Source organism: Aulonocara sp. 'chitande type north' Nkhata Bay, linkage group LG9 (genome assembly GCF_057382095.1).
Source record: "Aulonocara sp. 'chitande type north' Nkhata Bay isolate Kocher_YH1m ecotype deep benthic linkage group LG9, A_spYH_male_GT1.1, whole genome shotgun sequence".
Taxonomy (NCBI): domain Eukaryota; kingdom Metazoa; phylum Chordata; class Actinopteri; order Cichliformes; family Cichlidae; genus Aulonocara; species Aulonocara sp. 'chitande type north' Nkhata Bay.
The window spans coordinates 2,426,561-2,570,739 of record NC_141352.1 but is presented as its reverse complement, the minus strand read 5'-3'; the positions used below and the strand labels follow the sequence as shown (position 1 = coordinate 2,570,739).

At 42.8% G+C, this 144,179-nt stretch overlaps 3 protein-coding genes across 4 annotated transcripts; 2 read left to right on the top strand and 1 right to left on the bottom strand.

The window, feature by feature from the left end:
- The first annotated feature begins 11,595 nt into the window (after window positions 1–11,595).
- Window positions 11,596–19,667, top strand: LOC147321408 (uncharacterized). Its single transcript, XM_086305338.1, has 3 exons — window positions 11,596–11,804; window positions 17,253–18,522; window positions 18,880–19,667. Exon 2 carries the CDS (start codon window positions 17,379–17,381, stop codon window positions 18,519–18,521), a length of 1,143 nt encoding a protein of 380 aa, XP_086161464.1. The 5' UTR covers window positions 11,596–11,804; window positions 17,253–17,378; the 3' UTR covers window position 18,522; window positions 18,880–19,667.
- A 50,071-nt stretch (window positions 19,668–69,738) lies between these two features.
- Window positions 69,739–124,935, bottom strand: plppr4b (phospholipid phosphatase related 4b). Of its 2 annotated transcripts, none has more exons than XM_086305332.1 (7): window positions 124,555–124,935; window positions 96,000–96,185; window positions 88,592–88,721; window positions 86,752–86,947; window positions 77,648–77,705; window positions 76,297–76,470; window positions 69,739–74,704 (listed from the first exon to the last, which is right to left on the bottom strand). In XM_086305332.1, exons 1-7 carry the CDS (start codon window positions 124,624–124,626, stop codon window positions 73,013–73,015), a joined length of 2,508 nt encoding a protein of 835 aa, XP_086161458.1. In that variant the 5' UTR covers window positions 124,627–124,935; the 3' UTR covers window positions 69,739–73,012. The 2 variants fall into 2 exon arrangements, with proteins under 2 accessions (XP_086161458.1, XP_086161459.1); XM_086305333.1 differs by lacking the exon at window positions 124,555–124,935 and adding an exon at window positions 108,462–108,726.
- On the top strand, window positions 124,675–140,536 carry LOC147321406 (plancitoxin-1-like). Its single transcript, XM_086305314.1, has 6 exons — window positions 124,675–124,820; window positions 138,076–138,277; window positions 138,800–138,878; window positions 139,076–139,240; window positions 139,336–139,518; window positions 140,109–140,536. The coding sequence occupies exons 1-6, from the start codon at window positions 124,675–124,677 to the stop codon at window positions 140,534–140,536; spliced, it is 1,203 nt and encodes a 400-aa protein (XP_086161440.1).
- The last annotated feature ends 3,643 nt before the right edge of the window (window positions 140,537–144,179 follow it).

Here is a 144,179-nt window from a genome sequence, read left to right as displayed (position 1 = left end):
TGAGACTGAAGAAGTCACCTGGATGAGTGACGACGTTCTCCCACAAAACGCTACGTCCAGATGAACACAATCAACTTTTGGAGATTTACTTACCTGGATGATTGAGAATGCATCAAGACGATATATTGTGGTGGTTAATGTGCACCTCTTGGTGATTTGGGAGAATCATGTTTTTAATCATGTTGTGGATTGAATGTTGGGTTTTATTTTATTTTGTCTACAGACGTTTTTCTCACCTGTGATCGTTCAGATTGATTTGTTGAGTTGACTTGAATCACGTGAAGGTTTAAAGCTGCTCCTCCCCCAAAAATAATAAAGTATAATCATGAAGAATGTAATAATGTCTTCCTGTGTCAAACACAGCTGCAGTCAAAGCAGGAAGGAAAGCTGGTTCAAACTGTTGAGAGGCCCCATCATTAAAGCACAGGTAGATCTGGCTGAAATGAATGTTTAGCATCGAGGGAATTCAGATGTTCTGTTCAGTTTTCTTTCTATAGGTAAAGTTCACAGCAACAGTCGTCTTAAACTGATGTTGTGATCCACTGTATGGTTTATGATGGAGACACTGAGTCTGGTTCAGCTGCTTTGTTGGATTCTGTATGTTAAAGAGTCTGTTTACATGGTGGAGGGGGTGGGGGCTGAAGGTGTTGAAGTGGGTGCGGTAGGGCAGATTATTTATCTCCTTGTGGCAGAAGCCAGTTTGTCTCGTTCGCTACAAAGAATCGGCTTTTGGAGCAAACTTGTTCATGAACTTCACATCACCAGCCTGGGGTTTACAACTAGTGTTAATGGAGGACGTTTGAAGGTTCAGTTTGTTCCACGACTGCATTTCACTCACTGCCTGTTTGTATCTCTGTCACTGCAGGACCAACGTGGACTGAGAAGTCAGCGCTCAAAGCTTGGGAAAGTCAGTCTTTTACGCAGACTTCAAACTTAAAAACACACCAGCTCATCCACAGTTAAAGCGTACACTTGTGATCAGTGTGGCAGAGCTTTTACTCACAGTAAGAGCTTACAGAGTCATCTAGTTACCCACTCTGGAATAAAAGCATACAGCTGTGTGGAAAAACTTTCAGCCGGATAGAAAGCCGGTAGTAATATAGCTGTACTTTTTTTTTTTTTATTGTTCTCATTTTTCAGAGGGAGACATGCAACATGGGACCTCTCAGACTCGCCAGACTCCCCACCACCATGGTTGCTAATCCAGACCCCCCCCACAGTTGTGCAGGATCCTACAGGATAAGGTCTGTGTGAGGAAACCATTATCGACATCAAGCTTGCAACCAACCACCTGGTGATGTTGGCGCTAAACGCCTTTCTACAGGAAACATGCTACAGATGTCAAACAGCTCATCCCAGTCAACTGCAACACAGCTGCTTGCTCGAATTGCCCGAGTATTACTTTGACACACACTATGATGATGTGATGCTAAGGCTCAAGACATTCCGATTCATCCCCGCCAGACGCCTGTTTGTACGCTCATACACAGTCAATGGGACTGGAACAATTCAGCAGGACTGCAGAACACACCATGACTGAACTGAGATCATCACAACATATAGTATGCACAATTAACGACAACATTGCGCTGCTGTTAGAAGCAAGTAGTTATGCCCGTCAGGTTAAACCAGGCATGCTTCGCATGATTGGTAACTACTGGGCTGGGAGACCCCTGGTTTAATGTATGTTGTTCAGTATTCATTGTCTGTGTGAATGAAATAAAAAGACATGTTAACACCAACATCTTAGTCATTTGTGGCCAACTTTGCTTCCCACACAGAGCGTTTCTGACACTCGGGCGCTGCTTATACAATAGAGAAAAGCAACAATACAGAGTGTTTCTCTGCTCCAAGACATCAGCGGGCCTTTCACACGGTAAGCGTGTCTGTTATACCCAGCGCATAAATGTCTGTATGTCAGTGCTGATTATTCAAACCCCGTTTAAAATGTGACACACATGTTGTCCGAAAACAATTCCTCTAAATTTGCAAAGTTACTGATTTAAAAACATATTTTTGAATTTTTAGTTGCATGTCAAACATATGATAGACTCTTGAGCATGTTTCTATAGCTACATTCACAATGGTATAACCGTGCTAAATAAAAGATGCCCAAGCACCAATGCACTCTAATGCCAGCCTCTGAACTGTATGTTGATAAGTACATGAAGCGTACCTCTACAGCTGAAAACAGTTTGTATCTGCACTCTGAGGGTCTGCTGAATTGTTTTTACAGTTTTTCTCGATTGCTAAAACACATTTCTTGAAACTACGCCTCATATCCTCACAACAGTAAACACAAATCCATAACATCTCACTCAATTTCCCAAACATCCTATTTCCAGGTCAAAATGAAGCTCTACACCCAAAACTATTCACTCCTGCTGAAAAACCAAACTTTGCCCTCAGACATCAAACACAAGCCCTCAAAAACACACACACTACAACAGAGTTTTGCACACTGGTACAATTAATTCAAAACAATAGTTCCAAAACAATTAGGTTGCCTATGGTTCTCCCCTTCAAAACCCTTGTCACACGATAAACACAAAAGCCTTAACCTGCCTCCACCAGGTGGTCGTCTCTGTGTCCTACAAAAATAGAAGCACTCATTACTGTAACTGTCACACATTCATTTTACAGGAAAATAATGGAAACATACAGCCGCTAGGACACATGTCTCAATACTTAGGTCACTTTTGCAAAACTCTTCACACAATTCTCCTAACTGACCCTCAGCTTGGCAAAGCAGTTCATTTCACATTCAAAATGCACTACAACTACCAAAACACTTTATTCAGGTCTCAAATAAACTCATTCTTCCAGAACACTAGCAAAGATTGACAGCCGACAAACACACTTTGTCACCCACAAAACAATGACCTAAAAAACACTAACAACATGTAGCATTACAGTGTTTTCTTGTGTAAAACAAGGACACATCTGTTTATAATTTCAATATATGTTACTGGAATGAATCAGACATCATGCAGAATTCGTTAATATTTGTTTATGTATTTTTATGTTTTTGCACTAAGTAATCCCAAAATACAAGAATTTGTATACACACACCATCCACTGATACACATACAATAGTAATGCTAATCTACTTGGTCTTCTCCATTTGGCCACAGGTTCTCATCCACATCACATCTTATGTCATCCAGGGCGATACACCTAGGAAAGGATCTTCTGGCATGCCTGATCCATCCCTGGCAATCTTCTGCTGATATCTCCAGGCATCCAGCATTCGTTGCATCCAGGAGGGACATTTGATCATGTGGATCAGGGGTGCCCAATCCTGGTCCTCGAGAGCTACCGTCCTGCAGCTTTTAGATGCATCTCTACTGCAACACAGCTGAATCAAATGGTTTGATTACCTCTTCAGCGTGCCATCAAGTTTGGCAAAGGCCTGATAACAAGCCATCATTTGATTCAGGTGTGTCGAAACAAGGACGCATCTTAAAGCTACAGGACAGTAGCTCTCAAGGACCGGGATTGGGCACACCTGATGTGGATGATTGTCGTAAACCTTCCACCGAGGAAAAGAATTCCTCTATGGGGTTGAGGAATGGAGAGTAAGGTGGGAGGAAAAGAGACTCCATTCTGGGATGGGCTGCAAACCACTCGGTGACTGCACGGGAGTGATGAAATGCCACATTGTCCCATACAGTTCTAAATGTTGGCTCATTCCTTTTCTCCGCATCCCTTTCCTCACCTAGCACAACCCGACCATAGAGATCATGCAGGAGCGCAAGGAGCCGTTCAGTGTTGTATGGCCCAATCAGTGGTCTGTGTAGCAGCAGTCCATCAGTGGATATTGCTGCGCACATTGTGATGTTGGCACCCCTCTGGCCCGGGACATTCACTGTGGCGCTCTTCCCAATCACATTCCTCCCTCGTCGCCGTGCTTTGGCCAAGTTGAAACCTGCCTCATCCACCAAGATGAAAATGTGGTGCGTTTGCCTGCCTTCAATCTCCATGACTCTCTAACATAAATCCACAAGGCAACATAAGCTATTACAGTAGTAAATTTGTAAAATTGTCTTTGTGTGTGTTTGGTTTTGTTCAAAAACAGATCTGTATTTCATTCTGATCTTACCTGGACATACTGGTTCCTGAGTTGCTTGACATGTTCAGAGTTCCTCTCAAAAGGCACAGTGTGCAACTGCTTCATCCTGACCTGATGTTTTTCAGGACTCTAGAAATTGTTGTTACGCTTACACTGTGAATGTTTGCAAAAGTAACGTTGTCTGCCAAGACTCTGTGTCTAATTTCAGTGAGTTTTATCCCATGTTTCTGATGACCAGATCAACAATGGCAGTTTCCTGCACATCAGTGAACATCTGTCCTCTCCATCCTGTGTGAGGTAACCGTTGAGTCCTAAGCAGAAATGGAACAACAATTACACAAAAGCTTATTTACTTCTGAAATGTGCAAATGCCCTGCAGAATACAAGTTACCTGTTGGTTTGCTGGAAAACTCTAACACTAGATGCCACTGTAGAGCGTTGCAGATTTGGCTGCACTCTCTGACCAGCCTCTCATTGAGTGACCATGATTTACTACATGATCAGTTACAGTAGCTCTGATCTCATCTGAGACTACAGCTCTTGATCTTCCTCTTATTCTTCTTCCACCATGCATATGTATTCCTCACCCCTTCCCAGCCACTCTTCTTCCTCTTTCAGCCACTTCTCCATTTCTGGCTGGGTCCATGTTTACGTCACACAACAAACCTATTCAGCAGTCGTCTCTTTTTGTAATGAAATTGAAGGAGTAACACCTGTGTAGATGTTCATCTACAATGAGAATCAGCTGTGGCTGGTTAAACTGCATTTTTAGATTTAAAATATGTTTCAATAAAATATTGCTGTTGGATTTTGCTGTCTTTTTAAGTTTTGCATTGTTTTGACCATAAGTTTAACAGTTTTGAAAACAGTATGTAAGCACATGCAAAATGTCCTGTACGTACAAAGGTTTTTGGCAGTTGTTGCATCTGAGTGAGAAAATAATTCATGAAATTTGAGAGATGTAGTCATTGAATGCATTTTGTGCCAAAACAATGATAACTGGTCCTCAGTTTAGCCCACATAGACTTCTGTTGTGCTCACTGTGTGAGGAGTTTTGTGACCTAAGTATTGAGACATGTGTCCTAGCGTCTGTAAAAAACCTGTAATGATCTCTCTCTCCCTCTCTCTCTCTGTGTGTGTGTGTGTGTGTGTGTGTGTGTGTGTGTGTGTGTGTGTGTGTGCCCTCACAGCAGGAGCTTTTCTCAAACGCATTTCCAATCAGTTTTTTACAAGAAGTGCAGCTCATACAATGGTATAAATGTATTCTTTGGGTTTCTTTATGAATATGAGACTCTAAAGATTTTGAGTTCGTGCATGTTGTGAAACAAGAATCTAAATATTTGTGTCACAATGATTTCTATAAAAGCGTGTTGTTTATGGGGATAATGCAACAAATCTTTTGTGCGTCCTATTAATGATCAATGGTGATTGAAGAGGAACCCATGCTCAGGACATTTTCATGACAAGTGTCAGCGCAGACAACTACTAACGAGAGAACATGTTTTATCATCATAAAGACTGTGATATGAAGCATCGTTAAAGTGTCACTTCAGTAATGTTGACTCATGTTTTTAATAATGACTTTAAAACACTAAACTCTAATTTCTGTGGTTTATTTTAAGTTTACAGAATATAACATGTGGTAAGACGACGAGTTTTACTTCTCACTGTCCGTGTTATGTGTATCTATTTATCATGTATGCTACTTTGCTCTGTGGACTGTAAAATGTTTCATTGTGTTCATGAAATAAACCAGACTTTCACTGTCTGCATCTTTTACTGTTTTTCTGCTTTTGTTCACTCCAAGTTTGACAAACCTGCAGATATCCAGAGTTAACTCACTAACAATGTGGAGCAGTCTCAGTGTATTTAGCTGCTCTTTTCCCTGAACACAACCAACTGAGAGAAACGCCTGCAGGCCTCACTTTGGTCATTTGAGCGCTGAAGGAGATTTGTTCCATAGACACCTTATACTAGTGTTTCCTGCATTTAATCCATCACTACTATGTCCTATTTCAATCCAGATTCCTTTTATAGTTTGCAGTGAAATTTGTTAAACCACTGTTTAATGGGACAGAAGTACAAGTCACTCTTTACTAACACATTTGTAGATGAGTTTATTGCTGAACAACACAGCTAGAAGCCTCACACACCGGTTTTTGAAGTTTTGTGTGTAATGGTTGAGTCTATCAAACCCTACCCTTTTCTCCCCAGTATCACAACAGTATGACTCCCAAAGTACACCTTCAGCCCCCACCCCCTCCACCATGTAAACAGACTCTTTAACATACAGAATCCAACAAAGCAGCTGAACCAGACTCAGTGTCTCCATCATAAACCATACAGTGGATCACAACATCAGTTTAAGACGACTGTTGCTGTGAACTTTACCTATAGAAAGAAAACTGAACAGAACATCTGAATTCCCTCGATGCTAAACATTCATTTCAGCCAGATCTACCTGTGCTTTAATGATGGGGCCTCTCAACAGTTTGAACCAGCTTTCCTTCCTGCTTTGACTGCAGCTGTGTTTGACACAGGAAGACATTATTACATTCTTCATGATTATACTTTATTATTTTTGGGGGAGGAGCAGCTTTAAACCTTCACGTGATTCAAGTCAACTCAACAAATCAATCTGAACGATCACAGGTGAGAAAAACGTCTGTAGACAAAATAAAATAAAACCCAACATTCAATCCACAACATGATTAAAAACATGATTCTCCCAAATCACCAAGAGGTGCACATTAACCACCACAATATATCGTCTTGATGCATTCTCAATCATCCAGGTAAGTAAATCTCCAAAAGTTGATTGTGTTCATCTGGACGTAGCGTTTTGTGGGAGAACGTCGTCACTCATCCAGGTGACTTCTTCAGTCTCAGCTGACTGCAGGTTTCAATCTTATAAACAGGACATTTGCATAATGACTGAAACCAGCCCACTGATGGAACAATGGGCTGGGAGGTCAGTTCCTTAATCTTAATTATGGTCAAAGGAGCTTGCAAAGAAAAGCGTCTGGACTTCTTTAACTTGTGAAGTCCAGACACTTTTCTTTGCAAGCTCCTTTGACTACGATGACCTGGATGACTGAGAACCTTCACAGACAATCATAATTATGCAAATTCTCATGACCATTGATCAACAATCACTGACCAAAACCCACTTTGGGTTTTGGTTTTGGTCTTGGCTCCCCGAGAAGCCTCCAGTTAATCCAAAATGCTGCAGTACTGACAGGGCTTAGTTGTTGTTCCTAGAGTATTTAAAAGTAGAATGGGAGGCAGAGCCTTGAGTTTTCAGTGTCACGGCAGAAGACACTTGAGGCTGGCTGGGTTCTCCTAAACCCCCAGCAGACGAAACATGAGGCTGGCTGGGTTCTCCCGAACCCCCAGCAGACGAAACATGAGGCTGGACGGGCTCCTCGGGCCCCCCAGCTGAGATTGACGGCTGAATGGGTCCCTCTGGTCCTCCAGCAGAGGACAGGGGTAGAGGGGCGGACTCACTGGAGCTCTCAGCAGGGGATGACGGCTGAGACTGCTCAGTAAAGTCCTCTAATGAAGCCACTGGTGCTAGCATCTCGACCTCTAGGGGTCCAGAGGTGGCTGGTGACTGGCACCCAGCCTCTGGGGAGGCCCTAGAGGGAGCAACTGTCTCTGAGATGGCCAGTTTAACTGAACCAGTTAAAGTCTGTGTGAAGTGTGTTCCCTGCTTGTAATGAGGCTGTGAGGATAAAGGCTGGGTAAGTGAGTGGACAGGCTGCTGAACTGGTGGCAACTGAGATACAGGTAGCAAAGTAGTAACAGGTGGTGGAGTGGCTGGCTGAACTGATAAGGCTGATGAATCTCTTGCCAACTGAGCTATTGACTGGGCTATGGACTGTAACATGGTGTCTACTGGGTCTGACTGTGACTGTAATGGAGGTGATGAGTGAGTGGCTGACTGAGTTAGCGACTGCTGGGCAGCTAACCGAGCTACCGGCTGAGCAGCTGACTCAACGAACACAGCCCCGGTATAAACAGTCATATGAACTGGTGAAACAGACAGAGCGTCTTTTCCACTCACCACAGCCGGCAGTTCTGAAGTCCTATTCTCCAGCTGTGGGGCGACGCGCCGACGGCGCGATCGTCGCTTCCTCCCGGGCAAAACCTCCGGCGGGCCGGGCAAAACCTCCGGCGGGCCGGGCAAAACCTCCGGCGGGCCGGGCAAAACCTCCGGCGTCCGGCTGAGTTGGGAAGCGGTAGCGGCTGGTGGGTGTAGGTGAAGTTCGTGAAGGATGAAGTCTTGCACGAGTGGGTGTAGTGAGTCCAATAGCCAGGGATAATCCGTGAGCAGCTGTTGCAGTCTGGCTTCCAGAACATGGAGGAATGCTTCTCCCTCATGCTCTAGCCACAGGTTGATTATTTTTGAAGCGGAGTTCGTGATGAGGTCCCGAAGCTCCGTGGGTGGGGTGAATGCCGCTGGATCCATATCTGGCTGGTCCGTACTGTCACGGCGAGTGAGGTGAGCCGTGTGGAAAATAAAGGAGGATCCAAATGCAGGCAGTCGTGAAGGTGTGAAGGTGGTTTATTGAACATGAAAGTAAATACAAACGGCAAAAGGAGCTAGAACTAAACTATACTGGGATAAACTAAACTACAGAGCACAAACCTTAACGAGAACGACCAGAGGAGAATGATGATGGACAGCAGGGAAACACACAGATGAAGCAGGGTGGAAACCCAGACGGACCAGCAACAACAATGACGGAAGACATGACTTAAATACACAGAGAACCACAGGGGAATTACACACAGGTGGTGGACACAGCTGGGAATAATCAACAAGACGAGACAAAGGTAAAACTGAACACACTCACATGAGACCCAGACCTTCACAATAAAACAGGAAATGAGAACACCACACCAAGACGCAGACCTGACACTGAGAGACAGACAGGAAATGACATATGAAACTAAACCCACATCGTAAACCCAGATAAACAGAAACATGGAACTCTAATAATAGAAATCATAATCATCACCATAACATGACAAGAGAACAAGAACACAATCCCTGATGCAAACTTAAATCAAAACACAATAAACTCAAAATACTGGGTCCAACGGACCCAGAACCGTGACATTCAGGTCCCTCTTCTGTGGAACCAGCTTCCAGTTGGGATTGGTGAGGCAGACACTCTCTACTCTACACTTCTCTACTTTGAAGATTAGGCTTCAAACTTTCCCTTTTACTAAAGCATATAGTTAGGGCTGGACCAGGTGACCCTGAATCCTCCCTTATTTATGCTGCAATAGGTGTAGGCTGCCGGGGGATTCCCATGATGTGTTGAGTTTTTCCTTTCCAGTCACCTTTCTCACTCACTATGTATTAACAGACCTCTCTGCATTCAATCATACTTAATCTCTGTCTGTCTTCCACAGCATGTCTTTATCCTGTCTTCCTTCTTTCACCCCAACCGTCTGTGGGGTGAAAGAAGAACCTGAACCTGGTTCTGTCGGAGATTTCTGATTTCTTCCTGTTAAAAGCGAGATTTTCCTTCCCATTGTCACCAAAGGGATTGTTGGGTTTTGTATGTATTATTGCAGGGCAGGGGGTCCAATCTGGAGCCCCTAACCCTAAGGGTACATCTTTCACCATCTTACAATGCTGGGATTGCAGCCATTCCCCAACTCTCTGTGAAGGGTACTCGTGGAATTTGATCAATGGTCATGATTTGCATATTAATGATGAAGAAACTGACCTTACAGCCCATTGTTCATTCCGTGGGCTGTTTTCCGTCAGTGTGCAAATGTACTGTTTACTGAGAAGTCACTTGGAACACTGAAAACGCCACGTCCAGATGAACAGAATCAATTATGTTGGTACAAACAATTCACCACAAAAAAGACTCAATATTCAGGAAAATTCAGAAGTGCTTTAAACTGTGCAGTAAATATTTATGACAAACTCAAAACAATGTAACTTAAAACATACTGCAAAACAGTGCTGGCTCTCATCTCAGTGGGAGAAATTTTCATGGACATGTGCAGCTAGAATTTTACTTTGGAGGAAATGGGCTCAATGCAATTCTTAAGCATGTGTGCAAATGTCCGATGGATGGATGGACCTTTATTAATCCCTCGGCTCGGTTCCTCCGGGAAATTCAGTTTCCAGTAGCACAGCACCGACAGAAGTTGCATGTTGCAGATACGCTAAGGGAAATGAGAGTAAGGATATAAGCACACAGCCCCACTCCACTGACGACCTGCTGCTGGCCAACACCCTCAACGACCTTTACTGCTGGTTTGATGAGACGTCAAGCAGCCTTGACACCTCCACCTTCCCCAACAATAGAGACACTTTGGTCCATCATCCCCCCCACCTCCCCACTCCCACCAGCACAGAGCCATCACCACCATCAAAGACTTCACCCACAGGAGCTCCCCCCTCACTCCACAGCTATGAGGATTTCACACCACCTTCTCCAACTACAACCCTTCATAATCTTGAAGCAGATGTGAGGAAGCAGTTTAACCCTTTAGACCTACCACAGAACCAAGTCTGCCTGAGCTTATCGTTATATTTTTACATGTTGTAGTGCCATTTCTGGGAGTATTTCAAGTTGCTATACAGCAATACAACCATTATATCCCAAATGTTTACAGAAGTATTTTTACACAAATTTCTAGTTAAAGAAATTTCAGAGGTTCATCCCTCAAAATTGTAAATGTAAAAAAGTTGCATAAAACAGTTTCCAAATTAATTTTGAGTGTCTTCATAGTTTTATTTTTGAGATACACCAATTTGTATATACTGCAGCCACCAACTTTGAAATTCTCATTTACATGACTTATTTAAACATTCTCGTCTTGAATGCAAAATTCTTAAAAAGATCTTTTATCCTTTTAAGAGTAAATAAATCTGAAAGCTTTTCCATCCTAAAAGAGGACAACAATGTGTAGTTTATGATGTTCTAAAGGTTTCAGCAGCTTTTTGAATTTGTCACACGTGTGGAAAGGTATGAGTGAGTCTTTGTATCTTACTGTTAGTGATGCTCGTCAGCACACAAACCCAGAGTTTCTCTACAGGAACACAGAGAGAGTTATTCCCTGTACTGTAAGGACACATTCAGCATTGTGCAGTAACTCCAGATCAGCCCAGTTAAATGATTACATGGATGTGAGTGTGATCGTCAGAGCAGCACTGATCAGTGTCAGGTTATAATGACCAAGGTGTACACAAACACTAAGTTTGAGTGTGTGCAGTGAGACTTCAGTCAAAGCATTTAACTGAGGTAAAATAAGCTGAACTCTACAGCTTGTTGTGGTCCCCTGTGGCTTGACACGCCTTCCATCTGTTCTCCAGCATTTTCAATTACAGTCATAAAATATCTCCACATGTTGCTCCTCTTTCTCACTCTCTGCAGTCCAAATGCGTCTTCTGAGCGCATCTGAGTCACGTGACGGCACAGTAACAAATCCCAGCAGGGCAGGAAGAAGGGGGCGGAGCAAAGTGCGTCTGCCGCATAAGAAGAGGTGTTCACACAGACAGAGCTGCTTTTTCATCCACAGCGAGTAAAGAAGTGAATCTACAGGAGAGAAACAAACTAACGTACCGATCAAAAACCACTACCAACGTCTGGATAAATATCTGCATCGATCCGCCCACCCTTGTCTCCTGGATCGTAGCTGAGAGAAAGAGTTGCAGCTTCATCACGGACTTTCTCTCGGTTTGTGGGCTCATCTAAAGGTAAGCACCGAGCTAACTTCAACACTTGATTTACTAACCCTGCGCAAATTTGCAGAAATCCCCTGAACCCAACACCTACTAGAATTTCTGACTTTTTTATTTTCTGGTGAAAGTCCCGAGGTGTTAATCACCCCTGCTGAGATTTGTACAGGTCATATGCTCGATTCACATCCTGCTTTTGTTGTGCAAAGCACCCATTGTCTTTGAGGCCTGGCACATTTGCTTTTGCACACACATACAAACGCTGCAAATCTGTGTTTATTTGACAGTGTAAGACAAAAGCAGCAAAAATAAAAACTGTTCCAAGAGTACAGTCTTAAAGGCTCACTATACAAACAATCTGGAGACATAAATATGGACACGTGTATTGAAAAATATTGATATATATATATTAGGGCTGCCACGATTAGTCAACTAGTCTCGATTACGTCAACGACTAATTTAATAGTCCACACGTCGTTTGAAGCTGTGTGTGTGTATATGTATGTATGTATATCGATCTATATATCTATATATATATATATATATATATATATATATATATATATATATATATATATATATATATATATATATATATATATATATATATATATATATATATATATTATATATTGGCTGCCATGCTAATGGACAGAAACTGCCGCCTATGGTGATTTTTAAGCGAAAGACTTTGCCTAAAGAGAAGTTTCCAGCAGGAATCATCATTAAGGCAAATGAAAAGGGCTGGATGGATGAGGAAATGATGAAAGAGTGGCTGAGGGAGGTGTATGTAAGGAGACCAGGTGGTTTTTTCCACGCATCGCTCTTAATCTGTGACTCTATGCGTGCCCATCTCACAGCCGATGTGAAAGAACTAGTGAAACGAATGAACTGTGAGCTTGCTGTCATTCCGGGAGGCCTGACAAAGGAACTCCAACCGCTGGACATCGGTGTGAATCGCCCGTTCAAAGTAAGGCTGCGAGCGGCCTGGGAGCGATGGATGACCGATGGAGACCACAGTTTCACCAAGAGTGGAAGGCAGCGCCGGGCGAGTTATGCCACAATTTGCCAATGGATTGTAGATGCTTGGGCTAACATGTCTGCTGGCACTGTTGTTCGAGCTTTCGCAAAAGCCGACATCATTTCCGAGGAGCCGCACGGCACGGAAAGTGACTCTGACAGTAAAGAAAGTGAACCTGGCATGTTTGATGGAGATTTATGTCCGGTTGGTTAGCCACCACCATTTTGTCAGTCTGTATCTGGAAGTCCCACAGGATCTTAGCTCGGTCATTCTCCACCACCCTTGGGGGCATCTCCCATTTTGACCTCGGGACTTCCAGGTTATACTCGGCACAGATGTTCCTGTACACTATGCCGGCCACCTGGTTATGGCGTTCCATGTATGCCTTGCCTGCTAGCATCTTGCACCCTGCTGTTATGTGCTGGATTGTCTCTGGGGCATCTTTACAGTGGTGCCTGGTCTTGCCTGGTGTGATAGACCCCAGCCTCTATGGATCTTGTACTCAGAGCTTGTTCTTGTGCTGCCATGATTAGTGCCTCTGTGCTGTCTTTCAGTCCAGCTTTGTCCAGCCACTGGTAAGATTTCTGGATATCAGCCACCTCCTCTATCTGCTGGTGGTACATACCGTGCAGGGGCCTGTCCTTCCATGATGGTTCCTCTTCTCCCTCCTCTTTCTTGGGTTTCTGCTGCCTGAGGTATTCACTGAGCACTCGGTCAGTTGGGGCCATCTTTCCAATGTATTCTTGGATGTTCGTTGTCTCATCCTGGACTGTGGTGCTGACACTCACCAGTCCTCGGCCCCCTTCCTTCTGCTTAGCGTACAGCCTCAGGGTGCTGGACTTGGGGTGAAACCCTCCATGCATGGTAAGGAGCTTTCTTGTCTTTATGCCAGTGGCTTCTATCTCCTCCTTTGGCCAGCCTATTACCCCAGCAGGGTACCTGATCACGTGTTGATGGCCCGGATCTTGTTCTTACCATTCAGCTGACTCCTCAGGACTTGCCTGACCCTCTGCAGGTACTTGGTGGTTGCAGCTTTTCTAGCGGCCTCTTCATGGTTCCCATTCGCCTGCGGGATCCCCAGGTACTTGTAACTGTCCTCTGTGTCTGCAATGTTGCCTTCTGGTAGTTCAATCCCCTCAGTTCTGACTACCTTCCCTCTCTTTGTTACCATCCGACTACACTTCTCCAGTCCGAACGACATTCCAATGTCATTGCTGTATAGCCTGGTAGTGTGGATCAGTGAATCGATGTCTCGTTCACTCTTGGCATACAGCTTGATGTCATCCATGTACAGGAGGTGGCTGACAACTGCTCCGTTCCGTAGTCGGTATCCGTAGCCAGTCTTGTTAATGATCTCACTGAGGGGGTTCAGGCCTATGCAGAACAGCAGTGGGGACAGAGCATTTCCTTGATAGATCCCGCACTTGATGGTGACTTGTGCTATGGGCTTGGAGTTGGTGTTGTACGCCACATCCCCATTGAGTTCCTGATGAAGGCTCTTAGGGTCCCATTGATCTTGTACAATTCTAGGCATTCCAGTATGCAGCTGTGGGGCATTGAGTCATAGGCCTTCTTGTAATCAATCCAGGCAGTGCACAGGTTGGTCAGTCTGGTCTTGCAGTCTCGGCTGACTGTTCTGTCTACCAGTAGCTGGTGTTTTGCGCCTCTGGTATTTTTGCCAATTCCTTTCTGTGTCCCACTCATGTATTGACCCATGTGCCTGTTCATCTTAGCCGATATGATGCCTGACAGGAGCTTCCATGTAGTACTGAGGCAGGTTATTAGTCGGTAGTTGGAGGGGACCGGTCCCTTCTTGGGGTCCTTGGGGATCAGGACCATCCGACCTTCGGTTAGCCATTCCGGGTGTCTCTCGTTAACTAGCAGCTGGTTCATTTGTGCTGCCAGACGCTTGTGGAGTGCAGTCAGCTTCTTTAGCCAGTAGGCGTGAACCATGTCGGGCCCTGGTGCTGTCCAACTCTTCATACTGGAGACCCTTTCTTGGATATCTGCCACTGTGATGGTTACTGGACCCTGTTCAGGGAGGTCGCTGTGGTCTGCCCTCAGATCCACTAGCCACTGAGCATTGCCGTTATGGGTTGCGTCCTTCTCCCATATGCTCTTCCAGTATTGCTCCGTCTCCAGCCTTGGTGGTGCTGTTCTCTTATTATTGTTCCCTTGCCACTGAGAGTTCTGTGGAGAACAGCTGGTTTATTCTCCTGCCTTCTATCTCTCTGGTGTACCTCCTCAAGCGGCTGGCCAAGGCTGTGAGTCTTTGCTCGGCAGTTTCCAAGGCCTCAGGTATGGACAGCTGGCTGTATTTCTTATGCACCTTCTTTGTCGCAACTTTCTGCAACTCTGTTAGTTGGCTAACCTCCCTCCGTGCTACTTTGATCTTGCCCTCTAGCCTCCTTCTCCATGGAGGGTACTGCCCCTTGTGGCTGTTCAACTTGTAGCCAAGCATCTCACTGATCACTGCTGCCGTATTGTAGATCAGCTTGTTAGTGTCGGTAATCGTGGTTGTAGGTATTGTCCGTAGTGCTGCATTAACATCATCTAGCAGACCTTCTGAGGTTACTTCATGTAATCTTGGTAACCGGCTACGGGGGATCCAGGTTTCAAGCTCCTATTTTTCAGGTCAGTTCCTCTCGCACTCAACGATCCTTCTCCTATCGCACTTGGGGCTAATCTCGGGTGGGGGTGATGATATCTCCCCCCTGACCTGGCGTCCTGACTCCTCCTTGCCATAGCATGTGTGTTCTGTTGTACCTCATCAATCTCTAGCTGTGATATCAGTCCCTTCTTTCGAATGTTGGAACACTGAGCTACTAGTTGTTTCGCCTTCATTGTGGATGTTGGGTATCGAAGAATCCATAGGTCCGTCATCCTATTCATGTAGCCCCTTCCGCCGGGGTTACTTGCGTAGTAGCATTCCATCAACGCCCTGTTTTCGTCTCTTGCCCACCGATGCCTTCTTGTTCCAGTAGCCCACTTTTCGTCAGGGTGCCCTGGTTCCTCAACACCTGACGCGGACCTTGTTGATCCGGGCGACGTCCGAGCCGGCATGCCTTCATATTTATCTGTCTCACTCATGTCTGCGGTAGGCTCGCTTAGCATAGGGGATCTAGCCTTAGGACCCTTACTGGATACAGACGCCCCAGGCAGGAATGGAACGTGCGATCCTGGGTTCCAAAGGCGTGTAGTCCACTACGCTATACACACACACACACACACTCACTCACTCACTCACTCACTCACTCACTCACTCACTCACTCACACTTGGAATTAAGCACATTTATTTAAAATGAAAAGCATGTTGTATGCAACACATCACAGAATAAATAATTATGAGAAAAAAATGTAAACAGTGACAGTGCAACTCAAGTATTGTTTTCAGTTTATTGTAAACTCTGCCGCTTTGGACAACACAAGGGGCATTAATAAACATCTTTGCTATTTAGTGCACAATATTTGAATAAACTAACAACATCCACCGACATAGAACTGTGGCAGTCAGTGCAACTGAGGTAGGTATTAACATCAAGTCTAAGATGACTCACTTAATGGAGAGAAAAAGTGAGTGGCAGGTTTTTTTTTTTTTATAAGAAAAGTAGCTTTTCTGCATTATCAGCAGTCAGACTGTTTCTGTTTTCATCTATAATGTGTGACACTGAGCTAAAAAGACTTTCACTTTCCACACTGCTACATGGGGATGAGAGGTATTTACTTGTCTGTTTCTCTGTTTAGAAGTCTCACAAGCACAGTCACAGCTGGGATGACATCAGAGGCTAGTGCGTCGTAGCTGCTCACTTTTTTAGTTAGTTCCTCAAAGGGGGCGAGGATGGCAACAGTCGTCTCCGTAAGAGCCCATTGGTGAGCGGTGAGATAGTCAGGGAGTTCGTGCTCAGAAACGCCCAGAACTCGCTCTTGCTCAATGAGGGACTGGAGCATGTAATACGTGCTGTTCCAGCGCGTCTGTACGTCCTGCTGCAGTCTCTTTTTTTGGCTGGTTGACCTGTCCCTGAATGTCCTCGAGGCGGGAGTAGGCTAAGGCGGAATGTTTAAAATGCCCAACTATTTTCCGTTCCACTGCTATAGCATCAGCTATGCTCCTCTGTGCTAATAAGCGTGGGTAAATAAGCGTGGGTAAACTCTTTTACATCATGTGCTAATCTCACTGGGCAGGCGTACAGACACTTTGCAGGCCAAATGTCTCTCACCTTTGCCCTAGAAACAAGTCTAATATTTATCTGTGTCTGTACGTGTGTTTGCATTGACCCTCAAAAGACTGAATGCCAACTCTCATGAGCACATTTGCAATGTGTGTATGAAAAGAAGTATAACTACTTATTCAATAAAAGGTCACAAAATACCACTAATAAAAGGCCGGTTAGAATAATGAATTTCCCACAACTCACTGCCTCTGTTTGTATCTCTGTCACTGCAGGACCAACGTGGATCGAGAAGTCAACGCTCTCAGGAGCCCGACAAATTCGTTGAAGAAAGAAGTGGAAGAAAAAAATACAACTGTGACGAGTTTGGGAAAGATTTTACTGTGAAAGCTTCCCTAAAAATGCATCAGGTCATCCACACTGGAGAGAGACCGTTCAGCTGTGACGAGTGTGGAAAGTCTTTTACCCACTCTGGAAGCTTAAAAACACACCAACTCATCCACACTGGAGAGAGACTGTTCAGCTGTGACGAGTGTGGAAAGTCTTTTACCCACTCTCGAAACTTAAAAACACACCAACTGATCCACACTGGAGAGAGACCGTTCAGCTGTGACGAGTGTGGAAAGTCTTTTACCCACTCTCGAAACTTGAAAGCACACCAACTGATCCACACTGGAGAGAGACCGTTCAGCTGTGACGAGTGTGGAAAGTCTTTTACCCAATCTGGAAACTTGAAAGCACACCAACTGATCCACACTGGAGAGAGACCGTTCAGCTGTGACGAGTGTGGAAAGTCTTTTACCCGCTCTGGAAGCTTAAAAACACACCAACTCATCCACACTGGAGAGAGACTGTTCAGCTGTGAGCAGTGTGGAAAGTCTTTTACCCACGCTGGAAGCTTAAAAACACACCAACTGATCCACACTGGAGAGAGACCGTTCAGCTGTGACGAGTGTGGAAAGTCTTTTACCCACTCTGGAAGCTTAAAAATACACCAACTCATCCACACTGGAGAGAGACCGTTCAGCTGTGATGAGTGTGGAAAGTCTTTTACCCACTCTGGAAACTTAAAAACACACCAACTCATCCACACTGGAGAGAGACCGTTCAGCTGTGACGAGTGTGGAAAGTCTTTTACCCACTCTGGAAGCTTAAAAACACACCAACTCATCCACAGTGGAGTTAAAGCGTACAGCTGTGATCAGTGTGGCAGAGCTTTTACTCGCAGTAGCAGCTTACAGAGCCATCTAGTTACCCACTCTGGAATTAAGGCATACAGCTGTGACATTTGTGGAAAAACCTTCAGCCAGATAGGGAGGCGAAATACACACCTACGCATTCACACCAGACATGATGTGTACTGCTGTGAGCAGTGTGGCAAACAGTTTGCTACAAACACAGAGTTACGATGTCACATGTTTACCCACTCTGAGGAGAGACCTTATAAATGTGACCTGTGTGAGAAGACTTTTAAATCTCCACGTTACCTGAAAGCACACCAACAGATCCACACTAGAAAGACTCTACAAGTGCAGCTACTGTGAGGTATGTATTTTTGTTTTTATGTTGTCAGCCCGACTGTTTGAAACAACTCTGCTCATCAAATTGTGTTAGCATGTTAGCATGTTAGCATGGAAAGGCAGCTCTGAATGATTATTCAGACTCTGATCACAGGTTTTTAGGGATAGTGTTTGAGAATTGTATTACTGTTATTGTAGCATTAAACTATTAATTTAATGTTTTTACTCTTATGGTTTTTATAGCACATTAAATTGAGCTGAGTGTGACAATGTAAACAGTAAAATGTAATTGGACTTTGGCAGAGATGCTCTTTATCTCAGGCGACGTTCAGGATAAAAATGTTGACGGACTGACTTACACTGTCTTTGTGTCTTTGTTTAGAAGCAGAGCAACACAGATGGATCAAGTTCTCAACCCTGTCATCGCTGCGGGAAAGACTTTTGTTGTGACCTTTGTGGAAAAACTTGAAGTCATTGAAGGACTCTGAAAATATATCAACGTAGACACACTGGAGACGAAATGAACTACTGTAAAGAAAGCACTTCAAAGCACTTCAAACAATATGAAGTCATTCACAGTGGCGTTAAAAAGCATGTCTGCGATCAGTGTGGGTCATCCTTCATCAGTGCACGTCAGCTTGAAAAGCATAAACGAGTCCACACATGAGAGAAACCATACAAGTGCAGACACTGTGACAAAACCTTTTCCCAATCATGTGATCATACTAAGCATGAACGCAGACACATGAAAGAGAACTTCATCTGTGAAAGAGTTTGAGTAATCTCAGTTCATACTCCACTCACAAACGATTCCATGTTACAAATAAACTGTTACGTCTTGATTCCTGCTTTTACGTTAATCTTGTAAACAGTACATTTGCATAACGACTGAAACCGGCCCAATGAGTGAACAATGGGCTGTGAGGTCAGTTTCTTCATCATTAATATGCAAATTCTTATGGCCATTGATCAACAACCACTGATCAATGGCCATGAGTACCATTCACAGAGTAAAAATTTGCATAATGATTATGAAGGAACTGTTTTACTGTTACCAATGTTCAAAAACGTTTACTAAATTAACTCCTCTGTGCAAACATCAGCGTGATGCAGGACTGAAATCACTCCCATCTCTGGATCAAAGTGAATCTGCAGAGACAGAAAGATCCTCTTCTGGTTTCAGGGTCAGACTTAAACCCTTGAGATCAGGCTCCACAGAGTTCAGGTGGAGTCTTCTGTAAAGATCTGATGAGGCACCTATGAATGAAAATGTGCCTCTCGTTACATTTTAAGCTTTCTAAACTGTTCTACTGTAGTGTTTGTGTTGAGTGGTTAGCTTTGTTCCAGCAGTTTGATTAAGAAATCTGTTTCCTGTTAAATTTTTATTGAATGCATTGATCCAGGTGTTCTGCAGTTTTTTTTTCAGCTTGTTTGTGTAATGAAATCCTGCAACAGTTAAACCAAAATTTTACATGTTAAATAAAGAAATGGTTTACTGACAAAGAGTTTGAGCCGTGATGTCATTTCCTGTATATCAGAGCAACACCTGAAGTGACAAGTGTTTAAAGTCAGTCAAATTTTGTGTCAGCATGACCTTGTGAAAACTGCTTGGCGATGCTTCACTATGTTATCTGCTCACTGTTGGGGCGTAGAAGGACGAAACTCCCAGGGTGACCAGTGCCAGGAGCTTCCTGATGCAGAGAGTTGAGTGTGGGGGATATAAAGGAGAAGCTGAGGCATCCCAAGGTTAAAGCTGGGATAACTGAACTTTAATGTTTGATGTGTGTTTTGGTTCTCCTGCGTACAGTAATTAATAGCTTGAACACAGCAGAGCTTGATATAAAGACCTTACAACTGAATTGAATTAAATTGGTTATTTAGTAGGTCTAAAGGGATAAACTGCGTCCTCACATCTGCTTCATGAATATGAAGGGTTGTAGTGGGAGAAGGTGGTGTGAAGTCCTCATAGGTGTGAAGTGAGAAGGGGGCTCCTGTGGGTGAAGTCTTTGATAGCGTCGATGGCTCTGTTGTGGGGGGAGTGGGGAAGGTGGGAGGATGAGTGACCAAAGTGTCTCTATTGAGGTGTGAAAGCTGCTCGATGTCTCATCAAACCGGCAGTAAAGGTCATTGAGGGTGTTGGCCAACAGCAAGTCGTCAGTGGAGTGGGGCTGTGTGCTTCCTGAAGTGAAAATCTGGCATTTAAAGATGAATGGGGAAAACTCGCTCACAGCTGACTAATGAACATTTGCATGCATGCTTAAGAACTGCATTGACCACATTTCACCCAAGGTTTAAAATTCTGCCTGCAAATGTCAGAGGTCTGTGTCCATATTTTCTCCAGCATACGGGGGATTCCCATCATAATGAGTCTTTTGGTAAGAGGTGATAAAGAACCTAATCAAAATTTCCATCCAAATTCCCTCCATCTTTGTGAGCTAGTGCATTTCAATTGTTGTTTATGTTATGCACACTCCTCCCTCCTTCTCCCATCTTATTTGTAAAAAATGTATACAAACAGGAAATGTGTTTTTTGTTGACGTCACCACTATATGCCTTTTTGAGCATTGCTATCAAATCTACATTAGTGTCCGACACCACTCTAATTGTCCTCTTTATATAGTGTCTTATTAACAAGTATCGGCATAAATCCTGTCTTTCCAGATTGTATTTTTGTTTCAATGTATCAACACTAATTAAATTTCCATCTTTAATCAAGCTATCAAATGTAGGCAATCCTTTAGCAGACAAACTTTTGAGACATGAGTCCAATTTTTGGGGGGTAATGTCTGAGACATAAGCATACCATTTAAATAATACCAAGTCTTGTTCTAGTTTGAATCCAAATATATATATTGTTAATTAAATGTTAAATAAAAAATATAAAAAGTTGCATTTCCTGCGAAAATGCAGTGTAGTGGAATCTGATGAAAACGGCAGGAAAATCTCCCTTTTAACAGGAAAGCAGAACTCTCAAATAACCAGGAAGGGGCGGCCATCTGTCACAACTGGTTGGGGTGAGAGAAGGAAGACAGGAGAAAAGACAGACAGAGATTAATAACAAGTATGATTCAATGCAGAGAGGTCTATTAACAGTGTTGGGAAGGTTACTTTTAAAATGTATTCCACTACAGATTACAGAACTTTGTTGTCTGGGTCAAGTTTGCTAGCCAGAGACAGAGAGAGGCGTTGAAAGGCTCCAACGGAGCTTATTGTTTGGGAGGAAAACACGAACACAGCGTACAGTCGAGTCTTAATAGCGTACTTACAACTGGGCTTTTGGCTGCAGTGATTATTATTGTATTTACATGCTTCCAGCTCGCGTTTCTGCTCTATGACAACTTGTACTTTTCTCCTTTTTCTCCCTCCTCGCTCACAGACACATCACGGGTATGGCAGTCCATTCTCCCTGCAGCACGGACTGCACTGCCCATGAGGCTGCATTCTCTAGAGCTATGCTTGTAACACTCTCTTATTGCCTTCATATTATTTTTAAAAATATTTCTTCACTTCATATGAGATGCGAGATTGAGACACAGGCATTGTATTTTTTCACAGCCCGGTTAAAGGCTTTGGCTGAATTTACACTTCACACATTTTAATATCAAACTTAGTGTTTGTGTACACCTTGGTCATTATAACCTGACACTGATCAGGGCTGCTCTGACGATCACACTCACATCCATGTAATCATTTAACTGGGCTGATCTGGAGTTACTGCACAATGCTGAATGTGTCCTTACAGTACAGGGAATAACTCTCTCTGTGTTCCTGTAGAGAAACTCTGGGTTTGTGTGCTGACGAGCATCACTCACAGTAAGATACAAAGACTCACTCATACATTTCCACACGTGTGACAAATTCAAAAAGCTGCTGAAACCTTTAGAACATCATAAACTACACATTGTTGTCCTCTTTTAGGATGGAAAAGCTTTCAGATTTATTTAGTCTTAAAAGGTAAACCTTGTTTTGCATTTAGGAGAATGTTTGAATAAGTCACACACACGGGAATTACAAAGTCTGAGGCACACCATTAACCTCAAATTTCACTAAACCTAACACTGAAACAATCTTCTGTATGTTGATGTGTGAATGTTATTGCAGTGTCAACTCCTCACGCTGAGTGTTCAGAGGCGAGTCCTCTCATTGTTCCTCAGTAACACAGTTTTCATCAAACAGAGCAGAAATGAACAGACATGAGCGTCTCTTTTCTCGGCTCTGTGTGCACAGCGAGGGACTTCTCTCTGCTGAATTTGTGACAAAGTGTTAGTGTGTTTAGTTTTTCAGTTGGGTTTTATTTCAATCATAACAACAGTCTCCTTCAAGTGCTTTACATGGTAAGGTAGACCCTACAACAGGGATCCCCAATCCCCTGACTCTGGTCCAAATCTGGACCCCAAGAAGGTTTTGTCTGGACAGCCAAACATTTTTTCATTTAGTTTGTAGTTGGAGATTTTACTTTCACTTCAAATTCAAATTCAAATTCAAATTTTATTTGTCACGTACACAGTCATACACAGTACGATATGTAGTGAAATGCTTGGACAACTGCTCGTGACCTAAAGAGAAAAAAGGAAAAGGCTATGAATAAGATAGGAAATAAATATGAAAAATTAAAAAGGGTAAATTTAACTAGGAAGGAATAAAATATAAATTAAGGTTAAAAATGAAATAACTGTACAACACAAATTAGAATGAAGGGTAAATTTAACTGGGAAGAATAAGATAAAGATAAATATATAAATTAAAGTTGAAAATAAAATAACTGTACAACAAAATACACAATACACAATATAGAACTATATAAGAATGTATGAAGAAATCTAAATATAAATAAATATATACACAATAACAGCAGCTGTACAAGTATTAACCGGAAATGAAGAATACAGTGACCAGTGTTGTGCAAAACCAAAGTCCAGAATGTCCAGTGTGTGTAAGAACCATATGTGTGGGTCAGTACTGTGTGGTGGTGTGATTGAGAGACCGTATCGCCTGCGGGAAGAAGCTCCTCCTCAGTCTCTCTGTGTTGGTCTTCAGGGAGCGGAATCGCTTTCCTGACCTCAACAGAGAGAACAGTCTGTTGTTGGGATGGCTGAGGTCCTTCACCATCTTCCTGGCCTTGGTCCAGCACCGCCTGCTGTAGATTGAGTGCAGGTCAGGGAGCTCGGAGCGGATGGTGCGCTCAGCTGACCGCACAACCCTCTGTAGAGCTCGTCTGTCCTGCATGGTGCTGTTCCCGAACCAGGTTAAGATGTTTCCCGCCAGGATGCTCTCTATGGTGCACGAGTAAAAGTTCCTGAGCACCTTGGAGGGCAGTTGGAAGTCCCTCAAGCGTCTGAGGTGGTAGAGACGCTGACGGGCCTTTTTCACCACGGTGTTGATGTGGCAGGACCATGACAGGTCCTGCGTGATGTGAACTCCGAGGTATTTGAAGCTGTCCACTCTCTCCACTGGGCACTCGTTGATGACGGGGGTCTGGTAGTTCCTCTCCTGCTTAGTGCTGAAGTCCACTATCAGCTCCTTTGTCTTACTGACGTTTAGAAGGAGGTTGTTCCTCTGGCACCAGTTCTCCAGATTCCTAATCTCCTTCAGGTAGGCCGTCTCGTTGTTATCAGAGATCAGGCCCACCACGACGGTGTCGTCAGCAAACTTGATGATGGTGGTGGAGCTGGTAGTGGCCACACAGTCATATGTGTACAAAGAGTACAGCAGGGGGCTCAGAACACACCCCTGGGGGGCTCCAGTGCTGAGAGTGGTGGAGGCTGAGACATGTCCGCCCATCCTTACTGCCTGTGGTCTGCCAGTTAGGAAGTTGGAGATCCACTGACACATAGATGAGCTGAGTCCCAGATGCTCCAGCTTGGTGGTGAGTGTGGAGGGAATTATGGTGTTAAATGCAGAGCTGTAGTCTATGAAGAGCATTTTAACATAATTCCCCCTTCTAGTGTCCAAGTGAGTGAGTGATGTGTGGAGGAGATGAGAGATGGCATCGTCTGTGGAACGATTTGGACGGTAAGCAAACTGTAGTGGGTCCAGTGTGTCTGGTAGTGAAGAAATGATGAAGTCTCTGACCAGGCGTTCAAAGCACTTCATCACTACTGAGGTGAGGGCTACAGGGCGATAGTCATTGAGAGAAGCAGGGTGGGGTTTCTTCGGGACAGGAACAATGATGGACTCTTTGAAGCATGTGGGGATCACCGACTGAGATAAAGAGATGTTGAATATCTCAGTGAACACAGGAGCTAGCTGGTATGCGCAGTCTCTTAGGATACGACCTGGGATGCCGTCTGGTCCTGCTGCTTTCCTGGTGTTCACTCTCTTGAAGGCTCTCCTTACTTCATGCTCGGAGATGACGAGCACGTTTCCGGTGCTGGCAGTATCTTCCTGTCTGCAGCCGTTAGCGCCGCTAACACTAGCATTGTTGGAGACCTTAGCTGCAGCCTCGAAGCGAGCATAGAAAGTGTTCAGCTCGTCTGCCAGAGTCACGGCCGCGTTCGTCATACCGGTTGTTGGTGCTTTATAGTCCGTTATTGTCCTTAGTCCCCGCCACAGGCTCCTAGAGTCACTCTGTTGGAGTTGTGACTCTAGTTTCCTCCCGTAGCGCTGCTTCGCCTCTTTCACCGCCCTCCGCACGTTATATGACGCGGCTTTGTACGGGTCCATGTCCCCCGTCATGAGTCCCGTGTTGTAGGCAGCGGTGCGGGATCTCAGAGCGTCGCGGATGGTTTTATCCACCCACGGCTTCTGGTTGGGAAACGTTGTGATAGTCTTTGTCTCCACGGTATCATCCGCTAGTTTCCCGATGAATCCCACAACCGCTTCCGTAAACACGTTGACGTCATCGTCGGAGCTGTTTCTGAACATGCCCCAGTCTGCGTCATCGAGTGCGTCCTGTAACGCGGCCACCGATTGATCCGTCCAGCGCGCGACCTTCCTCTGAACCGGAACTTCCTGTTTCAGCCTTTGTTTGTATTTTGGCATGAGGAAGATGGCGGCGTGATCAGATTTGCCAAACGGGGGGCGGGATTGTGCCTTGTAGCCGTCCTTGACCGTAGTGTAGCAGTGGTCCAGTGTCCTTTCACCCCTGGTGGGGCAGGTGATGTGTTGATAAAAGTTCGGCGCTGCGCGTTTGAGGTTGGCGCTATTAAAGTCCCCCGTCACAATAAGCGCAGCGTCCCGGTGTTGTGTCTGGTGCTGTGTGAGTGCCTCATGCAGCTCGCATAAGGCGGTGACCGTGTCCGCTTGTGGTGGGATATAAACGGCACTTACAATGACCGATGTAAATTCCCGAGGTAGATAAAAAGGACGACACATGATGGACAGTAGTTCCAGATTTGGTGTGCAGGAGCGTGTGAGAGGAACAACGTTCGCACTGTTGCACCAGTTGTTGTTCACCATTAAACACACGCCGCCTCCCCTTGACTTCCCCGAGTCCCGTGTCCTGTCCATGCGGTGAACCGAGAAGAACTCGGCCGGCTGGATGGCGTGGTCCGGCACCGCTGGGTTCAGCCATGTCTCGGTGAAGCAGAGGAGATTGCAGTCCCGAATGTCTCTCTGGAACTTTATCCTGGCCCTGAGGTCGTCAAGCTTGTTCTCCAGTGACTGGACGTTGGCGAGCAGGATGCTAGGCAGAGGTGTGCGGTGTGCACGAGCTCTCAGCCTGTTCCTGACGCCGGCTCGCTTCCCTCTAGGCCGCCGCCGCTTCCCTTTGTTCTCCCTCGAGATCTCACTCGGCCAGCTCGGATCCGGAGTTAAAAACTTCGAATTGTGAGTACATTGTATACCAATAGAAACAAGAGTGTCACTGTCATACCTAATGTACCCAATGGTGATGATTTTGCCGATTTAGAAACGCTGAAAACTAACTTAAAAAACAAAGACAAAGAAAAAGTGGTCGGAGCAGTCGTGACGGCAGCCGACCTCACCGGCGCCATCTTTAACATCTTCATCACTTAAATCACTTAAATCACTGCTGCTGTTATTGTGTATTGTGTATTTTGTTGTACAGTTATTTTATTTTCAATTTAATTTATATATTTTATCTTATTATTCAGTTGTCCAAGCATTTCACTACATATCGTACTGTGTATGACTGTGTACGTGACAAATAAAAATTTGAATTTGAATTTGAATTTATTCCTTCCTGTAATCTTGTTTTCTAATTCAAACGTGCTTTTACCATTAAAGACTGCCCCCCCTTTTTTTTAAAACCCGTGTGTATATTTATAGCATCCTCCTTATGCATTTCATGCATGTGTTATTTTCAGACATATGGGGGTTATGTCACCCCCCCCTCCTCCTCATCAGTAATGATCTAGTCCGATATTTACTTGGGCGTGAGCCAATTAACCAATACCTACCTATTATATGTCAGCTGACCTATCTATGAAGTTTTGACTGGTTAATTTGGAATCTTTTTTCTGTTTCCTGTCTTGTATTTAAGCAATTTTTACAATGTTTTACTATGACCCTGATGAAGGCCACAAGCCGAAACGCGTTGGTCAATTATTAAAGTTGTTCATCTTCCCTCAAGTGTTGCTGGAGTTCCTGCTTTTTGAATTCTTTCATCCTCTCCATGCACCTTGGAAACAGGTGAAGTTGTGCCAGAAAAGTTTTGCGGAGATTTTATTCCTGCCATCTGTTGTGGGCAACTCTTGAACAGGCGTGACGCAGCCTGTAAAATAAATAAATAAAAATAAACATTTAAAAAAGTGATAAGCAGATTGAAATATACATGAATGCAGGTGATGATCAGTGCATGGGACCGATGCAGTGAACACAGTATAGGTCATGCGTTTGTGGTGGGAACAGTCTTATGGTTATTGTTCATGTGTCCAACAGCAGAGGGGAAGAAACTGTTCTTATGGCGAGAGGTTCTGGTGCGAATGGACCGGAGCCTCCTGCCTGAGGGGAGCAGGTCAAACAGACTGTGTCCAGGGTGAGAAGGGTCAGCTGAGATCTGGAGGTGTACAGGTCCTGCAGAGATGGGAGTCTGCAGCCAATCACCTTCTCAGCAGAGCGCAAAACACGCTGCAGTCTCTGTTTGTCCCTGATAGTGGCTCCAGCGTACCACACGGTGATGGAGGAGGTGAGGATGGACTCGATGATTGCAGTGTAGAACTGCATCATCGTCCGTGTTGGCAGGTTGAATTTCTTCAGCTGCCTCAGGAAGTACATCCTCTGCTGGGCTTTCTTAATGACGGAGGTGATGGTGGGCTCCCACTTCAGGTCCTGGGTGATGGTGGTATCCAGGAAGTGGAATGAGTCCACAGTGGTGATGAGGGTGTCAGTCAGGATGATGTGGGGGAGTGGGGCTGTGTGCTTCCTGAAGTCCACAATAATTTCCACTGTCATTGTTTAGCACCAGGTTGTTGTGGCTGCACCAGGACACCAGACGTTCAACCTCCATCTTGTAGGCAGACTCATCCCCATCCGAGATGAGTCCAATAACGGTGGTGTCATCTGCAAACTTCACTAGCTTGACAGACTGGTGGTTGGAGGTGCAGCAGTTGGTGTACAGCAGGGGTGGGCAACTCCAGGCCTCGAGGGCTGGTGTCCTGCAGATTGGAGATTTGTCCTTGATCCAACACAGCTGATTCAAATGGCTAAATTCCTTCCTCAATGTATTTTGTAGTTCTCCAGAGGCCTGGTAATAAACGATTCAGGTGTTTTGACCCAGGGTGAGATGTAAAACCTGCAGGACACCGGCCCTCGAGGCCTGGAGTTGCCCACCCTGGAGTACAGGGAGAAGAGCAAAGGACAATTAGTGGATGACTATGGTGGAGGACTCATTTTCACAGGAAGTAAAGTTAATTTATTAAGTGCTTTTCATAGACAGGTAGTCACAAAGCGCTGTACACAAAGATTAAATTAAACAGTCCGATAAATAGCAAATTATATACACAATATAGAGGTTAAATGTAAATTAAAAATGTAAAAAGCATTGGTCAACAGAAAGCTTGTTTAAACAGTAAAGTTTTTAACTGCTTTTCAAAGGATTCCACAGAGTCAACCAAACGTAGTTGTGGAGGTAGACTGTTCCACAGTGTTGGTGCCACAGACTGAAAGGCTCTGCCCCCTTTCATCTTCAGTCATGTTCGGGGAGCAACCAACAAACTCTGAGCCTGTGAGCAGAGACAACGAGCAGCAGTGTATTTTGTGAGAAGCTTGGATAAATAATCTGGTGCCTGGCCATGTACTGCTCTGTACGTTAAAACAATAATTTTAAAGGGAATTCTAAAATCTATTGGGAGCCAATGTAAAGAACATAAAATAGGAGTGATGTGAGCTCGCTTGCAAGAGCGAGTTAGTAGTCTGGCTGCTGCATTTTGTACAGAGATGATTTATCCAAGCTGGTAAACAGGGAATTACAATAGTCTAAACGCAATGACACAAATGCATGGACAACTTTTTCCAGTTCAGCTAAGGAGACCATATGTCGCAGTTTAGAAATATTCCTTAAATGAAAGAAACAGGAACGAGACAGAGACTTTACGTGTGAGTCAAGGCCCAAAGAGGAGTCAAATATTACTCCAAGATTTCAAATATTTGGCTCAGCAGAAAAACAGAAAGGGGCAAGAACCTGACTGATTTTAGAATCAGAATCAGAATCAGAATCAGAATCAGAATACTTTATTGATCCCTGGGGGAAATTATTTTTTGTTACAGTGCTCCATTTTAAACCAACATTAAGACAAGACAGACAATACGCTAACTAAGAATAGTACAATATATACATATATATACATACATACATACATAAGTCACTTATAAATAAATATTTGGAAAAGAAACGTGTGTAGTTGTAGCAGCAAACAGTGTGTTAAGTGGATGCGTTGTACAGGGAGATGGCCACAGGCAGGAATGATTTCCTGTGTCGTTCAGTGGTGCTTTTCGGTAATCTCAGTCTCTCACTGAACGAGCTCCTGTGACTGACCAACATGTCATGGAGTGGGTGGGAGGTGTTATCCAACATTGTCTTTATCTTGGACAGCATCCGCCTCTCCGACACCACCTTGAGGGAGTCCAGCTCCATCCCCACAACATTGCTGGCCTTACGGATCAGTTTATTAAGTCTGTTGGCATCTGCGACCCTCAGCCTGCTCCCCCAGCATGCAACAGCATAGAGGATCGCACTGGCCACCACAGACTCATAGAAAATCCTCAGCATTTTCTGGCAGATGTTGAAGGACCTCAGTCGCCTCAAAAAATAGAGACGACTCTGGCCCTTCCTGTAAAGTGCTGTGGTGTTTTTAGCCCAGTCCAGTTTATTGTCAATGTGTACTCCAAGGTATTTATAGTCCTCCACAATGTCAACACTGACCCCCTGGATTGAAACAGGGGTCAAGTGTTTCCTGGTCTTCCTGAAGTCCACGATCAGTTCCTTGGTCTTTGCCACGTTGAGCTGCAGATGATTCTGCTCACACCACGTGACAAAGGAGTCGACCACAGCCCGGTACTCTGTCTCATCATCCAAGATGCACAAGAGTCCAAACACACAAGAAAACAGTCCAAGAACACAGGAAAACAGATCAAAAATCAAAAACAAAACCAAATCAGAGCCCAACAAGAGTCCATGAAAAGTTCAGGGGGCCGACCGTGCACACGGCAACGGGCAAACAGTTCTGGAGACCGACCGTGCACACGGCAACAGCGGCGGAGGCAAAACCAATCAGGAGGCTAACCACTTGGAAGGTAGTGGCGGCCACTGAAGGTCGGCTGCGATGCCAGCGGCGGTGACGGGAAAACAGTTCTGGAGGCCGACCACTTGGAAGGCAGTGGCGGCCACTGAGCAGGTCCGGAGGGTGGCCGCGATGCCAGCGGCGGTGACAGACTCTTTCCGGAGGCCGTCCCCAAAGGTCATGACGCCACCTTAGAAGCCCGGAAAATGGCTGGCAGAGACGAGGCGGAACGGGTCGAGCTGGCTCTGACGGCGGCGTGGCAACCACAGGACCAGACGAGGCAAGACCAGACGAGGCAGGACCAGACGAAGGCGGAGCGGAGGCCGGAACAGGCGTGGATGAAGACACGGCTGCGGAACCTGACGGCAGCGGGACGGCTGCGACTGAGCCATGGATAACTGAACTTGAGGTGAAAGTAGTGGTGGTGGAGTTGGTGACTGGGCTACAGGTGGCTGCTGAGCAGGTGACACTGGAAACTGAGCTGAAGGTGGCTGCTGATCAGGTGACACTGGAAACTGAGCTGAAGGTGGCTGCTGATCAGAAAACTGAGGTGAAGGTGGCTGCTGATCAGAAAACTGAGCTGAAGGTGGCTGCTGTAAAGGTTGTAGTGATGGTGGTTGTGATGGTGACTGAGCTAATCCTCCTGAGCCTTGTGAACACGAGAAAAACTGCTGGAAGGGCTCACCTGAGCCTCCAGCTGACACAGGAACGGGTGCCAGCACCAGCTGAACACCAAACCCTTCCATCCGAGGAACTGAAACGGGTGGAGGGGAACGCTGGGCCCGAGCTACCCTAGGAGCAGAAACAGGAGGAGAGAGAAGCTCAGGAATGGTCTCAAAATGCCCAATATTGTGTTAAGGTTCATAAATATTGGGGATGGAGACAAGAGAAAAACCACAATAACAACACTGGTCTGGTCGGGTTGAGTCAAACGATGATTTTAATGATCACACACGTGGGAGATGGAAACTGTACGCAGACAGCATCAGATCTCAAAATGGTGGAGCATTGCTCAAACTTTTATAGCCTCTGGTGCCTCCACCTTATCATAAAAAGCCTAAACATTCACATGCTTTCTCTCACACAGCGCCTAAGATAAGATAAGATAACCTTTATTAGTCCCACACGTGGGAAATTAGTTTTGTCACAGCAGGAAGTGGACAGTGCAAAAGTTATGAAGCAAAAATTAGAATACGATAAGAATAAATACAGTACACAGCTGTACAGAATAGAATAAAATAATATACTATATACAGTAGAATAAAATAGAATAAAAATATACAATAAGATAAAAATAGAATACAAATGCTATATACAACTGAGTAAAAAAACAACGATGCCAGAAAAGATTATTGCACTTAGTGTTATTGCACATGTGTGGATGTGTGTGTTTGTTCAGTTAAAGTCTTTATTATGGAGTCTGACAGCAGTGGGGAGGAAAGACCTGCGAAATCTCTCCGTCCCACACCGTGGGTGCCGCAGTCTCCCACTGAAGGAGCTGCTCAGTGCTGTCACAGTCTGCTGCATGGGGTGGGAGATGTTGTCCAACAGGGATGACAGCTTAGCCACCATTCTCCTGTCACTCACCACCTCCACTGGGTCCAGAGGGCATCCTAGAACAGAGCTGGCCCTTCGGATCACCCTGTTCAGTCTCTTCCTGTCCCCAGCAGAGATGCTGCCGCCCCAGCAGACCACACCATAAAAGATAGCAGAAGCCACCACAGAGTCATAGAAGGTCTTCAGGAGTGGGCCCTCCACTCCAAATGACCTGAGTCTCCGCAGCAAGTACAGCCTGCTCTGCCCTTTCCTGTAGAGGGCGTCTGAGTTATGAGTCCAGTCCAGTCTATTGTTCAGATGAACACCAAGGTACCTGTAGCTGTCCACAGCCTCAATGTCCATACCTTGGATGTTCAGTGGTTGCAGTGGAGAATGCTTGTGCCTGCGGAAGTCTACCACCAGTTCCTTGGTTTTACTGGCATTGATCTGGAGGTAGTTCAGCTGGCACCAGTCCACAAAGTCTTGAGTCAGTCCTCTGTACTCCTTGTCGTCCCCATCAGTGATGAGGCCGACTATTGCAGAGTCATCAGAGAACTTCTGCAGGAAGCACTGGGTGGAGTTGTGGGAGAAGTCTGCAGTGTAGATGGTGAAGAGGAACGGAGCCAGAACCGTTCCCTGTGGGGCCCCCGTACTGCAGACGACCCTGTCCGACACACAGCCCTGAGTCCTCACATACTGTGGTCGGTCGGTGAGGTAGTCCAAAATCCAGGTAGTGAGGTGATGGTCCACTCCAGAGTTCTCCAGCTTGTCCTTCAGAACCGAGGGAAGAATGGTGTTGAAGGCACTGGAGAAATCAAAGAACATGATTCTCACAGTGCTTCCAGCGGTCTCCAGGTGAGTGAGGGAACGATGTAGGAGGTGAATGATGGCATCATCCGCTCCAATGCCAGGCTGGTAGGCAAACTGAAGTGGGTCCAGTGATGAGCTTATTAGGCGCCGAAGCTGAGCCAGGACCAACCGCTCCAGGGTCTTCATCAGGTGGGATGTCAGAGCCTTGGGGCGTGAAGTCTTTGGCACTGGAACAACACAGGAGGTTTTCCAGAGCTGTGGGACTCTTCCCAGCCTCAGGCTCAGGTTGAAGAGGTGCTCCATCACCCCACACAGTTGGTCCGCGCAGGACCTGATGACCCTCGAGCTGATACCATCTGGGCCCGCTGCCTTCTTGCCATTAATCCTCCTCAGTTCCCTCCTAACCTGGGTGGTTGAGAGAGACAGGCTGGAGCCTTGTGTTGAGTGTGTATTGGATGCTGTTGTTGGGGGTGGGGGGGGTGAGCAGGGTGAGTAGAGGAGGTGTGAAGTGTCTGAGGTGGAGCAGCAGCAGTGGGGGTGGGTGAGTCTGCAGCCGATGTTGCAGACTGCCTCATGGCTGAATCAAATCTGTTGAAGAAATGATTCAGTTCATTTGCCCACCTCACATCCCTCCCAGGCAGAGAGTTCTGCTGTTTGTGGCCTGAGATGGTTCTGAGGCCTCTCCAGACTTCACCAACGTTGTTTTGCTGAAGCTGTTTCTCCATCTTCTGCCTGTAGCTGTCCTTCCCATTCCTTATCAGTCCCCTCAACTCTCTCTGCACCCTTTTCAACTCCTCTTTGTCTTTGGATTTGAAGGCCCTCCTCTTCTGCTTGAGGACAGCTTTAATTTCTGGGGTAATCCAAGGTTTGTTGTTGGAGAAACACCGTACAGTCCTGGTAGGTACAGTGTTATCCACACAGAAATTAATATAGTCAGTAATGCATGTAGTAAGGCCGTCGATGTCCTCTCCGTGGTCGTCACAGATCACCTCCCACACAGTCGACTCAAAACAGTCCTTAAGAGCCTCCTCGCTCTCCTCTGACCATCTCTGCACTGTGCGGGTGGCTGGTGGCTCCCTGCGCACTAAGGGCTCATACACAGGGACAAGGTGCACCGGGTTGTGGTCAGATTTGCCCAGTGGAGGGAGAGGTGATGAACTGTATGCCTCTTCTGCATTGGCATACAGTAAGTCCAGTGTTTTATTGTCTCTGGTTGAGCAGGTAACATACTGGGTAAAGGTGGGCAGTGTGGAGTCCAGTGAGGCATGATTGAAGTCCCCTGATATTATGAGAAGGGCTCTCGGTGATTGTGTTTGCAGTCTGCTGACCACAGAGTGGAGAGAGTCACAGGCTGCATCCGCGTTGGCCGAGGGGGGGACATACGCTGTTATCGCGATAACATGCGAGAACTCCCGGGGCAGGTAGTACGGACGCATGCTAACGGCTAACAGCTCAATGTCTCTGCTGCAGAGTTGTTCTTTCACAGTGATGTGCCCAGGGTTACACCATCTGTCGTTCACAAACACTGTCAGTCCCCCTCCTTTCCTCTTACCGCTCTCTCTCGTCCTGTCCGCTCGCAGCATCTGAAATCCCGGTAGTGTCACGCTCGTGTCCGGAGTTAGCGGTGTTAGCCACGACTCCGTAAGCATCATGATGCTACATTTCCGGTATTCCCTCTGTGACCAGGTTAGCGACGTGAGCTCATCCATCTTATTGGGTAAAGATCTTACGTTTCCAATAATTACAGAAGGAAGAGATGGTCGATAACATCTCCTTCTCGGGCGACGGCGCTCCTTCCCAGCACGACACCCCCGTCTTTGCCTCCTCAGCTCGCTGGGAATGTCGGGTCTGTCCGCCGGCAGTACCGCTGCAGGACGCAGCGCTAACAGCTGATCCTTACTGTAAACAAAGGATCGCTGCTCTGGGTCCCCAGACACGGGTGAAAAAAGTAGAAATAAACTGAAAAAAACAACCAGGACTAGCACAAAACGGTAGAACATGGTTGCAGAGTCTAATTACTGATACGTTAGTTATAAAAAATTACGAGAAGAAAAAGATAAGAAAGAAAGAAACTCAGAATGAGCAGAGCTGCTGTAACAGGCTGCCGCACACGGGGGGCGCCGGAAGCATATAGTCTAAGCTACGACCTTGGCTCCCCGTCTATCTGCTCCTGCTGAGATGGGGCAGAAAACTCCAGCATGTTCTGTTCTCTTCTAATCAAACAAATAAGGCGATGACTTTCTGCAAACAGTATTTCTTATAACTCAGCAGTATAATGCATCATAAAACAATATCATTCATTCACAATAAGTCAGCAGTTTAATGTAATGCAATAGTTATCAGCTTCTTCTAATTCAGGAGAATAATGCAAACTAAAACTACATAATAATTCACAATCTTTAATTAGGGGTATAACATGGCATAAAATAATATTATAATCTAACAATTGCCAACTGGGTCTGGGCATATAGTCTTAGCAGAGTGGGCAACCTCAGAAACATTCAACCGGGACACAGAACAGTCCCTGGGAAGAGCCACGGTCTTAATAGATTGTAGAGAGGTGCAACTAGAGTCCTTAAATGTCCTTGGGGAACAGACAGCCCCTTCCTTCAGAGAGCCTGAGTTACAGCCTGCAATTTCTGTCCCTACCAACTGCCTGCGCCCTTGCTGAAAAGTACATGGCTGAAAGGCTGGCTTAGAAACATTAACCACCTCCCTTTCAGCTGACTTGAAAACAGAACATCAGGCCTAATGAGACATGGGGAACAAAGCTGCACACACCAACATAAGACAAAGACTTTCACAATAAAACAGGAAACATGAATCACAACTCAGAGACATGGACTAGACACAGAGACAGAAAATGACATATGGAACTGAACTATACATGAAACCACAATTCCTAAAACATGGATAATAGAAACATGAAATTCTAATAATAATAATAATAATAATAATCCCCACAACCACAAGAGAACAAGAAAACAATCCATGATGCAAAATAAAACCAAAACATAATAAACTCAAAATACTGGGTCCAACGGACCCAGAACCGTGACACATTCCCACAAAGGTCAGTCTTCTGTTGTAGTTATTACGTAATTTATCATAACATAATTGTTGATGTCTCACATTCTTCACCCAGCATTTCAGTGGCTCCCCTCTGAGCGACGCCTCCGCTGCATTTCCCGCAGGACTGAGAGGAGGAGAGCCACCTTCGTCCCCAAAGCCACTCTGCTTTTTAACTCATTTCCCACACCATAAACATAAACTACTCTACACTCTTTTATACTGCCGACACTTTATTTTTATTTATTTTTTGCATTGTTGATTTGTTTTTCACCGAAGCAGCTAATAAAGCATGATGGAATACAATTTTGCCTCTTTCTTGTAAGATTCTATAATAGAATGAAACAATAATGCGAGTTATAAATAAAGACAATAAATTGAATGAATTACGAAAAACTTATTTTATTTCTATTAGATCTGAAAATGTTGTGTAACACTACAACCTGAAACGACAAATAGATTGTGTTTATGCCTCTCCCTAGGGCCAGCTCCCCCGCTGACCCCAGTAGGCACCCCCGTCCTCCTGCACCCACCAAGGCAAGGGAGCCCAGGCCCATCCAGACCGGGGCCTACGGCAGCAGCATCGCCCAGCCCCTCAGGACCCGGGGCAGCCCACCCGATGACCCCACCGCAGAGGAAACTGTACCCACCCCGACATTCAATCATCTCCCAGACTACACAAGATAATAGACACCCGGGTTAAGTTTATTCTCCACCTCTCCTATGTCTCTCTTTAATTGTGAATACAAATTGATCAAGCCAAGTTCTCAGAGCGTTTCATTTGTCATCCACTCTGCTCCAGTAGTTGAACCTCAGCTATTGGCCCAACACACAGGTAACCATTTAAATCTGTATCCCAAGTGTTGAAAGGGGTGTTACACACAGCAAGAAGGTCCTGAATTCAATTCCAATATCAGGGTCTTTCTGTGTGGAGTTTGCATGTTCTCCCCGTGTTTGCGTGGGTTCCCTCCAGGCACTCCGGCTTCCTCCCACCGTCCAAAGACATGCAGCTTGTGGGGGTAGGTTAATTGGATAATCCAAATTGTCACTAGGTGTGAATGTGCAAATGAATGTGAGTGCAGTCTTGGCAGCCGGGGGTCAGTCCGCCAAGGCCTCCGCTCCTGGCCGCCACCCGGCACACAATGCACCCGACCCCTATGGCGCCTCCTGCGGGTGGTGGGCCTGCGGGAGGATGGGCCCATGTCTCCTCTTCGGGCTGTGCTCCATGTACTAAGGCCCGGCCACCAGACGCTCGCCCTCGGGCACCCTCCCCGGGCCTGGCTCCAGGGCGGGGCCCCAGTAACCCTATCCCGGGCAGGGTAAACTGTTCCCTCGATATCCTTTTCATAAGGGTCTTCTGAATCGCTCTTTGTCTGGTCCCTCACCCAAGACCAATTTGCCATGGGAGACCCTACCAGGGGGCAAAAGCCCCCAGACAACATAGCCCCTAGGATCCCTGGGACACACAAACCCCTCCACCACGATAAGGTAGCGATTCAAGGAGGAATATCTTCTATTAATAATTTATTTTCATTACTCTGCATCCTACTGTCTTTGCACATGCTCATTGTGCTTACTGCAAATACATGGCCTGCAAAGGTGATGACTCCGAGGCTGCTAGGCTGAGTTTAATATGCAGCACACATATTTTAAGGAGACCAGAAGGCTGACAGTTAAAACTCTATGAAGTGATGCCAAAAAACAGTTTCTCCAAATCTTCACAGTTAAAAGTATTTTGCGTATTTTAATGAATAAAGATGGCGGTTTATAAAATTCACTGTATGTTAGAGATGAGTGATGATACAACAAATTTTAGTGTCTGTCCAATACCAAGTAAATACAGGGCCAGTATTGCTGATACCAATGCCAGTGTAGATATGTCAAATCAAATCAAATCAAATCACTTTTATTGTCACATCGCATGTGCAGGCACACTGGCACAGCACATGTGAGTGAAATTCTTGTGTGCGAGCCCCACAAGCAACAGAGATGTGCAAACACAACAACACAAACGAGCAAAATACAAGAATGGCCAACCTGAAACTAATAAATATATGTACAATATATAATAGTGTATGCATTTCTGGATGTGTATACTAAATGTTTTTCTACGTGTGTGTGTGTGTGTGTGTGTGTGTGGATACACATTTTTACAAATTAAATAGTAAAAAATAATAAATACAGAGTTGAATATGTGCAAAACAGTGGCATTTATATACAGTGTGTGTAGTGCATAATGTTAAGTTCCAGTAGTGAAGCTGAGGTGTCTATGACGTGTTCAGCAGTCTGATGGCCTGATGGAAGAAGCTGTCTCTCAGTCTGCTGGTACGGGACCGGATGCTGCAGAACCTCCTTCCTGATGGAAGCAGTCTGAACAGTTTATGGCTGGGGTGACTGGAGTCCTTGATGATCCTCCCCGCTTTCCTCAGGCACCGCTTCCTGTAGATGTCTTGGAGGGAGGGAAGCTCACCTCCAATTATCCGTTCAGAGCACCGCACTACTCGCTGGAGAGCTTTGCAGTTGTAGGCGGTGCTGTTGCCATACCAGGTGGTGATGCATCCAGTGAGGATGCTCTCAATGGCACAGTGATAGAAGGTCCTGAGGATGCGGGGGCTCATGCCGAATCTTTTCAGTCTCCTGAGAAAGAAGAGGCGCTGCTGCGCCTTCTTCACTGTTTTGTTTGTGTGTACTGACCACGTAAGATCCTCAGCCAGATGTACTCCGAGGAACCGGAAGCTGCTCACTCTCTCCACAGCAGCGCCGTTGATGGTGATGGGGGTGTGTACTTCTCTGCACCTCCGGAAGTCCACTATCAACTCCTTTGTCTTTGCGACGTTGAGGGTGAGATGGTTGTCTTGACACCAGTGGGTCAGGGCGCTGACCTCCTCCCTGTAAGCCGTCTCATCACCGTTGGTGATAAGACCCACCACTGTAGTGTCGTCCGCAAACTTCACAATGATGTTGGAGTTGTTAGTGGCTGTGCAGTCGTAGGTGTAGAGTGAGTACAGGAGAGGGCTCAGTACACACCCCTGTGGAGCACCAGTGTTCAGTGTGATGGGGGATGAGGTGATGCTGCCCAGTCTGACCACTTGGCGTCTGTCAGACAGGAAGCTAAGGATCCAGCTGCAGAGGGAGCTGCTCAGTCCTAGATCCTGCAGTTTCCTGTCCAGCTTCGAGGGAACGATGGTATTGAATGCTGAGCTGTAATCTACAAACAGCATTCTCACATACGTGTCTCTCTTCTCCAGGTGTGACAGGGCAGTATGTAGTGTCAGGGCTATGGCATCATCAGTGGACCTGTTGTGGCGGTATGCAAACTGTAGAGGGTCCAGTGAGTCGGGTAGTGCAGAGCAGATGAAGTCCCTGACCAGCTTCTCGAAGCATTTGCTTACGATGGGGGTCAGGGCTACAGGTCGCCAGTCGTTCAATGAGGAGATGGTGGAGGATTTGGGTACAGGGACGATGGTGGCCATTTTGAAGCAGGCTGGGACTACAGACAGAGAGAGGGAAAGGTTGAAGATGTGCGTGAACACTCCAGCCAGCTGAGCCGCGCATGACTTGAGGACGCGGCCGGGAATCCCGTCCGGACCAGTAGCTTTGCGCGCGTTCACCTTCCTGAAGCACTTCCGCACATCCTCCTCAGACACAGTGTGCGCACTGACGTCATCCGCGGTGCGCACACTGTCCGGTCTCATGGTGTTCGCTGTGTCGAATCTAGCGTAGAATACGTTTAGATCCTCACACAGAGAGGCCGTGGTCTGCGGTGTGCTGGGTTTCCCTCTAAAGTCTGTGATCGTGTTTAGTCCCTGCCACATACTCCGAGGGTTGTCAAACTGTTGCTCCACCCTGTCCCTGTACTCACGTTTGGCTGCTTTGATCGTCTTCCGGAGTTGGTAATGTGCGTGTTTGTAGTCCGATGTGTTCGCGGAGGCAAAGGCGGTGTTCCGTGCCGCCAGTGCCGCGCGAACATCTCCGTTAATCCAGGGTTTTTGATTTGGGAAGGATTTAACTGTTCTGGATGGGACGACATCTTCCACGCATTTCCTGATAAATCCACAGACTGAGTCTGTGTACTCACTAATGTCTCTAGCAGCCACGTGAAACATTTCCCAGTCCGTGTGATCAAAAGAGTCCCGCAGCGCAGACTCCGATTGGTCCGTCCAACAGTGCACCGCCCTCCGGGTTGGCGCTTCCTGTTTCAGCTTCTGCCTGTAGGCGGGCAGGAGCAGGATGGAGCGGTAATCTGATTGGCCGAATGGGGCGCGGGGGAGGGCTTTGTACGCATCCCGGAAAGAGGTGTAGCAGTGGTCGAGTAGCCGTTCTCCACGTGTGTTAAAAGGAATGTGTTGATGGAGTTTTGGTGAGACTTTCTTTAGGTTTCCCTTATTAAAGTCTCCGGCTGTGATAAACGCTGCCTCTGGGTGTGCGGTTTCCTCACTGCTGATCGCGCTGTACAGTTCCCTGAGTGCTCGGTCAGTATCGGCTTGTGGGGGGATGTAAACAGCCGTAATAATCACTGCTGTAAATTCCCTCGGTAGCCAAAATGGCCGGCACTTAATCATCAGGTACTCCAGGTCCGGTGAGCAGAAGGATTTGACCGGGTGCACGTTCGCATAATCACACCAGCTGTTGTTGTTCATGAAACACACACCACCGCCTCTGCTTTTCCCAGTAAGATCCTGTGACCTGTCTGCGCGGTGCACAGAGAACCCCGGTAGTTGTATTGCGGAGTCGGGTACCTTGTCTGATAGCCAGGTTTCATGTTTAAGTTTAACCTATAAAGGCAGATGTGAGTGAAGTTGCCCCCCCCCCCCCCCCCCCTTCTTCAACTCCAACAAAAGTGGTATCAAACGTTTGTGCTGGTTTGTGCTGCAAAAATGTTCTTTTGTGCTGCTATCATTTTAAAGATATTAATACAATTTCTAGAGGTCATCAAAGGTCAACCAGCCCCCCCATATTAACGGAATCAAACAAGATCGGTGTCAATCAGTTGTGCTATGTTTGTGCTGGTTTGTGCTGCTAAAATTGTCATTTGTGCTGCTTCTGTTTTAAAGATTTTAATGAAAATGTAAAGGTCAAAAGGTCAACCTTTACCCAAATCAAACAAAATTTGATGTTAAACGTTTGTGCAGGTTTGTGCTGCAAAAATTTTCGTGTGTGCCGCTATCATTTTAAAAATATTAATAAAATAATGTCTTGATGCGTGCTTAATCATCCAGGTAAGTAAATCTCTAAAGGTTGATTCTGTTCATCTGTTCGTTTTCAGTGGGAGAAACATTTCAGGGAGTTTGTGTGTTCGCTCAGACACATGAAAAATTAAAGGGAACATTGGTGGGGGGGCCAACTTCACTCACATTAAAGGCAGCTGTGGAGGAGAGCAGTGTGTAATGATATATGTGTCATGGTCCTGGGTCGGTGACCCAGCGCATTTAGTTTGTTATTATTTTCTAGATGATAAGGATGATTGTTTAGGTTCTATGTGTTATATTCGGTCTGCCTCTGAGTCTGCGTCTGTATCTGTCTGTCTGTGGTGTCACCCCATCTGTTTGTGAATCTGTCTGTTTAGTTCAATGTCTTGTCTGGTTCCATGTGTCTGAGTTTCCTGTTTTATTGTGAAGGTCTGTGTCATATGTGAGTGTGATCAGTTTATGTTTCCCCTGTCCCGTCAGCTCAGATTCCTCCCAGCTGTGTTGCCCTCCTGTCTCTCATCCCCTGATTACTGGTGTGTATTTAAGCCCTGTGTGTTCTCCTGCCTGTTGCCGGTTCGTCTGTGTAACGCCGCGTCAGTCTGTGTTACTCGGTGTCAGTCTGTGTTACTCGGTGTCCTGCTCGTCTCTCTGCCTCTCATCCCTTTTTGTTTCATCTCAGGTTTGTCATTTAGCTTTCCCAGTTCAGGTCTTTAGTTTTGTCTTCCCTCTTGCCTGTTTTGCCTTCTCACCACTGTGTAAATAAACTCACCAGCATCTCATCCACTGCCTGCATCTTGGGTCCTTCTTCTAACTCCACACGGCTCGCCTCGACAGCCGTGACAGTATGAGATGAATTCTTAACACATTTGAATGACTTTTACTTCCCACAATAATGAGTCAACACAATAAAAACACACATGAAATGTAAATGTACATGTCTCTAAAACTTTGACTCTGCTTCTGCTGTTTAATGTCTCATAGCCGAGGCTATAAATAAAATAGAGCTAAAAATCAACATTAAAAGGTTAAGCCATTTTTCATGGAGCGTGTTTGAAGTATACTTTTCTTTTACATTTCCATAAAGAAAAAAATAGACATTTATACGATTCAGTGTTCAAATATCAATCTCGTCACAGTAGCATCGATCTAATAGCACATCCACTCTGTCTTTTTCTCAGCTGCAGCCATTCCCCAACTCTCTGTGAATGGTACTCATGGCCATCAGTGGTCTTTGATCAGTGGGTTTTGGTCAGTGGTTGTTGATCAATGGTCATGAGAATTTGCATAATTATGATTAACCCTCGTATGGTGTTCGGGTCTGTGAGACCCGTTTTCAGCTTTTTTCAAAAGAAAAATTAAACAGTTAATTATTTATTCAATTATTTATTCAACCTGAAATTCATTGGCTTTGGCTTATTTTCTGTGAAGAACATAAATCCGAACTAATTTTCAATGACCTCATACTGATTACATACAAGGTATTCGGGTCCACTGGACCCAGGTCTAATAAAAGTGTTTAAAGTGCAGGTCCTGTGTTCCCACACTCTGTCTTCCTCCTTTCTGGTGCTGCTGATAGTGTTTTCTTCCCCTCCTGCTCCGCACAAAGTTGCAGCATTGTTGAAAATTCAACTATCAACACCATCTGCTCTGACATTCCCACACATTTTACCCTCTTTATTGAGGGATCCAAATTTTATTTTCTCATACCCTGTCCCACCTGCAAATTAGGGGCATAATACTATAAATAAGACTTTGCCAGTGTGGTTCTTTATCACAACTGATCAAGATGGCAAAAGATTATCTGCTGCGAGGGCCATCCAATTGATTTTGGAAGAGAGAGGGGCTTCGGATGATGATGTTGACAAAGAGGTTTCAGAATATTTCACATTTCTGAAAATTCAGAGTCTGACAGTGACTTTGAAGAAGAGGATGAGGTTGAGCACCATTTAGTAACAAAACGAAGACGAGTACCCCATCTGCAGCCAGCTCAGGACCAGAACAAGCCCACCAGAAAGCAAGTGAAGAAATATGGATGTCAATAACTGGTGAAATTGAATGGTCTTCTTGCCCAAGAAATGAGCCACCCTACAGAGCTGCTACTGTGATAAGCCAGGGCCAACACGGCTGACAGTTACTCATGTGCAGGACATCAAGTCTTCATTTGAGCTTTTCATCCCAGATTCCATCCAGAAAATTATTCTGGATTGCAGTAATCTAGAAGGACAGTGTGTTTTTGGAGAGAAATGGAAGGCGATGGACCAAATTCATCTAAGAACCCCAAAGGCCTACTTTGGGGTTCTTATCCTTGCAGGAGTTTTCAGGTCCAAAGGGGAATCCACAGAATCCCTGTGGGATGCAGAAACCGGCAAGAACCTTTCCGTGCATCAACGTCTCTGGAAAACTTCCACAAAATTTCCAGGATTATCCGTTTTGATAACCGAGACGACAGACCAGCTCGACGGCAGAGAGGCAAGCTAGCTGCCATCAGGACAGTGTGGAATAAGTGTGTGCACCACCTCCCCCTGTTTTACAACCCTGGACTAATGTCACCATTGATGAGCAGCTGATCCCATTTAGCTGTGAAACATATTGCTTCACGAGTAAATGTGTTGTGTCTTTCCACTCACTCCACTTGATTATAACTGATTAATTTTTATAACATTTTATAAAAAAACAAAACAAAAAAAACCGAGAAGCACATTGATTGATTGAGCATGCATCAAGAAGATTTTTCCTGCAGTTACCTGTGAAATAATATGGCATGCTGTATGGTAACTGTTATGATTCAGACATCAGTACTTAACTCTTACCTTCAGGCTCTCATTAATAATGAGATGAACACAAGCATTCATACATCGTTTCCTAGGGGCTTGTTTTGCTGATGACTGTTGCATCTGTCCGTGTCTAACCTCTAGTTTCTTCTCTCTCTCCATGAGCGCCTCCTTCTGGCTGCTGATGTATTCAGTGAGCATGCCGCTTGTCCTCCAGCACTGTGGACAGCTGATGTTCCTCTGGATAAGTTCTGTCTTAACATTTATTGGTCGGCTCTGAGTCTTTGGGGGGAAGACTTCTATAACATAGCAGAGATAATCCTCCTTAGGACCCGGCCTTTGCGGTCAACGTGGGCCGGGTCAGGGTGCACAATCAGAGTCTTGTCCATACATTCTGACTTTTTAACGGAAAAAATGTCACAATCAGTCAGAAAGTCTATTCTTTCTACTGAATGAATGTCCATAGAACGAACCGCCTTCACCTCACTTCTCTCAGCCGTGAGAGAAAAACAGTCCCCATTACTATTTACAGGTGAAGCAATAGGGGTAAAGTCAACATCACTCACCACTGCCTGCTGTTCTGACGAATGGGCTCTGGCTGTAGTGTGGAATGACGGCGGAGGCGCCGCTTCCTGCTGGATGGCACTGGTGACAATTGAGAAATGACGTCCTCGTCCTCATCTTGCGATGACATCTGGTGGCTTAGCTCACCCGCCAAGCAGGAGGCGGGTGAGCTAAGCGGCAAGTAGTGGAACTCTGTGGCCGCGGTGTGGAAACGCCTCCCGCGGCGATTGCTGCTGTGCAGCGGACGACTCCGCGGCGAGCTTCCTTCCACCATCCAAAGACATGCCCCACTATGTGTAAAATAACATTTGACACACATGTGATGCCATTACATATGTATATAACTAAGTAACACAGAGTTGAGATTGTTAAAATATGTAAACAATACTTAAAATTAGAAGAAATTTCCATCCCAGAACTGGTGTAACTAAACAGAGATCCTAGTTTCAAATCCCAGCAGGGATTTTTTTTTGTTTTGCAATCTTTATGTGTTCAGCACGCTGAGGAGTGACAGAAAGGATGAGGAATCATCCTAAAAATCAGTTTTCATATCTGTGTAGGTGGAAATTATTGGAGGACAACTGGGTTATGGAACTACTGTGCTCAAATCTATCCGGTAAAACGTTTATGAGTAAATTTGATCTCTAACCACAAATCACCATCTAGAAGTTGATTAGATTTACTGGAGACCTGTTCAGTCCTTTATCATTAACTAGACATGTTTTGGATAGATTCAAAATTTAGCATTGGTTGAATCTTTAAATGGTCTCTTTTATTTTCAAACTAAGTCAGTTTTCAGTGGGTGACTTTGAGTTTCCAGTTGAGCTGCATGTTTTGGATAGCTGGAAAAGTAGCTTTTACTTATAGAGCTCGTGCGAAATAAATAAATCAAGTTTTACTCTCATATCGTCCAGCTTTCTGATTAGTTGTCTTCTTTCAATATCATACTTCTGACAATGCAATACAACATATCTTTCCTGTTCCCTACTGCAGTCACACTCCCCTGTACAGTTTTTTCCTATTGAACGTAATGTGCTATTAAAACCAGTGTGTCTGAATCTAAATCGAGATATAACCGTCTAATCTCCTGTTTCTTCCTGTACTTCATGTCTCCCACTTTCCTTTGGATTTTGTAAAACCATCGCCCTTTCCTCTCTTCCCTCCATTGCTTTTGCCACCTTTCCTTCATTTTGTGTTCTATTCTACTCTTAATCTCCGTCCTACTAGCACTAATAATCATATCTATTACTCCTCTTTCTCACTCTCTGCAGCTCTGTGCCTGCAGATGAGTCACGTGACTGCACAGTAACAAGTCACAGCAGGACAAGAAGAAGGGAAAAGTGAGTCTACCGCATAAGAAGAGGTGTTTGCGCAGGCAGAGCTGCTTTTCATCCACAGCGAGTAAAGTAGTGAACTCAGAGGAGCGAAACAAACTATTAGTGATGGCCAAATGAAGCTTTCTGAAGCTTGCATTGAAAAACGCTTTATTACTCGAAGCTTTTCAACACAGTCCTCTCTGGTGACATCTGGTGGCCAAAAATATGAAGAGCAGCTTGAATCCACACAATAAAACCAACTGCTTCATTATGACTGCTCACTCTACAGAGCGGTGTCCTGTCTGATACGGGCCGCCGTTGTGTTGCTTCTAACGTGTTAAAAACGTGTTAAAAAATGTGGTTTATTTGTTTAATAAATAATTTTGACCAGTAAACTCTCCTTGTTCAAACATGCACCATGGCGTGGTCTTTCTTTGCTTTTCACTTCTTGATGTTGGTAAATACAATAATTGGAAAACACCACATTACATATAATATACATGTAATAATGTACAACACATTATGGAGTATGCTTCTGCTGTGAGGTCCTGCCTCCATGCAGGTATGCAATTAATCGCAAGATGGGTGTATTTATCAATAATATTACATTGGGGAAATTTTCCTATACATATTTCTGACCTGGGGTAGAATTGATTGTGAAAAGGAAAATGCTTATGAACTTGCAAATTAAATACATGATGCTTTTAAGGTAACCCTTTTTTAAATTTTTTTTTAAGAAGCGAATTTGTTCCACTGTGCGATGGCCGAACCTGTTCCTTTTTGTGGAGATCATTTCTCCTGCATTAAGGGAAATCCCTTCACGTGGCACAGAGGAGGCTGCAGTGCAGACAAACTGGTAGAGATGCAGTTATACAGTCTACCAGGGCCCCACAAACTATCAGCTAAAGAGAATAAATACATTAAATTGCTGCACATTTGGCAGACTAACATTTTAACATTAATTAAACAATAAAATATATATTTTTTTAACATTAAATGTAACGAGTCAAATGGAAGTTTTTCTAAAGTTATTTGATGATATTTATGTTATGAAAAACAGATTTTTGACATTTTGAGTTTTTCCCCTTTAATTCATCCTGATCAATTGGGTTTTATCCCCAATAGACTTTCTTTCTCAAATACTAGATGTCTCTTAAATGCAATGTACTCAACAACACTGCCCAATTCTGCTGTGATTTCACTTGATGCCCAGGTGGAGTTATTTGTTTGCTACTCTTGACAAATTTGGATTTGGGCCGAAATTTTTGAATATGGTTAAGTTGCTTTACGCTTGCCCTCGTTCCTCGGTCCTTACCAACCATGAGAGGTCGCTCCCGTTCCTCTTACACCGTGGGACCAAGCAGGGTTGTTGCCTCCCTGCAACGCTTTTTGCTTTAGCTCTTGAGCCGTTGGCCATTGCCATATCTCTGGTATAAATTGTGGCACATCAGAGTACACCATAGGTGTTGGGTCTAAACTCAGACCCCGCTGTATCCAGGACTTATTCCCATGAACGAAAAACAAAGCAACAGTGTTCGATCGATTTCTTGCGCAAGGGAGGCCTCTCATCTGTGACCAGCACGTTGAAATGACCACAATGGTGGCCTCCTCTCGCTGCCTTTTATTGACAAACTTCAAACAATAGTTTACAAAACACCTCCCCTTGCAACCCCCCTTTGGTTACAAAGACAAGGCACTGTATATAAATGTATACACTGAGTGTGTGTGTGTGTGTGTTATGTGAGAATGTGTGTGTGTGTGTGTTATGTGAGAATGTGTGTGTGTGTGTGTGTGTTATGTGAGAATGTGAGAATGTGTGTGTGAGACCTCCTGCTGACCAAAGGGTCATAAACCCAGGAAGCTTACATCAAAAGAAACAGATCTTTCAGATAGGATGTATCTACAATAAAACCTCCCCCAGCACAGTGGCTGGAGAGGTGGTCAGGATCAAAGGAATGGCTTTGATCCTACTGCTTAAACTAAGACTATACAAATTTAAGAAACACAATGGCAACATTCAACAATTAGACTTAACAATAGGTCTTTATGCAGATGATATAATATTGGCTCTTTCAGACTTAAAGGTCTCCCTTCCACCACTTCTTAAACTGATTGACACCTTTGGCCACTTATCAGGGTTCACCATAAATTGGAAGAAGTTTCCTGTCTAGTTTGCCCTTTAAGGTCTCCCATGATTATATTTCATACCTGGGTATTAACATCCCTAGGAACTCAAAACTCCTCTTCAGGCTTAATTATTCGGTGCTAACTGATGAGCTCAAGTGTATGATAGATAAATGGAAACTTCTCCCACTTTCAGTGATTGGCGGTATCAATATAATTAAAATGATTGTGCACCCTAAATTCACGTACCTATTCCAGAACGTTCCCGTTTTTCTCAGGTATTTCTTTTTCAAAGGGCTGGATGCCATTATCATGCCTTTTATTTGGGCCTACAAGCCCCCCAACATCTCGAAGTCTCACTTGCAAAAGCCCACGGACGAGGGAGGTCTGGGCCTTCCAGTTTATAAACATTATTACTGGGCCTGTAACGCCAGAGCCTGGGTCTTCTGGAATCAGCCTATAGCTGATGATGCTGTGGAAGGCGGGCCCAGCCCTAAATGGCTCGAAATGGAGCCTAGCACCGCTATCGAGCACACTGGAGCATCCTTGCCAACCATCTTATTTTCAAAACCGGTTATTAAAAGTATACCATTATGTGATAACTTTATTCTTTGAAACTCTATAAAAATATTGAATCAAATCAAGAGAATCCTGAACCTCCCGAAAATGGCAACTTTTGTCCTGATCTGCCACAATCCTAGCTTTAAGCCTAGTACAATGGATTCTGCTTTCAAACAATGGCCTGTTAAAGGGTTAACTGCTATAAAGGATCTTTATATTGACAATCATTTTGCCTCTTTTGCTCAACTTCAGACCAAGTACAACCTCCCTACAAGTCATTTTTTTCGATACTTACAAATTAGGAATTATGTCAAGCAAGCATTCTCTAATTTAGGTAACATCCCCGTACAGCATGTCTTTCACAATTTAATGAACAAACCTCCCACCTCAAAGCACTTGATCTCTCGGCTTGTTAATCTTTTTTCTTCAGCAGCCCCCTCTCGCCATATTAAAGAGACTTGGACAAGGGACACTTGTTTGGTTATCTCTGACCATGCATGGGCAAAAGTGTTAAGCCGGATAAAACTATGCTCTGTTAACGCCCGGCTTCAGTTAATTCAATTTAAGGTAGTCCATAGGCTGCACTATTCCAAAACCAAATTGAACATTGGACATTTCCCTCAAATGTGATAAATGCAAACTTGTGGACGGTACTCTTGGCCACCTTTTTTGGTCCTGCTCTACACTTACAGCCTCATGGACTAGTATTTTTAGTTTCTATAGCATTGTTTACAATCGGCAACTGTATCCTGACTGTCTTATGGTAATCCTGGGCTGCTCCAGCAACTCCTTGGCAGTTCCCTTTGCTGTGCAACAGGCCTTAATGTTTGGTATGGTTATTGCCAAATGTCTAATTCTAAAGGAGTGGAAATCGGCCTCCCCTCCCTGCTTCAAGAGGTGGCGCGAGGAGATGGTCTCCTTTTTATACCTGGAAGAAATTTGGTTTTCTACATCTGATTCCATGGAGAAGTTCAGGAAGATATGAGGTCCCTTTATAGATCACATTAAGAAGGGCAGTCCACGCCCTGGGTCCTGACTACGTTGTTTTAACTATTATCATTCTGAGCTGTTGCCCATAACTGTTATGAATCGGCTCCTCCTAATGATCTCTGGATTCAATCTTCAATGTGGATTGAACTTACTGGATTATTGTGTGACATGTATACCATTTGCTTTTTTCTTTTCCGCTGTTCTTAATAAGTGCTGGCCGCGTATCCTGTTGTTGGGTCTGTTGCCCTTTTTTTTCTTTTTTTGTCCTGTTTTTGGTTTTGATTTTCTTTTTGTTGTCTTTATTGTCTGGGTTCCTCTGTCCCGCTGTTTGTGACTGTGTTAATTTTTTTGTTTTTGGAAACTTAAAAAAATAAAAAAAATAAAAAATTATTCGTAGATGACCGTTAGATTAGTTTGACGCTGCCGACACTTTCATGTGACCCAATTAGGAAACTTTGGGTTAACTCAGAGAGCTGAGGATATCACGGATATGCTGACCTCGCTCCGTGGTGTACAGTGCTGCTTACCCTCATGATTAATATTCACAATAAAAATATTAGCCAAACATCATGAAGTCTGTATGTGTTTCAAATACAGGCCCTTTACCATTTCACAGTGTCGAACAAACCTGGTACAGTTAAACCCAACAGTATGTGACGGAAACACCAACGTTATCTATCTTAATAAAGTTTATGAGTTTATACACAGGTCACGAAGATTATTGAACAAAAACCCAAAGATCAGATGTTAATCGGATTAATTTTCTCTCTCTCCTCCTTAAACATGTTTTTAATGTTAGTAATAATTCAGAATTGGCGACTGAAACACGTATGACACATACGAACATCAGGAAATAAAACCCCGATAAATATAACCTCAGGAAATGAAGTCAGTGACAGCGGGGGTTGTAGCTGTTCAGTACTGCGCTTTGTCAGTGGTAATAACAGGTCGAGCAGTTGCGAGGCGAACGGGTCTATCCTACGCTTTGCCGTGAGACTGGGCTGGACAGACGTCTCCGAACTCATCGAAGCACTTTTGCAAAGAGGCTCCATCTTTACAAACTGACCAGATAGCTGAAGATTAAACCGTTACATTCTTGGTTAAAAAAATATTAAAATTGTATTTGGTGACACACAAACAGGGTTTTTCCAAGTACAGTTCTGTTAGTTTCCACATGCCGGTTGTTAACGCCTTCTAAAAACAATGGCCACCAGGCCAAAGCAACGGTTATGACTCGATCAGCGTTAACCCCGCCCCGAGTTTGATGAGTGAGGCTGACAGATAAAATTATTTCATGTTGAGAGCTGAAGGAGTCAAGTCTGCCAAAATGAATTAGATAAATACACCATTAAATCATTAAAATGAGTCAATAATCAATTAATTAATTAAATGTGTCATAAATATTTAATACATTTATTATTTCTCAATTTAATTAACTATTTCCATATTATTATTTCTTTTTCTTTCTGTTAAACTAATCCTAAAGTAATAATGGTATTTCTGTATATGATATTTATATAGAGATCCTCCAGCTTCAAACTATATTACCCTTCCAGGACCTAAAGCACCCCTCCAACAGCCAAACCCATCTCTTCTCTGATTGGATTGTTACATTTGTGATTGACATGACATTGACCAATCAGCTGAAAGGAAGAAAAATCGGGTCAAAATTTGTACTTGTAAGTTGAAATCCCCACACAGGCAGGAAACCTGAGCGCACAGTTTTACACGAAGTTTTTTGCTCTGTACCTGTAAGCAGACCTTAACAAAAAAAATTGTAACTCATGTAAATATTTTTTGCAAACACACAAATTCTCATCTGTAGATGCACAAACATAAAACTTTAACATATTTTGGTTTACAAGGTTACACAACACGCATTTGATTTACAAGTATAAATTATCTATGATCACAATTTGAGCCCATAGAAGTGGTTCAGCTCCTCCACAAGCGCCACGTTACCCTCAGTCAGGGTTTCTAGTTGGTTAAGTGCTGAACGTCCTGCCATACTGGTCTTGAGTTGTTATTGCTGAAGTAGTCTTCCTCTTGTACGCTGCCTTGGCCTCTCTGATAACTGTTCTCAGCTCAGATCTGGCTGCACTGTACTGCATAACATCACTGGATCTGAAAGTGGGGTCACGCTGCTTCAGCAGGACCTGGACCTCTAGTCATCAAGGGTTTCTGGTTGGAATACACCCGGAGACGTTTGTCTAAGGTCTCCCCCGTGTTGCACATTTAATATGCTGTTTAAATCTGGGGAATACTGACCTTAAATCAGTGTGGTTGAAGTCCCCAGCTATGATGTGCACTGCGTCAGGATGGAGTTCTGCTGACTGCTTATTGTCTTGTGGAGCTCCTCCACGGCTGAGTTAGCATTAGCATCGGGTGGTACATACACGGCTGTTACCATGACAACAGTAAACTTGCGAGGTATGTAGAAGGGTCTGCACTTCACAGTCAAATATCTTTGTGTTTTTGCACCAGCTGTCATTGGTGTAGATGCATAAACCCCTCCTTTGTTCTTACCGGGGTGGCCGTTCCTGTCGTGACAGAGGACCGGAATTGATGGCTGCAGCCAAGTCTCTGTGAGTAGTACAACGCTGCTGTCCCGTACACACTTGTTGACTGCAATCTGTAACCTCAGTTCATCGGTTTTGTTGGTTATGAACCTGACGTTGGAGAGGAAGATATTCGGGAGCGGTGGCTAAATCGTTGTTTCTTTATCCGTGCGGGCGGCCCCGCCCTAAAGCCACGCTTTTGCCTCCTTTGTTTACGTTTCCTCTTTGGCTTGCCGCTGGGAAGGAGTTCTTATTATGTCCTCCGGAAGTGGTGATAGTCCGACGTAATATTCCTTGCACAGCGCAAGCCCAAACTCAGAAGGTCCTGACAACTGTAAGTGGAAAAGGTAAGTGTCCTCCAAAAAAGAAGTCAGCATTGACCATCGACCATTATTAATGATAATGTCGTGCTTTCAGCCCTGTGTTTTTATTCATTGACTCTGTTTCCTAACTGTGGCTTCCATTCTCTACTACTTTGCAAACACAAGATACAACCCCCCCCCCCCCCCCCCCCCCCCCCCCCAAAAAAAAAACATATAAACTAGGATATCGTGGTTTTTGTGGACCCTGATGTAAACTGATGTTATTACACAGCTGTACTCTCACTACCTCTAAATTCATTCGTTTTGGGAGAATTTGGCAAGCACTCAAATGTCTACAGGAAACTTATAATGACATCTTGGTGTTCATATAACTTAGACCTTTTATTTAGGTCTGGCAGAGAGCGCTTGGAGCATGAAGCCATAGAAAAGCAATGGTGGACAAGAAAGGGGGGGCCGTTATGCATGATGGGCCGTCTCAAAAATTAAATGTTTTGCTTAAAACCATTTGGATATTTGTCTCCGACCCTGTTACCACCCCCTCTGCTAGGCGACAGGTGGGGGAGAAACATACACAAGCCCTCTAACGAAATCAGAGTAAATAAGGGGTTTTATTGCAAACGTTAAACTGAAAACCGACGGGGCTGTTCAACAGACCACCGGGCAAACAATTAATACACAAATACACAAAGAGAAGAACAGGCAAGAATAAAAGCTAAGGGTTAACTAAGGAGAACCAGCAAACACAAGACTCTAATATAACTAAGGTCAGTTGTATATTAGGGGTTACAAACACAGTTCAAATGCTAGGCAGACGAGGAGGACACTGCATGCTCACGTCAGAACAGTAGTTCCCCGTAGTGTGAGGGATCTTCAGCCTTTTATACCCACCAGGCAGCCAATCGTCCGCGTGGTCTGGCACACTTTAATCTGCATAAAAGAAGGCCGGCACAGGTCTCCCAGTAACCAATCACCCACGACTCACTTGGATTTGCATGAACAAAAAAAGGCAGTCTCACTCCCTCCAAGGCCCAGGGCCGTAACAGACCCCACAGATGTTACATTGCCACAAAAGCCTGTCTGGTGGTATGCATGTATGGCTGTAATGGGTACGTTATCATTCAAAAATCAGGTATAGGAAGCAAATGGGATAAATAGGGCTGTCCTGGTACCAACAACATTTCAACTGCTGAACAGAAGTCACGCAGCCGAGGCTCTTTGTTATCTTTTCCTCCTAGTCTCAGCAGACCTAATGTAGAAAACAACATATTCTATCTTTAAATTATTACACAGGCATTTTATCCTTTTGAGTGAAGCAGCTTTTGCATATCCTGTGTGTACTTTTAAATTATTGAGTTTACATTTTTTAATTATTCACCATTTACTTGACAGTTTGGTTTGAAACCCTTCTGCAGTACGTTAGATTTTATACAAATGAACTCTTCAAAAGCTTTAGTGCACAAAATGCATCCTTTTTTATCCAGTGAAATAGTAAATGGACTGGTACATTCAAAGTGCTTCTTACTGCAAAATCAGGTTCACCAAATTGCTTATTTATGCTTTCTGGTCTGACTGGTTTTATTCTGCTTTTCTTTCTCTCTTCTTCTACCCTTCTCTATTAATGATTTCTCAGGTGGAACCAGGAAGTATATCAAGAAGAAGTCTGCCAGACTGTATCTGTGAACATGGTGACAACCAGGCCACTTTGGGCTTAGGTCTGTTTAGAACATTTTGCTTACCTGTAATCTCTGGGGCCATGGCCATCTGACAATGCTGTGATTGCAGCCATTCCCCAACTCTCTGTGAATGGTACTCATGGCCATTGATCAGTGGTTGTTGATCAGTGGTTGTTGATCAATGGTCATGAGACAACATCTTCAACCTTTCCCTCTCTCTGTCTGTAGTCCCAGCCTGCTTCAAAATGGCCACCATCGTCCCTGTACCCAAATCCTCCACCATCTCCTCATTGAACGACTGGCGACCTGTAGCCCTGACCCCCATCATGAGCAAATGCTTCGAGAAGCTGGTCAGGGACTTCATCCGCTCTGCACTACCCGACTCACTGGCCCTCTACAGTTTGCATACCGCCACAACAGGTCCACTGATGATGCCATAGCCCTGACACTACATACTGCCCTGTCACACCTGGAGAAGAGAGACACGTATGTGAGAATGCTGTTTGTAGATTACAGCTCAGCATTCAATACCATCGTTCCCTCGAAGCTGGACAGGAAACTGCAGGATCTAGGACTGAGCAGCTCCCTCTGCAGCTGGATCCTTAGCTTCCTGTCTGACAGACGCCAAGTGGTCAGACTGGGCAGCATCACCTCATCCCCCATCACACTGAACACTGGTGCTCCACAGGGGTGTGCACTGAGCCCTCTCCTGTACTCACTCTACACCTACGACTGCACAGCCACTAACAACTCCAACATCATTGTGAAGTTTGCGGACGACACTACAGTGGTGGGTCTTATCACCAACGGTGATGAGACGGCTTACAGGGAGGAGGTCAGCGCCCTGACCCACTGGTGTCAAGACAACCATCTCACCCTCAACGTCGCAAAGACAAAGGAGTTGATAGTGGACTTCCGGAGGTGCAGAGAAGTACACACCCCCATCACCATCAACGGCGCTAGTGGAGAGAGTGAGCAGCTTCCGGTTCCTTGGTGTACATCTGGCTGAGGATCTTACGTGGTCAGTACACATAAACAAAACAGTGAAGAAGGCGCAGCAGCGCCTCTTCTTTCTCAGGAGACTGAAAAGATTCGGCATGAGCCCCCGCATCCTCAGGACCTTCTATCACTGTGCCATTGAGAGCATCCTCACTGGATGCATCACCACCTGGTATGGCAACAGCACCGCCTACAACTGCAAAGCTCTCCAGCGAGTAGTGCGGTGCTCTGAACGGATAATTGGAGGTGAGCTTCCCTCCCTCCAAGACATCTACAGGAAGCGCTGCCTGAAGAAAGCGGGGAGGATCATCAAGGACTCCAGTCACCCCAGCCATAAACTGTTCAGACTGCTTCCATCAGGAAGGAGGTTCTGCAGCATCCGGTCCCGTACCAGCAGACTGAGAGACATCTTCTTCCATCAGGCCATCAGACTGCTGAACACGTCATAGACACCTCAGCTTCACTACTGGAACTTCAACATTATGCACTCCACACTGTATATAAATGCCACTGTTTTGCACATATTCAACTCTGTATATTTTATATATTTTATTTATTATTTTTTACTATTTAATTTGTAAAATATGTGTACACACACACACACACACACACACACACACACACACACACACGCAGAAAAACACATTTAGTATACACATCCAGAAATGCATATAGTGTATGCATATATATATATTGTACATATATTTATTAGTTTCAGATGTAGCCATTCTTGTATTTTGCTTGTTTTACATTATTGTATTCTGCACAACTCTGTTGCTTGTGAAGCTCGCACACAAGAATTTCACTCACATGTGCTGTACCAATGTACCTGCACATGTGATGTGACAATAAAAGTGATTTGATTTGGTTTGAATTTGCATAATTATGATGAAGGAACTGACCTCCCAGCCCATTGTTCCTTCAGTGGGCTGGTTTCAGACATTATGTAAATGTACTGTTTATAAGATTGGGGAAACCTGCAGTCAGCTGAGACTGAAGTCACCTGGATGAGTGACGAAACGTTTCTCCCACAAAACGCTACGTCCAGATGAACAGAATCAACTTTTGGAGATTTACTTACCTGGATGATTGAGAATGCATCAAGATGTGGCCATTGTAGTTGTTTACATGGAAGACTTGCATGAAACTTGTCTGTTTAGAAGGTTTGTCACCTGTGCCATGTGGATTCTGGAGCTCAGCTACCCTCTGGCAGCACTGATGCAGCAAAACCACTCGCTTACCTTTTTATCCACCTATCCATCCGTCCGTCTTTATAAAACACTTTAAAACAACCACAGGTGATACGAAGTGCTGTATACTGGAACTAAATACAAATATATAAGACCTAAATAAAAAAACAAATTTTGTAAAAAAAAAAGGTCAAATAATTAAAAGAAAAAGTAAAAAAAGTCTAAGCCAAAGAATAAAACTGGGTTTTAAGATGTGTATTAAAAGTGGACAGCAAAGATGCCTCTATAACGTGCAATGGCAAGTTATTCCATAATTTAGGAGCAATTATCTCCTCTGACCATTCTCCTAGATCTCGGCACTTCCAGGAGCAGCTGGCCAGCTAACCTGAGAGGGTGTGTAGGGCTGAAGAACCTCAGGAATTAAGGCGGTGTGATGATTCGGCTGTTCAGCAGGCAGGAAAAGGGACTTGCAGGAATATGACTTTAAATAAATAATAATTAAATATAAATAAATATACCCAGCCTCGGATAAAGCGGATGAAGATGGATGGATGGATGGATGGATAAATATATTCACTTAAATATGATCATAAAACTCTTGGTCCCTTTCATTTTACACTGTTAGGGTAGAGTCAGTGCTTCGTTATCCAATCCGTTCCAGTCGTTCACAGTGATCGGCCACATTACTGAAAATCCACGTTTTCAGTGCTACTTTACGCTCTACTGCATCTACACCGGGGGACGCGCTAGCGTACATGCTGCACACAGAAAGACAAGAAAGTAAGCCTCCATCACTCCTGGTAGTAACAGTTAGTTAGCTCCAGCTAACAGCAGCAAGTCCCATGTAATTAATGAACCAAGTGCTTTATTTTGATAAACCTAGCTAGCACACTAAGTTAAATTGTTAGCATAATGTTGATTTGTGTCACTTGTTTTAGCTTTGAAAAATGGAGCTGAGCTCATTCAGGTATGGTTGTCATCAGTGGACATTATAATAATACACTAATAATAATAACTCGTCCATCCCTATGAACCTGTAGGAGTCAGGACAGAAGAGCACAGAGAGTTAGAGGGGAGAGAGTTAAGTAAGATAGTAATTTAGTCATTTTTTTCAGGGCTTTAAACTTAGAAGTACCTGACTCCGTGGTATAATTCTCAAACACGCACCCTAAAGCAGATGACTCGTAAGCTGGAGAGGAAATGGTGTGTCACAAATTTAGAGGATCATCATTTAGCCTGGAGAAATAGTTTGCTGCTTTATAAGAAAGCCCTCTGCAAAGCCAGAACATCTTACTATTCATCACTGATTGAAGAAAATAAGAACAACCCCAGGTTTCTCTTCAGCTCTGTAGCCAGGCTGACAAACAGTCAGAGCTCTGTTGAGCCAACCATCCCTTTAACGTTAACTAGTAATGACTTCATGAACTTCTTCACAAATAAAATTTTTATCATTAGAGAAAAAATTACCAATAATCATCCCACAGATGTAATATCTACAGCTACTCTTAGTACCATTGATGTTAAGTTAGACTCTTTTTCTCCAATTGATCTTTCAGAGTTAACTTCAATAATTACTTCCTCCAAACCATCAACGTGTCTTTTAGACCCCATTCCTACAAAACTGCTCAAAGAAGTCCTGCCATTAATTAATTCTTCAATCTTAAATATGATCGAATATGAATAAATATGAGTAACGTGTTACTTGTAATGCGTTACTGTAATCTGATTACTTTTTCAAGTAACGAGTAAAGTAAGGCTCCTCCTTGAATCGCTACCTTATCGTGGTGGAGGGGTTTGTGTGTCCCAGGGATCCCAGGGGCTATGTTGTCTGGGGGCTTTTGCCCCCTGGTAGGGTCTCCCATGGCAAATTGGTCCTGGGTGAGGGACCAGACAAAGAGCGATTCAGAAGACCCTTATGAAAAGGATATCGAGGGAACAGTTTACCCTGCTCGGGATAGGGTTACCGGGGCTGGAAGGTGCTACACCTGGAGACTCTGTTGTCCTGCTGGGAGACTTCAATGCTCATGTGGGTAACGACAGTGAGACCTGGAGGGGCGTGATTGGGAGGAACGGCCTCCCTGACCTGAACCCGAGCGGTGCTTTGTTATTGGACTTCTGTGCTAATCACAGTTTGGCCATAACGAACACCCTGTTCGAATATAAGAGTGTCCATAAGTGCACGTGGCACCAGGACGCTCTAGGCCGTAGGTCGATGATCGATTTTGTAATCGTATCAGCAGACCTGCGACCATATGTTCTGGACACTCGGGTAAAGAGAGGGGCTGAGCTGTCAACTGATCACCACCTGGTGGTGAGTTGGATCAGGTGGCGGGGGAGGACGCTGGACAGACCTGGTGCACCTAAACGCGTAATGAGGGTGTGCTGGGAACGTCTAGCAGAGGCCCCAGTCCGCGAGATCTTCAACGCACACCTCCGGCAGAGCTTCAACAGCATTCCGAGGGAGACTGGGGACATTGAGTCCGAATGGACCACGTTCAGCGTCTCCATTGCCGAAGCTGCTGCATTGAGCTGCGGCCGCAAGGTGGTTGGTGCCTGCCGTGGTGGTAATCCCCGAACCAAATGGTGGACACCAGAGGTGAAGGGAGCCACCAGGCTGAAGAAGGAGTCTTATCGGGGTTGGTTAGCCTGTAGGACTCCGGAGGCAGCCGACAGGTATCGACAGGCCAAGCGGAATGCGGCTCGGGCAGTGGCTGAAGCAAAAACTCGGGTGTGGGAGGAGTTCGGAGAGGCCATGGAAAAAGACTTTCGGACTGCCTCGAAGAGATTCTGGCAAACCGTCAGGCGTCTCAGGAGGGGAAAGCGGTGCTCTACCTGCACTGTGTTTAGTGCTGGCGGAGCGCTGCTGACGTCGACTGAGAAAATTGTCGGGCAGTGGAAGGAATACTTCGAGGACCTCCTTTATCCCACTGACACGTCTTCCGAGGAGGAAGCAGAGTCTGGGGATGAGGGGAATGACCCGCCAATTTTCGGGGGTGAGGTCACTGAGGCAGTTAAACAACTCCTTGATGGCAGAGCCCCTGGTGTTGATGAGGTCCGCTCCGAGTTCCTGAAGGCTCTGGACGTTGTAGGGCTGTCCTGGTTGGCTGCAATGTTGCGTGGAGATCAGGGGCAGTACCTGTGGACTGGCAGACCGGGGTGGTGGTCCCCATCTTTAAGAAGGGGGACCGGAGGGTGTGTTCCAACTACAGGGGGATCACACTCCTCAGCCTCCCGGGGAAAGTCTATGCCAGGGTGCTGGAAAGGAGAGTTCGTCCGCTAGTCGAACCTCGGATACAGGAGGAACAATGCGGTTTTCGTCCTGGTCGCGGAACACTGGACCAGCTCTTTATCCTCTTGAGGATACTTGAGGGTGCATGGGAGTTTGCCCAACCAGTCTACATGTGTTTTGTGGACTTGGAGAAGGCATTCGACCGTGTCCCTCGGGGTGTCCTGTGGGAGGTGTTGTGGGAGTATGGGGTGTCTGGCCCATTGCTACGGGCCATTCGATCCCTATACAACCGTTGCAAGAGCTTGGTTCGCATTGCCTGCAATAAGTCGGACTCGTTCCCGGTGGGTGATGGGCTCCGCCAGGGCTGCCCTTTGTCGCCGGTTCTGTTCATAATTTTTATGGACAGGATTTCTAGGCGCAGCCAAGTGGCGAAGGGCTTTCGCTTTGGTGGCCTCAGAATCTCATCTCTGATTTTTGCGGATGATGTGGTTCTGTTGGCTTCATTGGGTGAGGGCCTCCAGCTCACACTGGAACGGTTCGCAGCTGAGTGTGAAGCAGCGGGAATGAGGATCAGCACCTCCAAATCTGAGGCCATGGTTCTCAGCCGGAAAAGGGTGGAGTGCCCACTCCGGGTCGGGGATGAGTTCCTGCCCCAAGTGGAGGAGTTCAAGTATCTTGGGGTCTTGTTCACGAGTGATGGGAGAAGGGAGCCGGAGATCGACAGACGGATTGGGGCTGCAGCTGCAGTAATGCGGACGCTGCACCGGTCCGTGGTGGTGAAAAGGGAGCTGAGTGTAAAAGCGAAGCTCTCAATTTACCGATCAATCTACGTCCCTACCCTCACCTATGGCCACGAGCTGTGGGTAGTGACCGAAAGAACGAGATCGCGGATACAAGCGGCAGAAATGAGCTTCCTCCGAAGGGTGGCTGGCCTCTCCCTTAGAGATAGGGTGAGAAGTTCGGCCATCCGGGAGGGGCTCAGAGTAGAGCAGCTGCTGCTCCACATCGAAAGGAGCCAGCTGAGGTGGTTCGGGCATCTGACAAGGATGCCCCCTGGGCGCCTCCTGGGTGAGGTGTTCCAGGCATGTCCCACCGGGAGGAGGCCCCGGGGCAGACCCAGGACACGCTAGAGAGATTATATCTCTCGGCTGGCCTGGGAACGCCTTGGTATTCCCCCGGATAAGTTGGAGGAGGTGGTTGGGGAGAGGGAGGTCTGGGCCTCTTTGCTTAGGCTGCTGCCCCTGCGACCCGGCCTCGGATAAAGCGGATGAAGATGGATGGATGGAGTAAAGTAAGGGATTACTATTGCAAAAACGGTAATTAGATTACCGTTACTTTCCCGTAGGAACGCAGTTACTGCGTTACTAAAACTGTGATTTTTTGTGAGAATGTCTCATGACAGTGACGTAAGCGAGTGTGACGTTCGTGACAACAGCTGTGTGCAGATTAACAGTGGATCATATATCGAGTGCAGGAGAGAGTATCAGCGTGCAGCGTTTAAAGCGTGGAAGTACTGACCTTACTTTGAGTTTGATTCCATAAAAAGTGACAAAAACATTAGTGTCCATCGTGCGTGGGAAGAAAACTTCTTTTTACAGCAAAAAACCCCCTAAACTTCCAAGCAAGCACCGAGTAGCTACGACGTAATGGGAAATTCACAGAGTAACTCGCGGATTCTTCCACTGACCACTGCGGCACACCTGCACCAGGGTAAACCTCCGCGTACCCCCAGTCCTGCTTTACAGGTGAAAATAGAGCAACAGGACCACTGAGACTTTGATTTTATTTATTTTCTGCTGTGTTTTACTTGCATCTATTTGAAAGACTGAGTGTAAACACAAAAAATATTTTTATTTTATGTGCTGGAATGTGCAGAAAGGTTCAAGGTTCTTTATTTGTCACATGCAAAATAGGTTTAAATGTTAAACAAATTTCTTCAAGTCAGAGAATGTTGCATAGAATTTCATTTTTGCTTGAGGCATAAAGTTAAAAGATTAAAACTGATAAAACAAGTTTAAAAAAAAGAAACTTTTCCATTTGATTACATTTTGTATGATGGATTATGTAGAAAAAGTAGAATTGGGCTAAAAGATCTATCGCTTTATCACCTATTCAGATTGTAAATCATGTTTTTAAAAAGTAACTAAGTAACTAAGTAATTAACCCCAATTTGTCCTAAAAAAATGGTCACACTATTGGTCCTAAGGCCACAAAACGGCCCCGCCCTAAAAAGTGCAATAAAAATATTATATATTCATTTTTTTCCACTTTAAATTGGTCAGTCTTTTAAAACTACTTCTCCCTGAAATATTCATATAAAGTTTTAATTATATTTTCGTTGTTTAAACCCTTTAAATCCCAGTTTAATTACATGAGCGCGCTGTTTTTTTAGCCCTAAAAAACAAAAAAAAATTAATATTTTCAAAAAGAACATTTGAAGTAATATTTGATTGTTATTATAATTAGGCCTTTAGATGGTCCAAAGATTGGCACCAACATTCATTTTGACCTGCCATTATTTTTTTTGCAGGAGCACATTAAAAAAAATGCATCCTAAGGACAATTCCCCAAAAAGTGCTATAAAAACTTTATATATTCATATTTTCTTTCACTTTAAATTGGTCAGTCTTTTAAAACTACTTCTCCCTGAAATATTCATATAAAGTTTTAATTATATTTTCGTTGTTTTAACCCTTTAAATCCCAGTTGTATTACACGAGTGCCCTGTTTTTTTAGCCCCAAAAAACAAAAAAACCCTAAATATTTTCCAAAAAAACCCATTTGAAGTAATATTTGATTGTTATTATAATTAGGCCTTTAGATGGTCCAAAGATTGGCACCAACATTCATTTTGACCTGCCATTATTTTTTTTGCAGGAGCACATTAAAAAAAATGCATCCTAAGGACAATTCCCCAAAAAGTGCTATAAAAACTTTATATATTCATATTTTCTTTCACTTTAAATTGGTCAGTCTTTTAAAACTACTTCTCCCTGAAATATTCATACAAAGTTTTAATTATATTTTCGTTGTTTTAACCCTTTAAATCCCAGTTGTATTACACAAGTGCCCTGTTTTTTTTAGCCCCAAAAGCACACAGCACACACGTCAGATACCACGTGACAACAAATATATAATTTTCTGTTGATTAAAAAAAAAAAGGAACCCTCTAAAAGCCCTAAGGGCAGAAAATGGTCCCGCCCGAGCAGCGGGCCAAGCTGCTGCTGCACGCCGGGAATGAGTCTCCCTCTCCTGCGGGTCTGTCTCGAGCAGCCCGCTGGAAAGGTGTATTTTCGAGCAGGCGTCAAATGTGAAACAAGGGCGCCACCTGGTGGACAAATGAAAAAATTACAACTCTAAGGCCCCTAGTCCAAAACGAAACTGAAAGTGGAAACATGATGATTACATTAGCGGTAATTATTTTGCAGTGAAAAATAGCGTTTATAATGGGTTTCAATGGGGCACACATCGACCACTTGGCACAATAGTGTAAGTTTATCTGTAGCTTAGCCACTGAACCTAATTTAAGGAAGTCAGACTGAAATTTTAAAATTAAATGTAACCGAACTTTTTTTTGGAAAATCTGGCTATATTCCATTCAAGACAGTGCAAATGGCTTGGATACGAAGAACACAAAAGCCACAAAAAGGTCCCAAGACAATCTACGGGTTTTAATTACTTTTGAAAATAAGTAATCAGTAAAGTAACTGGATTACCTTTTGGGGGAAGTAATCAGTAATTAGTTACTGATTACTTTTTTCAAGTAACTTGACCAACACTGGTTGTGGGTGGCTGTAGCTCAGGTGGCAGAGCAGGTCAGCCACTATTCAGAAGGTCGGTGGTTTGATCCCAGGCTGCACCCTGGCTGCATGCCAAATATCCTTGGGCAAGATACTAACCCCATGTTTGCCTAGTGGTGGTGGTCAGAGGGCCCGGTGGCGCCTGTGTCCGGCAGCCTCGCCTCTGTCACTGCGCCCCAGGGCAGCTGTGGCTATAATGTAGCTGCCATCGCCAGTGTGTGAATGTGTGTGTGAATGTGTGTGTGAATGGGTGAATGACTGAATGTAGTGTAAAGCGTCCTATATACAAATGCAGGCCATCAAACAGCTAACTGATCATCTGCAGAGGAATGGCTTATTTGAAGAGTTTCAGTCAGGTTTCAGAGCTCAGCACAGCACAGAAACAGCTTTAGTGAAGGTTACAAATGATCTTTTTATGGCCTCTGATAGTGGACTCATCTCTGTGCTTGTCCTGCTAGACCTTAGTGCAGCATTCGATACTGTTGACCATAATATCCTATTAGAGCGATTAGAACATGCTGTAGGTATTACAGGTACTGCGCTGCAGTGGTTTGTATCATATCTATCTAATAGACTCCAGTTTGTGCATGTAAATGGAGAGTCCTCTTCACACACTGAGGTTAATTATGGAGTTCCACAGGGTTCAGTGCTAGGACCAATTCTGTTTACATTATACATTATACAGGCAGTATCATTAGAAGACATAGCATACATTTTCACTGCTATGCAGATGACACCCAGCTCTGTCTGTCCATGAAGCCAGATAACACACACCAATGAGTTAAACTGCCGGAATGTCTTAAAGACATAAAGACCTGGATGGCCGCTAACTTTCTGCTTCTTAATTCAGATAAAACTGAGGTTATTGTACTCGGCCCTGAAAAGCTTAGAAATATGGTATCTAACCAGATTCTTACTCTGGATGGCATTACCTTGGCCTCCAGTAACGCTGTGAGGAACCTTGGAGTCATTTTTGACCAGGACATGTCCTTCAACGCACATATTAAACAAATATGTAAGACTGCGTTCTTCCATTTGCGCAACATCTCTAAAATGAGAAATATCCTGTCTCAGAGTGACGCTGAAAAACTAGTTCACGCATTTATTACTTCCAGGCTGGACGACTCTAATTCATTATTATCAGGATGTCCAAAAAACTCCCTGAAAAGCCTTCAGCTGATCCAAAATGCTGCAGCAAGAGTCCTGACAGGGACTAGAAAGAGAGAGCAGATTTTTCCTGTTTTGGCTTCCTGTTAAATCCAGAATTCAAAATCCTGCTCCTCACATACAAGGTCTTAAATAATCAGGTCCCATCTTATCTTAATGACCTTGTAGTACCATATCACCCTATTAGAGCGCTCCGCTCTCGCTCTGCAGGCCTACTTGTTGTTCCTAGAGTATTTAAAAGTAGAATGGGAGGCAGAGCCTTCAGTTTTCAGGCCCCTCTTCTGTGGAACCAGCTTCCAGTTTGGATTCAGAAGACAGACACTATCTCTACTTTTAAGATTAGGCTTCAAACTTTGCTTTTTGCTAAAGCATATAGTTAGGTCAAAAACTGACCGTGTGCAACTTTCAAATACTTGCTGGGCATGTCAGTTGTGATCAATTAGTGCAGTTCTTGAGACACTGACTGCCATTTTGGAGTGCCTGCTACCTGCCATAGGATCCCCCATAGCTGTTGGTCTCAGAGCAAAGCTCTACAAGTTCTCAGCAGTCTTTGCACTACTGAGGTTTCACACTTCTGTCTGTAACCGAAGGACTCCACAAGTTCCTGTAGAAAGAGACTTTAGACCTGGCAGAAGGTTTTATCTGCAAACAAGCTGTGTGTGACACACTTAAGGACAAACACTCAGGTGCATTTGCCACAGAGCTGTATGTGAAAACCAAGGCCCTGTGCAACACCCACAGTATCCCTGAACCAGGTGCCAAGACGAGGCAAAAACAGAAGAAAAGGGAGGATTTTGTGCTGGAGGCAACTGTGGGTTCATGCACTGAATGGACAACTCAGTCACATCGGAAAGAGTGTTACTTTTCCCTTGTGTGGATCAGATGGTTTGCAAGCTTCATCAAAGATTTTGCAGTGTAGATGCAGGGCTACTAAAAGGCAACTCTTCTGTTTTCTTTTCATTAAAATTTAAAACATTTAAGGCCAAATAAACTCTAATGTCATCTAACATGCCAAGAGTGGGCATCCTTCTGCCTCAGGGGCAAATAACTTTGGCAGTCATCAGTGTAACGATGACATGAGATTGATGCCTTCTAAGGATGGAACCCAGAGGCAATAAATACTGCAAAAAAAGCAGTGGCCCTAAAATTAAGCCCTGTGGGCCTAAACCAATTAAGTGCAGTGCCACCAATGCCCACTAAATCACTTATCGAAATATTAAAATATTGTGGTCCAGTGTGTCAACGGCAGCAGTTAGGTCAAGCAACACCAGAACAACATGGTTACCAGAATCACATGTTGTTATGGATCTTTAATAATGCAGACTCTGTGCTATGAAGTGTTTTAAAACCTGATTGAAAAACCTCCAGGATGCTGTTATCATCTAGAAAATATTTCAGTTAACAAAATACAATTTTCTCTAAAATGCAGGAAAGAAAAGCAGTTTGGAAATAGCCCTATAATTAGCCAATAGAGTGTGATCGAGGCCAGGTTTCTTAAGCAATGGCTGCAACTACTGCATGTTTGAAATTTGCAGGAACCACACAGCTAATAATGGCAAGAACAGAGTGCTCTGTACTAGGACAGGATCACGGTGGGGGGAGCTGGTGAACCACATCCTCTAAAAGGGAGAAAGTCACAAACTCAAACTGAGTAAAAACAGCAGAGTCAGGAGCCATGGTGATGACAATCTTTTCAAGATTACCTAGCGGTAGTCTTTTGTGTTTGAAATTTGAAATGACACCTTTTTCCATCTGCGTTCTGCTCAGCGACGTTCCCTCTTGGTAGAGCATACTGAGTCTACCCCGTCTTTAATACTCGAATCAATGCTGATCTGAAATCACAACAGGAAATATACTGGTTGGTTTCATTAACAAACATTTATTCAAATAGTTGAGACAGTGCACAGTTTGTCTTCTACCCTGATCATCGTCCTCTGGACACACAGAATCCAGTGGTTGATTTTGTGTGTGAGATGCTAGATCCAATGATTTATGCAATCAACACTTTGTAGTATTTGACTGTAGCACAATATCACAACAAGTGAACTATTATAACTCAGCTGACTGTAAATGCATTTTTCTGTGTAGAATTCATACAGCTGATCACATCAGAAAACATTTATTCACCCAGGGACAACACAAGAGTCTTCACCCAGGGACAACACAAGAGTCTACACACGGAGAGAGTATTCATTCACAGTTCTACCCACTGGATTTACATTTCTACCCGTGTGCTACATTTACTTTACTTTGGATTTGACCTTTGGGACAGCTAAATCAGGAAATAAAGTAACTAAATTTTGTGTAAATATTCATGTCATTTTTCTTTATGGCAAACTTTTAATTTAATTTATTTAAGAGAGTGAGGATAGGATTGCTTTGACCTAAGCTTTACTCTAAAGAATATAATGTGTAATTCTCACCATCGCATCTTTTATATAAAATTTTGTAAACGTGGCAATGTTCAGGTGACATCACACAGGCTGGTTTAATAAATGTCATGGGGGGGGGGCAATTCTGATGTTTTCCTTTGAAGGTGTTAAGAGGCTAATGTAAAATTCATTGGTGCACATTCATTGCACAGCTCTGAAAGTGAGAAATGAAATCATTGTGGAAGTGCCACAAAATGTTGTTCTTCTTAAGGCTAATCCTGGCTGACTCAGAATTTAAAGTCTCCACAGACTCCCACATTAAAATGAGTAAGTGACCCACTCACTTCTGGTGCACTCCAAGGTCCAGCACATATATTATGAACAGAAGGTGTATTCTCTTTTCTTGGTACCATTTTCCCTAAATGTAATCTTTACTTTCACTGTTTTCTCAATAACACCCACTTATATGTCTCCTGCAGGCCTCATTCCTCCCCCCCCTCCTTCTCTAATTTTCTTAAGCTCAAAGAGGATAAAACTGAAATCCTTCTCATCTGCACCAAATCCAACCTACTGAAGGCAAATCATTTCATTCTCCCTACTGACAGCTCCGCGATTTCCTGTTCACCTCAGGTAACAAGCCATGGTGTCATCCTAGATAGCTCACTATCCAATAAATCTCACAACAACGATCTCACCCATTCTGCCTACTTCCATCTACACCACATTAACCGATTACTTTCTTCTCTTTCCACCCAGTCTACGTCCATTCTTGTCCAAAGTCTCGCTACCTCCCGCATTGACTATTGTAATTTTCTCTTACATGGTTTCCCCCAAAAATCCCTCCATAAGCTGCAACTGGTTCAACTGCTTGCTTTATTACCAGAACCCCCTCCTACCAGCACATCAACCCCTTCCTTCAGGAACTTCACGGTAGTATTCAAACTTCTGCTCACCTTCAAGGCCCGTCATAACCTCGCTCCTCCTTTCTGACCTGTTAAGCACTACCTCTTCGCTCACTTTGATCTTCCTCTTTCCAAATTCCTGTGCCTTCTTTCCACCTCAGCACGATGGGAAGCAGAGCGTTCAGCTGCTCTGCTCCCAGGCTGTGGAACTCTCTACCCCCTGATATAAGAAGCATTGGTTCTCTCCCCCAGTTTCAACTCAAATCTGCTGTCCAAGTCTGCATATTCACTGTGAACTTATTGTTTATTTTATCTTCTTTTTTATTGTTCTTCATTTTTTCATTGTTCTACTATGTGTTTTACCTCTTTTTTAAGCATCCTTGGGTGTCTTGAAAGGTGCTTTTAAATAAAATGTATTATTATCCATCCATCCATCCATCCATTCGCTTCCGCTTATCCTTTTCAGGGTCGCGGGGGGCGCTGGAGCCTATCCCAGCTGTCATAGGGCGAAAGCGGGGTACACCCTGGACAGGTCGCCAGTCTGTTGCAGGGCCAACACACAGGGACAGACAACCATTCGCACTGACATTCACACCTAGTGGCAATTTAGATTATCCAGTTAACCCATCCCCACAAGCTGCATGTCTTTGGACGGTGGGAGGAAGCCGGAGTACCCGGAGAGAACCCACGCAAACACGGGGAGAACATGCAAACTCCACACAGAAAGACCCGATGGTGGAATTGAACTCAGGACCTTCTTGCTGTGCGGCAACAGTGCTACCCACCGTGCTGCCTGTATTATTATTATTATTATTATTATTATTATTATTATTATTATTATTATTATTACAGTCCATTTTTCCAAACTCGCAAAATACTCCTTGAGCAGGAGGAAGTCACAGGTTTTTCAGACCGTGGTTCAATTTTGGGAACTTAATCTTTTCTGTTGTACATGGTTCGGTTTAGGAAAGGTTTGTGTTCTTAAGTGTTGTACTTTACCGTAAATATGGAAAAAGATTTAAATGTCATTTTTATGTGGTGCCAATGGGTTCTGAAGATGTGTTCATGTGTTCATATGGGGTGGCTGTAGCTCAGGTGGTAAAGCAAGTCACCGTTGGGAGGGTTAGGTGGTTAAGTGGTTAGGTGGTTCAATCCTAGTCTGCTCCAGTCTGCATGCCAAATATTCAAGATACTAACCCCAGGTTGCTTTCCGATGCATCCATCAGAGTGTGAATGTTAGTTAGACAGCACTAAAAACGTAGAAAAGTGCTTGTATGAATGGGCGTGATTGGGTGAATGAATGAGTTGTACAAAGCATTTTGAGTGCTCAGATAGAGTAGAAAAGCGCTCTATAAAACCAGCCCATTTACCATATGTGATGTGCCTGAATGGCAATGGCTGGTGAGAACCAGTGAGGTTGAGGGTTTTGTCTTTTTGCAGGATTTGGTGCTAAGAAACAACAGGAAAAATATTTGCAAAAAGTGGCACTGCAGTTGTGCTTTTCACTGAAACCTTTCACCCTCATCACAGACTTGTAACCTGTCCAGAACGTACCATGGTTGTACAATGGTAACATTCAAACAGTGATAGCAAAGATAGAAATGCCCCTCCATGAACAGCAACCTTACCATGCTATAGGGATTTATTTGTCACAGTGATCCCAGTGTTGCTGGGATTTTTTTTTCTGTGGCAGGGGAACAAAATCCCAGGTCCTGGGTGAGGGGCCAGACTAAGAGTGATTCAGCTGACTGCTGTGACAGGAAAAAAAAACAAGGCCAAGACCAACAAAGGCCCCAGTCCGGTAGATCTTCAACTCCACAGACCAGAACAGTATTCGAAGGGAAGCTGGAACACCAAGATTATGCAGACCATGTTCTGCATCTCATTTGCTGATTTGCAAGATAATTGGTGCCTGTCATGGTGGTAATCCCTGAAGCAGATGGTAGAATGTCCACCAAAGTGGAAACTTCTAAGCAGATCTCTGTTTGTTTTTAATCAACAGTCACAATAACCGTGATAATGGGAGAGATTTCAGAATCACCATAAAATACAATTATTGAGAGAATGTGCATACACTGGCTTCTACACAGTATAGAGTATTAAAGAAAAGTACCTGGATTAGTTTTGATAGAAATAAATTGCTCAATGGCACAAAATAAATTTGCAGCGAACATGATGCTGCTCTTGCATTCGTGGAAAGATTGGTCCACACATTTTACACGCTTAGTCATGTAAAATCACATTTTTTATTTTCATCGTGATAATTATGCTGAGGTATTACAATTTTCTTTGAAATTTGTTACACATAGCACCTGTAAATGAGGGTTGGTTATATATATATATATATATATATATATATATATATATATATATATATATATATATATATATATATATATATATATATATATAGGGCTGTTGGGCAATGCTACAAGTGAATCCTGACATCCTGAATGACATCCTGCTGTGGGGGCTCTATAAATTTGACATTTTATTCAATTTTCTTTGTAGCTTTGTTGTGTGTGTGTGTGTGTGTGTGTGTGTGTGTGTGTGTGTGTGTGTGTGTGTGTGTGTGTGTGTATACTGTTGTATATCTAATGTGACTAACTTGAAACGTTCCATGCTTTCATAGTAAATATTCCAGTTGTTGGTCACCAATATTTACAAAAAACCCAAAAATCACTAGTCTGGTACCAGGAAAAAAAAAAACATCTTCAAAAGTGATTGTCATTTAGCAAAACACAGATTGTCACCCATTTTATTCATCTATATCTGCTCTTATGTGGATCGAGCATTCATAACATAAAGTACATACAACTTTTACTTTGTGTGTTTCTTTGTTTCTCCAATATAATCCGGTCTTTTAAGTCTGACGTCATTAACCGTGCCTGGGCTCAAACTCTGCTTCAGGCCCCAACGTCAAACAAACACTGCAGCATCACTGAGAGTTAAAAACTGTTTAAATTCTTTCATCTGTAATAAAATGATCAGTGTTGCTGCTCTACCAGGTGTAACAATTAAGTTTAACATCCAGGCATCCATGAAAACAGAATTTATTAAATTTAACAGAGTTTGAAGTTAGCAGGAAGTTAGCTCGCTAACTTCCACCTAAACATAATATAGCATGTTCTGACTGAGAGATTTCTGAAACAATTCAAACCTGCAGCTCTGTTATCACTTCCAACATAAATGAAGACAGAAAACTAAACAGCAGTGACGTTTGTAGGGTTACTGAACAATGTTTCCTCTAATGTTTCATGTGTCTGAGCGAACACACAAAGAGCGTCCCTTGGACCACTGTGAGCAACAGCAGACGTGTGCACTGTGGTCACGCCAGCATCGAATCCATCCAAGGTTTATTAAAATAATCAAAGCACAGCATTTACATTTATGTTAGACTTTTGTTTTTGTTGTCTTTGCTCACAGGCTTTCGAGCGTTTTCCTTATAAAACGCTGTTTTTAACCTTTTTTCCCGCAGTAAATATAAACAACGACAGTATTCAGGAAGAAACTCTGGTTTTACGCGGCCGATCAACACAATTTAAAAACTGGTATAAAGTCCACACTTTGTCTGTCAGTTGTTCCGTCTGTCCTGCTCACATCTCCAATGGTTGTACACGTTGTCATTAACATGGCTTCACTCCACATCAGCTGCTTTGCTAAAACACCGGCACATAAGGACGCTGTCATAGCCTGTCAACCACGTTGATTAGCTGTGTATATACGAATGTGAATCGCATCATTGGCTGGACTACGGGATAAGGTGGCATCGTTCTAATCCCATACGGGAGCAGCCAGTCACTGACTCACACTGCAAAACAGAATTGTTAAAGTATTAATTTTAATTTCAATTCAGGTTAGATTTTTTTTGTGTGCAACGCAGATTTTCTGTGCGCAGAGACATGCCAGCAGTGCGCAATTGCGCATGTGCGCAGCTTAGAGGAAACATTGTTATTGAAGTTGGGCTAGCTGGTATATAATGATGTGCTACATGATCACTAGCGACACAGCTACATTAGCATAGCATAAACACAGTGAATCTGGAGGATGAACGCTAACTTTTTTCCACTCGATAAAAGTTAACGTGAGTGTTCCTGATGGTTAGGAACAAATGTAATCACATGGCAGGATGCTGTAAACGGACCAAACTTCAGCCAGGAGAACAACTGAGATAATCCATCCACAATACGAGGTTAGTCATTAATATACTGCTGCATGGGCTGGGCTGTAGTTACATCGTAAGGTTTTAAAAACTGAGCTTTAAAAGGATTAGCAGTAATAAAAATTGAGAGAGGCCAACAGTGATCACTGACTGTTTTTAAGGGCTTGTTGAGATTAAATAGAACAAGATAGAAAGCATTAAAACATGTTAAAAACACAAGAGCCTTAATAAATTCAGAGTAGTTTGGGCCCAGAAGCAGGATTCATCACGTCATCACCTAAAGACCAGATTTGTAAGGTGTCTCTATCAGTTAACGAGACTGTAATTAAAATTACTTTTAGATGTGTTAAATGCAAAATAACCTCAGAAGTTATAATTCAAATTTTAACAAAGGGTACGTGACATTAAAATTATGGTGCAACACATGCTTTTACACTGCTATAGATCTGTGCCTGAAAATGCATAGGTTTTTTTCCCCTTGTTTTGCTAGGACATTATGGAGAAAGTGGACAGGAAAGCAAGTCGAGAGAAGGGACACGACATGCAGGGACCTGGAGCAGATTCAAACCCAGGCCTGGGCTGTAGCCTTTTAACATGTGGGCCACCTGCTGAAATGGGTGAGCAATTTAGGGACTGTAGACATGGTTTTTATATCCAAACTCTAGGTGCTGAATATTCTGTTACTTTATTGTGAACAAAAAGTTAAAGTGTTTCACTAAAAGCTACAAAGACAATTTAAATCAGCCTGCCACGTAGGGAAGGAGACTTGAGGTTAATTGCACTGCCTTTTTAAAAATTTACTAATTACCTCTCAGTATAAAGAAGAAGATTTCACCACTTTGCTGCCTTGTTGTGCTTAGATCTGGGACCCACGTGGAGGTCCAAATATAGGTAGAGGATATAAAGACAAAATTGGGGTTAACGATATACGTTGTACAGTAAACACTTATTTCAGTGCAAGTCACAGCATATTTGACGTCATAGCTACAGAAGGAATGCTAAGCACACTTATGGTTTAAACAGTGTTTTGTTGAATATGTGGAATTTGTACAGAAAAGAGACAGAATATAAAAGTTCTCTCTTTCACATGTCATTCTTTAACGCTTTATGAAATATTACATTTTGCATCTATTGGGATTTTACATTATGTCATGTAGTACGTGAACTGTTTTGGGGGGTGTAGCACCATACACAGTATTTACAGTTCAGAGAACGAAACATTGGTTTTACGGCTATGATACAAGTATTTTTAGTAGTCTGCTACACTTTCATTGTTTCTGCGCTACTTTTTTGTGGATGTTTTTATCCAAAACACTATAAAAAAGGTTCCACTGGCAGAGCATCTACATTACAATAGGGAGTGATCACAAAAGTACACAGTGATTTCTACAACACTTAAAAGGTTGTGCTTTAGTGTAAACACTTACAAAAATCATGCTGACTAAAACCCTTTCTTTTATTTTATTATCATATTTGGGGATTCCTTAAAAATATTGTTGCATCTCATCAGTGCTCAGTTTTTTATTATTTTAGTCCTTGTAAACAGGAGTAATAGATGTTCCCTTGTAGAAAATATTCCGAGCATTATCTGGGCTGTTGGCTCTCTCTGGAATCAGGATGATGTTATTGACTTTTCTTTGTAGTGTGGACTCTCGACTTGAGGTGACTGAAGGGGTTTCTGAAGCACTCTCTCCACCTTCGCCACCACCTCCTCCAGACCCAGAAGTGCTTCCATCACCTGGAGTTACCCTTATAGTAGAGAGGCCCTGTGGTTGAACCCTCTGCTCTGACTGCCCAGTTTTCTGCGTGTGAACTGTAATTATGGGTGGGGTGCTAATGGTGGCGGTGGTAGTAACAATGTGATTGGCACGCTTTCTGTCAATAGATCCTTCACGTATTGAGTCAGAGCTTTCTGAGTCTCTGTTCAGATCATTGAGCTCAAAAGACTGCCTCAAACACCCACTTGATGCTCCCCCTACACCAATCGTCTCTGTACCTCCACCAGCTCCAGTGCCGTGATCCAGGGATCGCCACCTCCATGTTCCGCTTCCATCTGTAGATGGAGCTTGGATCACTGGTCTGCTGTTTTCGGGGTGTGCCTCTACTCTGACAATTGCACCAGTGCTCCCTGAAATACTGCCTGATGTGCTGCCCAATGAGCTGGGCCCTGTGGTGTTGGTGGGGTCTTGATCAGTAAGTGCCCTGTAGTGAGCAGTGCCTTGGAAACTCCCTGTGTTGTTGCACGCCATGCTGCTTTCATCTAAGCTTTTGGAATGGGTCTGTAGAAGTCCTTGCTGTTTAGACATAGCAATCACTTGCATGATTCGAGGTTGGAGATTCTGCCCATTTTCATTAGTCCTGCAGGTTGCAGTCTTCTCTGCAGCTCTTTGCCAGGTAGCCTGGATAGTGCTGTTTGTTGTTGACATCCCCTCTTTTCCTCCTCTGCCTCCCACTGTCCTGTCAGAGATGGCATAACTTTCATGACCTTCCTCTGGTATGTGGACCAGTTGAGAAGACCCAGGTCGAGGCTGCATGTTTATCCTAGCTCCTCCAGTGATACCACTACAGTTAGTGGGTAAAGTGGTACTAGCACCTGTGGCCAGTTTGGCCATATATGCATGGGCATCAAAACCACCATTCAGACCCATTGCAGATGGCTCAGAGCTTGATCGGAGCTCCATGCTGCCATGATGGTGTGGATGCTGGGAGGGTGGCCCTGATGACGAGTCTACAGACGAGGAGAATGAATCTGGGACCTGAAGAGAACACTTATGAGTGTTGTTCTTACTTTTCCATTGAGACAAAAGCTGCTTTGAGCGGCTAGAGTCCATGGAGGCATGGTGGAGGGTGGCAGCATGGCGCCTAGCTGCCTCTTCATATGCTGCCATAGCCTGTGGGGTGTGGACCCGAGGGAGAGTGTGACTAAAGGTCATCATGGCATCTTTGCTGTGGGGGCTGTGTGGGGATATCACTTCCACATCTGCACTAGAGCGCTTCAGGCTTCCATCGGGCCTCTGCTGCTGAAGACCTCGGTGAAGCAGACCCTCAGAATGGGAGATGGGGATGGTAGGCTCCCCAGATATGCTAGCTTTCATTTGCAGGTGGTTGAGGACAGCTTCCTGGCTAATATGTGGCAAGGAGCAAGGTGGGCAGTGCACAAGTGCAGGAGGACTGCTGCTGGTCTCCTCACTAGACTGAAAATTTCCAACTGCATACAATCCCTGGCAACAGAGAAACAGAGAAACACTTCTAGGTTCTTTTACTTAAAACCTAATATGATATTAATATGATTTCATGCTTGATACCTGGATTCTGATTTTGGATAGGCTAGTGTAAATTAGGGCTGCCATTATTAGTCGACTAGTCACGATTACGTCGACTATCAAAATCGTCGACGACTGATTTAATAGTCGACGCGTCGTTTGAAGCTTTGTAAGATCACAAAAGACGCAGGAATAAGTAGCAGGATTTAAGAGTGTAATAACGGACTGAAACAGAAGATGGCAGCACTGCATGTACAAGGATGCCAGCTGCCGTTAAACCCCGAAAAAGAAGAAGCTGTGTCCCAGAATTCATAGCGCAGCCCTGCTCAGTTTCCAACAATGGCGGCAGCTACTTAGTTTTAATATTACTCTTATTATTCTTTCTGGGTCACAAAATAAACGTTTAACATATTTTCAGGCGAGAATGTAGCTGTGTAAACCTCAAATATCTGCTCAGTTTATCAAGACACCACATATTTTCAAAAGCGCTCCGACGTTTTCTGAGACGTCTGTTACCCACTAGCTCGATAGCGAGCCGGGGGCGAGGCTAGCTAGAGCCGTGAGAACACCAGACTCCCGGCAAATCGTTTTCAAACCCACCGCCGTCTTTCGCTACTCAGGTTAAATATATATGAGTCACTTAGATAACTTAAAAATGTTATTGTTTGGCTTTTTTCAGTATTTTATTTGTTCCTGAGTAAATCGGTTTGGCTGAGATTAAAGTTATAGTTTTTACACAGCTGAATAAACGTCAAGCAGACAGCTGATTATCAGAAGTGTGAGATGCTGAGAATTTACTCCGGTGTCCTGTTATATTTTAGATAGCAAGAGTTTATTAAACTTCACCGAAACAATCTGCAGATTTCATTAAAATTGAATAAACTATCATCTTGTCTTTATTTTTAGTTAGCACAGACCTTAAACACTTAAAGCTGTAAGCTAATGATAGTTATATAAGAGCAGATGCTGCTGGTGCAATAAGCTGTACTTTTACGTTCAATGGATGATGATCTGATTAGTCGACTAATCGCAAAAATAATCGGTGACTAGTCGACTATCAAAATAATCGTTTGTGGCAGCCCTAGTGTAATTTGGGCAGGGCCTTGTAACTACAGTAATACTACCCTTTTTATTACAAGCGATTTCAAGTGTGTGTATAAATTAAGGAAAAACAGAAAATACTTCTCATGGGCCTTCAGGGTGGGTCTATTGTTGAACTGGATGGATTCAGGTCCCTTAATCCCACCCATAACACTGTGAACAATTTAGTCGGTTCAATGCTTTATACTACATTGAAAGCCCCAGTCTTTCATGAGACTATTTGATCGAGTGCTTTGATGTGAGAAAAAATCCCACTGGCTTTGGTGATTGTCTAACTCAATTTGAATCCAATTAAATCTCATACATACCTGATAAAATATCTAACCTTGATTTAAATTAAGTTGGTTGAAAACTTAAAAGCAGCCAACACATGTTTCTCCAAACATAAACTTTTATTATGATGAGAACATCTGTACCCATAGTGGCAAAAACCACATCTAATTCCATACCAGATAGACAGCAACAGCACCTCCAAGTAGAAAGCCCAGGTAGACGTCCATTGCATGGTTCTTGTATTGAATAATCCTGGTCAAGCCACAAATGATGGCACTCATAATAAAAGAAAAGACGAGCAGGGGCTTAAGTAGCTTGGATGAGTCCGTCAGAGTGCTGTTGAAATACATCTGCAACATACAGCAAATACAATACTGGTTTTATTTATAGCCTTAAGCTTATTGGTTTTTGTCATATACGCTTAGGGAGGTAGCATACTGTGGGTCTGTCTCAAAATACTACCATTTCCCCCAAACAATAAAAACAAATTTATGGACTGCACAGCTAAGGAATGAGCTGAAGCTATGCTCAGCTGAAGCTGATACAATTGATTTTGAACAATTTCAGCACTTTGTACAATATGTCTCATTCACCAATATAAGTGCATTCTTCCTATGTCTAAATACAACAATTTTCACTTTTGCTGCTCAAAGCATCTTCCATGAGGAGTCTAAGGAGCTCGGAAAGAAAAGTGTCTGGACTTCTTTAAGTTTCCTTGAAGTTGTTTCATCCGAGAAGCTTCTTCAGTTCTAAGAGCAACTGGTGTAAAGGGTCCCAGATTTAAGGTCCATGGGAGTGTCCCCCCATGAACGTCATGGACCCCCTAATGATCCTCTCCCTAATCACATGAGCCAAGGTGTGAAAACGGGTGTAGGTCACAATCAGCCAGGGTTTTGGGTGAGCTCATTGTGAAACCTAGCCCCACCCCATCTTGTGATTTCCTGAGGTCAAATGCTCTAGGATGTGTGCGGAGGGAAGGATCTCAAAACGGGATTATAGATGGCAGACAGTTGGTGTCGTAAGCCCAGCCTCTGTTCAAAGATGGTAGCTCACAGAGGACATAGATGGCTTCTTTCACCCTTCTTTCAAACCATTGGTCTTCTCTGTCCAAAATGTGAACAATGGCGTCCTCAAAAGAGTGACCTTTGTCCTTTAGATGGACAGCTGAGTCTTGTCCCGTCGAGATGGACTTGACTGTCCATCTGCATCTAAAGGACCAAGGTCACTCTTTGTCCAGATCCTTTTCTTTTCAAGCTCCTTAAACTACGATAACCTGGATGACTGAGAACCTTCACAGACATATTCCATAAGGAGAAAAACTCATTTTACATTTTAACTGAAAAGAAAGCCTGTTTGGTTCACAGAGGGTTGAGTTGTTTGTTATGTAACTGATAAAAAAATAAGAAGATAAGTTGAATTGAAGTTTTTTTGTTAAGTCAAATAAACAACGGTATCCTAAGAAGATGTGAGGGACTTCTGCTGTAACACTGGGGATCACCATTTGCACGAGCTCAAAACATCACTCACCGAAACATAGACGGCAGCAAAGGATGCCAGAGTAGCATGCTGTGATGGGAAGGATTTCCTGCAAGAGACAAAAGAACAAAAACAAATTCATCCAAGATTCACCTCAGCAGGAGAGCAGGAGGTAAAAAGAAACACAACTGGCCTGAGATATCAAAAACAAAATCCTACACACTATCTTAGGGACTAAATGACTGAACCAAAACTGAACCTCATTTCATGTGCTCTGCAGTGTTGGGAAGGTTACTTTTAAAATGTATTCCATTACAGATTACAGAATACATGCTCCAAAATGTATTCTGTAACGTATTCCGTTACGTTACTCAATGACAGTAACGTATTCTGAATACTTAGGATTACATAATATATTATCATGCTTTTTACAACAACGTGAATGTACTATTGCTGTGTGATTTATTACTATTACTGAAGGTCCGCGACTCCGAACTGTAGTAAAGGGACCTCTTGTCATGGTTGGCTGTGTGGCAGGTGGGTAAGCAGGAGTGGTGGATCCAAAATGCAGGACTCAGACACAGAAGTTCAACTTAAAGTGCAGCTTTATTGCTGTAAAACCTCTTACTAACTAAACTCACCAAAAGACAAACAAAAACGCTGGTGGACTAAAACACTGAAGCAGAAATACTGAGCTGGAAACAAAAACACTGGTAACACGGAGGGAAAACACACACAGCTTGTTGAGGGTGCGACGCAACACTGACTCAGAGAAACACAGGGACTAAATACACTGGGAAGTAACGAGGAGAATGAGACACAGAAGGAGAGCACAGCTGGGGGAAATTAGAACTGACGAGACAAGCAAAGCAGGACACATTCACATAAGACACGGACCTTCAAAGTAAAACAGGAAGTATCACACAGAGACGCGAACTTGACACAGTGGAGACAGCAACTAAGAAACACAGAGACATAAACCATAAGGCAGAGGACTAAGAACCGAGAGACACAGAGGGGAACCCAAACATGCAGACACAGACTTACACAGAACAGAGGGGACATAGAGAAACATGAAGGGCAAGGGATCGAAACAAGAAACCATAGAAACTCACACCAAGTACAATAATACAAAAATCACAAAGAACTAAGACGCTGGGTCAGGAGACCCAGGACCGTGACACCTCTGACTAATACGGCGGGGTCCCTGTTGGCTCGTAGCCGAAAACTAGCTTTACTTTGTTGTGTGGGTCAACTTTTCTTGACAGAGAGACGCGTTGAAAGGCTGCTCCAACGGAACTTATTGTTTCGGAGGAAAACACGAACACGGTGTACAGTCGAGTCTTAATAGCTTACTTACAGCTGGGCTCGTCAGGCACTCTTCTTGGCTGCAGTGGTTATTATTATATTTACATGCTTCCAGCTCCCGTTTTTCCTCGATGACAGCTCGTACCTTTCCACTCCCCTTTTTCTCCCTCCTCGCGCTCACAGACCCATAACGTGTATGGCAGTCCATTCTCCCTGCAGCACGGACTACACTGCCCATGATGCTACATTCTTTAGAGCTATGCTTGTAGCATTCTGCCTGTTAGCTTAGCACAACAACAACAACAACAACAACGACGAAAAGGCGCTCTCTCACCCAGGAAACACACAGTCACAGAGAGAGAGAGAGAGAGCGTCGCCCTGTAACCATGGCAACCGTAACTCTGCCTAGAACAACAGAACAACAGTCAAACAAACCCAAACAGTCCTGACCCGCGACAAAATGAAACAGGAAAGTACCGCAGTGTAATCCATTTATTTCAACAAAGTAACTGTATTCTGAATACCACCTTTTTAAACGGTAACTGTAACGGAATACAGTTACTCATATTTTGTATTTTAAATACGTAACGGCGGTACATGTATTCCGTTACTCCCCAACACTGGTGCTCTGCAACATTGCAGTCATATGTTTACTAATGAAACACATACAAGCATAGAGACAAGGCTTGCCTAAGGCTACTATTGTTGTAAACTGGCCTATATAAACAAAGCAGAACCAAATTAAGCTAGCGTTATAAACTGCAGAGTGCTACAGAAGGAAAGTGAATCTGTAGCTTTGTTTCTCACTCTGCTCCATCCATGACCTACTTATGACAGCTCCTGATATTAAAGCCTCATGCTAACTCCTGACTCTGCATATGTGCACATTGGTAAGTGTTGGTGCATTTATGGAAACATAGTTGCACAGTTGCAACATCTGTGGTGTCATGCAAATTGCATTAAGGGTTTGAAAACAGATAGCACAGCTTATGTCAGCACTAGAAGTGGGTCAACTCTAGTGCTGACATAACCATTATAATTATACCTGCAATAATCTCATTGTAACACAAGTGTTACAATGTATGTCAGTTTAAAACTGAGGTTTCAATACAAAACGTAATAAATAATACAAAAGACATGCATAATATTTAAAGCTGGAGTGCAATAATCATTTGAAGCCTCCTTTAAACCAGTCGTAGTAGTAGCGTCCAAAAAGCACCTCTTTGGCTCTTGGAACACATGCAGGAAGGAACAGACCACTGTCTCTCTCAGAGGGGGAGGAAGTCCAGTTGTAAACTTAGAACAACACATACAGCACATACACACAGTTGTGCTGCTTTAAAAGAAATTCTGTCAGATACAATCAGAATCAGAAAGGGTTTTATTGCCAAATGTTGAGCAGGTTTACAACATTAGGAAATTGCTGCGGTGCTTCAGTGCAAACATACTGTCATAAAAATATAAAAATAAGAATAAGAATTAAAAGTGCTAAGTGGATAGATATATACATGATATATACATGAGTGCAGGTGGTGATCAATATTAGAGAGGTTAAATGTTTGTAATGTTCATTCTGTAAAATCTGTCTATTCACCATCTCTTCAGAGAAACTTGTCTCTTCTGCTTCAGCTTTTGTATTTTCTTTCTAATTAACAATCAGAAAATGATACTTCAGCCTTAGGGGACATATACGAAGAAAACCATGGCATCTGAAAATAAAGTACCCGTTGAAAACACACAACATCCTAGAAATTGTGTGGTTGTTTTTTTTGTACATCTTTTGTACAAACAAGTATTTGTTCAAGTTACTTGATTACTGGTAATTGTAATCATGTTGATGACAAATTGATTTTTCCAGTTGGTTTTCCAATTTAAATTGTTTTTTTTCCCTTCTTGTATAATGACTAGGATATCATTTTTCTTGTCATTACTGCTCAGGGCAGTTCTCATGACATAAATGCTGCATTTTGGGGGGAGTTATTCTCTTCTATACCAACTGGTCAGTAAGAAGTAGTGAGCCTGTTTTGAAAATGTAAGGAGTAGAAAATATATATTTATGTAAAATGTAGGGAGCAAAAGGAAAAACGTTTGTGTTTATTGTTCAGTTCTACAAAGCAGATGTGACGAGACTGTGCGCCCTTGTAATGTGAGGCCTCCCACTGCTATGTGGTGTCTATAGCTCAGGAGGCAGAGCAGGTCGTCTGCCTTATTAGAAGGTTAGTGGTTGGTAGTTCAATCCCTGCATGCTCCAGTCTGCATACCAAATGTATTTGGCCAAGAAAATAACTACAAGTTGTTCTCTGGTGCATCCATCAGAGTATAAATCTTGCATAGAAAAAAGTGCTTGCATGAATGGGTGAATGAGGCAAAAAGTACTCAGGTGGAGTAGAAAAGCACTTTATAAGAACCAATCCATTTATGCAGTGATACCCCTCCTAACATCTAAAATACTTCTATTTTTTTATAGCTGCATCTTAAAGGACTATGGTTGTCACTAGAGATGGCACGATACCACTTTTTTATGTCCGATACCGATACCAATATCATAAATTTGGATATCTGCCGATACCGATATGAATCCGATATAGTGTTTTTTAATCAACAAAACTTTTTTTTTTTAAATATCTTGCTGCATTTTGTATAACTTCATACTCAAGTTTAAAACAACAACTACACTAAAGCTATTCTGTTATACCTGTATGCAAAAAAAATAAATTTCATAGTTCAGCAATACTGATCAATCTAATAAACTTAGACCTACACCATCCTCCCTATTCTGGTATTTTAAAGAGTACTTAGCGTAAATATTAAGCAACCTAACTAATAGGGTTCCAACTCCCAGCAACAACAAAAATAAATAAATAAAAAATAGGGAACCACCCCTCACGCTCCACCTCATGATGCTTAATCGACGTAATCAACCTTAATTTGATGCAGTGTGACAAAAAAATGCACAGAAATCAATTATTTTTCAAGAAATATTAAATAGATTCAACATCTTTCTTCAACAAAATTGCAGACTGCACAGATGGTACCTTCCCAAAGGAAAAAGTACTATAGCTTACTAGGGTATATATATTAGACTTAATAGTCACTATATACAGTAATTGACTTCTATTCCTTTTACATCAAATTAAAACTTTGGGTGTCAGATAATTATTTATTAAAAGCTCGACATTTTAAATGAGAATAAGAAAGAAAAGTATGTCTTTGTGCCCCCTTTTCCCAGTTAATGCCCTATCGGCCCCCCTGGCTAAACTTTGCTAGATCCGCCCCTGCACAGTTACCAGCCGTCAGCTACGTAGAAAAAGATCCTGGTGTAGAAAGTAATATTAAATAAATTCTAACAACAGCTTATCAAGCTTAAACGTGCTGCTGTTGTTCAGCCGCTGGTTTCCTCTTTCTGGTGCAAAGTGGACCAAAAACAAACAAGAGAGACGGACTCACGACAGAAAAGCCGATCAGCTGATCATTGATCAGTTTCATGATTGAAGTAGCAGCCGGAGAGCGAGAGGCAGTCGCTTGTTAAGCTTAACGTGGGAATGCTTTACAAACATTCAGAGATGGACTTACACACTTGCTTTACTTCTCTCGGGATAACTTTGTCGGAGATGAAATGCCGGGTTGCTAGCGAAGCTCCACATGCTATCCAGACCACCGACAGGTCCCGCATGCCACAGCCGCTCTATCACGTGATGCATACTGCTCCGACGTGCTAACGTTCTGAGGTGAGTTACGGCGTGTTGCAAGTTTTGCGAGGTGCTTTCGTGATATTTAATGGATCGGATTACATTTTTTATTTTTATCCAATATCCGATCCAGTAATTTAGGTCAGTATCGGACCGATACCGATACGTAATATCGGATCGGTCCATCTCTAGTTGTCACATTACTAGATATTTAAACTTCATGCCAATGTCTAGGAAAATACTTGATACAGAATACCATTTTTGATACCACAGGGAAGATTATTACCACATCCTGCAACAACAGAAGTTATTATTAATTAGATTGAATTAAAAAGTATTTAATAAAAAAATATGTCAACAATTTCATTGCAGGTTGTGAAGGTGAAATATATTCTAGAACAAGTTGAAATTATTTATTGCAGAAGAAGCACATTATGCAAATGGTAATAATGAATTTGTGTGGTATTACTTATGTTACAGTAAAGAGTGCATTGTGCATTCTTAAAGTCGTACATGTTGAATTGAACTGAGTATGTCGTCTGTTCAAAGCCTCTCCCAGTCAGTGCTGTTCTCCATGCTTGTCTCACTGTACATGATGTTATTAGCACTTTAAAGGTGATCATTTAGGACTCTAACAAGTTGATTTGTTTACATTTGGCTATCTTAATTTTTAAGTGAGATGTGCGTTTTGACTTTATATACTTTATGCATATAAGGCAACTGTTTCCTTTTGCAATATTTTTGTGTGACGTGTTTTTCTGTGTTTTAATAAAAGGGGAACAAAGCACATTTAAGTCAGCCTAAGATGATATTTGTTCATTTTCACATCGCCTTACTGAGGTAATGCGAAGTGAAACATGCTTCTTTTACTCCAAAGCACCGGAGCACTCAAAGCTTTACAGAACTTGCCTCATTCACCTATTAACACAAGCACTTTTTCTATGGGTATGGATAAGTATGGTATCGGAAATCATGACCAGAAAAGTCCAGGTTCCATCCATTTTAAGCATGTGAATTACAATGTCTTGTCTTACTTATATTGGAATAAGCATGTACAGATTCCAAAAAGAGGAGGTTGTATCTAATCTAATTTTTTGTCTTGTAATGATTAAACACAGAGTCAATACAGTACAAGTGTAGACAGGGCAGTCACTTGAGACTGTGAGACCAGACTGGCCAACCTGCGCGCTGCATGAATAGACTACAACAAAGCCTATGACTCAGTGCCTCACACATGGATCCTGTAATGCCTTGAACTGTACAAGATCAACAGGAAGGGCCTTCATCAGGAGGATTGGGAAGTGGCGAACAAACTCAGCCAGATCATTACCAAGACTGGCTACGGATACCAAGTATGGAATGGTGGATTCTGTTGTAGCAAATGCACTTAGCCAAGTAAATGGACAGGAACAATAATCTTCATATGAGACTTCAAAAAAAGGGTGTACAACACAAAAACCTGACATCAGAGCAAGATATATAATGGCTTCCCAAAAACTTTTCATTTTCTAGCTAAACCTGAGTACATTCCATCTCTACTGCAAAGGATTCTGGGGAATGCAGTTTTCACAACCTTTCACTACCTCACTGACCGCTCACAGTATGTGAGAACTCAGGGCTGTGTGTCGGACAGGGTCGTCTGCAGTACGGGGCCCCACAGGGAACGGTTCTGGCTCCGTTCCTCTTCACCATCTACACTGCAGACTTCTCTCACAACTCCACCCAGTGCTTCCTGCAGAAGTTCTCTGATGACTCTGCAATAGTTGGCCTCATCACTGATGAAAACTGACCCATGGCCTTGTGGACTGGTGTCAGCAGAACTACCTCCAGATCAACACTAGAAAAACCAAGGAGCTGGTGGTAGACTTCCACAGGCACAAACATCTTCCACTGCAACCACTGAACATACAAGGTACATTGAGACTGTGGACAGCTACAGGTACCTTGGTGTTGATCTCACCTAAACTTACAAATTATCATACCATTTTTAAACAAAACAAATTTTTTTTTATTATTTTATCATCACTCATTCTTACAGACAAATATCGTCCAAAGCAACAATATTTTAAGGTCCATATCAGGTTAAAACTTTAATATTTCGGCATTACGTTCAGCCATCTTGGATGGACTTCCTCTATTTTTCTTTTTCCAAAGCACTTAAAACAATATTACACATCAGCCACAAGAGGGAGCTCTAGTGCAGTGTGCAAAACTGTATAATCCAGCGTAACTTCTAAAAGGCAGAACATGGTACATTGTTAAAAAAAAAGAATGCACCGGCCAACTCAGCAACACCAAAAGACCATGATGACCACACAACATGACCTACTCAGTCAAGAAAAATCTTTGGGTAGGGGAAATCAAGATTAACTTGTACTAGAAGGATGGTAAGAGAAAGGTATAGAGATGGAAAAGAACACTCATGATCTGAAGTATATCACAGCATTATTGCATGGGCATGTATGGTACAAGGTGGAACTGTTTCAGTAATGTTTCTTGCTGATGTGACTGCTGATAGAAGTAGCAGAATGAGTTGTGAAGTGTACAGGCTCGTACTTTCTTCTCAGTTTCAGTCTTATTCATATTGCAAAAACAGCTCAAGAGTTTCTTAAGGCAAAGAAAGTCATTCACCTGATCATAATTCAAACAAGCATGAAGATAAATCACAGGAAACACAGTATCGTGTGATATTTGTAGCTGGTCATTTAAGGTGGTCATTGGTGGGGCGATCGTGGCTCAAGTGTTGGGAGGTCGCCTTGTAATCGGAAGGTTGCCGGTTCGAGCCCCGGCTTGGACAGTCTCGGTCGTTGTGTCCTTGGGCAAGACACTTCACCCGGTGCCTACTGGTGGTGGTCAGCTACTACAATGTAGCTGCCATCACTGATGGGTGGATGACTGGATGTGTAAAGTGCCATGGGGTCCTTAGGGCTAGTAAAAGTGCTACACAAATACAGGCCATTGACTCTAAAGGTGTTTTATCCAGATCTAAAAAACAATCCATATTTAAAAGCTTTACTTTGAACATTTGATTTTGGAATATGTGACATGTATTGAAATGGCGATACATCTAAACAATTTGTGCAAAACTTGTGTTAAATCCTTTGATTTAAATCACAAGTCCACATTGTTGATGTAAAAGAGCCAAATGACAAAAGTCTTTCAGAGTGGTGACTTTGCCTGTGTTGCTATTAGCGCAGCAGAAATGAAATCCAAACTGAATTTTCATTTGACTTATCTGTGTTTTCCCCTTTGTTCTTTTTTCCTGTTTTCATTAATGTCATGTGTTTGAATTCACTTGTTTCATACACTCTCTCCCTCCCTGGTGTGTAATTAGGCTGTTTTCCTTCCCTCATTCTCTTTAACGAGAGAATGTCTCTTTCTGGCTCTTTCTGGCTCCCTGATCATCTTCCTCTCTCCAGTAGTTTGTTTCTTCTTCTAATGACCTACTTAGTTGCTTCGTGCTTTTCCTGGCATCATTGTCCAGCTTCTGAAGAAGCGTCATCATCCTTCCAGCATACTTTTGCAGAATTGATGATGCATGCAATTGAGTTATTCCCTATAATTTTCTTATAACGGTATTATTGTTGTAATTTGTTGTCATTATCTGTCTTGATGCATGCTCAGTCATCCAGGTAAGTAAGTCATTTTGGGATTGACACTGTTATTATTGTCATTGTTGGTCGTAGTTATTGATTGGGATTATTGGTGGTGATGTTTGGCTTGAACTATAATTATTATTATTGTCATAATTCTCTCCTAATTTGCATTAAACCTGGACTGAATAAAATTAACACCCTCACATTCACTGCACACATTCACAGTCCTGCTGGTATTATTTTTCTTACCAACTCTGTCTTGTCTGTAAGTTTTCCAATCTATCCCTGCTCTGTTCTTTATGTGATATACTTCATAATAATATTAAAAAGAAAAAGCCTTTTTTTCTCTGTTTTATAAGACAATTGTCTTATATTCCCCTCTAAGAGTGCTAATGTACTTTATAGCTAGTGATATAAAGCATCACAAAGAATCACGTTAAATGATTTTTCTTGACTACAAAACTGATCCACTCTTAATTTGTGTGTCGTTTGCGTGAAAGTGTTCAGAATCCAAGTCTTTCAGTGTAAAGTGGAGCATATCGAGTGTTTTTTCTTTCCTTACCTGCCCTGGTTGATTGCTGCAGGGTCACTCCCTGAGCAAATATCTTCCATTATGTATGGGTTCTGTTCACAGCTGACATTTAGGGTGGTGTAATTGGGTTTACACACAGTTAGGAAATATGGTGTTGGGTATCCAGTCATCAGTTGGAGGACGTCTGTGATGAGGGCCGTGGCACAAAGACCGAACGCATGAACTCCTGAGGATAGATGGTGAGATATGTGCTTACCAAGAGGAAAAAGAGTGAGAATATCAGATTTTACAATGTTTAGTTTAAATTGTATGGTTGTATTATTTAGACAAAATAATGTATCGCGGTATAGTCTGACGCTGGATCACTTCACAATCCAGTCCAGTTTAACTCAGCTCAGTTTTTCAATGGTTGCTCTCAACGCCGCACGAATTGTCCAACAATTAATAATAGCAAAAATGAAGGAGGGTAAAATGACGATGAATAATAAATTAACTACACAATTGAGGCTGCAGTCGACAAACAACTTTGCCATAAAATTACCGTGAAGTGTTGTATTATGTATTATATTTTCTTTGTGTGAGTGAGAGAGTATTTATGTGGCCGTGTCATGGATCGCTGTGTGGCAGGCACGAGGAGGACCCAAAATGCAAAACTCACAGACACGGGGATGAACTCAAAAATTACAGCTTTAATGCTGGAGAGGCAGAACGTAGGAAATACAAAACTAAACTGGGAAAACTAAATACAAAGCTCGCCAAGAAACACAGGGAAGAACACACACAACATGAGGGAAAACGCGACACAGAACTGAGGGAGACGCAGACATAAATACACAGAGGGTTAACGAGGGAAGTGGGAGCACACGGGGAACACAGGTGACACTGATAATAATCACGGGACATGGCAGGAGTGAACACAACACTGACGGTAGAGGTGAAACAGGAAGTACAGAGGTTCAGACAGGAGGAGAGAGAGCACGGGGAGAACACCAACATAACGGGCAGGGGAGACACGGAATAAACACGAAAGGGGACGAGGGCTCATGAATACACAGAGGGGCACACAGGGGGTGAGAGTCACAAAGGGAAAGCACTCAGGGAACAACACAACAGGGCAACTCAGGAAACAGAACCTAAACAGGGAACAAAATACAAACATACAAGAAAACTAAGAACACTGGGCCAACATGGCCCAGGACCATGACAGGCCGGATTTATTAAGTGAAGCAAATAGTGTGACACTGCAATGTGGATGATGTGCTAATTTATAAAGTGGATGCATTTGGATGATTTACCATTTGGATGATTTACCATGTAGTAATGACCAAACCAAAAATGGTTTAAAAACAAAGTTTGTGTTTGTTACTTTTGGGTAATGCTGGAATTATATGATTTTGGTTTAGCACTGTGGATGAATGCATCGTCTTTAGAGACTGAATCAGTTTTAATATCCAATGCTAATAAAGCAAAACCAAAACGAAAAGCATGAATCCATTGAGATAATAGTAATTTTACTGTTAGCAGATAAAATGCACACATAGAGGTGGCTGTGGCTCAGAGAGGGTAGAGCAGGTCTGCTAATCAGAGGTTTGATGGTTTGATTCCTTGCTGCTCCACTCGGAATGCCCAAGTACCCTTGGGCACCTCCCAATGTATCGAGAGTGTGCGTAAAATAATTATAAAGCACTTGATGGCATAGAATAAAAAAACGGCATGTATATGAATAAATTGGGGAGTCTTGTAAAATTCCCATTTTGAGCTCCCATAAGGAAAAAAGTGTCACCACAAAGGTACTAGAATTCTTAACTGGCTACCATGGACTGCCTTTATGTGACATGAGTAAGTGTGCAGTTTAAAAAAATCAACCTACCAACAAATCGGACGGCTCTGCGTATGAAGGAATTGAAGTTGCAGCCAGCTGCGTTGATGTTAGCCTCACCGCCACCGCCGAGCTTTCTCCGAGACAGACAGCAAAACAGGATGGCCTCTCCAATCATTATCTGTCAACACAACAACTCACCTGTTACGTCTGCTCACAGAGGAGGAGACACTCAGAAAATTCAGACTATAAATCTCTGCCAAAGTGGTTCTGACATAATCAGCCAGTTTGAGAACATGAACAGGAACTGGCTGCTTTATGTGAGCAATGTGCCACAGCTTGTTCTTTGGATTCCACTCAAAGCTCTCGGATAAACCCAGCCACGTAGCTAACACACAAATGCACTCTGCATGGGATTACACATCTTTGCAGAACCAGAAGGATGGAAAAAATAAATATTTAGAGATTATTTAGCATTGGACAGGTGCAAAAGGGAGAGGGAGAGGGGGGCTCCAGTGATGTGCATATTATCAAAACTGACCCTGGACACATGACCCACCCTAAACCAGAGAGAAATGTACACCACATTTTTCTCTTGCAAATTTTTCATACGGGAATTTATGTTTGCAAAGTTTAATTACTTTCCAAGGTGTTTTAAGTTTTATGCTTTTTACAGTGATGATATCTAAAAGTCTATAAAACTTACTGTGAAAGTAACCAACACGTCCAAAGACTCAGAGATGCATAGAAGTAAATTATCCAAATAGGGCTGGGCAAAATGATTATTTTCCTAATCGATGAATCTAGCGATTAATTTTTCGATGCATCGATTAATGTAACGATTCATTTTTCAATCCGATTCGATTTCGATTCGATTAACGATTTTTTCCCCCATTATTTGACTTGTATAGCAATTTCACATTTACTAATTTATGTATATAAATGAAAAACACAAATTTATTCATTTGAAGACCTTTTAATAAAAAAAAATTCAAAATAAAGTTGTAGAGGTCGTACAATCAATACAATAGAGATAGCATTTAACAAGAAATGAAATGTGCAAACATATATAAAATTAAGGAAAAGTTAACAAAACATTTCAAATAAATAGCAACAATGGTGTCTTTAAACAAACAAAATGTAACATTCACTTTGCTTTCTGCCAAAAAGTGCTCTTCATTCACAAAACAAAATCCACAATAACATTGTACTACAATCTTCTGTTTTAAACAAAAAATTAAATGTTTTGCAAAACAAATATAACAAAGGAAATCATAGCAAAAAATTAATAATATACAAACAGCAGAAATGGCGTCTTTGAACAAATAATGAAATTACCCCTAAGTAGGACTCTGTGACCAGACTTGTCCAAGCATCAGTGGTAAGGGAGATTTTGGATGTTTTGGAGGCTTTTTTTTTTAGTTCATTCCTTAGTTTCTCCACTGAAGTTTCATACTTTCTCTCCATCATGCTTGTAAAATGACGCTTAGACGGCAGAGTGTAACCTGGCTGGAAAGTGGTCAGCATTTCTTTCAATCCCTCACCCACAGCAAGTGGTCTCTTGTCTTTTAAAATCATAGCTAAGACGCTCTCAGTAAGTACAGCCACCCCCTGGGGGGTGCATGGTGTACTTCTTCTCTGACAGTAGTCCTCCAGACTTTTCTGTTTATTCCTGAAATCATAAATCACACACAGCAAACAGATGAATTCGAATAATTACAAAATAATCATATGGAAAGCATAATATCAAAATAATTTGATAAGGATCTGGTTGAGATAGATATATACACACATACTGTTATGCCATGTGCTTTCATAGCATAACAGTAAGAGGTTAATGATAATCCCCAATGTTGAACATATGATATGCAGTAATCATGATGGCTGGAAAAGATAACGTTTAAACACCCAGGGCTGATGGCACCTTTACTGGTGCACTGCTTTCTAGTCATTAGATGGCATAACTTTGACCTATAAGATCAAGCTGGAGAAGCATTATGTATAAAAACAGCGTTCAAATAGGATGAAACACATTAAATTTGACAAATCAAGAGTTCATTGTCATTTTGCTTTTGCAAGCACTTTAACAATGTTGTAACAGTGTCCACGACGGCTACGTTTAGCAGGTGGTGCATTATCCTTGTTAACATTTCTCCTGCGGCCAATTCGCTGTCTCACATTTTTGTCTTTCGCCGATTCTGATAATCAGCCTGCGTGCATTCAGACTCATTTCGCCAGCATGGGCCACAAACCAAAAAAACAATAACAACAGCAACTGCTATATGTTACTGCTCAGCAGCTTAAATGAGTTTTGCATTTACGGAGGTTGGGTGTTTATCTCTGTGTCTATGAGTGAGTGTACGTCTACGTGGGGGGGTCTGGATGAATTAACGGGTAAAAACTAGCGTTAGTAAAAAAGTTGAAAACTTACGGTGGTTTGTCCTTTGCAGAAGCTGCTCCTGGATGCAGTCGTTTCAGGTGCTGGTGCATAGCCGTCGTGCTTTTATGATAGGCTATTTCCACCTTACAAAGTCGGCAAATGACTGAATCACTTCCTTTTCTGTTAAAATATCCCCATACTGTAGAACTGCGTGTTCGGGTGGAGTGATTTAAGTTGACTGCAACTGCCTCACTCATGATTCCGCTACTCGCTGCTGCCATGTCTTTTTTTGAAAGTGACGACGCATCGACGCAGATTTTTTTACGTCGACGTATTTTTTGCGTCGACGTAATCGATTACGTCGACGCGTTGTCCCAGCCCTATATCCAAACCAGGTTTCTACATCAGATTTACACGACTGTGTCTAAATATTATGGCACTGATATTTATATACGGAACTTTTCTACACTTACTGGCAATTCAGTCATTTTACACTATAAGCTGCACTCACCCATTCAAACACATTCATTCAATACTTTATATTACACACTTTACACCACTTATTGTACCAATATTTATGTAAAAAAAGCATGTTGTATTTTTTTCACTCGATATGACAGCAGTTATTAGTGTCGAGTGTGAAGCAGCGGGAATGAGGATCAGCACCTCCAAATCTGAGGCCATGGTTCTCAGCCGGAAAAAGGTGGAGTGCCCACTCCGGGTTGGGGATGAGTTCCTGCCCCAAGTGGAGGAGTTCAAGTATCTTGGGGTCTTGTTCGCGAGTGATAGGAGAAGTGAGCTGGAGATCGACAGACGAACTGGTGCTGCGGCCGCAGTGATGTGGACGCTGCACCGGTCTGTCATGGTGAAGAAAGAGCTGAGTGTAAAAGCGAAGCTCTCAATTTACCGGTCGATCTACGTCCCTACCCTCACCTATGGCCACGAGCTGTGGGTAATGACGAGAACGAGATCGCGGAAACAAGCGGTGTAAATGAGCTTTCTTCGAAGGGTGGCTGGCCTCTCCCTTAGAGATAGGGTGAGAAGTTCAGCCATCCGGGAGGGGCTCAGAGTAGAGCCGCTGCTCCTCTACATCGAAAGGAGCCAGCTGAGGTGGTTCAGGCATCTGACAAGGATGCCTCCTGGGCGCCTCCTGGGTGAGGTGTTCCGGGCATGTCCCACTGGGAGGAGGCCCCAGGGCAGACCCAGGACACGCTGGAAAGCTTATATCTCTTGGCTGGCCTGGGAACGCCTTGGTGTTCCCCCGGATAAGCTGGAGGAGGTGGCTGGGAAGAGGGAAGTCTGGGCTTCCCTGCTAGGCTGCTGCCCCCGTGACCCGGCCCCGGATAAAGCGGAAGAAGATGGATGGATAGATGGATGGATGGATGGAGAAACTTTGAAGCCACTTTGAAGCCAAGGATTTTCTGGTAGTGGACAGAATTCAGAACAATGCTGACTCTGCATTCACTAATGCTATCTACCGCCTGACTACCGAGGACAGTGACGTCATCAGCGAGAGACCGGTGACCAGCATCGCGGAGCATGACGTCCGAGCGGCATTGAGGAGAGTGAACACAAGGAAAGCGGCGGGGCCAGACGGCATCACCGGCCGTCTGCTGCGCTGCTGTGCTGACCAGCTAGCAGGTGTGTTCACTTACATCTTCAACGAGTCCCTGGCGAAGTCTGTGGTCCCCACATGCTTCAAAAGATCCACCATCATCCCTGTGCCCAAGAACAGCAAACCCTCATCCCTGAACGATTACCGGCCAGTTGCACTGACCTCGGTAGTAATGAAGGTGTTTGAGAGGCTGCTGAAGAACATCATCTCCTCCTCCATCCCAGACACCACAGATCCGCTGCAGTTCGCCTACAGATCCAACAGATCCACAGAGGATGCCATCGCCCACGTCCTACACACCACTCTCAGCCACGTGGACAAGAAACAGGGTAACTATGTGAGAATGCTATTTGTTGATTACAGTTCAGCGTTTAACACAATAGTGCTCTGCAGACTGTTCACAAAGCTGAGGGATCTGGGACTTAACAGCCGTCTGTGTGCATGGGTGTTGGACTTCCTCACTGGCAGAACTCAGGTGGTGAGGGTGGATAGATGCGTCTCTAACAGCATCACCATCAACACAGGAGCACCTCAGGGATGTGTCCTCTCGCCACTGCTCTACTCCCTCTACACTTCAGACTGTGTGGCCACCCACGGCTCCAACACCCTTGTGAAGTTTGCTGACGACACAGTGGTGTTGGGTGCCATCTCCAACAACGATGAGGCGGCCTACATGGATGAAGTGAAGAATCTGGCATCATGGTGCCAGGACAACCACCTCCAGCTGAACGTCAGCAAGACCAAGGAGCTGGTGGTGGACTTCAGAAGGAGTCAGCACAGAGACTACAAGCCCATTATCATCAATGGAGCTCCAGTGGAGAGGGTGCAGTCCTTCAAGTATCTTGGTGTCCACATCTCCTCAGACCTGACATGGGCTGCCCACATTCAGGTCCAGACCAAAAAGGCTAGGCAGCGCCTGTATCACCTACGACAACTGAGGAAGTTCAGGGTCTCTCCAAAGATCCTCAGGATTTTCTATACAGGCGCTGTGGAGAGCATCCTCACACAGAACATGACATCGTGGTTTGGGAACAGCTGTGTGAAGGACCAAAAAGCTCTCCAGAGAGTGATCCGTACAGCAGAACGCTGCTGCAGGATTGCTCTCCCCCCGCTTCAGGACACCTACACCAGGAGATGCCGGACTAGAGCAGCGCAGATACTGAAGGACCCGTCCCATCCAGGCAACAAACTGTTCCAACTTCTGCAATCTGGTAGAAGGTTCAGCATCATCCGGGTAAGGACAGAGAGACTCAAGAGGAGCTTCTATCCCCAAGCCATCCGTGCCCTAAACACACACACCCGCCCTCTCACATCATCTATAATTGACTGAGACAGGACTCTCCCAGACACTAAACCAAGGAACAATGTACATTTCAAATTCCTTTAATTTTAAATATGTTTATATTGTCTATCCTGTAAAATAGTCAGATTGTCTATTCTTATTTAATTCACTTAATGCACAGAATTCACCTGCTTGCTGCTACTACTGCACATTCACCTAATGTATATACTATATATATAATGTTCTTCCTCTACCCCCCCCCCCCCCCCCTTTTTGCACATGTCGAGGAGCGTGTCAGGCTACATTTCACTCTGTGTTATACTTGTTTAACTATGCATGTGACAAATAAAGAACCTTGAGCCTTGAACCTTGAACTCCAATGAACTCAGTGAAGATCTAAGAAGAAAACTTGTAGAATCAAAGTTGGTAAGGTTTCCTGGACCATTTCCAAATAATGTAATTTCAGCTGTTCACAGGCACCCACTAGAGTACGCTGGGCCCTCAGGCCCCCCTCATGAAGTCAGTTTCTGATTCCTTGATCAGAGACAATTTAACATTGTCCTGGGGGTTGTCTCATTGTTGCCACTCTAGCACACATGTTAATTCATGCCTGTTAATTTCATCAACACTTCTGCTACTTAACTGAGGTTTAACTGACATGATCCTTCCTTAAATCTGTTTGAGCATTTTATTATTAGCAGCTTTTACAGCTCTTTATTGATATATTATGTGTTCGAGTTCTGTATTATTTTTTTTTCTGTTAATAATTTTATTCTGCATTTCCCTGAACTTCTTGTTGTCTTAAGATGATTTTTTATTGTATTGTTATTTGTGACTTTAGTTCTTAGTTTTCTGTGACTTCAGCTTTGTTAGATGTCCTCACCCTGTTTTTGGTCATGGTCCCTCATGACATTCTCTTTTTCCTTGTGTCCTTGTTCTTGTTTGTATGTGTTTGTGGGCGGGACTCATCACAGGTTCCCGTCTGTGGCCGAACACACCTGCTCCAATCACCCACCTAATGATCTAATTAAGAAGCCACTACTTAAAGTAGCTGCTGAGACTTTGTATTCACTGGATCATCGAGCTAATCGGTTAGTTAAAACCGTGCTCCTGCTACTCCAGAGCCTCCGGGCTAGAACCAGCAGACTGAGAGACAGCTTCGTCCATCAGGCTGTCAGGAAGCTGAAGTCTCGCCCTGCTCCGTCCCTCTCGACTCTCACACACATGAACTCCAGACCTGTATCCAGCTCCTCCCTCCGAATCCAACACCGCCCTTTCACTGACTGCCCCACCCCCACTTCCACATGAACTCTGACACTAGTTGGTGTTTTTATCAGGTAGTATTCATTGCATTTTCCAATCGCACCTGTATGCAATCTTAACTTATATTATTGCATTACTGGAATAATCTTCCAGTTGATATTCCCGTGTCTGAATTCATTCAATCTTTTAAATTACGATCAATAACTTATTTATTTAACTTAGCACTGCCGAGTAATTAGCGCTCTGTTTCATCTGGTAGTGTATTTTGCACTTCCTTAAGTGATTTCAATTTTATGTAATTTTAATTTAGTTTCCTACTATTGTATTATTGAGAAGCACTTTGATGTACCTCTGGTCTTTGTGCTACATAAATAAAGTTGTATTGTATTGTAACTGTCGTACATACAGTGGCTTGCAAAAGTATTTCGCCCCCTTGAACTTTCCCACATTTTGTCACATTACAGCCACAAACATGAATCAATTTTATTGGAATTCCACGTGAAAGACCAACACAAAGTGGTGCACACGTGAGAAGTGGAACGAAAATCATACGATTCCAAGCATGTTTTACAAATAAATAACTGCAAAGGTAACTGTAAATAACTTCACTGTAAATAAATGCACTGAGCTGTAATCTCCCGAGTCCTGCACTTGAGTTGTCCAGGTCTGGAGTCTCACTGCCTGTTAGCTTTGACAGTTTTCTCAGAGCTTTTCTGGTAATTTGATTTGTGATAAAGATGACGGACACCCAGAGGAAAAAATGCAGATCTCTTCCCCTTCTTTCTAATTTACATTTTACAATGGTTGTGTGTTTATACTATAAAATCTAAGACTAGAGCACCTCCATAATGACTGCTAAAGGCTATTTTGCACTGTTTCAAGACTTAAAATAAGGCTGTTGTCAAGTGTGAAGCCTTACTGTGATGGCAGGTCCAGCAAAGGCCAGGCTGAGCAACATCAGGAAGGGGATGACCTCGTGGTTAGGGTCAATGTAGGGCAGGCTTAGGCTGCGGTCATGACAGTTGAAGCCAGACTTCACTGGCTTGAACACATCCGTCCACTCCAGGAAGTACAGACTCACCACAGATGAGACCAGGATGGGCAGCTACACACAGACACAACATCAGCAGACAGAGAAAATGAGGCGTTAGTTCAAAGTCATAAACAGCAAGAGCTTCAGCAGATTGCCACTGAATAGCTAAACAGCCAGTCAAAGCTGCAAATGCCCATATGAACCCGTGGGTCAATGAGCACATTAACATTTCATTTCATAATAAGAACAACAACATAGAAAGGTCAGGATGGATGGACGGTTATGCAAGATGGCACGTGGACTTAATTCCTCTTATTAATTACATCCCAACAAACAAAATGACAACCAGGTCTTAAGACAACATTAATTATAACATGTTCAGTTCAATCCCAACTATAAAATAAGGTCAGAGTTATAAATGTGGTATTTACTTTTTCAATTCAGCAAATGGAAGTACTCGCTGTACTGATGTGTAAGCAAAATACTCAACTAGTTACATAAATATCTGCTTTATACAGTGAGCTAGGGACATTGTTTTTAGCAGAACTGTGAAGCTGAGAGGAGGTTTATGTGTGCAAACGGGAGCATACTCGGTTTTCCTTTTGACATTCTTCACCAGAGTTCAACTGCCAGTGCCCAGTACCATAACATCTCCTAGGTGCCCAGCATGGCCCATCTAACCACACTCTGCTTGCCAGATGAGCAGTGGGTTTTACCAAGAAGAAAAACTATAATATGGGAAAAATATGAAGTACCATATTTGATATTGCTTTAGTGTTTTTTGTTTTCTTTCAGTCCATCTGTTTTATGAAACGCCACCGAGTCAGTCTGAGTGCATTTAGCTGGATTTGAGCAAATAGTGTGAATCAATCTGTGGTGGGGCGTGGTCTGCGTGGTCTTTTAGTGCCCCTCCCGAAAATCTCCCGGAGCCACCATTCTCCCGAATTTCTCCCAAATTTCCACCCAGACATCAAAATTCAAAAAACCATATCGCAGAATTCATAGCGCGGCCCAGCCAATTCCAGTCTCTAACAATGGCAGCAGCAACTTAGTTTTAATATTACTCTTATTTCTCTTTCTGGGTCGCAAAAAAACTTTTAACATATTTTCAGGAGTGAATGTAGCTGTGTAAACTTCAAATATCTGAGCTGACTGACACATCGTCTTCAAACCCTGCGGTCTTTCGCTACTCGGGTTAAGCATGATATATAAGTCACTTTGATAACTTAAAAATGTTATTGTTTGACTTTTTCAGTGTTTTATTTGTTCGTGAGTAAATCGGTTTGGCTGAGATTAAAGTTATTAGATTAGATTAAATTAAATTTAACTTTATTATTCCCTCGGGAGTAGGGATGGGTATCGTTTAGGTTTTATCCGATACCGGTGCCAAACCGGTACTTTTGAAACGGTGCCGGTGCTTAAAGAATGGAGAACACCAACTTTGTCCAAAAACCTCTCATGTTCAGCTGTTTTTTTGTAAAAAGATAACAATGTTAGCCTTTTCTGCAGCTATGGGGCATATATGGTATCACTCTTGGCTGGAAGCAGTGCTTAAACAATGGAAAAAACACAAACTTTGTCCAAAAACCTCTCATGTTTAACTGTTTTCCACTTTTTCTTTGGTCATTTTAGCCTTTTTGGCCAGGGTGAAGGGAGTATCTGCCATCAAACAAGAAGACAGCCGCATGTAGCTATGATGATGTTTGCTAGTTCACCTTACATTATTAATGTAATAACGTGGTTAGCCTACTCAACGTGAATTACACATGAACAACATTAAGCTACTCACGCAGAGAAGAACGGCTGCTGCTGCATCATCATCCTCATCATTTCTGCTACACTGGCAGGGCTAGGGGCCAGGACTCTGCTCTTCATCAAAGGAGCTTGCAAAGAAAAGCGTCTGGACTTCTTTAAGTTACTTGAAGACGTTTCACCTCTCATCCACGGGACCCACACCCAGTTTCACACCTTGGCTCAGGCGATTAGAGGATCATCAGGGGGTCCTTTTGTCCCTCTGTGGGGGGAAACTCCCACTAGGTTTATATCTGGGACTCTCCACCATTTGACCTTAGAACTGAAGAAGCTTCTCGGATGAGAGGTGAAACGTCTTCAAGTAACTTAAAGAAGTCCAGACGCTTTTCTTTGCAAGCTCCTTTGACTACGATGACCTGGATGACTGAGAACCTTCACAGACGACTCTCCTCTTCGTGTTTTTGGGGGATGTTGCAAACTCCGGGTCCGATAACAGGCACCACACCCGCAGTAGATGTGCACGGTGTGAGGTCTCGCAGCAAGCTATCAAATACGGCGCATTTCTCGGCTCTTAAAAAAATGCTATGCGTCGCCAGGTGTTTCATCGGATTCGAGGTGTTACCTCCTTTGACAGTATCACAGTATCACCTTAAAGCACTTGTTGCTGCTGAGTTTGCATCTTTTGCTGTGAAGTACAGCCAGACTTTTGACCGCTTCGCCTTGGGCATTTTTAATCTGTAGCTCTGCTCTAAAAGAACGTACGTACCTGGGCCCGCCTACTATCCTTGGAAAGGTAAAATGATTGGCTAGAATCTAAAGTGTATGACATCTCAGGAAAAAAAGCACCGAAATAAAGCACCGAAATGTGCGCTGCTTTTCGGTCTGGTTACTACCGTTTATGTCAGAACCGGTACCCATCCCTACTTGGGAGGGTTCCTCTGGGTTTTCACACAGCTGAATAAACGTCAAACAGAAAATAATTAAACAGAAGAGTTTACGTCAGCGCCCGGTTATATTTTAGATAGCAAGGAGCAGACGGCAGTTTTACTCCACCGAGGGAGCTCGTGACGTACTACCCGGCTTTCTTTAGACCGTGAAGGCCGGGTCCTCAGGTGGAAGCATCCTCTGAATTTGGACACCCCCGCTGTTTCTGGGCCGGCCAATAATAACGGTGACATTTAACGTAGTTTATCCGATAAATAAACTCTGTAAAATGTTTTTACCCCCCCATCCCCCCCAACAGCCCTTATGAATGTCTCCCTAGTATGGCCACAACACCTCACTCTTGGAGCACTTTTTTGCCACATGTATCGCAAACCACGTCTCAGCTGTTTGTGGAGGTAAAATAAGTCCGCACGTGACTACGATTACGCTCAGCCATTGTTGTGAGTGCGCACGCCAAGGGGCTGCGAGGCATTTATACAGCCCTATTTTGCACATGACTGTGAAAGGCGGAAGAGGAAGTAGTTCCTTTGAATGTAGACAATCCGAATGTTATAGTTTCTTTTCCACTGTGTTCCTGTTAATGATAAACTACAAATTTACTCTAAATTACTAAAATATCGATATTTTATGATGAATGAGCCATTACAAGTCATTAAATTGCTTGTCTTATTACTTGGCCCGGAAATTTGAGTATCTAATGTTGCTCTGCTGAGATTTTTGTAATCAAGACATAATAAGAAAGAAATGAAAATCCCAACATTAAACACACAAACTCACAAACAACACTCTGAAGGTATGCTGTGTTAGCAAAACTGAACACACTAACACCAGAACAGGAAGTAAATACAATAGGAAACAAGAGATAAAAAGAGAGACGCAGAGCTGACGCTGGAACGAGGATGTAACTCGATGAGACGTGACACATGAAACGCAGAAGAAATCACAAAATACAAAAGAACTGCAAGAGACTAAACCATAGAAACATTCATCAAAGAATATTAATCATCAAAAACATAAACACTGGGTCGACAGAGCAGGACCAGGACAACTCTTACATGCTCTTTACATGCCTTTCCAGCATTTTTGGTTCAATTTTGACCAAGTACGTACGTGCCTACACACTTCTATTGAGAATGTATAAATGGATGATTAATACCTAATTAATGTTTCAGAGACCTGGAAGAATGTATTGTTTAGCTTTAACAACACTGATTTTTGGATACAAACATCTATTATCAGACAATATTATGTTCTCAATTTATATTGTTTTCAAAGGGTAAGTTGCATAAACATTCTAGAACCATGTATAGCAGCTACAATCATTAAACACTGTCCTCTCTTATGTCCAGAGGCTCAGAGACACGGTGACCAACTGGCTGCAGCCGGAGAGAGAAATGTGACTGTGAGTGTGTGAGAGCAGTTTGTGGACGGGCTGCCTGTGAAGAAGCAGGATTCATTGCTTCTCCTGGACCATCATCATCATCATGGGCCACCACAACCTAGCACATGCAGTAACACCTTCGTGTCTGCTCTCTCTCTTCAGGTCCCAGAGCAGCTATGGACACTGGTTTCCACTCATAGGCAGGAGTGCTGGAAGTGCTGGAACCTCCTAAAAAATGGAAGGACGAAGAATCCACAGTTTGGTGGACAGAAATGAGCCGGGGCCTGAGGCACCAAACTCATCATTCCTGCCTCACCCTGTTGTGAAAAACCTTCCCACACCAGCCTCGACAGTAGATTTTTCAACAGATGACCCCCTGCCCAGCCCTACAGATTACCTGGACATGAAAGATAAATACTTCAGAAGGACTTAGCTGCCATGCTGGAGATGAGAATGATGGAAGAGTCACACAGTGCATAGTGAAGATGGGTCTATATGCTTCTTTAGAAGAAGAAGGTGTACTTTATTGGTCCCCGTGGGGAAAATCCCTCTCTGCATTTAACCCATTCACTCAGTGAAGCAGTGGGTAGCCACTGGGCGCCCGGGGAGCAGTGTGTGGGGACGGTACCTTGCTCAGGGGTACCTCAGGGTAGCTGTTCAGGGGAATCGAACCCCCGACCTTCCGATCATGGGGCCACCACTCTACCTACTGAGCTATCCCTGCCCCCGTGTGCACTACTGCGAGGTGAATGAGGTTGTTGAGCCCTGCTAGTTTTACACCGGTCTGCACAGAGTGCATTCAAACAAGCTGTGATTAGTGTTTGCTGATAAAAAATAAAAAGACTAATCAGAGCTGTGAAAGCGTCCATCTTCCTTTGATGATGCCTATTAAATATAACATGCTGGGTGAATGAATAAAGGAAGCACGATGGATGCAGGAGTCATCCATGTTTGACAGTGAACCACCTCCACACACTGAGCTCATCCCTACGTTCCTCCCGACTCCCATTTTCTCGTCTGTTTTTTCCCGGCCGCTGCCAGCTTCCCTCAGCTTGTGAATATGACAAATATAGGTCAGTGACTCACGTTGCTAACACTGCAGACGAAGCTGCTCCAGGAGAAATACTGTACCCTTCATTCTTCAAAGCCGATTTTAGCGGAATAATTTATGTCACATGGTCTCATTTTGAGAGTGCAGTATGATTTGCACAGGTCAATAGCAGCTAACTGCATTTGAAACATTTCATAGTGTCATGATTCCTCTCAGCTGTGAGGTAACACACATCAATGCTTTTTTTTGGCTCACCTCCATTATTTAAAAGTCTCACAAAGGCGGAATGAATCGTAGAGTTTATTGTAACCAACCCCTGAAATAAGTAAAGTTCACTGTCCTCTATGTAATTAACAAACATTTAATTGAATTTCTCTGTTAATTGCCTAACAAAGTAATTAAATGTTTTTCAGATGCTGTGAAACATCGTGAGTTAGATGTATGCCACAAAGGAGAATGCCCTGGTTAGAAGGGATGGTGCTGTTGTTCTGGGTTCTTGCTAAAGCCACGTTGAATTTATTTCATTGTACAGAAATGATCCTCAGTGAATATCAGTAAATGAAGCTGAAAAGGTAAACCAATAGATCACTGAAGAGATTTTCAAACTGAGATAAAAACACTTGGATTAACTGAAGGCTTTTCATGGAGTTTTTAGGACATCCTGATAATAATGAATTACAGTCGTCCAGCCCGGAAGTAATGAGTGCATGTTTTTCCAACATCACTCTGAGACAGGATGTTTCTTATTTTAGAAATATTTCACAAATGGAAGAAAGCAGTACTATGTAGTAAGTAAGTAAGTAAAGTTTATTTATTAAGCGCTTTTCATAGACAGGCCGTCACAGGGCTGTACACAAAGATGAAAACAAACAGAAAGTTAAGTAACAAATTAGACAATATACACAATAAAAAATGTTAAATGTAAATGAAAAATTTAAAATTTAAAAAGCGTTGATCAACAAAAGGCTGATTTAAACAGAAAAGTTTTTAACTGCTTTTTAAAGGATTCCACAGAGTCAACCAAACGTAGTTGTGGTGGTTGACTGTTCCACGGCCTTGGTGCCACAGACTGAAAGACTGAAGGCTATATGTGTTTAATATGTGCGTTGAAGGACATGTCCTGGTCAAAAATGACTCCAAGGTTCCTCACAGTGTTACTGGAGGCCGAGGTAATGCCATCCAGAGTAAGAATCTGCTTAGATACCATATTTCTAAGATTTTCAGGGCCGAGTACAATAACCTCAGTTTTATTTGAATTAAGAAGCAGAAAGTTAGCAGCCATCCAGGTCTTTATGTCTTTAAGACATTCCTGCAGTTTAACTCATTGGTGTGTGTTATCTGGCTTCATGGACAGATAGAGCTGGGTGTCATCTGCATAGCAGTGTAAATGTATGCTATGTCTTCTGATGCATGAGACGGCTGTCAAATTCATTTTACACTGTGGGCCACATACAGTCCACTCTGACCTTAAGTGGGCTGCACCAGTGACATTCTCCTTTCTGTCAGAGGAAAGAACTTACATATTGTTTTTCTACATGATTACAAAAAAGATGCTGTGACAGAGAGAGAAATTTGTCAGTGCGACTCTTTGGAGTTAGATTGGAAGAAATGTGTAAACAGTTCATTGCCCAGACTGTCCAGTTTTGTTTTGTTTTTTAACTGTAGCTATAAAGAAACTGAAATTTCTATAGTAGAGAACCTCTGGTACCGAGGGCATTGGAGTTAAACAGGTTAATTTGTAATTGCTTAATTGCTTTGTGTAGTATGAGTGGCCATAAGGGAAGTTTTTATCTGTAGGAAAAGCAGTAAAACTGAAGAAAATACAGTTAAAAGTCCAAAATTTCAGCTTCTGTTTGTGTTTGGTGAGCAGTTAATAATTAAAAATGGCTTCAAGCGCACATTCAGGCCTGTGAGACTCAATTAGATAGACACTGAGCCATGGCTCTGTGGTACATGCAGACATCTCTGCATCTCTGCTAATCAAAGACACCTTGTATCTACTTTATTTTATGTAACACTCAATACTGAACTGTAGATTTTAGACTTTTTCAAGGAAATTTTTTGTTCAGTGTTTTCATAAAAACCTTGTTTCTATGCATTTACGAGGGTAAACAAACATGAAGTTTAAGGCCTGGACAGGTTTGGAATTTTCTGTCTTCCACAATGGAAAATGGGTAAAAATAAAAATGGGTGTCAGCTCCTAATTTTATAAATTCTGCCCTCAGCTTTGCCGTCTCCAATATCATTGAAATGCACCCAGATGCTGCTCACTTTATGCTTTCCCTTATTTCTTCACTTTTCCCCAGCATGCTTGCACTTAAATCCGGCTCCTCCATCTCTCAGTATACCTGGAACGTACCACTACACTTTCTGTCTTCGGGATGGGAATTGACAAGAATTTAGCTATTCCGATTCCATTATTGTTATTACTTATTGATTCTCATTGGGTTCTCACTAGCTCCACTTTAAGAGTCAACACCATTAGTAAGCAGCATATCAAAGACATTACATTTGTGGAAATTAATTGCATGTTGTGTGGTCAAATGTTTGTCACTTGGGGTCCTTGGCTAGTTTAGCGTTAGCATGCTATCTGTGCAGATGCTTGCAAAGAGCGAGAGTGTTAGAAGCAGTATGCAGATGTTCCTGTCCTGCATGCAGTTTGCACTTTACTTTTATTTTTATTGCACTAAAGGACAAATGCAAGAACCTATGAGCAGAATCAATAGGCAAGCAGACTAATGATTCCAAGGACTCTCCATGGATTTTCAGCAGGGATTCAGCTCCCACATACAAACATACCATATCCCGGATATAGTTGTGTCATGGGCCACATGTATGTTTGACACCCCTGGCCTAAGGGAAACCTATATAATGTAATGTAACCGTCTCTAAAGCTGTTCAAATAAACCATTCCTCAGATGATCAGTTAGCTGTTTGACAACTACTGTAGGAAGGTTAATGGAGATTGGCCTATAATTAGCTAAGACTGCTGGGTCTAGAGATGCTTTTTGAGTAAAGGTTTAACTACAGCCAGCTTGAAGGCCTGTGGTACATAGCTGATCATTAGAGATAGGTTGATCATATTTAAGATTGAAGAATTAATTAATGGCAGGACTTCTTTGAGCAGTTTTGTAGGAATGGGGTCTAAAAGACAAGTTGATGGTTTGGAGGAAGTAATTATTGAAGTTAACTCAGAAAGATCAATTGGAGAAAAAGAGTCTAACTTAACATCAATGGTACTAAGAGTAGCTGTAGATAATATTACATCTGTGGGATGTTTATGAATAATTTTTTCTCCAATGGTTAAAGTTTTTCTTTAATGCCTCGGCACCCATATCAGTGAGAATCTCACCTGGACCCATAACACATGGCAGATCATCATGAAGGCTCAACAATAAAATTGTGAATTAACCTCCAAACTTCTCAGCAACTTCTACAGATGCACAGTGGAGCGTATCCTGACAAACTCCATCACAGTGTGGTAAATGGCCTGCATTTGTATAGCGCTTTTCTAGTTCATAGGACCCCAAAGCGCTTTGCACTACATTCAGTCATTCACCCATTCACACACACATTCACACACTGGCGATAGCAAGCCACCAGGCCCTCTGACCACCACCAGTAGGCAAACATGGGGTTAGTATCTTGCCCAAGGATATTTGGCATGCAGCCAGGATGCAGCCTGGGATCGAACCACCGACCTTCTGATTAGTGGCTGACCTGCTCTGCCATCTGAGCTACAGCCACCCCAGGGAACAGCACCACTCAGGACATTTACAGCACTCGGGTCAGGAAAAGGGCACACAATATCATCAAGGACCGCACCCACCCACAGCACACACTGTTCACACTCCTGCCGGAGTGTAAAAGCAGGGACAGGCATTGGCATGAACACACAGAGTTACAGAGTTTGAACAGTAATTTACTCACATTTGAAAATAAATATTATAATCATTTAAGGTACAGGATTCCATGAGCTGTAACCCATAATGATCAGAATTTTGGACTTGAAGCATATAAAATCCCTTAAAGTTCTTCTGACACAATCCTTCTACTGGCTCGTATGTGTTCCTGGCAGCTCCTTAGTGATTACAGAGATGAGAGCACAGCGTAGAGACAGTGCATTTTGAATAATAGATGTGTAAAAATGGAAAGCAGGCTCCAGTGGGCTTTTCCTGGCAGTTATTTTTGGTGGGTCCTGGGCCAATGGCACCAACAGTCATAGAGCTTTTTGAGTGACTCACTGGTAGTAATTCCAGTATATCAGCAGAAAGTTAAAAATGTCATAAAGTGAATTCTGTCACACAAAAGTAGAATGGACACAAAGCCCTTTGGAACCAGCCTCCAGGTTAGAGGGTTAGTGCTGCAGCTGTGATTACATCCTGCTGGGGGCAGATACCCTCTGTAGCACCACCGTCCACATGTGTCAGTGTAGTTACATAAAGGAGGAGGCACTGATTTAGCCTGAAGCTGCTGAGTGATGCATTTACAGTTTGAAGGAATACCAAACTCGCTATAAGAGGATTCAGCATCAAATGTATAACCAAGCTACAGCGCTATGACAAAGTCTTTACCTCCTTCCTGATTTCTCAGCTTTTTGTCAAACTTAAATGTTTAAGAATGTTTAAAGAAAGGTTGAGCCATTTCTTTCCAAGCGTGACTTGGAAAGTGTTATTCACGCCTTTATTACTTCACGTTTGGATTATCGGAATTCTGTTAATAGGGGTTGGGCAGGGCACTTTGTCACGCTTGCAACTAGTGCAAAATGCTGCGGTACGATCTTTAACTGGCAAAAGGAAATTCGTCTGATTTGTTGAAGCCCCACGTCCCCATTCTTTCACTTCGGTCAGCTGAGCAGCTGTTGCTTTCGGTCCCAAAGTCACGGCTAAAACTTAGAGGAGACCGAGCATTTCCTGTTGCAGCGCCAATGCTTTGGAATAGCCTTCCTCTCCATATTAGACAGACTACATCAGTGCCAGTTGTAAAGTTCAGATTAAAAACCTATTTTTATTCCCTGGCTTTTAACTCTGTGGGTAACTGACACTTTTATTAATTTTATTGCTATGTCTGCTTTTTGCTATTTTATTACTATATTTATATTTGTATTGTACAGCACTTTGGTCTCCCAGGTGTGTTTTTACAGTGCTATATAAATAAACGCTGATGATGAGGATGACGATGATGTTTCAGATCATCAAACTAATTTTAATGTTAGACAAAGATAATTCCATAATTGCTCCTGAATTCCTCCTACATGACCGGTTTAATCTAGATGAAACTTCCTAGAGAACCAAAATTCATAACATCTATAAGGTGACTGATTCAAAATTAAAATGTTTACTATAAAATTTTCTTTTTCCATGTATTGGTATATAAAAACTATACTCTCTTGTTAGGCTGTGGCCTATCGATCCTGCCAGGGAAGTCAAACGTACATGTGACCCATGATACAATTATATCCGGCCCGCAGGATAATTTCATATCTCAGTGATTAATGGCCTGCTGGCATGTGAGAGCTGAATCTTCAACCCTGCTGAGAATCTGGACCTGATTTGGGAACAGCACCAAGCAGGACAGACGAGATCTGCAAAGAGTGGTGCGCTCAGCCGAACGCATCACTCAATCAGAGCTCCCTGACCTGCTGTCCATCTACACCAAGCGGTGCAAGTCCAAAGCTAGGAAGATTATGATGGATCTCTCCCATCCCAACAATGGACTCTTCTCACTGTTGAGGTCTGGGAAGCGCTTCCGCTCCCTTAAGGCCAAAACAGAGAGAATGAGGAGGAGCTTCTTCCCCCAGGCTATTCGGGGCCTGAACCAGGTGTAGGACTGGACTCTCCCAAACATGTCACTATAAGACTGGACTCTCACACACGTCACCACACGCACCACCACACATTTCCTATAATCCTATAATTCCTATAATTTATAATCCTTATCTTTATAATCTCTTCTGCTATTTGCACATTCTTTACTGTAAATTCCCAAGTTAATTTGTAAATTTTTGTAGTAAACTGTAAATTGTAAATATTGTAAAACTTTTCTTCTGTCATTTAATGGTCGGGCATTGTACAGCTACAAGCATTTCACCCCCATGTCATACTGTGTATGGTTGTGTGTGTGTGACAAATAAAATTTGAATTTGAATTTGAATCCAGGGAGAATCTTTGGAATAGTTGGGCACTTATAGGGCGGATTTGGACATTACTTGTATTTTTAAGGACGAGAGCTAATGGTAAAGTGCAAACTGCATCCAGGACAGAAACAACTGTATTATGCTGCTAACACAACTTAGGCTCTTTGCAAGCACCTGCACAGACAGCATGCTAACGCTAAGCTAGCTAAAAACCAAGAGTTACGCTATGAGCAATATAATGAATTATTGTCTCCTTGGAGTGATTAACTAACGTACTTTGAATAAAAGCATTCTGTGTGATGTGTGTAATACATTTCTTTTTTGAGTAACAACCCAACACTGATAACAACAAAGAGGGGAAATACATCCAACATGCACAAACATTTGACAATACAACATGCAGATATTTGCAGAAATGTCTTTGAGAGTTACCACCATCACTAAGCGGCACTAGTGAGAACCCAGTGACAATCGATAAGTAATATCGATAATGAATCAGACTCACCAAATTCTTATCAATTCCCATCCCTAGTCAATACATCCTTCAGACGAGGAAGAAACCTGTGTGTTCCTTCCCCAGACTTGTACTTATCTTCATTCTCTGGTGTAAAAGTAAACTCTGTAAATCTTAGTCTTTGTCGCTCTGCTTTTGGGTGCATTTTTCCATAATGGCCTCACCACCCTGACAGAAACTACGTGATCAAGACGAATTCAATTCAATTCAATTTTATTTATATAGCGCCAAATCACAACAAAAGTTGCCTCAAGGCGCTTCATAGATACAGAGAAAAACCCAACAATCAGCATGTACATGAGTACATGCTGATTTTATTCACATAAATTGAATATCACATTTTTATGTTGATATGCACGTTCCACGTATATTTTAACCCATCATTACAGGGTCTAAGTTTTAAGAATTGGCAATGTTTAATTTCCTATAATTCTACACCATTGAAAGACGCCACAACAGATGGCAGAGACAGGGGAGTAATCTTTCTGTAAGTTTGCTTATTATATCCCCTATGAGCAACTGCTTTGGCAACAGTGGGAAGCAAAAACTGCCTTTGAACAGGAAGATACCTCCGGCAGAACCAGGCTCAGGGGCGGCCATCTGCCGTAACTGGGTGGGGTGAGGGGAGGAAGACGAGACGAAGACACGCTGTGGAAGAGAGCCAGAGATTAATAATAACTAATGATCACATGCAGAGTTGTATATAAACACATAGTGACTAAAAAAGAAACACTTCAGGCGGACTTCCGGTGATGCCGGTGAAGCAGCAAAACAACAAAGCGCCGCCACACAACACACGAAATAAGGGATGACTGAAGTCAACAGGCTGTTAAACAGCCAGGAGAACAGAAAACCTATATGAAATGACTATGAACAAAAAACAAAGCCGGATCTAATGCTACTGGAAGAACTGCAAAAGCTACGTAAAGAGAACCAAGATGGACACAACCACACAAAGATGTCACTCGAAAGACTGGAACAAGAGGTCACAGATATTAGAGACCAACTCGAAGAGCGAATTGGACCAATAGATGAAAGAACTAGCAGAAGACACAGTTATGCGACACCAGACGGCGCTGTGATTCCTGCTACAAAACAGACTGACACGCAACAACGTGGATTTTTCAGATTCCAGAGGGAAGTGAAGGAAATGATATGATCAAAATTAACCGGAAGCTGGATCACTGAAACTCCCAATGGAGATGGGTATCATCATTGAGAGGGTGCATCCTTCATGTGGTCCTCGACCTAAAGACCCCACGACGCCTCCTAGATCTATCATAGTGAGATGACCATACAGACAGCATGGAGCCAGAGACAAGTCTTTTTCAAAGATACACAAATCTTTTGTGACCACGACTACTCGTCCGACCTACAGAAGAAGAGAACCAGAACATATGAGGTTATCAAGCAACAAGGTGCAGGCGAAATGTCTATACCCAGCAAACCTGAGAATAAAACTGGATGCAGGAGAGAAGACCGCAGCTGAAAGAGCTCAGAGTCAGAACATGGTGCGACATCGAAGACGAGCGGAAGGAAGGTTGGACATGCAACAGGAAGACCCAAAGAGACACAGCGTTGTCAACATCAGACCTAAGAGCCCTCATGCAGGAAGAACTTTAAATGAGTTAAATGCTAGAGTGACTTAAAGGTACGCTGATTGACATGTAGAAAAGGAAAAAAGAAAGAAGACAGAGTATATCTGGATATTTGTTCCTGCCAAAATATAAATGGTAAATGGCCTGTATTTATAATACTAGTCTTTACTTTACTAGTCCCTAAGGACCCCAAAGCGCTTTATATATCCAGTCATCCACCCATTCACACACTGCTGATGGCAGCTACATTGTAGCCACAGTCACCCTGGGGCGCACTGACAGACGCGAGGCTGTCGGACACTGGTGCCACCGGGCCCTCTGACCACCACCAGTAGGCAACGGGTGAAGTGTCTCGCCCAAGGACACAACGACCGAGACTGTCCAAGCCGGGGCTTGAACTGGCAACCTTCCAATTCCAAGGCGAACTCCCAACTCTTGAGCCACAATCGCCCCAAAATATAGATGTAAACTGTCACATATTTACAAACATTATGCTTCATAAAGTCCAGGCGGTGGATGTGTAGGATTAATATGAGTGGACCACACTCATTTTTACACAACAGTGGGATATTGGTTATTTGTGCATTAAGCATTTTTTCCCACAGAGAAGGAGGGTCACACTTCTCTGCCCCAGTATAAATGGGGTTGTCCACAATGTGGACGACTGGAAGCGTGGAAGCCCTGTTCTTTTTCCTTCTCTCTGACATGTTACAGACATAGTTTACATTTTCACTTACAGACTAAGCATGTATACATTATACACATGTTAGAACACAAAGGGGAATATGCCATCATGTGGCGAATATGACAGATATGAACTTCGTTAGTTATAACGTAAAAAGAATTAATAACCTAATTAAGGGAAAAAAATCCTCGGACAATTAAAGAGACTGCGGTGCTCTGTAGCTCTCATTCAATAAACTCGCGCATCTGAGACAGAACATCAACCAAGAATATGATGCATCCTGCAGGAGCAGGACGAACAGAGGGGTTGCTGTCCTGTTTAACAAATGTGCTTATTACAGTAATGGAAAGGTTTTTCAGGATGATGAAGGCCGTTATATGATGGTAACTGGAACAACTGGAGGCTTATATGCTCCAAATGAAGATGAAAAAGGTGAAGGACTCTTACTTATGGCGGGGACTCCAACACTTTACCTTTCATTAATGCAAAATCTGACAAAAACCTAAAAATAGAAAAGGATTGGACAAAACATACTCTGGAGGTGTGGACAACAATAAGTAAAAAATTGGGGGGCTCTTTATCTGTCTCAAGTGCCATGCCAGTGAGAGGCAATGTAGAACTGTCCCTGTGTGGACAGTGGATTTAGTAGGTAGCCAATGCAGGCCTTAATACAATAAATCAACTCATTAATGGAACAAGTCATTTAACCAGCTTCAGGAACAATTCCAACTCCCCTCTAAACACGCATATAGATATCTTCAAATAAGACACTACATCCTGAACCACAAAGAAAGAGCTTTGATTGATCCTTACAGCATAGAAGAAAAACATCTCCCAACTAAGGAACATGTTTCTCATAAATACAAAAGCCTTATATGAGTCCTGCCAAAATACAGGACATATTTAGGAGAAATGGGAACTATTGAGTGTTATTATCACTGATAATGTATCGGAAGATCATTATCTGTGCGACTGTTCCTCTGCGTTTAAAACACATCGTAAAGGTTTCCCTCTTTGCTTTCCTCATATTTAACGTCACATCAGCAGCAACATCAGAGGCAACTTTATGTATCTGAAAGCTGTTCCTAAATAGTGCCAAAACTGGCATTTCCAACGTACGTCCCCCAAAATCAAATTAAGCCCGATATCGGCTACGGATGTTAAATTCACGTTATATTTTGGTACCATTGACGGATATTTTCCGTTTATGTTAACATTTAGAGGGACTTCTTTTTACTGTAACTCATTAAATGTACGTCTTTATATCCTTAAACACATATTTCCACACAATTACAACCTAATGCACCATTTGCTCACAAATTCTTAAATGTAAACTTCTTAAAATAATCTGTGCTTTGTAAACAGCAACATTTGTACAATTAATGTTAAATATCCTTATATAGTTCTTGTGCAACCCCTGTCACAAGGGAATAAATGGTAAATGGCCTGTATTTGTATAGCGCTTTACTAGTCCCTAAGGACCCCAAAGCACGTTACACAACCAGTCATCCACACACACATTCACACACTGGTGATGGCAGCTACATTGTAGCCACAGCCACCCTGGGGCGCACTGACAGAGGCGAATAAGCAGTCAACTAGTCAACTGTGGAGAGAATCTGATTGGAAATTTAAAATCTGATTTTTAATACACCTCTTGTTATCTCCCCATGTTATAAAAAAACCTAAAATATAGAAATATGTCCGAATCCAAGGATTCTGGATAAGAATCAAAGAAGAAACAGAGAAAATCCTTCTAGTTAATTCTCCACTAAATGAGCTATACCTCGAGAGAGATACAGTCCAGTCAAAAACTGTATTCTACAGATACTAATGGAAAGAAACAAGCCCACCGTCCATAACAATGGAAACATACTGAAAAGAGTTCACACAAAGGAGTGAATGACAACTGAAAATGACCAGATACCTGGGTGAATGAACAAGAATCCTGGAATGCTGTATTATAAGGTTGTAAATTCCCTTTATGATATCTTATTTTATTGATCTTGGTCTGGGATATGTTTGTTTTTTATGCTCCTTTGTCAGAGAATGTTAACGTTGTGTTTCTGTTGGATTATCACAAAAATGAATGAATAAAAACAAAACAAAGTAACACTTCCAGTGACATCACAGAAGCTAATTTAGCAAAACAGTGGTGCTCCACCAAACAGTGAGAAAAATAAGTGACATTATACATAATAGCAGCAAAAAATAAATACACTCCTACAAAATGACTACAACCATGAGACAATAACTCTGTGTACAGATACTTGGAAAGAAAAGGAAGATAAACAGAGAGCACCAAGCCAGCCTGACCTAATGCTACTCAAAGAGTTGAAAACGCTGCATAAAGTATATCAAGATGGGCATAATTACACAAAAATGTCTTGAGCGGTTACAGATATTAAAGACCAAATTGCTAAACACAAAGGAAGAACTGGACAAATAGAGGAAAGAGCTTGCACAGTCAAAGACAGCGATTTTGCACCATACCAGATTCACCATGATATGGACCTCTCCACAAGCTGCAAGGATCTCCAAATCAGACTGAGATGCAACAACATTAGCATCTTTCAGAGTGAAGATCCTAATGTTTGATGTGAAGACTTTTCCAAGCTCCTTATTCCAGAGTGAAGATATGATCGGATTTGTGAAGCTGCTTCGGTAGAAAGTGACACAACTACCAGAAAAGGACATCAAAATCCAAGGTTTACAAAATGATCAGACAACTCAAAAGAAAAGATGTACAAGTAAAATGTCTGTATCCAGCAAAAGTGCAAATGAAACTGGACACCATCTTTGCAGCACTAACAGAGGCCTCCCTGCAGCTGAAGCAGCTCTGAGCTGAGACGCACTGAGCAGAAAGAGCTGAAGGAAGGCTGGAGGAGCAACGTTAGGACTAGAGGGATACAGTATTAAGGCCCGTTCCAAGAAGAAATATAGAGGTATGCTGAGTGAACTGAAAAAAAAAAAAAAAAAGTATAGGTTGAAAGACACAACAGCAATTGAACCAGTCACTATTTCTGACTATACCCAGCTGTCATCAACATTAATACAGGACTACGGGACCATTTTAGGCTAAATGTTTCATTACTAACAGATACTTGGATTAAACAAGAACTACAAGCTGCTTTACTCGAATACTTTGTTCGATGAAGGTAATGTTTTCTCTTGATGTGGGATGCAAGTAAGGCCACAGTAAGGGGGAAGCTTTTCTCAAAAAAGGCTCAAAAACCAGCAACAACTGGAAAATGAAATTAAAAAGAGAGAGGGAGCATAAGCAATATGGAAAGAAGCTACATTGGGGCGACCGTGGCTCAGGGGGTTGGGAAGCGCATCTGTAACCGGAAGGTCCCGGTTCGATTCCCGGGCTCTCTGTCGTTGTGTCCTTGGGCAAGACACCTTACCCTACTGGTGTTGGCCAGAGGGGCCGATGGCACGATATGGCAGCCTTGCTTCTGTCAGTCTGCCCCAGGGCAGCTGTGGCTACAACTGTAGCTGCCTCCACCAGTGTGTGTGAATGAATAGTGGCATTGTAAAGCACTTTGGGTGCCTTGAAAAGTGCTATATGAATGCAATCGATTATTATTATTTAAATAGTTATAAGAAACTACACAATAATTAGATGAGTCCCTAACATATAAGGCAGACGGGGTATTGTAACTGAATAGTAAGGAAGGGTTCCTTTCTGAAATTTACTGTTTTGTGGAAAAAAACCAAACAAACTGACAGGGGATTTCTTTAAATCACCCTGTAATTCTTCAGCTAAGACACCTGAGTTAGAAAACACAGAGACTGCAGTCGTTTTTACACATGTGGGCAGCAGCAAACGCACCCTACAACTGCGCCCTGCTGCCTGCGTACTTTTATTTTTATACATGTCTGTGTGTGTGTAAAAGTAACAACGTCACTCTGACTCTGCACAAACCCAAAGCAACGGGTTATTTCCCCTTTCTACATTTGTTCTCAGAAAAAACAGGAAGTGGATTTAGTAGCTGAATAAGTTCATTAGAAAGTTATTAGGTGAAAGATCACATAGACATTTAGATTGCTTAAACAACAGAAAAACACATTTCATAAAGCTGATCAAATTATATAAAAACAAAAATCTCTTGACACAAACACAATAAGTGGCTTAAAAAATACACTTAGTGCATCACGGGCTGCTCCACGGTGTGGGACGGAGAGATTTCGCAGGTCTTTCCTCCCCACTGCTGTCAGACTCCATAATAAAGACTTTAACTGATCAAGCACACACATCCATACATGTGCAATAATACTAAGTGCAATAATCCTTTCTGTCATCGTTGTATTTTTACTCAGTTGTATATAGTATTTGTATTTGTATTCTATTTTTATCTTATTGTATATTTATTTTATTTTATTCTACTGTATATAGTATTTTATTTTATTCTATTCTGTACAGTTGTGTACTGTATTTATTCTTATTGTATTCTAATTTTTTGCCTCATAACTTTTGCACTGTCCACTTCCTGCTGTGACAAAACAAATTTCCCACGTGTGGGACTAATAAAGGTTATCTTATCTTATCTTATCTTATCTTATCTTATCTTATCTTATCTTATCTTATCTTAAATAGTTGCTTCAAACAGCGTATGTATCCATTCAGTTGTTTGAGGTAAAGTATTGCCAGTCATCTCTGTCAGGTTTCTGTATATACGATTAAAAACCCCTGTTATTCATTGTAATGTGTGGGTTAAGTGTCTGACTTGTAGCAAAATGTTGAAAGTCATGTCTGTGACCTTCAGGATTATCTGATAGAGAGCAGAATTCATGGTTCCATCAGTAGAGGCGAAGCATTCAAGCACTGAAGCAGCAAAGCAGCCCCAAACCATCATGCTACCACCGCCATGTTTGATGCTTCCAGCAAATGTGTTAGTTTTAAGACACTAATGTAATGGGATGTAAGTTCCAAAGTTGAACTTTTTGGAAGTTGTACATTCAAAAAGTTCCACTTTTGTCAATCCACAGAATATTGGCCCAAAAGAGACGAGTCTTTGTGTTCTTTTTGTCAGCAGTGGTTTTCTCCTTTGAACACTGCCATCAATGCCACTTGTCCAGTCTCTTTCTTGTTGTTGAACAAAGAACTTTGACCTTAACTGAGACAAATAGCCTGCAGGTTAATGATGTTTGGATGGTTTTCTTGCCTTCGGATTAGTTGCACTCTTGCAGTAATTTTGGTAGGCTGGCTATATTTTCTCCTTTTATGGATTCTGACTGCCGCTGTGGTTCACGCCTTAGAGATGGCTTTGTAACCCTTTCCAGACGGATAGATGTCAATTACTTATTTTAACAACACATTTGTACATAGATGGAGAGTTCTACCACTGGGCAAACTGGTACTATGGATATTTCTGTCATATTAATTCCCCGTTTCTCAGAGAATAAATAGAAAAGAAAAAACAACATTTTCTAAAGCATCTGAAGCATCTGAAGCACCCAACTTGACACATATTTCAAAAACAGGCTTGGCTGTTGTACAGCATCCAGAGGCAAAGGCTTTTCACACTCAGCTAGAAGACAAACAGAATGAGTGTTACTGGACCATTTTAGTGATAGGCTAGTTTACCCAAGTAATGACTATTTGACTGAATACCTAATGAACACAATTATTTTACAGACAGTGATTAGTGAGTCAACTGAAGGCTCGCAAAGCGACCAGTGCTGTCAGAATGGAAGATTAGCAGAGTGATCGGAGCCAAGACTGTCTTGCATTGCTTATGCTGCCTTTCTCTGAAAAGCCTCGTCTCCTGTGGGATAGCTCAGCCCAGCAGAGATCCTCCATTGGCCTACATATGCAAACACTCGCTGCCAGCCTACTTTGTGTCTCATTGCCCTTTTCTTTTTGTCATATCATAAGTTTTATTTCAAAACTGCAAATAAAATTGATTGTGCCTTGCATTTTTACTCAAAGTCTTATTTAGGAGCCCAGCAAACTCATGACTGAACTACTGCAGAAGCAGTGGTTTCTGGCACAACTTCACCTACTTCCAAGATGCATTAAAAAAAGCCTGTCACCATGACCCTGGTGAAGGGCACGAGATGAAATGTGTCAGTCGAACAACAGAGTTGTTCTTTATCCTACAAGTGTTGCTGAAGCTTTGCTGTGGCTGTCAGCTGTGTTTGTTCTGGCTTAGCTGCAGAAGGAAGAAGTGTGGCTGTGATTTAGCTGAGAATCTCCTCTCCTTAGATAACACATGTAGGCCCACGACATGCACATTGAGGCGGAGCAGTGCACACAGTTCAGTTCAATTCATTTTTAATTACGCAGTGCCAAATCACGGTGCTCTTTATATTGTAAGGTTAGGACCCTACAATAATACAGAGAAAAGCCCAACAATCAAATGATCCCCTCTGAGAAAGCACTTCATGACAGTGAGAAGGAAAAACCGTCTTTAATAAGAAGAAACCTCTGACAGAGGCTCAGGGGCCAGTTTGGGGTAACAGGAGGAGGAGAACATGCTGTCGAAGAGAGAGATTAGCTCTGTAGCTAGAGATGAATAATAACTAATGAGTAGGTAGCTGTGAGAATCTCTAAAGAAAGACTGCTCCTTGGCTGGGTCATAGTATGCACCCAGCAGTATTAGGTATGCATGCAAAAAGTAACTGAACTGTACAAAACAGTGAAGTGCTCTCACTCTTATTGAGGACGACCCACAGTAGCTGGATAGTTGCTACAGTATCCAATCACCAAACTGTGCAGGCAGCATGATTACATTAGTTGCAGCTTCCTTAAACTTTGAGACTCATAGACTAAAAATACCTTCATATATACTTACTTATACTTATATATATACTTTTTCATTTTTGTCTGTGTTCCCGTAAATATTGCTTGGCAATCGCAGTATTACAGGAATCAAACATTAATCTTTTAAAATCCACGAGGCTTAGTGAAACTTCCTGCTAATAATGACTCACGTCACCAGGAGAACATTCAAAACAGGTTGAATCTATTTAGGTTCACAACCCACTTTCAGTTTACTGTCAAATAACATTTGGAATAGAAGTCCACCTGCTGTCAGCTGATGCTAAATAATATCTGAAGCAGAAGAGGAAAAGCAAATCAGATGTGACTGCCAACAACAGTAAACAAAGGAGGTGGAGCTGTTCTTATCGTGACAAGAAAAAGAATATTGCAGCAACTTCAATCAACGAAACTTTGTTCCTCGTCTCCAAGTCTTTTGTCTGTTTTTTGTCTTAACAATAATATTAAGTTCATATGTAGCTTGTACTGATGTCTGTGTCATCTTTGCTTGCACAAGCTTGAACTGTCCCACTACAGTGTAACATGTTGAGTTATGGACTGTGCAGTCACACCAGTGAGCTGAACCAAACCTCAGCGATATTTACATCTATATAAACGTGTTAATATTCAGTAATCCTCACTGAAATTCTGTAGGAAATATTTAATAAGCACTGTGTCTGTTTGAGCTCAGTGACCTGCCCAGGCTGTTCTCTGCGTCTAGTCCCCACACTGGCCCAAGCTGGATAAGCAGTTAAGATGAATGGATGAAGGGCTAAATAGACTGTTTCCACCTCATTCTGCTCTGTGTGTTCCTATTATTAGACCAACAGATGAAGCAAGCTGTTTGAAAGCACGGGGGTGTCAGGTGTGACTGGGTGGCAATGCCAACTGTTTCCATGGCTGATGTACAAGAGCCTCTTGGCAGAATTTGAGGCTGCAGTAAGTCAGGACTAGCTGTGTGAAGTGCACACTTTTAATGGCACATAAAATAAATGTTGGCAGCTTTGCTTCACACATACGCTCAGGACATCTGTCTCAAACAACAAGTTCTGTTTTTAGCCACCGAACCACAGAACCTTGAAAAACATTGTCAGTTTTTAACATTCTGAAAAACCTTTGGGGCAAACTTAAAAGACCGTGTTAAGCACATGTTAGACTAAAGCCGTGATAAAGCTGACTATGTATTATTATTATCATATATCATTTTTATTGAATGAATATTGAGGGAAATACTTGATAGCATCAAAGCTTAATGAATCCAGATAGTTTGCTGTTTGACATGCAGCCACATAATAGCTTGCTTTGCAGTTTGCAGGCTGAGAAAACAGCGGACGAGGTGCACAGAGTCAGGCTCAGTTTGTCACACAGTGGAAGACAACAGATTCTCTGTTCCTCACATTAAACAAGCTGTAAGACGAATACATGCATGAAGAGCTTCTCCAGCGTTACACAACCAGAATAAACACCACACTGTTCCTCCAAAGCAGGCAACCTCTCCTCTCAGGTGTCCTGGCACACACATCAGGTTCCTGGGGAGCCTGACGAGTGTGATCCATGCTCTAGTTGGAAATAGAGCTGCAACGATTCATCGAGTATTTCGAATAATTTGATAATAAAAAATTCTCGACACAAATTCTTTTCTTCGATGCTTCACTGAAGGCACGGCTCTGTGACGCGCCAGTTTTAAACAGAAACACTGATAACACAACAGCAGCAGACGTGATGACACTTTCACAGTTTAACATGGAGTCGGCGTTTGTTTACGCACCGTGAAGAACGAAGAGGCGGAGCCATTACTGAGACCGTGATCTCAAGCAGAGTGAAGAAAACATGTTTCTAGCCTCCAAAGCAGTCGCACTGTTACTGTGCTCACCATTAAAACCTTGACTAACGCTAACAGGACTCCTTCATCAGAGCACCTGATCCACCACCGTTTGTTTTACACAGAGAAAATCTGCAGCAAAGCCTCCAGAGCTGCAGATGAACTGTGAGTCTCTTATAATTGCACAAAACTGACTCACTCGATTAGCAGTAATGCCCTGCTTACTGTCTGCCCCTCAAATGTTTTTTCCTGGGGTAGAATGATTGTACAATATTCATGTTCAAAAAGAAAGTGGGTGAACAAGGTTCACTTTATTTTAGATTTATTCTAATCCAGCGGTCCCCAACCCCCGGGCCACGGACCGGTCCTGGTCCGTGAGCCATTTAGTACCGGGCCGCGAGAGCTGAGGCTTCGGTGTGAAATATGGTTTTCAGGGCTTTTATCATTAACTCGGTGTCCCTGGGTCTTTTCCCGTCTGTTATGAATAAATCTTCTTCTTTTTTTTGGTTTTATTTTGTTGTACTTATCTGCGACACCTTAAAGGGCGGTGCGTGAAAATATTGTCAGACATAAACCGGTCTGTGGTGCAAAAAAGGTTGGGGACTACTGATCTAATCCACACAGGGTCAGAAGTATACATACAAATATATACATGCATTCAAGCCTTTCAGTAAGTGGTGCTAAAGGATCTACGGTGTCTTCTAACTTGACCAAAGTCTATTAACTGCTCATTATTTACCACAACTACTCGTTTCTCTTTGCAGCGTAGCAAGGATTTAACAACAGTCATTGGACTGACTGGTATTCACAACAAAAGTCAAGTCAAAGAAGCAGAATTACAAATTTACACTAGTTGGTAGGTCTCTTGAAACTCTTCCTAAACAACTGCAGATTCCAACATAATGAGTTCAGACAAATGTACATAAGCACACCTTTTCCAGGGTCAAACTGCAAACTGCTCCAAAATCCACTCCTCCAAAGCTCAACTGAACATTTGCAGTTCTAACGATGAGACGAGAATTGAGCTACGTGGCCACAACGGCGAGAGGAGTAAAAGCGAGGCTTTGAAACCTAAGAAAACTGTTCCAGCTGCCGAGCATGCTCTGGCTGTCTCAGAAATTTGAGTGTTATATTTGAGTGTTATATTTGACAGTTCAATGTCGCTTGACAAACACTCCAAACAACTGTTTTTTTCATCCAAGAAACATTTCTAAACTCAGACTGCTGGTGTCAAAGGCAGAACCTGCTTTTATTTCTTCTCGTTTGGATTATTGTAGTGGTCTTTTTACTTGTTTCAAATCAGCTTTGGATCGCCTTCAGACTGTACAGAACGCTCCAGAATCCAGTTTTGGCTTCTCTTCATTGGTTGTCAGTAAATTTTAGGTTTCATTTTAAAATTGTAGTTTTATCTTTTAGAGCTCTGCACGGTGAGGCTCCCCAGTTTATCTCTGACCTGCTGAAACTTCATCCTGAGCACTTAGGTCGTCAGGTCAGAGGTCACTGTTGGTCCTGGGCACCAAGGCTGTGGAGCTCTGTTGTCTTTAGGCTGTACAGACTCCATCGACTCTTTAAAAAGCAGCTGAAGACATTTCTATGCAAACAAGCTTTTAATTAATTTTCTCATTGTTTTATATTATTATTTATATTTCTGGTTGTATTGTAACTTTAATGACATATAAATACGTTTAACTCACTTACTGTTTTGCTCCCAGTAGGATCATGCTCTGGGGCTGTTTGCTCCCAGTGGTACTGGTACATTGCACAAAGTAAACAGGAGGAGGAGGACTGCCTCCAAATTCTTCAACTTCACCTCAAATCAACAGCTAGATGTTTTAAGCTTTTGAGCATATGTGAATTAGAGAAACTCCAACATTAACTAAAACTTGTGCTTTCAATTGTTGTTGTTTTAAGTATTAAAGGTGAATGCTGAACAATCAGTCCACCCTGCAAAGACAAGACTTCAAAGAAATCATGTGAAGCTCACATTAACATGACATGCATGCCCATGATCGGTGTACACATCATTCTCACCACAACAATAAGTACGAGGGACTTTGTTCTTTGGGCACAGTAAACTTTCAGCACTGACCTACTTTAAGCCTCCTGCTGTTTGCAAAAATAGAAAAGCAAAAATCCTTCAGTGAGCTGCTTCAGTGATTCTAAAAAGCTCGAGGCTGACTTTCACTGTTCTGCCACATTAACTGCAGTGAGGTCGCACTGCTGTGTGAATGAAAGATTCCCAAAACAAAATCCAGGGAATCCCCTGACAATGTCACTGCTGAGAGAGACGTTCATGGAAATGTTGCAGTCATTCCAGAAATACCTATCACACAGTATTAAATGGAGTCATATATTATACATAATGCTGTATAACTGTAGAGCCAAAGGCCAGCAGTGAATTAGGGCATGCATAAAGATAGCAGTGGGGGAATGAGCAACGGCCAACAGAAGCTGCATGCAGCGCTTCAGTGTTTGAAATCATCAGTTCATTTTCATTATCTTGTAACCGACCTTTTAACCTGATTTTCCTGATATAAATGTGTGTGAAAATAAAAATGCACCGCTACACTGTTGGCCTTCATCTGCTTCTGTCATGGCTGCACTAAATGCACTAATTTGTCACCTAAAAATGGTAAAAAAGAAAGTGCACCCCCTTTGAGTTCTAAGGTTTTACTATCAGGACATAACAAGAAATTACAAAATTTGATAGATTAGGTAAATACAACCTGAGAACAACAACACAAGTGAAATTACACTGTGTCATTTTAACAAAAACTAAGACACAATGCAGGGGACTGTGTGAACAACTCAATACACCATAATCCAGCAGCTTGCAGAACTCTTCCTTTCAAGTAGTTGTTTTCTATTCAGTTCATTTTAATGTTATATATACAGTGCCAAATTATAACAACAGTCGCCTTATATTGTAAGGCAAAGACCCTCCAATAATACAAAGAGAACAGAGAAAGCCCAACAATCATATGACCCCCTATGTGCAGCACTTTGGCAACAGTGGGAAGGAAAAACTCCCTTTTAACAGGAAGAAACCTCCAGCAGAACCAGGCTCAGGGAGGGGCTGTGATTGGTTGGGGTGAGAGAAGGAAGACAGGATAAAGACCTGCTGTGGAAGAGAGACAGAGGTTAATAGTAACTAATAATTAATTAAACTAATAATTAAATGCAGAGAGGAGTATAAACACATAGTGAGCAACACTCATTTTGATCCACTGTTCTTTAAAACATTGCTTCGGTTCATTGAGGTCTCTAGTTTATCCACAGCTTTCTTGACTCCTCACCACAGCGTTTGAGGCCTGAACTAACCTCGTAATATTTTGATTCTTTCCATTATCTGATGCCAGTGTGCTTCAGATCGTGGTATTATTCCTGAGAAGAAAAGACTTACAATTGGCAGGTGTACTTTCTTTTTACTGACTAAACTTTACAGCTTCCTAACATGCACTTACATACTTTTTCCATAATATTCTGCTTAAAGCATTTTTGTGTAGACCCTGCAACTTGAAATTTTGACTCTGATCTCCTTTTGTTACAGTAGGCAGGAGACTAATTCCAGGTCCTTAGACAAAGGTCTTTTTGGTTTAGGGTATATTATACGTCTAATGATTCCCTTAGATGTATACTCACAGCCTAAAAACTATCCAGCAACTAAAATGTTTTAAATTGAGAAGGAGTTAAAACCAGCGTGTTTTCATTTTGTATTTTGGGGGTTGGCTGGAAAAACGAATAGCAGATGGACGATTCTAAGTTGGGCTAAAAACAGCAGCTGAATGTGAGACTGTGCAATGATTTCTGCAAAATCTGATGATTATGATATGTGATTTTTGCTTTTTGAATGATACATATTTCAGAAATGTTGAGGTCTCATAACTGATGTTCATGAACCCAAACACTTAAAATGTAGGGGAGATCGGGGATAGTTGTAACATTTTTGACATTTCTGTCTGTAAATTGGAGATCGTTTAAGGTAGTGGATTCAAAATGTAATGCAAAGTATTTACATGTCTCTGCTATTAAATAGTGCAGCTATTTTCTCTGCAGCACAATTACCCATTGCATGGTATGGTCTCAAGCACAAAGAGTGAAATGTTACAATTGACCCCATAGTCTGGGTTAGTTGTAACATATCCTGGGGTAAAATGTAACACAATGAAATAAGGGTACTAACAAAACATTAACATGTAATCTTTGTTTATTCAACACATGAATGCACTTAGAGCCATTTATGTAGCTGTGTGTGTGTGTGTGTGTGTGTGTGTGTGTGTGTGTGTGTGTGTGTGTGTGTGTGTGTGTGTGTGTGTGTGTGTGTGTGTGTGTGACAGAATGCAGAAATCTAACTTTGAACATATTCCAACCCCCCAAAAAAGAGAAATTATGGAATTTTCTGCAACTGAATATTTCCTTAATTTTGGTTGGTCTTCCTTGAGTTTGGCCTCATTGGCTCAGTGGGCATTATAACCTACAACTCTTGCACCAATTTTGAACATAACAATGAAGCTGGAAAAATGTATTTGTTCACCAACATCGCAATTCCATTACTTTTTATCATGGCTTACCTTGGTGAGGTTTGCAAAGTGCTTCAGAAAGATGAGGAAATCTGTTTCTTGCACCCATCCTGATTTATTTCCACTACCAGTACTTCCTACTGGTCCATCTCTGACACAGTGGTCTGCATAATGTATGTGTGGGAACACAAACAGTGGAGGAATTGTGTTGCCAATGGCATTAACCGCATATACAAAAGCGACCAGTGAACCTCTCTCTGCTGATGTCGTTGCCCCAACTTGTTTAATATAAGTTAAAGTAATAGTGCGGTAAGTTGTAACATACATTATTGTTACAACTGACCCAGACTCCTATAGCCATGAACTAGCTAACATTACAGCCAACGGCTAAAACATTAGCACTAAAGACCTACACAGAATATATCCCCATAGACATACAAATAACACAATTTAAGTTTGATGAGTTTAACTGCAAAGCAGATAATGCTATTACACATTGAAATAAAGTAGAAAAACTTACTTTTTGGCATACAAATTACTTTTTTTCATGTTAAATTGTCTGTGTTGGACAAAATGTGCTGATTTTTCACATGTAATAGCAGAACTGAGTTAGGCATGCACAGGATGAGTCACATCATTTGAAACTTAGCCCTGATTGGAGAAATTGGAAGTGTTACAACTATCCCCGGTCTCCCCTAATTTAAAAACATTTGTTTTCGTGGTTTGCATTTTGCTTTCTATTGGATCCAACAGAAAGCAGAAAAAATTAAAAATAAATTAAGAAATGATGCTACGTTGTGATATTGTGTGTATTACCACGGATGATTGTTGAGATGTCAGCGTTTTACTGTGTGAGCAGCTAATATCATACATATTAGAAATATAAAATTCAATAGCTGCAGCTGCACAGCTACTTAAAAAATAGAAAAAAGCAGCAGCCCATTGGCTTTTACTTGACCTATTTTGATAATGAGAACAGGTGGCTGTGCTGAGCACAAGCAGAGGGGGTAAAGGGGGGATGCTGTGCTTTATCACATACTTTAAGTGGATGAAAATCTCGATGAAAACGTGCGCGCCATTTGCTCATCACAGGCTATTGCATTTTAATGCTGACCAATTAGAATTATCTATTTTTATATAGCTTCATATAACGCACCTACTAATAGAGGCTCGTGTATAATAATGCAGCTCTGATATAAATACGATCAAATCAAATGACATCCTCGCTGTAGCAGGCGTTTGATGGAGGTACAAAGCAAAGCCTGACTCACCTCTACGAAATAGAAGCAGGGCAGCAGGCTAACACTGTCTTTAGTCTGGATCCTCTTCTCTCGTACAGACATGGTCGGCCTCTGAACGTCCAAACAGATCCGAGATGTAACGAGGAAAGAATGGCTGCGCTCCTCCAGGCGTCCTGCTGGAATCAGGAGCGCTCCATACCGCTGTGTATAGCAGTATGCAACAACCGCTCAGTGTTCAGCACGGGGACCCGATGCTCCCTCCAGCGCGACCCTTTATACCTGCTGGTGAGCTGCTGGTGAGCTGCTGGGAGCGCGGTTCTGTGTGTTTCTCTCCGCTTGCTGTTAGGTAGAGAACAGCGCCTGAGCAACAGAGCGAGAGGAGGAAAGAATGGGGGGGAGAGCGCAGACGCACTGAGGAGGGCTGACGGTGGACCACCAAAGTGGATGTGCATGCAAAAACGTCTGTTTCACATATTCTTAAACGTAATATGAATGCTGCTTTGCCACACGCTGCTCACGCTTAGGTGTTATGGCATCATTTGTGGTGATTATGGCGCATAAGCAGCCCTGTTCCTCTGCGTTTAAAACACATCGTAAAGGTTTCCCTCTTTGCTTTCCTCATATTTAACGTCACATCAGCAGCGACATCAGAGGCAACTTTATGTATCTGAAAGCTGTTCCTAAATAGTGCCAAAACTGGCATTTCCAACGTACGTCCCCCAAAATCAAATTAAGCCCGATATCGGCTACGGATGTTAAATTCACGTTATATTTTGGTACCATTGACGGATATTTTCCGTTTATGTTAACATTTAGAGGGACTTCTTTTTACTGTAACTCATTAAATGTACGTCTTTATATCCTTAAACACATATTTCCACACAATTACAACCTAATGCACCATTTGCTCACAAATTCTTAAATGTAAACTTCTTAAAATAATCTGTGCTTTGTAAACAGCAACATTTGTACAATTAATGTTAAATATCCTTATATAGTTCTTGAGTTGCAGATATCAGATTTCAGTGTTGATTCAACAGAATTGCCTGATACTGATTTAACTTTGTTTCAATCAGTATTTGATATCTGGGATACTAACGACAACATCCACCTCGTCATAAAACGAGTAAACAGCTAACACGTGAACAAAATAAGTCATCTTTAAAATTTGAGCATTTTTATGTTCCTTGAAATAAATGTTTCTTCATGTGAATACGTTGATATACATTCATTTAAGTGGCTGCGACGTGTTTTCTTCAAACAGGATACCTGACAATCCCAACATTTACCAATATAATAAAAATAATATACTATAGACATAATAACATCCAGAGTGGCTTTAAGGTAGGATCGCTGCCTTGTGGTTGCTGAGCTGATGATACAGTATATGTAGTCAGTTATGGTCAAAGTTTTTTTTTTTAAACTCACCTTTTATTCCCAAATGAAATCAGACTGAGCATGTGTGCTAGATTAACACTGTAGGGTCTTTACCTTCAGACAACATTTGTTGACTGCTAAGTGGTGCTAAACTGAACAGCTCCAAAGGTGTTCCTGAAATTTGGGTTTATTAGAACAGAACAGATCTCAGCAGAAGGCTGACAGGACTTTTACCCATAAAATAAACATAAAGTACAGAGAAAAAAAACATTTAAATAAAAAGAGATGAGGACAGATTACTACACCAAACCATAAAAACACGTTTACTGGATTTGTTGTGTCAGGGGTGGAACACTTCAAAGAGACCCTGAATCAGTGTCCCCCTAGATTCTCTTCCCTTATTTAAGTCACAGCTCAAAACATACTTGTATGGCTTACTCACTTTAATACAGATGTTGTCAAATCTTGTTTATTGTTTATTGTTTTGCTATTTTAATTTATTTTAATCTATTTTTAATCTACTGCTATATTGATACATTTTTCTCTTTGTAAGGTGAACTTGGGTTTCAGAAAGGCACCCTCAAATATAATGTATTATTATTATTATTATTATTATTATTATTATTATTATTATTATTATTATCATGCGGACTGTCATGTATGGAACGCCAGGACTGCCATAATGAATTAATTAAATACACCATTAAATAATTAATTAAATGTGGCAATAATTAATTAAAATTGGAATTAATTAATTAATAATCCATCTGTGCTTGGTGCCAAGGCTGAGATAAACGAGGAGTTATCTCATAAAGAGGAACAAACAGTACTCCAAGAACAGACAAAGCCCAGCAGAAACCTTGAGGAGGAGCTCCATTTGCCCCCACCCGGGAAGAGCCTCAGAAAGGAGAGACATCCATGGCATCTGAGGAAGAGCCTCAGAAAGGAGAGACATCTAAGGCAAGAAGAGGGGTCCCTATTTGCCTCCAACTCTCTCAACAACACCAACGACCAGGACAAGGGACCACGACCTTCCCCAGTCCCCCAAACCCCTGACAGGCCATCACCCTCCTCCCCCTCCCTTTCTCCCTCCTCCCCACACCTGAAATTCACTGAGGAGATGATGGAGCGGGTCAATGCTGGGCTCAGATCTACCCCCCGTCCCAATCCCTTTTTGTCCCCCATAAACCCCCCACCAGAGCGGCCAAAGGTTCGCCATCGAGCCCCACCCTCAACAGAGCAATCGAAGTCACATTGCCCAGCCTCGCCCCCCTTAGTTCCTCTTCATGCCCTGTCTCCGCAGTCTGATGTGTGATGTGTGAAGGGTCCGGGCTGTGAGGATTATGGCAGTGATGACTTTTCCCAGGAGAAGCTGGGACCCTGTTTACTAGAAGGTTTTAAAATTTCTGTACTTTTAGGTGACAGGAGACATGTGGCCTGGTCAAAACACAGAGAGCTGCACTCTAAAAGATCTTTAAACATAGTAAACATACCTTGTGTGCCACAGACTGCTCCCAAACACGAGGGGACAAGTAATACCTCTAAAACACTTAAGTTGGCTTTATTAAACATTAGATCTCTAGCTGGGAAAACATTTTTAATTAATGATTTAATCACTGAGCACAGCCTTGATTTTATGTTTTTAACTGAAACTTGGTTGGACCAAAGTAACAGTGGAGCTGTTCTCATCGAGACGACCCCTCCTAACTACAGTTTTATCAGTGAGGTCAGGGCGAGCAGGAGAGGAGGAGGGGTTGCTGTCTTATTTAATGAATCATTTCAATGTAAGCAGCTATCTCCTGGAAGTTTTCAGTCTTTTGAATATGTGGCTTTACAGCTGAAGGCCCCATCCAAAGTTGTGTTTCTTAATGTTTACAGGCCTCCCAAATACTGCACAGACTTTTTTAATGACCTCGGTGAACTGCTGTCTGTGATCTGTGTTGATTTTGACTGTGTAATTATTGCTGGGGATTTTAACATTCATGTGGACAACCCTCAGGACAAAGGGACTAAAGACCTGAGTAACACTCTGGGCAACTTTGGGCTGACTCAGCATGTAACAGAGGCCACACATAATAGAGGACACACTCTTGACCTACTGATCTCCAAAGGCCTGAGCATTTCAGAGGTTACTGTGTCTGATGTGGGCGTGTCTGATCATTACTGTGTTTTCTTTGAAAGTAAAATCTCAGCCCACACAAATATATCAACAACAGTGATCACAAAACGGTGTATAACTGAACACAGTAGTGCAATTTTTAACCAGGTCTTCCCATTAACACCTGACCTGTCCAAAGGTTCAGTCAATGAGCTCGTCAATAGCTTCAATGCTAACATGTTAAATGTAATGGACACTATTGCTCCCATTAAGGTGAAGGTTATCTCTGGAAGGAAAAAGTCTCCATGGAGAAACTCCACACTGGTGAAAAATGAAAAAAGAGAGTGTAGGAAAGCTGAGCGCAGATGGAGAAAAACAAACCTCCAGGTTCATTATGACATCTATAAAGAGAAACTTCACAATTATAATTTACAACTGAGGAGTGCAAGAAGGTCCTACTTCTCTGACATCATCACTAAAAACAGCCATAATGCTCGGGTCTTATTTTCTACAGTTGACAGGCTAACAAACCCTCCTGTGCCAGTGGCAGCTGAACTTCATTCGACCATGGCCTGCAATGACTTTGCCAAATTCTTCACTGAAAAAATCCAAAAAATTAGACAAGCAATTGGTACATCAACAGCAGATCCAGGATATGTACTGTGTCCACCAAAAAACTGTTTAAACACCATGAAACAGTTTCAACCTATTAACAGCAAAGACCTGGAGGACATCTTAGGTCAACTGAACTCCTCCTCCTGCTGTTTAGATGTCCTGCCAACAAGTTTTTTCAAAAAGGTCTCAAAGACTTTAGAGTCAGACCTGTTACAGATCGTCAACTTTTCTTTATTATCAGGTGTGTTTCCAGAATCACTAAAAACTGCTGTAATCAAACCTATACTGAAAAAGGACAATCTTGACAAGACACAAATGAACAACTACAGGCCGATCTCAAATCTCCCGTTTTTAAGTAAGATCATTGAAAAAGCAGTTTCTCAACAGCTCAGTTACTTCTTAAAACAGAATAATTGCTACGATGCCTTCCAGTCAGGTTTTAGACAGAACCACAGCACTGAAACCGCTCTGACCAAAGTGTTCAATGACATATGTATGAATACAGACAGTGGAAAAATGTCAGTCCTAGTTTTACTGGATCTCAGTGCAGCATTTGATACAGTTGACCACAACATATTACTCAAACGACTGGAGAACTGGGCAGGTCTTTCAGGAACTGTACTAAACTGGTTCAAAACATACGTAGAAAACAGGAAATACTTTGTATCAATAGGTAACTTCACATCTGAGCAGACAAGTATCACATGTGGAGTTCCCCAAGGTTCCATCTTGGGACCCCTTCTGTTTAACATCTACATGCTCCCACTGGCACAGATTATAAACAACAACAAAATAAACTATCACAGCTATGCAGATGACACACAAATATATATCACAATGTCACCAGGAGACCGAGGCCCTGTACAGGCTCTTGGTAAATGCATTGAGGAAATCAATGACTGGTTGTGCCACAATTTTCTCCAGCTAAACAAAAACAAACTGAGGTAATAGTCTTTGGCGCCAAAGAAAAACGATTACAGGTCACCAGAGAACTTCAATCTATACACCTAAAAACCACAAACCAGGCGAGAAATTTGGGTGTAGTGATGGATGCAGACCTAAACTTAGAAAAACACATTAAGACAATAACAAAGTCAGCTTACTATCACCCCAAGAATATATCAAGGATAAAAGATCTGATGTCCCAACAGGACCTGGAAAAACTAGTCCATGCTTTCATCTTTAGTAGGCTTGATTACTGTAACAGCATCTTTACAGGTCTACCTAAAAAATCAGTCAGACAACTACAGCTCATTCAGAACTCTGCTGCTCGAGTCCTCACTAAGACCAAAAAAGTGGACCACATCAGTCCAGCTCTGAGGTCTTTACACTGGCTGCCTGTCCGTCAGAGGATAGACTTTAAAGTCCTGATGCTGGCCTATAAAGCTCTGAATGGTTTAGGACCAAAATACATCAATGACCTCCTGACCCAGTATGAACCATCCAGATCCCTCAGGTCATCTGGATCCGGTCTTTTATCAGTTCCCAGAGTCAGAACCAGACACGGAGAAGCTGCATTCAGCTTTTATGCTCCTTATATCTGGAACAAACTCCCAGAAAGCCTCAGATCAGCTGAAACACTCAGTTTATTTAAATCCAGGTTGAAGACTCACCTGTTCTCAGCTGCATTTGAATAAAGCACCAAATCCACACTTTAAGCTTAAATTTCAAAACTTACATTTAACTACTGATTTTATCTACTGTTCTGATTTTATCTGTTTTGATTTTATATACTGTTTTGTTTGTTTGTTTGTTTGTTTGTTAATTAGTTAGTTAGGTTATTTGCTTGTTTTAATCAATTTTAAATCATGCTTTTTATTTGTTCTTGTTTCTAATGTCTCTGTAAAGCACTTTGAATCACCTTGTTGTTGAATTGTGCTATACAAATAAACTTGCCTTGCCTTGCCTTGCCTTGCCTTGCCTTGCCTAAATAAATAGTTATGACACATGTAATTAATTAATTATTGACACATTTAATTAATTATTTAATGGTGTATTTAATTATTTCATTTTGGCAGTCCTGACGCCTGGCTCTCATCATGAAATAATTTTATCTGTCAGCCTCACCCATCAAACTCAGGAGGCGGGGTTAACGCTGCCCATGCAGCTTCTCTAACATTTGATTGGTTGCCGTGCAAAGTAAGTCAAAACAGGTCGATCCTAGATAATCGATTGCTTGTGTAGACTTGGGGCAGCCAGTTATCCCAGAATGCAGATCAAATCACAGGCAGCAATGGTGGTGGTGTAGTTTTAAAATACCCCGTTTTTCTGTCACCAGCTACACTTTTAACGGTGTTTTAGCCGCGAATGTCGCGACGTATGTCTGGTCAGGTTGTCAACATAGAACATGTTTGCAAAAGTGCTCAGATGTTTTCAGAGATTTCACTAGCTCTGCTAACAGTTAGCATGCAGAGTGCACCGAGGGGGTTACGTTAACCGGTTTGTTTACATATTCCACTCTCCGTGTTCCACATGTTGCATTCGCAGATTCTCATTTTCACTGAACGATCGTCTCTTTCCGCCTGGTCTTGTGTCTCTGTGCTTCTGTAACATAAAGAACGAGCTGACATTTTTCTCACGAAACCAGCGATCAGCTCAACAGACCCTCAGTTTACCTGCATGCATCCTCCTCCTCATCTGTCAGCTGTTTAACACCTGCTGCTAATTCAAGAAACACGCCTAGTTACCTGGTGATAGTCACAGTTTAACTGGGCAGCCGGTGCTCGATATAACGCAATGTCAGCGCATTTTTCTGCACAAGATAAGTAAATATAGTGTTTTCCCCGAGCGCAGAGCTGCTGGAGCTTGTTTCCTTACAGAGCACTTTATAGGCGAACAGCTTCATCGGCGGCTGATGTCCAATCACCGGCACACAGCTTTGAAACCTCAGCTGAGTTTTAAATCTCAGTGGTTAAACGCTGGACTTCATTCACTCAGGTTCTGTCTGTCGGGTCACGTTTACTTCGCTGTTTTATTTACAACTGAGCAAATCGGTTTGGCTGAGGTTAAAGTTACGTTTCATAACTGCATAGTTTCACAGACGTTTAATGGCTCACTGGCACATGTGTTAGACTGAACTATCATCTAAATATCATCTGTTTTTTAATAGTTATTCAACTGTATTCTAAGCACCAGCTGTCTGTTAGAATGTGATTTTTTTCTCTCTCTCTGTTGGCAGACGTATAAAAATGCGCAGGAAAATCTGACGTGCATGGCGAACTTCACCGACGATATTTAGGGAGGAATAAACACACATCAAACATAAATGAACCATTTGCCTGTCTCCATAATTGAGAGCATTTTCTCTTCTTATCTCAACACTCTCTCTCTTTTTTCTTTTTTTTTTTTTGCTTTTTCGGTCATGTTATGTTTACCTGTCAAAGGCTTGTTACAAACTATGAAACACATTGTGCAGACTTCTGGATGTTAGAAGAAAACTAATACTGCTCATGAATGAGACTAAAGGCAGGAAGGTGTCCTTTAAAACTAAACATGTTAATAGGACCTCCCTGTTTATATCATAGTTTATGATATAGCACGTGTATTTCAGTAATAGCCTGCTGAGGCCACTATACGTGCTGGCCTCATATCAAATGTGAAGGCAGACTGAGTCTATGTTTGACGTTTGTTTATATCTAATCTTCCTTTTCAAACATTTAAACAGCAGCGAGTCTGCAGCTGAGGGAATACAAACTCAAATTGTCGGAACAGGTTTGCTCGTTTCTTGGATTCATTTGGTGATTTATTAAATGTATAACTGTTATTCTAATCTGCTGCTGGGTCTCTTACACTTTTCTTTATGCTGTATATTTTCACGTCTCTGGAATAGTTGGCAGTTAGATAGTTAGCTGGGAAACTCTGTGTTAACTCATGGAGCTGAGGATATCGTGGATATGCTGACCTCGCTGCGTGGTGTACAGAGCGAGGTCAGCATGATTAATATTCACAATAAAAATATTAGCCGAACATCATGAAGTCTGTATGTGTTTCATAGTGTCGAACAACCTTTGTACAGTTAAAGCCAGCAGTTACTACATGACGGAAACACCAACGTTATCTCTTTTATGCGTTTATACACAGGTCACGCTGATTACTGAACAAAAACCCAAAGATCAGATGTTAAACAGATTTATTTGCTCTCTCTCCTCCTTAAACATGTTTTTAATCTTAGTTATAATTCAGAATTGGCGACTGAAACACGTAGGACACATAAGAACTTCAGGAAATAAAACACCGATAAATATAACCTCAGTAAAAGAAGTCAGCGGGGGTTACTACAGCTGTGTACCGGGGCCTGCGCTTTGTCGGTGGGATTGCTTGCGAGGCGAGCGGGTCTATCCCACGCTTTGCCGTGAGACTGGGCAGACATCTCCGAAATCATCGAAGCACTTTTGCAAAGAGGCTGTATCTTGACAAACCGACCAGACACATGAAGATTAAACCACTACATTCTCGGCTAAAAAAATATTAAAACGGTATTTGGTGACACACAAACAGGGTTTTTCAAAGCTCAGTTCTGTTAGCTTCCACATGCCGGTTGTTGTGTGCTAGAAACAATGGCCACCAGGCCAAAGCAATGGTTTTGACTCGATCAGCGTTAACCCCGCCCCCTGAGTTTGATGGGTGAGGCTGACAGATAAAATTATTTCATGATGAGAGCCAGGCGCCAGGACTGCCAAAATGAAATAAATAAATATATCATTAAATAATTAATTAAATGTGTCAATAATTAATTAATTACATGTGTCATAACTATTTATTTAATTAATTAATTCCAATTTTTAATTAATTATTGCCACATTTAATTAATTATTTAATGGTGTATTTAATTAATTCATTATGGCAGTCCTGGCGTTCCATATTCATGGACCAAGATGACTTTGGGATACCTTGGCATCCACCAACATGCCTGACGGACCTCAGCTTTGCGGATGACATCGCTTTGTTTGCTGATATCTGGAAGAATATGAAGACCGTGACATGAAAACTTGGAGCAAGAGGCAGCCAAAGTGGGCTTGTGGATTAGCGGGAACCAGATCAAGGTTATGAGAATTGGTTACATGACGGCACAGGATCCCATCTCTGGAGGAGGTTAACCAATTCCCCAACCTGGGCAGCATCCTTGCATGCGACGGAGATACTGATCATTATGTTGTATGTCGGATTGTGAACGTGGGTGCGGTCTTCCAGCAGCTGATCTGCTTCACTCCAAAGACCGACCTGATGACGAAGATTCGTCTGCTCAACTCCATCATTATACCTGCCGCGATCTGCACTTGTGAGACGTGGAAAACATTACTCTGCTTTTTTCAGAAGCCCGGGGTCTTTTGGATTGTAATTTGTTTCATAGTTGGATGCCTGACTGACAACTGTATAAAACAAAACCTACACACAATATTCGAAGCACATAGCGCACAGTCGTAAATTCCCCCTAATTTTGGTATGATCCGAGCTCAGGCACTAGGCGACTGAGCACAGCCAGTAGCGGTTTTTGATACGGGCGACACGGGCGGTTGCCCGGGGCGGCATCGTGGTGGGGGGCGGCATCACGGGCATCGGCAAAAAAAAAAATTGCTCGTACTCATGCTGCCCCGACGTCAGCCAGCGCATATTGGGAATGGCATAGGCACCGATCGGTTTTCTATCACCCGTTTGCTGGGAGTAAGGGCGCCCTCCGTTTGCGAGGTGTGCCTGCTGCTGGCGGTACAGGGAGGAGGGGGGGGGGATTCACTGGTGGCTGGAGCGGCGTCTAATAACCAACCAAAGTAAAACAAAAATAAAAACAAACCAACAAACACGAAAACACCAGACATCATGATACAGACTTATAATTTGCACCGATGTTTTTTAGAAATTCTGTACGCGAAAAGTGAGCGCGAGAGCCCTCGGTGCGCCTGCTCGCTGCTGAAGTCAAAGTAAACTTTATTGTCATCTCCGCTACAGACAGTCCAGCATATAGAGACGAGACGACGAGGCTCCAGTTACAGCAGTGCAAGTAAACAAACAATAAATATAAGAAGAGTAAGAAAATAAATATACACTTTAGGACTCGGGGTAAAGGATCAATAACAATTTAAAATTTAAAATTTACAGTTTGATGATTTAAAGTCTCACACAACCCGTCGAAAGGGGAGGGGGGCCTGCTTCCAAATAGAGCACATTTCATTCATAATGATGTAAATCCAAGTCCATCATGTATTCATGATTTGAATCCTGGGTTGTGTGAAATCCCAGAAATAAACCATAGACAAAGTGAATCTGTGAACTAAGGTGTAGGTTGTAGGGGATGGGTGTTCATACTGGAGGGCAAAATTAAAACCAGTGGAAGATGGACAAGAAAAGTTCAAAGCCATCAGGTCCTCAGTTTAGAAAAAAGAGAAAAGAAGAGGAGGAGAAACGAGCAAAAGATGCACTCAAAAAAAATGAAATTGGATGGTTGTTACATGCATAAGATCCAAACTTGTAATTTGAACTAAATAATTCCATGTTTCTATGGTGAACGTAATTAAATTATGTAGCATCTGCATGAAATTCAGCAACTTAATTTGTCCTTGTTGAGATGACATCATACAATCTAGCAAGAGTGGCTGGATCCAGGCAACTAACCACTCTTACTAGATTGTATGATGTCATCTCAACTGTCCCCTCCCTCCTTTTCCTCCCCATCCCCGGCTACCTCCCTCTTCCCGCTCCACCACACTCACCCACACAGGTAGGGCCTTGGGGTGCGGGTGTGTCACAAGGGTGCAGGGGAGACCCTTCCCCCCCTGTCCCCTTCTGGCCACCTGTGCCTCAATTTTATCTCACAACTTAGACATTCACAATACTCACACTCTCATAACACACACATATATATAGGGCCTTGAGGGTGGGCACGTTAATGGCGTCCAGTGGACGGTCTGTGTACTCAAACCTACCTCTGGCGCTGGTGCCCACCTCTCAATTTTAAATCCATGTAGACACTGAGGGTTCTCGGGAGGGGCCGTGCTAACACCTGCTGCTCTCTGGCAGCAGCACCATGCTCTCCCTTGTTTTAAATGCACTTTAGAACAACACCCGGGGTAAAGAGTATGTTTGGGGAGTGTGATTGTGTGTAAATGTCTATTTATGTCAATCCTTACGTTGGGTGAGTGCTGAGTGTTTGTATATGTGTGCATGAGGGTGGGAATGCATGTTTGTGTCTGTGTCTATATGTCAGGTCTCTCCCCTATCTCCCCTCACCACACTCCCTGCCGGTGACTGATGCCCTCAGGGGTCGGTGCATTGGTGGTTCTTGGTGTCCGGGGCTGGGCACTCAGGTATGTACCGGCTCACTCCCGGTGGCTACTTGGCGGGGCCTGGCGCCTGTTGCTCGGTCAGGCCTCCTCCGGGGTGCGGGGGGCCCTCGGGCCTCCGGCCTCTGGGCCTGCGGCTCGGTTCACTCTGGCACAGCTGGCTGCCGGCAGAGCCAGCGGGCACGCCGGTGCAGCCCCCTCTAGCTTCTGCTCGGTGGCTACTGGGTGACGCCTCGTCTGGGGATCCTCACCCCTTCCCATGAGGGTGGCACGATGCCCCTCCAGTGGTCCTCCTTGGGCTCTTATACTCTGGGGCCTCTGGATGTCTGGGGCCTGGATCTCCTCCATGCCTGCTTCATGCCCTGGGGGACGGGGCTATGGCACATTATACACAGTTCAGATTTCCCCTCCTGACCTCTGTCATTGAAAACAAATGGTATATAACCAAGTTTTGTGATTAACTTTTCTTACTGATCAAATACTTATTTTCCACCATAATTAGCAAAAAATTCTTTAGTAATTGGTGTGGCACGGACTCCACACACACACACACACACACACACACACACACACACACACACACACACACACACACACACACACACACACACACACACAGGATTTCTGTGCTCACAACTCTTTGCGACTTTCAGCTGTTTCACTTTTCAACGTGACAGCACAGGTAACTCCAGGATAGGGATGGGTATCGTTTAGGTTTTATCCGATACCGGTGCCAAACCGGTACTTCTGAAACAGTGCCGGTGCTTAAACGGTGCTCAAACCGGTGCTTAAAGAATGGAGAACACCAACTTTGTCCAAAAACCTCTCATGTTCAGCTGTTTTTTTGTAAAAAGATAACAATGTTAGCCTTTTCTGCAGCTATGGGGCATATATGGTATCACTCTAGGCTGGAAGCAGTGCTTAAACAATGGAAAAAAACACAAACTTTGTCCAAAAACCTCTCATGTTTAACCGTTTTCCACTTTTTCTTTGGTCATTTTAGCCTTTTTGGCCAGGGTGAAGGGAGCATCTGGCATCAAACAAGAAGACAGCCGCATGTAGCTATGATGATGTTTGCTAGTTCACCTTACATGCATTAATGTAATAACGTGGTTAGCCTACTCAACGTAAATTACACACGAACAACATTAAGCTACTCACGCAGAGAAGAATGGCTGCTGCTGCATCATCATCCTCATCATTTCTGCTACACTGGCAGGGCTAGGGGCCAGGACTCTCCTCTTCGGGTTCTTGGGGGATGCTATGCGTCGCCAGGTGATTCATCGGATTCGAGGTGTTACCTCCTTTGACAGTATCACAGTATCAGCTTAAAGCACTTGTTGCTGCTGAGTTTGCATCTTTTGCTGTGAAGTACAGCCAGACTTTTGACCGCTTCGCCTTGGGCATTTTTAATCTGTAGCTCTGCTCTAAAAGAACGTACGTACCTGGACCCGCCTACTATCCTCGGAAACGTAAAATGATTGGCTAGAATCTAAAGTGTATCACAGCTCAGGAAAAAAAAGCACCGAAATAAAGCACCGAAATGTGCGCTGCTTTTCGGTCTGGTTACTACTGTTTATGTCAGAACCAGTGCCATCATGGCACCGGATACCGGTACCCATCCCTACTCCAGGAGCATCCCCTGCTCTCACGACTCCTCACACTCTTCTCCTCACCTCCTTCATCACTGTACATAAATAGAGCAGAAAGAGCATGATTAATTTTAGTCCACACCTAATTCCTCTGCCACCTCAACGCTGCCCTGAGAGCTCACCATACTGCAGCAGGCCAGAGACCACACCCCCACCTCAATCAGACAATGTGATTTTTTTTGGATTTTCTTTTCTCATTTTGTCTCTCATAGTTGAGGTATATCCAAGATGAAAATTACAGGCCTCTCTCATCTTTTTAAGTGGGAGAACTTGCACATCTGGTGGCTGACTAAATGCTTTTTTGCCCGACTGTATGTGGCTTAATTTTTTACCTCCCAATAAGAAGTTTTCATTCTTCCTCATGTTGGAAAATGCCACTAAGAGTGTACGGAGAGCATCAAAATATGATACGAAGGGGTTTTTGATCAAACCTCTGCGTAGGCTGATGTTGGGTGAACCGGTGCATCTAACAGGTTAACATTTTCACTTTGGAGTTTGTTTCTTTTCATGTCATGTTTTGTTTGTTTCTCATCAGGTTCATCATTTACAAAGCACCTGGAGAGATTATCCCTAGATCTAACCCTAGAAGATATAACAACAAGATGAACTACTTGTACATTGATTCAGCAAACAGCAAGTCCTACATGCACAATAGACCCGACTACAAGAACCTCAAAGATCCATCTGGTGCCTTGGCCCACACCCTGAGACCAATCTTGAAGAAAATTAGAAACATGGTGAGACCATTAGTTTGGTCCAGTAATGGTCCTCTACCAAAACACATCATTTAATGCATATGCTGGAAACACTCAATACAGGTACACGTGCAGATTTAAAGTGTGAATGCTGTTTTATCATGATTTTTCATTTTAGCTCCATGAAATGGAGAGAAATAATGATTTGCTTAAATTGTAGGTGCTTAACAGTAGTTCTGACATATCCAGTTGAAACTATTACAAGCGCATGCAAGGGATTGAAGAAAAACAATGGCTGGGTAGTGCTGTCAGTGGACAAGTGAAAAAAACAACATGCCCACTTTAGTCGAAGAGGCAAAAGCGCATCACATGAGACAGCTTCAGGCAACTGAGGAATTTTTATTACCAGGAGAAAAAAATCCACATCCAGAAGCAGGAATTAGATTAGATTCAGTGTTTTCACCATTTCACAAACGTCTATGAGACTGTGCTGTCATGTAGGCCGAGGAAGTCTCGTGAAAGTGTTAATGCAGATTATTTCTTTTTTTTTTGTATGATTTACAGCTGCCAAACTTTGGATTCATCAGCTACAGTGATCAACCTCCAGGATGTTCCTCACATACCACATTTGGCCACAGTAAAGGTAAAGAAAGCTTCTTTTTACAGACAACACATTGTCAAACATATAAAACAAACACTGGAAAAAGTTTGTTAGACTATTGATCTTATAAAATGACTGAATCATTATTATGAAGGCAGTGAAAGGATTAAAGTGCTTTGAATAAAATGCATCCTATTCCTTATTTTATGACCAGCACTGTAACTGTTTACTGTCCACAGGGGTGATCATGGTGGAAAGAGACAGACCTGGGGTCTGGCTCTTGCACAGCACACCTCAATTCCCCTTCAGAAGAGACCAAAACAATTTCTGGCCTGAATCTGGATTACAACTTGCTCAGACGTTCATCTGTGTAACTTTCAACTATAACCAGTTCATACAGATCGGTAAAAAGCTCAGTTCGAACTCTGGACATTTCACAATTTAAAGCCCAGAGGCTGATCTAAACCTCACAGTAAAGATCTTGTTTAACTTTTTCCAGGTAAACATCTGCAGTACATCAGAGCTTTTCCATTTGAACATGATATTCCAGATGATTTCCATCAAGAGCTCATAGATGCAACAAAATGGGTTGAAGTTCCCCCATCGAGTGATTACCAAACACTCACATCAAGAGGAGGTCTGAGGTTTTATAGCATTGCTAAACAACAGTTGCAAGAGCCAGGTGAGATGTCTGCATGTTTAAAGGTTAAAGTAATAATCATCCTTTAAATTACACTGTGGAGGTATGGCACAGACGACACAGGAACTCCAGCTTTTCACTCCGACTTTATCCGTCTCCACATAACTTTGCGCCACACACTTGACAACAAACCTCCCAGCAACCTGGATGTGAGTGGAGCCCCCTAGTTGGCTGCCATAACACCCGTTTTTGTTGGTTAAGCTTTTAATGGTTACAGTGATATTTGTCTGGTCTTAAACCAGACAAATATCATTGGGGATGAGAATGGATGACTTGGAATCTTTAAAGAGAGGACAGGTTTTAGGATCAGCCTAGCTCAATGCCAGTTGACATATATGTATTTACATCCAAATAGAAATTTAGGCGATGATATTTATGCTGCCTATAGCTGCCGACAGCTGCTGCATATCTGAAATCCACGTACTGTTATTCACTTTGTTACTGACGTTATGTCTTCATCAATGGCTGAAATGCAGTGTCTGAGAAGAGAGTGTGAGTGTAAACGGGTTTTAAAATGTTCAATGTTTCAAAAAGACAGGAAATGCTTTAAATGCTCCTTGATCCTTTTGCAGATGGAGACCTGTACCACACTATTGCCCAGGCAGTTCAGAGTCATGTGTATGTGCAGACGTGGGGCTGCCAGAAAGATCGGGCCGATTCTGACTGCTCAGGCCCCAATCATGTGTACAACATTAAAACTATAAAAAAGGTTCTGGGTCCTGCTAGTACATGGAGTCCTACAAAGGACCATTCAAAGTGGTGTGTGACCAACAGTGAATCCAACAGTGAATGGACCTGTATAGCTGATGTCAACAGGGCTCAAACCCAGTATCAGAGACGAGGCGGGGCGCTGTGCATTGAGAACAGAGACGTAAGAGACAAGTTCTGGGAGTTTGCTAGAGAGTTTGATGAATGTAGTACGACCCCAACCACCATGGACACCAGTGACTGTGAGCCTGACTCAAAAATAATCCACTTGGATCCGTCAGTGACAGGCTGAAAACAGCTCAACTTTACTTCACTGTGGACTTTACCAATCCTGCCGTTAAATATTAAAAACATAAGGAAAAGGAAAGATTCGTAAGTGTTAGTTTAATTATCATTCTGAAAAGATGTGTGACAATATGACAAACAATAAAATAATAAATCTGGATAAAATACATCTGGTTTATGTTATGTTTGTTATGCTTTCACTCATTGTCATTTATTCTGCAGTTGTTGACCCTTTCTGCAGTGCCTCCTGGTGTTTGAATTTCTGCTTCTTTAATTTTCTTTCATACCTAAGAAGATGAATTAATTGCTTAATTAAAAGGATACAAATACAGCTTCAATTAAGTTTATAAGAATAACTTGTGTTTTTGAACAATAACACAGTACTCACTTTGAAACATGCAAAGTCAAAATAAATTAAACACTACATGCACACAAAATAGTGTAATTTATATTTCCCTTTTATTGTTTTTTTCATTAAAAAATTAAGGTTTTCCTAGAAGAAGTTCGTTAACATTTTGCTGATAAGTGAAGATTCTCAGGAGAAACAGAAAAACAGGAGACCACACAGGACTGTGTGAACTTTGTGTGTACATTTGTTTGAAATATTAACGAAATACTGTGTCAACACAAATTTGATTTTCCCAGAAAAAACAGGATTAAAAGGAAAAACTGAAGATCTCTCAGATATTGTATCCCTTACTATTTGCTCCCCATTTTATTGCTTAATAAGCTCAAGGTTTAGTGTACTTGAACTGTAAGAAATAGAATCAATTTCAATTACAATTCCATACAATTGTATTTTATCTTCAATAGAACACAGAAACACATCAAATGTTTGAACTGAGTAATCATGCCATTTTACATTCGCCTGCTATGAAGCCATGCTGCTGGGATAAATGCAGTATGTGGTTTAGCATCATCATGCTGACACATGAAGGCCTTCCCTAAAAAGGATGTCTGGATCAGAGCATTTCCTGCTCTATAACCTGTACATACTGTTTAACATGTACGCCTTTTCAGATGTGAAAGCTGCTATGGCATTAGGCACTAATGCAGCACCATACCATCAGAGATGCTGTTTTTAGACTGAATCATCTTACTAACCTGTTATCAGCTAATCATGTGTAAAATGTTCCAACAGTTCTTTCTTTCTTAGTATTACTTTCTGTTCCAGGGTTCTGTTGCCCCCATCGCAACATTTTTGAGATGTTACGGCAAAAAAGAAAAGAAAAGAAGAAGTTCCAGACATAGTAATTATGCAAAATATAATGTGATTCTCAGACATGTTTTAAAAATACATGAGAATCCTACAAACTGTGGGCCGGTATGCTACTGGAGCACCTGCAGGAAATCCATTTAACATCTGAAAAGTCAGATGTCCTGAGATATGCATAACAACAAATTACCTCTGAGGCAATAACAGAGTGACCAAATTACTGAGAAGAGAGAAAACAGCTGTTTAGGTCAGTTCTGTTTATGTCATGTATTTTTAAGGGACAAAGTCCACGCAAATATTGACTGGTCTGAAAGTTTGAGGATGATAAGCTGTAAACAGAGACCTGTTCCTGTAAATGTCTAATCAAATAAAGAACACGCCAGGTGAACGCTGTTTTCTATTTTTCATGCTATGAGGAGTGTTAAAAAGATGAATCAGACAGAAATGCATTTGCAAGTAGAAGTTTGAGAACACATCGTCTAAATAAAAATTATGTAAACAGAATGTGACTGAAAAAAAAAATCAAAGCAAAAGAGTTCTACTGTCTAATGTTTTCATTAGAACCATACATCACTTTCTCTTAACCACCACAGAAGAGAAGAGCTCCTTTCTACACTCAAGCTAAAGCTTTAATAACAACGAGCACCACAATTCGGATAATTTTCTTCGACTTCTCTGGCCCCGATAACATGATCCAGTCCAGGATGCTGAGGGAGAAGCTGGAAGACATGCAGGTGGAGGATACACAGGTCCAGTGGATCAGTGACTTCCTGACAGGCAGACCACTGTTTGTGAGACTGCAGCAACTGAGCACCCTGTTCTGTCCCCTTTCCTCTTCACCATCTGTGACTGTCTCCTCCAGAAATTCTCTGATGACATGGCCAACTCGAGACCGCTTCCTCTCATCTCATGGTACAGAGTGTACACAGTCCTTATCAGACCTAATAAGGTTAAGATATTTTATCAACATATAAATGATTATATATCTCCAAGCATAAATAATTATATGTTTCTAAGCACAAATGACAACCTAAAAAATATCAATTCTAACAATTACAAGTGCTTTTCTGATGAAGACTTTTTTAAACTGTGTCCAAAAGTCCTCAGCAGTGGAAACACCACAGTTCAAAATCCCAAGTGCAAACCTTTTTCTCTGCAGTCCTCAAGATGCTCTCAGCTGTTTAACTTTAGGTAGAGTAGAAAAGCTTTACATATTTCAATACCACTGAGTGTTACATAAGACCCTGAAAACAAGGTGACAGTTGCTTCCCAAGCAAAAACCTCTGCATGTGCTCAGAAATCACAACAAATAAGACAATAATAAGACCAAACATATAAGTGACATAAGAGGCTAGGGAAAGAGCAAGCATGAAGTGAGATGCTGTTTGTGTGTGTACATGTGTGCACACTTGTTCAAGGTCCCTCTCGTTATGTACCAGTGTGATAAAGTCCTGAATGCAGCCTTCAGTTCTGAGCCTTAAAGAACATACACTCAGCAGCAGAATAGAATCACGTATAACTACATTTATACATTTTCTAAATTACCAATTATTACATGCACATTCCTGCAACAATGTGATACAAAATGTGAACTACAGTTGGTGGTTTTAGCATGGAATGGCATAACAAGCAGGCTAGTTTCCAGATTAGGGCATAAGTTAAGTCCTGATTTAACTCGTAAAAAGTGAATCACATTTGAAGCAGAAAACCCGGGGTTAACCCTGAAGTTACCTGGATATGACAAAATCTCCTCTTATACTAGAGGCCTCTGTTGTCAGGGGTGGAACACTTCAAAAAGACTCTGAATGACTTGGACATTAGGACAGACGCCATAACCACTGAAGAAACTGCAGCCGTGATCAAACTCCTTGAGAATGGCAATGCATTGGGCATGTACATGGTGTCTGCAGAAATGCTGAAGCACATCAGTGCCCCGTCAGCTTATGTTGGTCATCGGCACAAGTGCAAGAAGATTGGCTAAGAGGAGTTACAGTAAAGCTCCCCAAGAAAGGCAACCTGGCGGACTGCAACAACTGAGGAATCACACTATAGCCGAAGACTTCATAAGGCCCTGGACCAGAAATTCCGGGAAGAACAAGCCGGATTCTGCAGTGGCTGGTTGTGCACAGAGCAGAATTTAATCCTGTTCACAATCACCGAACAGACTTTGGAATACCAGCAGCATCTCTCGATTAATTTTGTCGATTTCACATAGACATTTGATAGCGTCATATGGCATCCCTGAACAGTTCATCAAAATATTCTGAACCCTCTACCTTCGATCCAGTTGCTGCGTCCTCACAGAGGATCGCTACATCACCACTGAGACCGATATGAGGAAAGGGTGCATTCTATAAAATAAAATAAAAATATTACTGCATTGTGGTTTAGGTAAAAAAAAAAGAGAAATTAATTCACTTAAATGCACATTCAT

What these genes read in the sequence shown, in the direction of transcription:
- LOC147321408 (XM_086305338.1), top strand. Translation starts at nt 17,379, where the DNA reads ATGCATCAGGTCATCCACACTGGAGAGAGACCGTTCAGCTGTGACGAG.
- plppr4b (XM_086305332.1), bottom strand. Translation starts at nt 124,626, where the DNA reads ATGTCTGTACGAGAGAAGAGGATCCAGACTAAAGACAGTGTTAGCCTG. An exon ending in CAGAGCCGTCCGATTTGTTG is followed by an intron (nt 86,948 to 88,591) that starts GTAGGTTGATTT and finishes ATCTATCCTCAG; the next exon opens with GAGTTCATGCGTTCGGTCTT. An exon ending in TTGCTGCCGTCTATGTTTCG is followed by an intron (nt 76,471 to 77,647) that starts GTGAGTGATGTT and finishes TGTATGTTGCAG; the next exon opens with ATGTATTTCAACAGCACTCT.
- LOC147321406 (XM_086305314.1), top strand. Translation starts at nt 124,675, where the DNA reads ATGGCTGCGCTCCTCCAGGCGTCCTGCTGGAATCAGGAGCGCTCCATA. An exon ending in TACCTGCTGGTGAGCTGCTG is followed by an intron (nt 124,821 to 138,075) that starts GTGAGCTGCTGG and finishes GTTTCTCATCAG; the next exon opens with GTTCATCATTTACAAAGCAC. An exon ending in TAACCAGTTCATACAGATCG is followed by an intron (nt 139,241 to 139,335) that starts GTAAAAAGCTCA and finishes AACTTTTTCCAG; the next exon opens with GTAAACATCTGCAGTACATC.